The sequence below is a fragment of the Tauraco erythrolophus genome, chromosome 5 (genome assembly GCF_009769465.1).
Source record: "Tauraco erythrolophus isolate bTauEry1 chromosome 5, bTauEry1.pri, whole genome shotgun sequence".
NCBI classification, from domain to species: domain Eukaryota; kingdom Metazoa; phylum Chordata; class Aves; order Musophagiformes; family Musophagidae; genus Tauraco; species Tauraco erythrolophus.
Window position 1 is genome coordinate 22,990,241 of NC_141469.1, and position 143,629 is coordinate 23,133,869.

The following is a 143,629-nucleotide window of genomic DNA, read 5'->3' on the forward strand; positions in this document are numbered from 1 at the left end:
CTGAAGATTAAATAAATTTGGTATTTGTTTTAGAAATCTTTGAGCCAGCTCTGTAAGGTGGGGTTGACAGCATCTCTGCCACGTTTGTGTTGGGAAGACAAATCCAGCACGTTGCAAGGACATCAGCAACATTAGAAACAGAGTCATGGATGCGACTTGCTCTTCACAGTAACTTTAATAATAATCAATATTAGGGCAGTCCTCTTCAAGCAATGTGTTACAGTAAGTGTCTCCACTTCCCTCCTCCCTGGCTGCACTAGAGATGTCATTCAGTACACTAAAACAAATAAGTTATAGGGATATTTATTCAGCACAGCATCTGTTTAGTCTGCAGATGATCTAAGACATTCATCAAGTTAGTGAAACTCATATTATCCTGTGCCGACAAGCTGAATTACGTGGCAGGAGAATTTGGGCAGAATCCTAAAGAGTTTGTGCATTTTCATCCCACTTAACACTGACCATGGACTCAGCCCTTCTGATGGGATCTCTAGAGCCATGCTCAGCTCTTGGCTAGAAGGATAATAATTTTCATGAGGGGAAGGAAATGCAATTTTTTCCTAATACAAATAAGGAAAAAAATCGGGATTGGGTCCTCAGGGCTTTTTCACATGCTGCAGGGAGCTTAGGGGAGAGAGCGAACGTTATTTCAATCCTGCTGTTTGCAGTCGGCATCGCTCAAGGTCTGCAGTGAGACCAAACAGTAACTAGAGGAGTAACCGATATGTCACGGCACGGCCGTTTGGTTCGTTTTGTGCTTTACCGAGTCGATAGCTGTTAAGGTGCCTCCCTAGAGCAGGAGACGGAGAAAGAGCTTGATCCTGCTCAGAGCAAATCGCCCAGCACTATGAAATGCAAACACCCAGAGATCTGAGGTGTGTATTTGCTACATGCATTTCAGAGAGGGGCCCCAGGACCTCAGCCAGGGCTTCCTGCAGGAAAAAGAAACTTCCAGGTCGATGTCCTTTGGATTAGCAGTGATTTATTTAGACCTGCCTGTTGGTACTGAGAGCCACGTGAAGGAGCGGTCCCACGGGCCACGACTGTTTCTTCTCACTAGAAACTACACTTGCACCTTGTCTTCCAAGTTTGTGACTCTCCATCCTGGCTGAAAATGCCTTTTCTCCATGCAACTGGAGACCCTCATCACAAATGTCATGATCACTCCCCGGGGATCCCAGCCCAAGGATCCCAGCCCAGCACCTGGACCTGGAGCAGGAGAGAGGTGGGATGAGGCATCACTGTACTGCTTCATCCCTTCCAGAAGAGAAAGACTCCTTAAATATGCACCTCCAAATAAATACAAGAACCAAACTCAGTGTAGCCACCTCCTTTCATAAGCCCTAGATTTCACTGGTGGTTCGAAACAACCTTGAAAGTCAAGCTGAACTTACAGTGATGTCCACCTACAAATGTAGGAAGGTCAGCCACTTGACTTTCACGTCTGTTTCTTCGCCTTACCAGTGACAAGCTGTTTCCTACCCAGAAATACGGCAAGCCTCAGATCATGTTCAGCCAGTACCACGTTTCTAGACATCTAGGTGAAATGCATGTGGCTGCGTTCCTCTAGATGATCTGCTCACTGATTATCAAGCCACTATGACCATTTCTGGAGAGGATGGTCTCCACATCATGCTGCTGAATTTTGCTGTACAAGTGGAATGGCTTAGTTACAGCTATTCCAGTACCAAACTTTAGGACTTAGTCTAACTGTGTGCCAGAGGAGTGCCCTGGAGAGTCTGTCTCAACCTTGTCAGCCCTGACACCTCCGAGGTCTGTCCAAAAGGGCACGACACAATACAAGGACATTGGAGAAGCGATGAAAACATAGACAACCTGATTTATTATGAAGTTTCAGGGGGCACAGCCACTTTGCTGCATCACTTTCAAATCCAGCCATGCTGCAAAATATCCACAGCGGGTTTTTGTGGACAACATGGGAAGAGGCTGCAAGGCTGGAAGCACAGTGCACGTCTCGGTGACCTTCTGCACCAAACCTGGAGGTGGCAGCCCTCCACCAAATGCAGGGACTGATGGTGGATCCAGAGCACCTATGGTTGGAGGCATCTCTATGAACAGAACCGGTGCTGCAATATCCCCACCCACCCCTCAGCAACCTGTTCAGACAGTGAATGTCCTTTTCTGTTTAAAAAAATATATTAAAAGCCCTTTTTCTTTCCCATATAAATATTGCTTCGATAACTTCTGACTACTGGGTGTTGGTTATATCTTTCTCTGGCATATGGGAGAGCTATTTAATATCAAAGATCTGCTGTGCAGGTAATTCATCTGTCTAATCTGCTGCGGCATTTCTGCAGGGACTATGTCTGCTGTACCAAAATTTGTATCACTTCAGAGGAAGTTGTGAAGACAATAATCTGGTGGCGTGAGTGAGTTCACTCTGAGGTAGATGGGCGTACTCTTCTCCATGACAATCTCTCGAGAATCCTATTTTGCCATTTGGGGTTGGTCTTACCCTTTTGCCTTTTCAATATAACTGGGAGAATCTTTGGTGTGGGGAGGAGGAAGGAAAAACGCTTTTGGTGTGTAGCAGGGAGAATTAATCACTGAGTGCTCACACTTTGCTACGAGATCCTGGTGTCGCTGTCCTCCAGCAATGACTATGTGTTGCTTTGAGGATGTAACCATCTGTGATAGTTTGATGGGGGGGGTGCTCTGGTGGCAGGGGAGGGGATTTGCTCCCTGTGTCACCAGATCTGAGTCCCATCCCCCCCCGGGGGAGGTTGAGCCAAATCGGCGCCTCTGCGAATTGCCCTATTTAAGTTGGGACAAAGGGGCGGGAAAGGGCTTTTTGCCCAGGAGCGAGGAGAGAGCAGGAGGGCGCTGCCCTCGCTCCCGGCTCCCGGCCGGGCAGCTACCCGGGCCCGGGCCGGCGCCATGTGCTCAAGATGGTGCCAGGGGAGCCACATGGGGGGGGGCTCGGGAAGCGCCCCACTCCCGGGGTGCCCGCCGGGCCGAGCTCCCCTAGAGAGGATTAATATCTAAGAGAAAACAACCACAACGACCGGGTCAGCCAAGATGGAGCAGGAGGAGGTGTACTGGAGGGGAGGTTTCCCTTGCAATCGGTGTGAGATGGCAGGCGGCCCCCCTGCAGCCAGGGTGTACTCGGCGGAGCAGAGACCCACTCACGGCCTGTGGAGAAACCCACGTCGGGGAAGAGATGCCTGAGCCCAGGAGAGGTCGTGGAGCAGGGGATGCGCGACCAGGTACTGTTAATAATGGGGCATGGGATGCACGACGAGGTCGTGGAGGCATCTGGAGTCCGTGGGACGACCCACGCCGACGCCAGTGGCAGCAGCTCCCTAAGAGGCCAAGACTGGTAAAGCTCGAACTGGTGTGATCCATGGGGAAGAATTGCAATCCTGCGGGCAGGACTCACGTTGGAAAAGTTTTGGGACTTTTTTTTTCTTCATGAGTAGGGGATCCACCGAAGCAAGGGAAAAATGGTGTAAAGACTCCTCCTCCTTTAAGAAAGGAGCAGTAGTTAACAACATGGATGAACTGACCTGCACTCCCCCATTCCCTGTCCCCCTGCGCCGCCGGGGGGGAGGTTGAGCCAGGAACGAAAGGAAATAGAGGGTGGGGAGCTGTTGTTTTAAGATCTGGCCTTGTTTTCTCTTTTCTCCTCTCAAGTAACCGGTTTCATTCCCTTATGTCTCCTGTTCAGTAACTGTTAATAAATTGTTTTGTTTTATGAAGAAAGCCTGAGTCATGTTTTGCCCGGGACCTTGGTTCGTGGGTGCTCCCTCTCGGTTCTTGTCTCGACCCTCAGTCCAAAAACCACGACACCATCATGGGAGGGTGGTCTTGCCCGAGGGACCTGCTGCATCTGTATTTTGCTGGTTGTGGTGATTCCTTTGCGCAGACTCCTTATCCCTTGATTTAATTTGAGACCTTCTCATCTGCGATCACCCTCTCTGGTATTTTTGAGGATGGCATCGATATTTGTCTGCTCAGTTGAGAAAGAGCTCTTCAGCTGGTTTCCAAGCATCCGCTCGTAGAAGGCTTTGGAGAAAGGGCACTTGGTGTGTGTCCATTGCTGAGATGGGCACAGCCTAACAGGATCACCCCGGGTCCAGTGTGGCCATTCGTGCGTTCCTAGAAGTAAATCACAGACTCAACATTACTAAATTACCAAATTTTAAGGCACGAAATGACACAATAGCCACTGTATTTTCTCCCCCCAAGAAGCGAGCTCCATGTCCGTGCAGAAACCAGGAGGGAAATTACTTTCCTGATGAGTTTCCAGCCCTGGCACCACGGCATAGGGCTCCTTTCAGGATCCGGCTGCATCTGATGCAGTGAGTGGAAGCAAATGTCAGGTTTCGCTCGGAGCTAAAGGAAAAGGGACGGCATGAGTGTCATGGTTTGATGGGGGGGGGGGGGTGGTTCTGGTGGCAGGAGAGGGGTTTTGCTCCCTGCAACCTCCCCGGTTTTGGAACCGGGTTAGGCTTAGTTCTGGCCACCAGATCAGACTGCCATCCCCCTCGGGATTGAGCCAATAGGGCGCCTCTGCGAATTGCCCTATTTAAGTCAGGACAAAGGAACCGGAAAAGGTGCTTTGCCCAGGATCGAGCAGAGAAGGGAGGAGGGCACTGCCCCCGCTCCCTGGCTCCCGGCCGGGCAGCTGCCTGCGTCGGGCCGGCGCCGCCCGCTGAGAATGGCGGCGGCGGAGCCAGCTGGGGAACTCGGGGGCACCCCACTCCCCGGGTGCCCACTGGGCTGAGTTCACCTGGAGAGGACTGAGATCTGAGAGAAACGGCCGCATCGACAGCAGGTCAGTGAGGATGGAGCGGGAGGAGGTGTGCCGGAGCCGAGTTTCCCCTGCGGCTGATGGTGAGATAGCAGGCGGCCCCCCTGCAACCAGGACGGCCTCAGTGGAGCAGAGACCCACTCGCAGTCCGTGGGGAGAAGATGCCTGAGCCTGAGGATGGTCGTGTTGGGATGCACGACAAGGCAGAGCGGCATCTGGAGTCTGCGTGATGACCCACGCCGGAGCGAGTGGCTACAGCTCCCTAAGTACCCGAGACTGTGGTAAAGCCCACACTGGAGCAATCTGTGGGGAGGGATTGTTTCCAGTGGGCTGGACTCACGCTGGAGAAGTTTGTGGATTTTTCCTCGTGGGTAGGGGATCCATTGGAGCAGGGGAAAAGGGTGTAAGGACTCCTTCTCCTTTAAGAAAGAAGCAGCAGTAACAGCACGGAAAGAACTGACCTGCACTCCCCCAGTCCCTGCCCCCTGTGCTGCTGGGGGGAGGAGGTAGAGCCGGGAGGAAAAGGAAAGGGGAGGGGGAAGGTGTCGGTTTTAAGATCTGGTTTTGTTTCTCTCTGTCCTCTCAAGTAATCGGTTTTTGTTTCCCTTTGTCCTTCTAAGTAATCATTAATAAACTGTTTTGCTTTGAGAAAAGCTCTGCCTGTTTTGCCCAGGACCATGGTTGGTGGGTGCTCCCTCTGTTCTTGTCTCAACCCTCAGTCCCTTTGGTTTTTTTTTTCTCTTCTCTACTTTACTGGAGAAGGAGAGACTGTGTGAGTTTTAGTTGCTGGATCAGCCTAAAACCACGACAATGAGCCAGCAAAACTCTTCAATCCCAGAAGGCAGAAGCTTCTGCAATCTAAACCAGGAACAGAGTGGGACATTTTGCTACTTCCCCAGCTAAGTAACAGCGATAGGAGGCAAAGCAAAAGCTGTAGGAGGCAAAGCAACAGCCAGGATATATTTTCTCTTTGGCTTTGCACCTTTATTGTGTATTTGCTGCCTCCTGGTGCCTGCCGAGCAAGGAGCTGGAGCAGCATTTCCCTGTGCAGGCAGTTCTGGCACCGCCACAGCAAAAGCGAGAGGCACGAAGCCGCTGGAGCTGCGGAAACATCAGCTCACGACCCAACGCACATCCAGCCTCAAATGTTTTATGCTATTTGATAGCAAATTTGGGTCAGCCTCCGCTGTCGATGCTCTTAGAAACCGGGAGAGTACCCACCTGTGCACATATAGGTGCACCTACAGAGAAAGGAATTTTTTTATAAATTCAGAAAGTGGGAGGCAAAACCTTCCCAGTGCAGAGAATTTCCTATATGAGCAAAGTTTTCTCAGGTGTGTAAATATTTCTGAGATGTATTTAAGTTAATAACAATGTGATGTATTTAAGTTAATAAGAATGCTAATTCCAGAAGCCTTTCATAGCCCATCTAGGGAGAAAATATACCCAGCTCAAGTGAGGGTTTTGCACATGCAATGGGAACTTGAGTTTCATCCTGCTGACTCGTTGTCTGCCCTTTCCTATGCTTTGGCTGAATCATAGAATCACAGAACGGTTTGGGTTGGAAGGGACCTTCAAGATCATCTAGTTCCAACCCCCCTGCCATGGGCAAGGACACCTTCCACTACACCACGTTGCTCAAAGCCTTGTCCAACCTGGCCTTGAGCACTTCCAGGGATGGGGCAGCCACAACTTCTCTGGGCAATGTGTACCAGTGCCTCACCACCCTCAAGTGCAAAAATTTCTTCCTTAGGTCTAACCAAAATCTCCCCTCTTTCAGTTTAAAGCCATTGCCCCTTGTCCTATCACTACACATCCTTGTCTAAAGCCCCTCTCCAGTTTTCTTGTAGCCCCTTTAGGTACTGGAAGGACGCTAGAAGGTCTTCTGGAGCCTCCTCTTCTCCAAGCTGAGCAACCCCAACTCTCTCAGCCTGTCTCCATAGCAGAGGTGCTCCAGCCCTCAGATCATCTTCATGGCCTCCTTTGGATCCGCTCCAACAGCTCCATGTCCTTCTTATGTTGGGGATCCCCGAGCTGAACGCAGCACTGCAGTGGGGTCTCAGGAGAGCAGAGCAGAGGGGCAGAATCCCCTCCCTCGACCTGCTGCCCACGCTGCTTTGGATGCAGCCCAGGATACGGTTGGCTTTCTGGGCTGCATCTTCTTCAGATCATAAGCATGGTCAAGAAATGACCAGTCACTGGCTTCAAAACTCCTGATATTCAAGAGGCGCATTCCCCAGCAGTCTGGGATTTGTGCTTGACAGTTATGCCTGTGCCTGAGCGGGTCAGCGTGTGGCTCTGTGGATGGGCACTGACTCATTGGGTCGTATTGCAACAGCATTAACAGAGAAACTTAATGTGCTGCAGAAAGGAAATGTAAATTCAGAGAGAAAATAAATCCTATTAAGCAGAGGAACAGCCAGCCTGGTGTAATCTGCTCCTGAAAGCCTCCTGCATCCTCTGCATCCGCTCTCAAATGCCTCATCGTGCCACCGAGTTGTCCTCACCTCTCACTGCTGTAATCCTCTCTCTGTGGCCAGGAGATGGTTCATAGTTTCCTCTTGGGACTTCTTCCTAAGAAAATCCTTACACATTACATAGTTTTCCTCTTTTTTTTTTTTCTTAAAGGAGAGTTTTCTAACTGCTTTAGAATATCAGGAGGAACTAGGGGATTCTGTTGGTGGCTGATTGCAGGAAGATTTACAATGCAATTGCAACACTAGCGCTGTGCCCTTGGATTGTTTTAACTTATCTGCATCGAAAGCTTTACAAAGGTTGACATGTCTTCTTTGCATTTTATGATGGGATAAGTGAGGTGTGGTGATTTCATGACTTTTTCCCTGAAATGAGGTATCTGGAGTGAAATCCTACCCTTTTGGTCCTGCTCCTCTGCCTTTGCTCAGCAATAGCAGTGAGATCTTCCAACGTGAAACTAGAAAGACTAAATATAAGGAAGAATTTTTTTACACTGAGGGTGGTGAAACACTGGCACAGGTTTCCCAGGGAGGTGGTAGATGCTTCATCCCTGGAAACATTCAAGGTCAGGCTGGATGGGGCTCTGAACAACCTGATCTAGTTGAAGATGTCCCTTCTCATTGCAGGGGGCTTGGACTGGATGCCCTTTAAAGGTCCCTTCCAACCCAAAACATTCTGTGCTTCTACGATTCTATGAAACCATTCATTTTATATTTCCTGTTCATCTATTAAACCCATGACAGCAAAGTTATCTTGACCACCTCTGGTAAAGGCTTCTTCCAGGACGGCACAGTAAAGGCAAAACTCTAGGCTTTAAAAAACTTTGTTTTCTAAGTCAGTGGATGCTTTCACACCAAGTGACCTGACTTGCTATAAGTAGCTCATCCTAAATCTCCCATGGAGACATGGACACCATGCCTTCTCCTTCATGGAGAAGGTCAGTTACAATGACATAATTGAAGTAGAGCCTGCTTGGCTCTAGTTGTCACAAGGAGACTGGGGATGACACATAGCTCACTCCTACTGCTCATGGAGATGCTGCAGGGGTAAGTGTAAGGTATGTGTTAAAAACAAAATAAGTTTCACCACCAATGTCCTCTTCCCCAAGCTCTTACCTGAAGGTGCATTTTGCAGGCTTTTAGTTTCACAGAAAGTTTCGAGCTGTTGGGGTTTTGTAGTGAGCTAGAATTTCTACACAGATTTCCAAGATGTTGTCATAGTTTTAATGGAAGGAAAATAATGCTTAAATTTGTACCAAAAGTAGACATAAAGTCCCGATGGAGAGAGGGCAGAGGCAGGTACCTCTACACTGAATATCAGCAGAACGTGCACATTGCCCTTCTTCATCACAGGCCAATACACAGCTCTGTGATGATAAAAGCCAGCTCCAATGAGCCATCTGATTGTAAAAACATATATTTTGACAAAAGAATGGGATATTTGGCCTTTGCAAGATTCCATTTCATTTGCCTTCGAAGCAGCCCAAAGCCAGCAGCGGGTGGCAGCCGAAGGGCCGTGCCTTGCGAGGGCGTTTGCTAATGAGATCAGTGGTACGTTTGCATTTCATGGGCTGCAAGAGAGCACTTCGCTGAAGGGCTGTGCTTGAAATTAGTGTTGCCAGGAGGCTGTCGTGTAAAAGCCCGACTCCTTTGTTTCCGATGTGGGCGACAGCTATAAATTGGCATTTAACTTGACAGCTCGGTTCCTATTATTCCCTTTTTAAAGATCAAGCAAGGTGAAGCACGAGACGAAAAGCTCAGGGTAACACAAGGGAAAAGGCAGACAAGGTCAAAGCCAAAGTCAAAGACAGGAGATTCCCCACGCCCTTCTCGTGACAATAGGGCAATTTTACTTCTGTGCTGTCAGTGGAGGACACTGGTTTCTATACTAAATTTAGCTTCCTTTTAGCTAGTAAACAGTGACTATTATTGTGCTGGCTAAAAAGGAGTTGCATTCACACAAACTCCACTTGCATTTTGCAGATACTTCCTATTCAGCGCACAATCCCATTTCCTCGCATGATTATTTTACAGTTAGGAAAAAGAGCAGCAACGAAATCTCATTTTGTGACACCAGACCTTCTCTTCTTTTATGATGTTGCCAGCACAGAGCAGAGGAGCATCGCGCTGTTTGCATGGAAAAAAGCGCAAAGCATCAACACGAAGGGCTTTGCGGACGTTTCCGCAGATGCTATCGCAGCGATTATCGAAGCCGGTTCCCCCCTCCTCCCTTTTTAGCTCTCGTCTCCCTTTTATGCAGTCCTCTCTTCTGCATAAAGCATTCCTAGACTCGAAATCTCTCCCAGCTGGCTGGGGAATAGTTTTTGATCATTGTCCTCAGATCTGCCGTGCAAAGGCAGCATCTCTGCTGCACCAGACGAGCGGCACGCTCCTCCTTCCTCTCGCCCGCTGCTCTCTAGAAAACAGAGAATATTTTGAAGGTATTCTGAAGACAGTATTTTGGTCGTTTTCCTGACTCTGGGGCAAGAATGGAGCATTTCTAATTATCCGTGATTGCATCTTAAGTGTCCCGTTTTGCTCAGGAAGACATCAGATTTCCTTAATTTTCTCTATTTAGGAAAAAAGCTTTTCCTTTGTCTCCCATCGAACAAAGAAATGTGAACACGCTATCTAAACAGTGAGGGCTAAGCCCATCCCCAGGGTAAAGGCGCTGCCTTAATGGGGTTATAGGCAGGAGAAATTTGGCTCAGGGTATGTAATCACTGCCTGAATTAATGAAAAAAGGGTTTCTTTGGAATAGGCTGAATAGCCCAGCTGCAGCAATTATCTCGTCACTCATCAGAATAACAACGAAATTAGTTCCAGATATAAAACCGGACAACGGAGGCGAGACACCAGCATGTATTTATTTTCCCAGTTAATGACAGTTGAGGTTGTCTCTCTGTCCCCATATGTTTGGTGCAGCCTATGCCACAGAGCTCTGAGGATTCACGTAAGGTGAGATGGGGACTTGGACATCGGTTGGTGCAAATTCACTTCTTTTTCAGGAATCTGGTGCAGCTCTATCTCAGGTCTCCAGGCCAGTTCCCAGCTCATCACCTCTGCAGGGAGCTCCCATCTTTAAAACAGAGATCTCAGCCTGGATGAGCCCCATCGTTGTGCTTGTTGCTGGGGACACGGGGAGCAGCAGCATCACACTGACCGTGATGTGCACAGATACTTAGCCATCTGGTGAGGACCCACATCTCTGTTGTGGCTTCTGGGTGCCACCACTGTGCCAGTCACAGCCAAGAAGGGCAATTGGTTTCCTGGGGATGCCAAACATGGAGCTTTTCCCCTACTCCTCTTTGGGGATCAAGGGGCTTGAGCCTGCTGCTTTGGTTAACATCTCTTCCTAAAATGCTGGGACTCAGCCAGTTTGCATGGCTGTGATTCATGTCTCATGGTGAGTGTCAAAGCAAAGTCCAGTCTAAAGTGAAGAGGGAACGGGGACATCGCTTACTAATATCTCTGTGCATTGGCTTACAGCTACTGACCAACCTCCCCATGGGTCTCAGAGCCAACAGACATTCGCAAAGGGCTCATGCTCTACCCCTCGTGAGTGAAGAAGGAGAAAAACTACTGTACAGGAAGACTAAGAGATTTTGTAATTTATTTAACAGGATTATGGACCGAACACCCCTTCTGCGCTGCCTGCTGAGGGCTGTTGACAGGAGGCTTTATCGCTGGGGAAATTGGCAGCAGAACTGCCCCTGGAAAGATGGGAACTGCAAAAAGCTGATTTTGATTCATGGATACAAACCGTAGAGGTCCAATGGGGTAACATAGCATACAGGGTGCTGTTTTCCACCTAAAATCCATTACCAGCCCCTCTTCTTGAGCATCCAGAGCCTTTTGCACAAGAGCATCAGGATTCTCACATCCCTGCTGTGTTCTAATGAGCCTGTAGTGATGGATTATTCTTCCTGACTTACCGAGAGGTGTGTCTGGGATCTGGATCACAGACATGGGATCACAGAATCATAGAATGGTTTGAGTTGGAAAGGACCTTCAAAATCATCTAGTTTGAACCCCCCTGCCATAGGCAGGGACACCTTCCACTAGATCAGATTGTTCAAAGCCTCATCCAACCTGGCCTTGAACACTTCCAGGGATGGGGCAGCCACAGCTTCGCTGGGAAACCTGGGCCAGAGCCTCACCACACTCACAGTGAAGAATTTCTTCCTCAGATCTAATTGAAATCTCCCTTTTTTTCAGTTTAAAGCCATTGTCCCTTGTCCTGTCACTACATGTCCTTGTCCAAGTCCTTCTCAAGCTTTCTTGTAGCACCTTTAGATACTGGAAGGCTGCTGGAAGGTCTCCCCGGAGCCTTCTCTTCTCCAGGCTGAACAGCCCCAACTCTCTCAGCTTGTCTTCACAGAAGAGGTGCTCCAGCCCTCAGATCATCTTTGTGACCTCCTCTGGATCTACTCCAACAGCTCCATGTCCCTCTTATGTTGGAGACCACAGCTGAGTGCTACAGTACTACAGGTGGAGCATCCTCCTCATTTCTGTCCTCCCAGCCCTACTTTAACATATCCATGTAATCTTGGCCAGTTTTTGCCCCGAGGCTGGTGCAGGGTGACCTCAGTAGGTGCTCTGACACTGTAAATCTCCCCTGCAAGCTCAGTACTTGCATAGGCAGCCCTGAGCCAGAAACAGCTACTGAAGGCTGTATTCTGTGTTTCGGGGGACCTTTAGCTGGTGCCGTACACACTGGCATGTTGCATCTTAGATGTAGTTGCATCGGATGGCAGGAAAAAAAGATCGGTAGATTAATTTTGTGTTTCCATTTAAAATATCCACAGGAATGAAAGCTTTTACATGAGGAAAGATCATAATAGCCGCAGCCGACTCACTGTGCTCCCCCATTGAAGGAGGCTTACAAGACACTGAGTAGAAAAGAATGTGATTTTTTTAAAGAAGGTGAATGTTTTTTTCCTCTCCTGGTATTGAGAGGCACGCAGAGCCTTTGCTTAAATGAGAGCTGCGATTTCAGTTGTGCTTGTGTGCCCTGCATCCCTGCGCGAGTAGCTCGTAGAGACCATTTCGTGTATTGTATTTCCAGCCGACAAGCAGAGCTACATAAATAACCCAGCTGCTGCTCCTGGTGTCACGCATGACTTCCAGGAAAGGGCTGACAATGCCCCTTCCCCAAGGAAAGCTGGCAACTGTGAGCCGAAGCGGTGGGAAAACCCCTTGGGAAGGGACTGCCCAGCTGGCTAGCGCGGTGTTTCTCCGGGAACAGGAAAGCCAGCCGCCTCCTTTCCACGCCGCCCGTCAAACCAAGTGACCTTAGGTGACAGTGACGAGCGTCTGTGCTCCGTAGGATTTAACTGCCCCTCTCTCCGGTCACATGTGGGCGATGAGACGGATGCCGTCTTTGGGGTGAAATACAAAAAGATGTCACTGTGTGGTTAAAGAACTGGTGGCACCATTTCCCAAGCAAGACTATTAGCCATTTGCCAGCTGACCGAGCTCTGAGAAGGTTTTTATGCCTGTGCACCGGGTATTTTAATCTCTCTACTGCTGTATTAGTATTAGCACTACTAATGATAATCAATAAATTAAGGCCTATGGGATTCCCCACTGAGATACCACTAAGTTGCGTCTAGTGCTTTATGAGCACCCACTGAGAAAACTGTTCCTGCTCAAATCGCTGTCGTGCCGGCTGGGACAGCCCTCGGGGTAGACAGAAAGTTGTAAATCATGGTCTTGTAGAGGCTGGTGCAGTTTTAGTGCAAGGGATAAAGAGCCCACAAAGGCTTTTGTGCCCTGGTTGGAGTGACACATGCTTCATGCTTGTCGTGCAGCATGGACCAGCGGCTCTCCTTGCAGTGATTTGGGAAGAAAACTGATGGGGAGCTGCTGAATGAGGCTGGGGTGATGTAAAACCTGAAGTTTCTTGAGTCATGAAGAAGCCGGCTCCAGCAAAACCCGACCCCTCCAATGCTCGGCATTCATTCCTGCAGCGGAGATCAGCCAAAAAGCAGATTTTGGGCTGTTATTTCCTAAGACGTGGGGCCAAAGCACAGCTTACAGGGAGCCTCGGCTGCTTGGCTGTGTGTCACGTCAATGTTGTGCCTTCCCCTTAAGCTCTTCATGCTGGGTCTTACTTCTAGATGCTTTCCCTTAAGTCTCTTAAGGCTCTTCAGCTCATGAAACACAATAAAGGTTGCTCGCTGACATTGGAATAGAGTTTCTCGGAAGCCTCTCTGCCAGCTCTGATTTTCGGTGGAGACTTCCTCAGCTATTAAGCAACAGGCTGTAGCATTTCACTTCCCAGCCGTAACTGTCCTAGAAGTAGGGAGAGAAGAGTTTCTTAGTAAACCAAGATTTACGGCTGGTTATGCCATGTGCTTTCCCAAGCTGCATATTTCACAAGGATAATTGGGCACGGGGAAGCTCTCAGCAGCTTTCCTTCCCGGGGCTGGGTTTTTGGTTCTCCTCGTCGTTTCATAAATGAGTGTTTTTGCTTTTCCCGCTCCCAGATGCAAAAATGCCGCATGCCGAAGGGCAGCAAATTGACCAAATACAACATTTTCCTTGCACGTTCCCTTCCAAATCTCCATAATCGTGTATCTGATTTGCAAAGGATCCTTTTGCTAACTGCTTCAAAGCTGACTCACTTCGAGGAAGCCATAAAATGAACCATATTCCTCTGATTTGTCTTGGGAACAGAGGGACGCGTCGGCTCGCGCGCCCTGAATGCTGCCACACGGAGATCCTTGCTGGCTGCATCCCAGCCTGCCTACGGCACGCAGCCGCTAGATCACCAGGATCCATGCCGAACATCAAATCCATGAATAAAACAGCTTGGGGAGGGGCAATGTGTTCATCCCTATCCGTCATTGAACAAAACCTGGGAGCTGAGCCCGGAGCGGTGCTTCGGCTGTTGGCTTTGTCCCACCCGTGAGTCCCCGCCGGTTCCCACGGCCCCTCCGCCAAACGAGGCTGTGCCTGTGAGCTCAGCCTTCCTCCCTCTGGACTGAAGCAGGATGGAAGAGGAGGATGGAGTGCTGCTGGTTTTAATTATCACATTTGTTTTCATGGGTGAGCGAAAATGAGTTTAAATTAAGTTATCGCAGAGGGCGAAGGCAATCGCCGGTCAGTGTTTGCTGATCAGACTCCTGGCTTTCCGCTGGGCAAGCCAGATGAGAAAAAAAAAAAGCTTTCCAAATGATCTCATTGCTGTTTCCCTCCCCTGGATCCAACAAGCAGAGTGCAGGGAGATGTGGTCAGCATGGTACTGCTTCATCAGGGATCCGGGAAACTCTGCAGGGAACCTGGTCAGGAGCTGCATTTTGCCGTGAAAGAGGTTCAAAAGGAGATTGAAAGGCAGTGGTGGCTCTGCGGGATGGAAATTAGTGATGGAGTCTGAGGCCATAAATGTCCTTCTTTGGAGGAAAAGGAGAGAAAGGGGTTAAGAGGAGTGAGGTCCCAATTCCCACTGCACCATTGGTGGTTTCCTCCTCTGGCAAAGGAGGTGGACAGCTCTGGACTGAGCATGGAGGTGGGTGAGAAGCCATTGAAGATGTTGGCATCGGTGGCACGAATATCGCATTTAAATGAAATGTTGGCAAAAGAGATGAAAAGCTTTGGTGGATTTTCCCTTCCTGACATCCCTGGTCTTGTCAGCTCACAACCTCACTGAGTCAGAATTGCAGCTGGAAACAAGGAGTCCAAGAGTGTGAAACTTCAGATAAGGAGAAATTCTGGCTGTTTTCTGGGAAAAGTGGTGGGCGAAAGATGGAGGGAAATGGTCTCAGAAAGAGAGAGAAACAACTTCTGGGAGTCAGTTTAGGAGGGAAAAACTGAGAGGAGAGGTGTGCCAGCGCAGTGCATCTCGTTCATACCTTCACAGAGCCCCTACAAATTTTCCAGTATGATGCAATGGAGTTAAAGTGCATATATGTGTGCTGGAAAATTTGCTGTCTTAGTCACCTTCTGTGGGCCCCTTAGGAGGAACACGGAGCTCTCCAGGACCACCGGCTGAGGAGCTCTGCCGAACGTGGAGGGGCTCAGAGATGCTCTTCCCTTGCACATCCAGCCTTTGAAGACGTTGTATTGCCTGAAGTTGCAGCCTCTCCCCAGCCTGATGGTTGAGGCCAACAGGTAGAGACTTGAGAGCAAGCTGGAGAGTTGTAAAATCAGATACTGTTGGCTTAAATCATGTTTTAAGAAGTGTATCCCCAGGCAGCATTGAGAGGAGGCTCCTGGAAGGGTGAAGCACAGTGAGGGGAGAGATTTGAGCCCTAGAGGAAGTGGGATGGGAGAGGTGGGAAGCTGTTCCTGGAGATAATGAGATGCAGGGAAGGCCACACAGCAAGTGCTGTAGGTCCTGGCTTCCTCCGTTCATCTGAGGCTGAAATGACTATATCAAAGGGAGGGAAAAAAGATGGATGTAGGGCTGGTTGCCTCCAAGAGCTGGTGGCCACCCAACGGGAGGACAGCTGTAGTGCTGAAGGTGGGTAGGTAGTGGCTGTGGGCAAGCACTTGAAGAGGGGCAGGTCCCAGGGAAATCTTTAAGCTTTTGGGTACGGGGCCCAGGGAGGTTGCACTGTCTCCATCTTTGGAGATTTTCAAGAGCAGACTGAAACAGCCCTGAGCAACCTGGTCTGACCTCATGACTGACCCTGCTTTGGAGTAGAGATCTCCTGAGGTCCCTTCCAACCTGAATTTCCCTATGACCCTATGATCCTAAGACACATCCAGACTGTTCCCCCTTTGCAGAGCCTTTCCAGAGCAGCCAGGGTGTTAGGGGAGAGAAGTCACCACATCACTCCAGACAATTATTTCCTGCCTTTTGCCTGACAAAATCCCACAAAGGTAAATCTGACATTGCCAAACAGCTTTAAAAAATGCTGCCTTTAACCTCCAGGGTCACATGGTGAGTGGGCAGATGAGATGTGAGTTTTATTCCATGGAGCTAGACAGAGCAACACCTATGGAAATGATGCTGGGCAGAATTTAGAAAATAATAATAATTCTTTTTTTTACCAAGAAGTGTCATACTGTAGCACCTGGAGATGTCCCAGACCGTGTTGGGATTAAGAAGCCATGACACTAAATTACTCTCAGGAACAACGGTTCCCCTATCTGGCAGCAAACACCTCTATGCTCCAACCACCGTTTGAAGAAGTCAAAACCAACATCATCAACAACCATCACCAGCACCAAATTCCCTACTTGCATGGAGTTAGCTATTGCAAGGAGAACATCTAATAAACCCCTCCCAGTTCATAGTAACCCTGAGGCTCATCTCTCTCTTACCTAAACTCTTAGACCAGTGGCCATAACAAAAAAAGTCCAGGTAACTGTGATCAGCACTGCTATTTTTGTGATACGTTTCCTGTGCTTGCAGGATCTCGGTGTGTCGTGTCTCCATCATCTCCTGCATCTCTACCCTGTGTTCCACGGGCATGTGGTGCCAAATTCACGGTGGTATAAACACGCAGATCTCAGTTTGCTGGAGCACTAACGTGCCTTTTTATTTTCTTTGACTTGGGGGCTGCCTTTTGCAATGAGAATAAAACAATAATTTAAAGGTAGAGGAAATCTTAATAGTTCTCCTCCCAAAATAGCACTTGAGAAGAACTAAGATCTTTTAGCCTGAAGAACTTGGATAAATGGAGTAGGAGGTTTTTATCGCTGTCGTAATTTATTACTCAGTTTTCCCTCCCGATGTAAAAAGTGGAAAACTTTCGTTACAGTCTTGTTTTATCCCCATCTGGTGCTATTCATAAATTTTTCATGAAGAGCTCTGTAGGCAGCAAGTTTGTTGTTGGTACAAACATCCACCACTCTCGGGACGCTGCCTGGAGGGTGGACTCTGCTGAAACATTTATGGGATCCCATAAATGCAACGAGATACCATAAATCTGAACAGAAGGGAGGAAAAAACGATTCTTACGAAACGCGGCAGGGGACCACCTTGTTTGTTTACCAGGCAAGTACGGCACGCTTTGGGTTTTTTCCTCCAAGAAGTCTGAATTATTTCCTTAAAAGTGCTGTTAGAGTGGGAAAATGGCTCCTTGGATTCTTGATCCTACACAGGGATAAGAAAAAAATAACCAAAAGCCCCAAAAGCTGGATCCTTGGCTCATAGGAAGCTGGAAGCTGACAGTGGGATTTGTGTAAGCCATAAAGCTTTTCTGTTTGTTTTTATTTATAGTCGTCATGCTGTCACTGTTGCCAGTTACCAGCTGCATCTCCGCTGTGCCTGGCACAGTAACGAGAGCTGGAGTTGTGACCTCTGCTTTTATTTCTGGAGTTGCCTCTGCCCAGTCGAACACAAAGGATGGAGATGTCAGGCACAATAAGGCAAGAGAAGTAATTAAGGTACTGTTGAAAAAAATAATTCCTAGATTTGGTATTCCAGAAGCAACATCTTCTAAGAATGGACCCATTTCACAGCAGAAGTGGTACAGAGAACATCAAAAATTTTAAAGATCAAGTAGGATCTCCATACCCCATGAAGACCTCAGTTCAGTGGAAGAGTGAAGGGAACGGATCAGACTCTTAAAAAACAAATTTCAGGATTATGTCAAGAAACTATTGCACACTGAGTGAAGAAACCCCAGGTTTTGAGACAGCAGAGGCAGGTTTTCCTGATGGTAAACTGGGGTTCCACCATCCTGGAAAGTCCTCCAGGATGGCTCGTGGATGGCTCCTTGGCATGCACCAGGACATTAAAGCCTTCCTGCAGCCGACGAACCTAGTAGCCCATGCTTTCTGCAGGGAAGGGTCATGCACGTGCCAGTAGCATAGTGAATATTAATTAGGCATTATTTTTTTAATAAAATGCAGCCTCCAGTCTCCTGAGCAGCCACCAGCCCAGGCTGAGAAGTTTAGGCATTCCTCATGGGTGGGAGAATGAAGCACCTCTCCAGGTGCATGAACAACAGCTATTTTTAGCCTCTGTGCATCCAGCGTTGTCTTCTCCATCAGTGCAGCAGGGATTTACTAAAAATAAAAAGGTATTCTCGGGAGAGAGTGCGAAGGCAGCAGTTTCCATAGGCAGATGCCAACGTCATGGTACCCAAGCTGAATGCACAGCGAGAGCGAGCCCTATCAGGTCAAGCGAACAGAGACTTAACCCAGATTTGGTGGTTTACTGTTGGCCAAGATCTAGGTCAGCAGGACCCACCAAGGAACACCAGCAGCGGCTTTTCCCCCTTTGCCAAAGCACTCTGCTTTCCTCTTCCTTTCTTTGGTAATTGTTATGGATTTCATTCAGCTTTTGCAGCCTTCAAAATGTGGAACAATAGTGGGACAGCAAAGCTCCGGAAGCTGGGGAGCAGGAACAACAGTTGACGTTGTGTCCTTTCCCAGCCGTGCTGTCAGACACTTCTTCCCCTTCCCCTTCCCTCCTTCTCCAGGAAGTCTGACCTCTCTGTTGGGTATTTTCCAGGCTTTTGCATGGCCCTGCACTCAAGAGAAGTGCAAGGCTGCCGATAACAGCCTGGGGCAATGCACCAGTGGCGCAAAATATCTTCCCTTGTTGGATGAAAGAAGAGCCTTGGGAGCAAAATTGCACCAACCCCTGCCCTGAGAAGATCCCTGTCCCCTCTCCTCTCCTCTCCTCTCTCACCATGGTCTTGGCATGTTTCTGGGGCTCTGGAGCTCTGCATGCCCCTGGGCAGGCACATGAACTCCTGTAGGGTGATGGATCATGGCCATCAGGGTCTCAGTTGCACACCAAAGAGAAAATGGAAAGATCCAACACAGCACCCAAGTGTTAAGGATGGTGCTTGCTGCAAGGAAAGGACGGCAGAGACGCATTGTTAGGACATGTCCCCCTCCCTGCAGGAACACTGGATGCGGAGGAAGCCCGGCAAAGCCTTTTGAATGCTGAAGGTTCAATGGCTAGGACAGGGGCAACTGGTAGGAGCTCTGCAGGAGACTGTCCCACTCAGCATACAACAGGAGAAGCAGGAAGGACACATTTTAGGGGGCTTTCTGGAGGGAATCCAAGGGTTTTTAGCAATGCTGACAAACACCAAAGGTGTCTGCTTTTCCTTTCGGTGCTTCAGTTCCCACTGCTGATGTTGCCTTAGGAAGCTCGTTTCAAAGCATGTCCAGAGGCTCAAAAAACAGGGAGAGCTTGGGATCGAGAAGGTGCCAACTCCCTGTCAGCACATGGGACGGGGCTGAGTGGTGTAACCCATGGCTTAGGGACATCTGTTCATCGAACCCATCTGAGCTTTATCACTGAGGCCAGCTAAAATGCTTCCCAGTTGCCCCGGGGCAGGTGGGTCATGGTCCATCATATTTATTTTGCCTTCCCTGCTCTGCAGCAGTGAGCAAAGTCCAGTTTGGTTTGGGGGGAAAAAAAGAAGTAACGCTTCGGAACGTGTTCTCTCGCCTGTGCTGAGTTAAAAGCGGGGCGTGCGTGAGAGCCCTTGATCGCTCCCCGCGTGCCCCGGGGTCGGTTGCAAAGCAAAAAGGAGTTTGCTCTTAGCAGCCCATGTCTCCATCACACCCAAAGGCTGCAGATTCAGGGCCTGACGTTGCCTTGGCAAGTACTGGCGTAATTAAAATAAAATGCAGATGAATGGTCTTATCTTGCTCTCCACCGGGGATGAGAAGCCAGGGTGATTAACGGGACAGCAATGAGCACAGATTAACGTTGGGCCTTCTGCGAGGGCAGGGGGGGAAGGCATCCTGTGGGGCAATGAGAGCCATGACAGCAAATTTGATTTTCCTTAATGCTTACTCAACCGCTTGTCATGCCATGGGCCAGCTTGCCTTTCCTCCTGGGCTGTGATGATGAGGCAGGAGGAGGAGGAGGAGGAGGATGTGTTCCCCGCAGCTGGGGGATGCGTGATTAATAGGTTTCAAGCCATGTGCCCCTGCGCAGTTCATTAAACCCCGGCTTCAGATCCTTCCCCGCATCCTATTGACCTCAGTCTTTTAATTCTGGGTACTTGAGCGTGTTTGCATGCGGAACCTAAAATCCCTGCTCCAGCATCACAGCGCTGGAAGCTGAGTGTGCTGGCTCATTTTTTTTTTTTTTGGCCAGGATGCAACACGCAGGCCCAAGGGGATGGCAGGAAGATGCAATAACAGTAAAATGGGAAAGGCTGGGGAAGGGGGGTCCAAGTCCAGAGGCTGTGGTGAGGCTGGCACCTCGAGATGGGCAGGACAGGGCAGGGCGGAGGAGGCGAGAGCGGGATGGTGGTACTGCTGCTCCTCAGCTGTTTTCAGGAGGGGCTGGGGGCTATGCTCTTCTCGCATCCTGAATTTCTGGTGCAAAGCAAATAAAAGGTGCTGCGAGGGTGGTTGTGTTGGCACCAGGACGTGGCCAGCACAGACCGGGGTGATGCGCTGAGTGGAAAGGGGGGTTATTTTGGGGGGTATAACAAGAGAGGGACCATGTGAGATAGTTGGGGTGCTGGTGACTCACCCCAGAAGGTTGCCCGGATGGGGCTGCCCTGATTTAGGGGCACAGCAGTGAAGGGCATGGAAATTCGGAAGGGATTCACATGAGGGATGCCATGCTGCGGGGGCATGCGTGGCCGGGGCATGGCCATACGCTGTAAGACGTTTGGGGGGGCAACGCTTCGGGGGATGCCAGGGCACATCGCGCCGCGCGGCTCCGGAGGACACCCCTTCGCCGGGCTCTAAGGGGGTCCGAAGCACATGGCCCCGCGGGGTTCGGGGGGGGTCCGCGTCCCACCGCCCCCCGGGGCTCCGCGGGGTCGGACGAGCCCACGCCACCGCGGATGGGGGGGACTGTGGTGCGGGTTGGACGCGCCCATGAGCGGCGGGAGGTGCTGCTGCAACGAGCGCTGCGCCGGGGGTGTGTGCGCGGGGGGCAGGAGTTGGACGAGCCCATGCCTCGCGGAGGGGGGAGCCGGCCGTATCCCCCGCTGTGTTTGCATCCAGCGGTTGTCGGCGGTAGAAGCCTTTCCAGCCCCGCTGCGGATGACATGACAAGAAGGTCAGGATTCACCTGCGCGGCCGGCAAGGCGGAGAGCGCGGGCAGCGACGCCGCCCTACCGCGGCACCCCCCTGCGGTGAGGAGAGCGGTGGTGCGTGCGGCGCGGGGCGGGGCGGGGCGGGGCGGGGCGCAGCGGCCGCAGTGTCGCCGTCCTCCCGTGGCTGCATCGCGGTCGCCATGGCGCTGTGCGGCCGCTCCGCGCTCCTCCTGCCGGCCCTGCGCCCCTCGCCGCGCCGCCCCCGCGCTGCCGAGGCCTTCGTCAGGTACCGGGGGGCGGCGGGGAACGGCGCTGAGTAGCTGACAAGGAGGGGCCGCGCCGGGCCTTGGGGCTGCGCTGAGGGGGTCGGTGGCGCGGGGTGGGGCCGGGCGTTGCGGAGCACTGAGCGGCCGCGGGCACGGAGGGGCGTTGAAGGGGCTGCACGGAGCGGGGCTGGGGCGTTAAGGGTGCTGAGGGCACCGAGGGGGGTGCTGCAGAGGTTCTCGGGAGCTGATGGGGAGGGGTTGGGGGCGTTTCGGGGTTTGGCGGGGGAGGAGGTGAGGTGTTCAGAGAGCTGTAGGCACTGCTGGTGCTGTTTGGGAAGAAAATAGGATTTTGAGGGCGTTGGGGTGGGCTGGTAGGAGGGGTGGGGGGATTAAGGGGTTTGGAGGTTCTGAGGTAGGCTGGGATAGAGGTGTTGGGGCGTTAAGGAGGGGTTTTGGGGTGTGCAGGGGACAGGAAGGAGTTTCGGGGGGTATTGCAGGGGAATTTGGAGCCATTAAGGAGATCGGGGTGGTGACGGGGGGCTGGAGCGTTAGGAGCAGCGTTTGAGGGGCTGTGGGGAGCAGGGATGGGGCATCGTGGGGGGGGCTGATTTTGCAGGTGGCTACTGGCTGTTGATGGCCTCAACAGGGTGGCAGACAGGGGCCTGACTTGACGTTATGGGTGTGGGGATTGTCAAATCCTGAATCCTGCTGGAGGAGAGCGTGTGAGAGGCTGCAATGGACTAGGGGGCAAAAAGGGGTTTCGGAGCCGTGGAGGGGTCTGGTCTGGAGAGAGTGGGCTTGGGGTGGTGGTACTGCAGGGGCTGGGGCTGGTTTGGGAGGGGATGGGTGTGGGGCTGCCTTGGAAGTAGGGAAAAAGGGCATGTGAAAGGTAGGAAAGGGGAATTAAGGTAGGGATAGCAGAGATTTGGGAGGGGTTGAGGGATTCTGGAGAGAAAGGAGGTTGTGTATTTGTATGGGCACTTGCTGGGTGACTTGTGCAGAACTGCTTGAGGGTATGAAGGCAGTAACATTCTCTGAGCTTCAGAAGTATGCAGGATAGAGCTTGATGAGGTGGGGCGTGGGGACATGTTAGGTGATAGTGTTGGCTCTGTGGGAGCTCGGGTGTCAGCGCAGGTATCCTTAGGTTGCTGGAGCTCTGTTCGGTTTTCAAGACTTAAGGTGCACCCATGTACGTGCATTAGGCTGCAGCATATAATCTGAAGTGTCTGGATATAACAAAGAAACAACCCAGGAACTGAAGTGCTTGATGCTTTCAGTAGTTACAGCACAATGCATGGAAGTATTCACCAGTGTGAAGTCAGATGATAAAGCAACTGGGACATTGTAAATTACAGAATTGCATGTAAATTGCAGACAAACACTTGGCCGAGCTACCTGGGTATTAATGTGAGTCTGTGTTTGCTGTAGATTTTAATTTTAAAAATCTCATAAAAGTTATGTTTTGTACAAGAAGGGAACAAAAGCATTTTCACTTCTCAGACAATATGCCTGTGAAATGATAAATTCTGCACTGAGAGAAAGAAATGGAGGTTGTTCTGTTGGCTTGAAATACATGAACATGGCTGTTCTGTGATGGTTATGTTCCTTCTCTGCCTGCAGTTAGAAGTTGAATTGGCCATAAGAGGGAAGGATAAGTGACCTTTTCAAATATTTTTCACTGAATAAATTGTTCTTATTTGTTTAGAAAGACCTTAGTAATTGTTTATAGCTGAAAAGTATGTAAAAATTCATCATCAGTAACAAAATACCAAGATGATAAAAAAGCAAGCTGAAAGAGAAAATGGTTTCCACTCAAGCCTCTCTGAGTGATTTTTGTAATCTGAGATCCTGTTTTAGAGTTGTCATGAGAACATTCAGACTCTCTGTGAACATCTGCAAGCTTTTGAGCTCCACTGGGAGATCCAGACAGCATCTGTAATTTGGCGTGTTTGTAGGAGGCATGTCATCCGTTAAATTTTTTTTCCCTCCTCAAAATTCATTCTTGTGCAGGTTTGTTTTTTTTTTTTTTTTTTTCCAGGCCAGATGGAGGCAAGGAGGCCAGTGTTTGCAATAAATTTCCCAAGCAGTCAGCAGATACCAAGCAGTTAATAAAAATAACTTAAAACAAAGCAATCCGTTACCCTCCTCGCCCTGCCCCCAAGTCCCAAACAGGAATGGAAAAATTCTTAAGACTATATAAAGAATAGAGAAACGGCCAGAGATAATTCTTGGAGTTCTTCCACATACTTCAGAGCTTTGGTCTGTCGTATGGTGTGTTGGGAGCTGGCGTTTATCACGGCGACCCTCCTGTTTGTAACAATAAAAGCAAGTAAAGAATGGTCTTGTAAATAAAAAGAAAAAATGCCTTAACCAAGAGATGAGTGTTGCCCAAAAAAGGGGCTGCCTTTTTAGAAGGTGATGTCATGCTTCTTGTGTCTGTGCTTAGTGGCGAACGAGCATTTTCTTTAAGAATACGTTCATTTCTGAACAGAATTCCTATTAAATGCTGTTGTTAAATATCACCATCTGAAATCAGTGTAGGTTTGTTCTCTTTGGTAGGGCTCTGAACTCACCCAATTTTGCATCACCTTTATGTAAAACAGAGTAGGCAAATCCTCGTTATTAATTACCCATGTTTGTAACATAATACAGATTAGTTCTCACTGCGTGTCTGCATGGGGAAATGCAAAATGAGCGCTTGGGTTCATTTTTATGTTGTCTGTGCCTATATGCCTAGCAGTGTCAGCCCCTAAACAGTTCTGTTTTTAATCACGTAGTGGTTAAGTATGTGGCTTTTTTCCTGGGGCTTCAGAGGAGCAGTCAGCGGGTGTTTGGGAGCGTGGTGGTGCAGGGATGGAAGAGTAGTTGTGGTTTCCCAACCAGTTTTAGCAGGGGACATGTATGTTGAAAGATGAACAGTTTGTATCCATGTGTTCCTTATGTAATTATGCCGAGGTTCAAGATTTTGTAATAGCATGGTTTCACCAAAATTCGTTTAAGGAATGCACTGTATTTTAGCTATGCGAAGAGAACAGCTAATTTAACTTGCTGGAGAACAGGAGTGGGGGAAAAAAAAAAGGAAACAAACCCCATTCCTTGAATATGGATGGATTTCTACCATGTTCAAGGTTGGGTTGGATGAGGCTTTGAGCAACCTGGTCTAGTGGAAGGAGTTGGAACTGGGTGATCTTGAAGGTCCCTTCCAACCCAAACCATTCCGTGATTCTGTGTTAGTGAAGTAAGATTGGTTGGTCTGTTCAGTGCTAGACTGCGGCCAAAGCTAAGAGATGTGGGAGTGTATGGCAAGGAGAGGAGCAGAGCTATTGTGTTAACTCGGCTGCCTGTGGAACTTCAGCTGAAGTTACCCCTTTGTGAACCTTCAGCTGGAACTGGTGGCAAAGCATCTGGCTTCGTGCTTTGTGGCTGCAGTGGTTGTGGTCCAGTACTGGGCTCTGAAAGGAAGTTTAATCTTAAGGACCTGTAGCTTAATTTCTGATTTCTGCTGAAGTGCTAGACACTTGCCTTGTCTTTCTGATCAGAGATTGACTGGTGGCAGAATAATTATGCTCCAGCTGTTAATCTTTCCTACTTCCTCAAATATTGTCATTTTCTCAGGTGATACTGTTTTTTTTGCAGGAATAGTCGGTGCCCTTGATAACATGCTGCCGTTTAAAAAAAAGTGTGTATCAGTCTTGTGAACAGAGAACGTGTTAAGGCTGCAGATCTAACTGGTATGTGTGTGTAGGTGATGGGCAGCTGGTCATTTGATTGCACCCATGGAAGAACTTCACTTCGCTTCCAGCCCATTAGTGGATGCTGAGGTCCAATCTGCGAGTTGCTTACAGTAAACAAGTATGCCGAAGGGCTGCAGTGTTCAGTGTGGTTATAGAAAATACCAGTATGAATATTGATGTGTATTCTTCATAAATAGTGCTACTGTTCAGATGTGCTGAAGTCCTGAAGGTCCTGAACAACCTTGTAATTTGCAAAAGGCACTGGGTAGTCCCAGACGTTTACTAGGGAGAGATTCGTGCTTGTTCCTGTGACCTTGAGGTCATCGAATTACAGAATTGAATATTACTTTAAATTTACATTTAAAGTCAAAAAGCAAGGAATTTGATCCTGTAAAATGTATACAGAGTTGAAATTTCTTCCTTTAAGTCCAGTTTTAATATTTCCTACTTAATGATGCTGAACATGTTAAGTGTTTTTTAAAGTTGCTAGATCTCCTATTTACAGTCAAGTTCGTTGTAGAGAAATGTTGAAATAACTGGAAAATTGTCATATATTTTAAGGTGGCTGAATGCCATTGTCCTTTGTGAGTACCAAGCAGTAAACAGAGTTATTTCGGTGAGCGAAGAAAAAAAAAAAAAGAAACTGAGAAAGCATGTTGTTGTTCAAGCTATATAGTAAATTTCAAATAAGCTGCTTTTGAAATTAATGAAATTCCGAGAGTCTCTAACTCAGTCTGACTTGTGTTTTCACAAATATATTAAGATGGTGATAATAGGAGGTTCCGCTTAAACATGAGGAAGAACTTCTTCCCAGTAAGGGTAACAGAACACTGGAACAGGCTGCCCAGAGAGGTTGTGGAGTCGCCTTCTCTGGACATGTTCAAAACCCACCTGGACGCGTTCTTGTGTGATCTGATCTAGGTGGTCCTGCTCCGGCAGGGAGATTGGACTAGATGATCCTTTGAGGTCCCTTCCAATCCCTGACATGCTGTGATTCTGTGATAATGTCAGACTGTGGGAAATCCAGGAAACTCCCGTACTCTAATATAAACAGACAATAAAATGTTTCTGGTAGAAACTGTGAGGTCAATGAAAGGCCCATGAAAAATAAACTCAATTTTTTGAAGATAGAGTGGAAACAATTGGTAGTAGCAACGGGTTAACAAGAAGTGAGAGTTGGAAAAAAATAAATGGTTTTATCTTTCTGATTTATTTATTTATTAAATCAAGTACTTAACGTTAAAAGCAGCGTCTGACTTGCGTGGGCAGCGTGAATCTGTTCCAGCCATTCCCTGAAGACGAACCTGGTTAGTGTGAGGATGTGCACGAGCTCGCCAGGGCTGTCTCTGATTGTTCCCCTTGTTCGCTGCTCTCGATCAAAGCTTTTCCAAGGGTGGGATTTTAAGCCTGCCTTTGTGGGGGAGGAGCGTGACATCTGCTGACACGGAGCAAAACATGCTCAACGCGGTGACACCTTTGTCATCCTTTGTCAGTCGAATTGCGTGTTAGCCACAGCTGGCCAGCCCAGCCATATGGTAAGCCAGCCTGTGGGAATCCATCAGGAATCCATCGGGGATCGATGCTAATATCCTTGCTGCATTAGTACCACTGGATTCGGATGTCAAGAAAATGAAGCTTGCGCGCAGCAACAAGGGACGCACAAAAGAGTAACACGTTGTGGAAACGTAAATAAAATGACAATTAAAAATTATGTGGCATGATTTAAAAAATGTGCTTGTTCTTTCTGATGGAGAAAGGCACAGTTGTTAATATTCCCGTCGTTTGCCAATATACATGGCTTGCAGCGCCGTGTCTGTTTCCGAGTTGTGACAGGCTAGGCTGTTGTAAAGCAAGGTACTTTGCATAATTAGTATGGAGACATGTGAACAGATGAGCACTAATTCTTAGAAGTTAATGACTGTCAATTATCTTCCTTTTTTTTTTTTTTTTTGGATCTCGTCCAAGATTAGCAGAATATCAAGTACCTCCACGTATAGTTTCTTAATTGGCCCAAGCACGCTTTATTGCCAGATGCCACCCTAAAACGTGGCTTTGACTTCTGACCCACCTTCATCAGCAGTCAGATCAGCTTGCTGAGATTTGGAAGCCTTATTTTTTTTAATTCCTGGCCTAAAGTTTGTTTGGATCCATAAGCTGATCTGACTTGACATGTGGCTTCAAGATTGTTAGTGCAGATATAAAGTAGCTGGAATGGTTGGAATAGACCTAGTTTAAGTAGCTTGCAGCTCATGTCTTGTCCAAGTCTCATTGAAGTCCGGGAATTTGGGTGTTCCATAGAAGGGCTTTATGTAATTCTGTTTTCGAACACACCTAATGCTGATTTTTCAGGATCAAGCTACTGTAAATGTAGTTGTAGTTAACATAAGCGGGTGGATCCAGAGCCCATCTTCCAGGAAAGCGTCCTCAAGCCCAGAGGGTTATGCCGTTGTGCGGAGGTCGCTCTTCTTTGTTTCTGTTGGAAATTGTGTTACTGTGGTAAAATGAAAAGGAGTAAAAGTCAGTACCCTTGCTAGAGCACTTGCTTTGGAGGCGGGAACAGTCATGGAATTTTGTTCCCAGGACAGTTTCTTTGTTTTTGTCAGATGACTGTTTAACACGAAATGCAAGAAAATGCCGTTTTTTTCCTGTGACTTTATGCACAGTTCAGCCTGCATTGTTTAAAAGCATGTAGTAAGAATTCTAATTATTCTCTTCACTATTTCTGAATAAAGTCTTTCTTCAGACACAGAAGTCTTCTGTTTTTACTGTCAGCCTTTGAATGTAATGATTTATACACACTTGAAATGATGTTGAAAATATTCCTGTGAAGAAGCTTTTTCAAACATTTCTTTCATAGAAACCCCTTCTGAAAATGAGGCAAGGAAAAATTTTCTGCTGGAGACTGTTTAATATTAAGATTGAAATAAACATCTTTATGGTCATACTTCTTACTAAATAATGAACATATGATTTGTCCTACACTTTTTCCTTTTATGTCAGGACTGTCTCCTGAAGGAAATGTAGCACTGACATGGAACTTTGCTTGGCAGAAATTTCTTAGCAGCTTAAATGAGAACTTTACGTGTTTTTTTAAGGGATGCACAAAGGTTATAATTTCTGTGAAAGATACTGGAAGTAATTCTAGGAGAGTAAAATTCCGAACCTTAAATCAAAACTTAAGGAGGGAAATGCCCAACTCAGAACAAACATGCAAGTACTTTCCTCCCCTCATTTCTCTTCCTCTTTTCCCACTGCCACAGTTTACTCTAACAGACCAGAAAATACTTTCATGGAGCTCAAGAAGACACAAACCTTGTGTATTTTGCTTTGCTCTGCTCTTGTCTCGTTTCGCAGGCTTATAACAGTAGTTTTTAAATTATAAACATACTGCATCATCAAAGCTGTTAGTGTGAAATTAAAATTTAAAGACCTTAGGAATAACTTAACTTGTCTCATATAATAATGTTTTTTAATAAATGGGAGTATCTTCCCCCACGAGTTTCGTACAAGGAGTTTCTGTACTTGTTCTTCATCAGATTTAGTTCTAACTGTTCCTTTAAACGTGATCACTAAAGGGGAAAAAAATTGATAGCAAAACCAAGGTATGTTTTCATGCTGTGTTTATAATGCATAAGAGGTTTTAAAAATATTTTGCAATCCAGAGAAACCTGTCTTTGGCTGAAGAATTACTTAAATTTGCCTTGAGAGTAAAAGTTGAATGCTAGTAGTAGAGGGATTTATGCATCTTGTTTCTGAGAGGAGTTTATTAAAAAGATTTACCTCTAGTGCCTTCAGATTGGAAGCGTAATCTTTTTTTTTGTTGACGGCTTCTTTTCTCACTCTGAGCAGGAAGATGCCTCCTCTGATATGGTAAATGTTTTAATAAAAGTCAGTTTGGAAGCTGCTTGTTGTGTCGCTGCAGAAGTCCTTGGGCTTGCTTTCTCACAGTCCTTTCAATCTGTCCTTCAGATGCTCTCGGGAAGCACGGATTTCTCTTAAAACAGTCCTTTGCAGATAGATTGAGAAATGTTTTTGTTTTCATGTGGGCTTTGTACATAAAGTCGCTTCCATTTCCTTGTGCTCTACAAAGGCTCTAGCAATTCTGCTCCCCTGCAGCTGGTCTTTAAAGAGATGTAGGCTTGTTTGCATGCTAACAAATGAAATAAGTCCAGTTTGTTGTACCCACAGTGAAGAGTCTAGACATTTTTTCTACTCATGGTCTTGTGGCATGGAAAGTATAAAAACACGAGCAGTGTGTGGCTTCCCATAGTGGATCATCTCTCACCTAGTCTGGAGTCCTGTTTCATGATGGGATGGAAATCTTCTAGAGTAAAATACAAAATCTTAAGATTGGATAGCTGTGAGATTCAGTTTTAGGCTAGGTTTTAAAAAACTAATAATGGGAAGTTGCTAAAATGTGCAGCATAAAGTTCACTGTTTCTTTCATGGACTTCATAACATCAGCTGCATGGGCAACAACATCTGAGAGTACCTGATTAGGTGTCTTTTTGCTGTCATCAGTGGCTTTAATTTCGGTTCCTGTATCTCAGGATGGATCAAAATATCTATTCATCCATACAGTGGACTGCAATACAGTGCCGTGTATAATAGGAATTGGAAAGTTTCACGAAAAAAAAGAATAATTGCGGGGTTCAAAACTCAAATTGGCAGCCTAAAATTGGGAGAATATAAAACTGGAGTGTTTCGCACTGATTTTGTACTTCCTATGGAAGTATCTTCAAATGTTGTGTGTCTTTGTTGTGGATGTTGGAATTGCACTTAGATTAGCTGTAACGTAAACCTTTCGTGTTCGTGCTGTCTTTCAGAGAAAGTAGAGCATAATAATTGTGGTATTACTGAAAAGATCTATTTGCTTTTTACTTGGCTTAAGTAACTCTGAAAATACAAATTCTTGGTTCTTTGAGCAGATCATAAATTTAGCTCTGCTGCAGTGTTGCTGTAAGAGACGTTTGTTTCCTAGAGCTGAACAGCTCGTTACGTAAACACGGTATGAACAAGAAAACACATTCAGTACTAATCAGCAGTGAAGTTTCTTGCCTTCTATCTGCATTAAAACAAGTTCACAAAATGTTGCCTCAAAGCACAAATTATGCTGCTCTCCGTGTGCCTATTGTAGCTGAATTTTTTGCCTGCCTTAAAGATGTATAATGGACAACCGAATTAAACTTTATATAATAATTCATTTTGATTATAAAAATCTTGGCAGGACTTGGTGTTGTTTTATTTCTTTTTAATGTAGATTATCAAAGATTGTACTTCGGGCTTCCAATTTTCCCTAACTGTTAATTTTAGGAAAAAATTAATGGTTTTAATACAGAAGTCATGAGAAAGGTAATGTGTGTCTTACAAAAATGATCTAGATATTTCTTTGGGTACAGAGAAGAGAAAGTTCCTGCATTTATGACTGGGAACCGTCTAGTATAAGCTCAGTTTGTTAATTTGTCTTGCAGAAAAAAAATCTTTCTCAAAAAGTGACTCTTCTGGAGTTCAGCTTTTGTTACATTAAATGAGAGTATTGGCTCTGTATTTTTGCGTTGTGGACTAAATAAAATCAGAGTAATGCCAGATGCGAAGAAGAACTGTACCACCTGAAGCTTAAACAATAAGAGAAACTCCTCTGGTCAGGAGCTGTCTATCAGTTCTGCATTTCTGCTTATGTATGTGCTTGTAATAATGACAGGGTGACCCATCTGAGTCTCTGTGATACTGGTAAGGAAAAGCATCCCTGGGACAGAGAGACTTTTTTACAAGGGTGTGTCGTGACAGGACAAGGGGCAATGGCTTTAAACTGAAAGAGGGGAGATTTCGATTACATCTAAGGAAGAATTTTTTCAATCTGAGGGTGGTGAGGCACTGGAACAGGTTGCCCAGAGTTGTGGCTGCCCCATCCCTGGAAGTGTTCAAGGCCAGGTTGGATGGGGCTTTGAGCAACCTGGTGTAGTGGAAGGTGTCCCTGCCCAAGGCAGGGTGGTTGGAACTGGATGATCTTGAAGGTCCCTTCCAACCCAAACCAGTCTATGATTCTATGATTCCATATTATGTAGTTACACAAGGTGGAAGTGGTTTGATGGTGCTGGAGGTGCTGAAACTCATCTTTTGCAAACTCCTCTTGAAGTGTAGGAGCTAGTGCAGTTCTTTCCCTTGTCACCTTTCTACCGGGGCATCAGCTGCCCCATGTTGCTTTGCTCTCTACTGCTCTGGAGGAGAAAGGATTGTTGAATTGGCTTGGAGAGAGGAAGCTTGAGCAGGAGTTTGCTAGAGGTTAGAGATTAACGGAGCACTTGGTTAGAAGGGATAATTAGGGGTTCTAGTCTTCTCTCAGGGCTATGTGCTTCCTCTTTTGGTGGATAAAAATAAATACTCTGGGGTTTGATATGAGGTCTAAATCTATTTCAAACAAAAAATACCTAAGTTGAAGTGTGTCTACTTAGTTTATATAATAAAGAAAAAAAACTAGGTCGGCTCTCAGGCTACCAAATTTGAGCACTTCAAAACACTGACCTTAAGGATGAATTCTCTTTCTTTTGCAGCTGCAGCCGCCTTCGAAACATTCAGAGTATCCTGACACAGAGCAGCAAATCTCAACCTGATGGAATCCTTTGCATTTTAGGTTAGTTTTGCTTCCCCCCCTTCCCCCCCCCCCCTTGTTCTCACTGTACTGATAAAGATACCATGAGTTTCAGAAAGATGAAGATCATCATCCTGGAGAAGAGAAGGCACCAGGGAGACCTTATTGTGACCTTTCAGTTCTTAAAGGGGGCTTGTAAGAAAGATGGGGACAAACTTTTTAGGAAGGCCTGTTGCAATAGGACAAGGGGCAATGGTTTTAAGCTAAAAGAGGGTAGAGTCAGACTAGAAATAAGAAAGAAATTTTATGCTGAGGGCGGTGAAACATTGGAAATGGTTGCCAAGAGAAGTTGTGGATGCCTCATCCCTGGCAGTGTCCGACGCCAGGTTAGATGGGTCTCTGAGCAACCTGGTCTAGTTGAACATGTCCCTGCTCATTGCAGGGGGGTTGGACTAGATGATGCCTTCCAACCAAAACCATTCTGTGATTCTATGATCTCTTTCCTAGCCCCAGCCCCAGCTGTTTTTCAGTGGATGGACACCTATCTGATTGTTACACTCTTTTATCCCTAAATGATTCTTAAGTCAGTTTACTCATTCCAGGCAAACTTGATACAATAGTAGCAATATCATCAGCTTTATGGGAAGCCTTATGAAAATTCAGTAACTGGAGGGAAGAGAGAATCTTTGTTAATGTCCAAATTGAAGGAAAGATGGAGATAATTTAATCCATATCTATTTGGAGTAAGCATTCAGCTGTCTAGGCAGTGTTTGCTTTCTAGCTGGTGCTTGGCATAAAAGCTCAAGGCTGAAGGCATCTGCATTGCAGCTGGTTTCTCTCTGGAGGCAGGGAAGTGGAAGGGATTAGAAGGTGCTGAGGTTAAGGGGATGGAGAAGAGCAGAGTAGCACCAAGGTTAGGGACCATGATATGCAGAGCTATGGAGAGGGTGGTGGCTGAGAACAGGCTTGATGGGGAAGGGGAAGAATAATTAGAAAACTGACAGAATTAATAAAACTTGAATTTAGGAGGAGGGAGGTCTTGCCTCAGGAGAAGTAATTCAAAATGCATTTAAAGAGTCGCATGAGAAACCCAAGAAGCAGTTCTGACTTAAATGGTGGTGTATAAACAGCATGTGGTTTCAGTGCTTTATTTCCTTTGGGATTGGGAGAAAAGAATGATACAAAACAAAGCTGCATGTGCAAGTATGCTGTAGGAAAGTAATAGTTTCTTTCCACTGCTTTAATATCATATCTGTATGTAACATTAACTCTTGTTTCTTCCTGTATCATTAGTGTTAAGGTACTAAAGGAAAAATTCAGGAATGATGATTGAAATTCCCTAGAGAATAAGATTAAGGAGTGATTATTTAAATAATGCATTACAGTTGAAGATGGAGAAATCTAATGTAGCCTTAAAGAAGCTATGTGTAGTAATGGGCTTGCATTAACAAATGGTACAACAGCATGTTTATTGTTTGGTTCTTTTTTTTATTTATGTTGCAAGAAAACCTCCTTTACTGATCTGCAGAAGAGTTGTAGATGTGTATACCCTAGTTCTCTTTTGGTCAATGCTAACTCTATAACTGACTCTTCCTATCCTACGTGCTCTAGAGTAAGAGTTTAAGAAGTCGTTGGCTAACCAGTAACTTTACAGGTAGAAGGTCTATGAGGTCACTGTGTCAACCTTCTAATGAAATTTAATTATACACGATAAAGTACTTGGGTTTTGCCTTTACTAGTCTAATTTCATAAAACATGAGAAGTGCCATCTCTTAATTCTTGCCATCGACACTGTAGTATTTCTTGACTATTGTTAAATCTGAAGCTGCAGTAAGTCCCAAGCGAAGAATAGTCACTCAAAACATCGTACAACTTTAGGGAAAACTTTACAGGCAAAAGGAATTGCTTTGTGATTTAATCCGCGGTGTAATGTGGAATATTTAAGTCCATGCACAGGACCATACCTCTTAATAAATCGGCATTTCTGTTACGGAAATATAGGAGGTGTGTTTTGTTATTAGGCTTGTGCTTTAGCCTAATCTCTTTCAGCACCCACAATGTGACTGTTGTTTTCTAATCTGACCTGCAGAATTTCTCACATAACTTCTGATTAAGCAGGCATGTCACTCTGTTAGAAATGCGTTAGATCTGTCTTCAGATACAAAGTTCAGGTGATAAAAAAATATGTAGTCCTACATTTTAAGTCCTGTTGACTTGTGTGGAAATCAGATCCTCTTATAACTATGTTTTTTTACAGTCAGTGCATGTTATATTTTGCTTGGTCATTTCTTTGATGACCTAGAGTTAGTGCCTTTCCCTCGCCCCAACTGTAATTTTACATACTGGGCTGTGAGATAAAACCCATATGAACTTTCATAGCTTCACTTCAAGTAGGTTAATATTTATAGTGAAATTAAAACTAGCATTGTAAGATTCCGAAGAGAGGGGAGACGTGACCAATTATTGATGCAATTATTTAAATGTAGTTACAGCTGGTTTTTTTTTAAAAGAATCCTGTCATCTTATCTTAAAGTGGTAGCATTCCTGAATTCTTTGCTGGGGAGAAAAGACATCACAACTGGAAGGAAACAGAAATTTGGAGGTTGGCACGTCAGATATCTTTAAAAAGCTGTGATGTGTCAGCTGGTATGTGGTGTTGTCAAAGTTGCTATGAAAACAGTATATCAAACTACTTAATTTAAACTTTTTTTGAACAGTGGTTTCTTGCATCTTGCCTTTCAACAGAGACTTTCAGCTCATGGTTAAGTTGATCTGATCTCTGAAGATGTGTATGTAGTTTCAGTAGGTTATATTTATAAATCTGTTCTAACTGTAGAGCAGACTGTTCCGCAGTTCAGCATAGCTAAGCTAAATTTTTACAGACCTCGATATTTACTTTTATCCTCCCTGAAGAGGATAGGAATACTTCAGAGGCTGTGCCAGTAAATCTTTATTTTACTTTGGTTTTTATATCCATCTTACACAGAACTCTTGCTCTTAGGATGTGGGAGAAACCTCATCAGCGTTTAGTTCAGTGGCCTGATTGTTCATCCCATTCCCTTTCCCAATGGAGACTATTGTCATGATTATTGTGCTACTTCTCTTAGATGACAGTTCCACAACTGGGTGATGGTTTTGGGCAGCTGTCTAAAGGTGGTCTGTCCGTTTTCTCCAGCCTCACCTTTCTGCTACCTTCCCAGTGTTCCTGGAGCTCGCATGGGTCTTCAGTGTTCAGGAGCAACTATTCTGTTCTTGGTACTCAAGAGTGTGTCAGAAATGCCTGGCTGGGACAAAGCAAGCAGGACTTTTTTTACCTGTAGGCTGTGTTTATGTCAGCTTAGCAACTGTGAAATTGCAGATATGAGAGAAGGCTGAGCTGAATACTTTTTGCAGCACAAAAGGGGAGTCTCAGCCTGCCCCTAGACTGCTCCTCTTCCCTTTCCTCTGTTTCCTCCCCACATGCATTTTGCACCTGTGCTGGTGGTTGGTTGATATCTTGCACCCAGTTCATCCTGCTGAGCAGACAGATTATTTTTTTCCACCCCTTCATATTTGGCCAGACTAGTTTTCTGCCAGTTTAGCAAACTGAATCAGCTTGTTGTGAGGTCCGATAAGCTCTGGCTGCAGAAGAAGAAGGAGCAGGAATGGCTCCATGGGCAGCAGTGAGCTGTTAGACTGAGTCATTGTCTAACTACACCCTTTTGATGAGTCTGGAACAGGCTGGGAGTTACTGAAGTCCCAGCTCAACTGGAGACAGGCGTGGGGGTTTCCTAATTAATAGCCTTTCCCATTGTTCTGTTGAGGACTCCTGATAGGCTTTCTGGAGGTATCTTATCTTCGACATTGTTCCATTTCCTGTTTATCTTCCGCTAACTATATATGTTCATTTAACCCCATATGTTTCTGTAGCATAATATTAAAGCCTCTGTATGAAAGCTCCTGTCTGTACTGGATACTAAAAACCCCCAAGGAACACAGAAACCACATATTCTGCAGAGTTAATGGTTTTCTAGTGAGCTAATACCTTCCCTGTTTGCCTATCGGCGCTCTGCAAGCAGTGTATTTGCCCATGTCCTCTATTGTAAGAGTTAAGCTCATCAGCTGCCCACCTTGTTAATATCATCTTTTTGTCTTCTCTTCCCCCTCCTTCTGTCAATAACTTAAAAAGCAGTGTTTGGTAGATAGCTTTGAAGATCTTCTCTGCTTCTTTATTTGTCTTTAAATTCCTTTCCAACCCAAACCACACTATGATTCTTAGATTGAAACCCGGAGAAGAGCTGGTGTGCCCAGATAAAACCGCAAACTCTTCTAGTGATGGTGACATCGTAACTTTTATGAGGATGGTTTCTCATTTTTGTGTGGCTCTTCCAGGTGTTACAATCATCAGTTCCTTTTTCTGCTTCACTAGGTGTTACTCTGTTAGCCTGTCCCTGAGCGCACCACCTTGGCTGTTTAGGCTTTGGAGACCCTGTCAATGAGCCTGGTGGGGAAAAGTGCAAATGCCGTGGCTGTTTTGGTCCATAGTTGAGGGTGTCTTGTTAGATTAACGTTTGATATGATGCGTCATGTTTGCTTGTGAAACACAAGTAATGCTGCTTGCAGAACAACTCATCTAACAACTTGCTGCTACTGAAAGGGACTGTCCTAACTCCTGCTTTGTGCCAGGGTGTTGTTCATCTGGTTGCCTTCAAAAGTTGCCTCAGTGAGGCAAGTGATCAGTAAAACAGATTATCTTCAGGACGTTGTGTGTGTTCTAGCTTCCTAAGGCTATGGCTGATTTCAAGGAGACTGATTAGGTTTTAAATGGAGTTCCCTAGAACAATGGGATGGTTGCTTCCTGGAAGAACAGCCTCCACACTTGATTTTCTCTAAAATCCCACCTAAAGATGGGGACTTTGGCACTAATATTAGTGTGTTGAGTCCCATTGAATTCTAGATTACATTGGTATGCATGCTTTCTTGGGGCTGGAAATGTAAATAAAATAAAGAGACAGTGTGTTCTCCGTCTCCTTCCTCTTGCGCCCTCTCTCTCTGAGTCCTCAGATCCAGGGCAGTCTGATTATGCAGAAAATTATTGGCACAGGAAAGACAGAACACTGCAGCAGGGGGGAAAAAATGAGTGGCTGGGTCTAAGCTTTCTTTAGCTGAGTCTTACGAATGCCATGACCTGAGTTACAGATTGACTGCTAAGGCTCTCGATAATTCCTTTGTCAAGGGATGCCTTCTAACACACAGAATTGTGACTTGTTTTAAAAAGAACATGCTCCAAGGATGTGTATGTATATGAATGGGAGAAAAATACTAGGAGCTAGATAGCAGAGGAGTGAGAACTCAAAGGTTGTGGCAGGAAAGATTTTTGAGGGCTGAGAAAGCTGGGGCAGGTGTGATGCAGCTTCCCCTTTTCCCAACACAGTTCAAGGAACACAACACTATAGTGTGTCATCGGTGCAAACAACCATGAAGCCATGAGCCAGGAGCAGTACTACAGAGGTTCATCGCTTCAGCACAATTTGCAGTGGTTGAATTTGCCTCATCTGTAGCCTTACAGCAGATACCCGATGCCTTGGAATACACGAGAGCTATCCAAAGGCCAGCTACTAAACAAACAGGGGAGTTTGTTAAGATGTGGGATTCAATAGCTGGATGCAGACATGGCATCTGGTTAGCACTTAAAAGCTGAAGCATAACGTAAAAAAAGGAGCATAATTAGGAGAACCTAGGGTTCATTCCAATTTTTGGTGAGTTCAGGTGACTCTTGAGTAGTTTGGTTTCCGATGCAGGTCCTGAAACCCAGACATCCAGGCTGTGTTATTACATTATCTGTGTACTGATCTCTCCTTTGGGCAGTGGTAACACATCCTGATTCGTTGGCCACCATCCAACTGTATCCCAATATAACTTGGCAGGAAAACTTGACGTTAGTGTTTATGAGAAATTTCATAGCCGTCAAGACTGGTGACCTCTGTCAAGTGTGGATGTCAAGGATGCTGCTTCATGCATAGTTTTACTTGTGGAGGAAACTTGAGTTATTACAGTAGAATTTGGAATTATGACTGTGATTGTCTTCCAGAGAGATGAAAATAATTACTAAATAAATCTGTGGCCTGTTTCTTTTCTTCTTGTACTTACCTTCTATCTCTTCGTACTCCAGATCTTCAGTTGTTTTATTTTCCCAAGGACCAGAAAAGACTTTCCTTGGAAGCTGTTTGAATAATGTATGTTTTATCAGAGTATCTTTTCATGATTTGATAGAAGTCCACACTGGCTTTCTCAGGGACTGCACTATAATACCGATAAGATAATGTTTAATCATGTATTCTAAAGCAGGAGATTTAGGTCACAGGATTAGTTCGTTAGGAAGCTTCAATCAAGAACATATTAATTGGAATGCATACTGCATACAGACAGACGTTTAAGTTTGAATTACCAGATAAAATTGAACTTTTGTTGGTGCAGATCACTGCAGAAAACTAGACTGATATACATTTTTTTTTTGAGCAATGCCTGTGGATTTAGGTCAAAAGTGGAATGTCAGCATGTGGCAATGAACTTGCAAAAAGTCCTTTTTCCCTACTCTGTTTTCCCAGTATGTTCAACAGACATAAGGGCCTACTGGCTCTATGAGGGAGTTGGGTTAATACCCTTGTTTTAAAGTTTTCTTATTAGATAAGAAAGCAAACTTTTTGGATGTACAATGTTAGGACTCACAACACTTCACGTACGGTTTTGCTTTTGCAGGAATAGATAGTCGATACAACGAAGGTTGCAGGGAACTGGCGAACTATCTGCTTTTTGGCTTGTATAATCAGAGTAACAATGATTTTGAAAGAACTGGGTTTCCTGAAGAAGTTCTTGATGGTGAGTAACATACTCAACACTTTTACCTATTCTTCAGTCTTTCTGGAGGGAGGGTGAGCCAGAAAAAGGGCATACCTCAAAAAAAAAAAAAAAAAGTCAGTAAATCTCTAATTGTGTATGTACACCTGAAAAACTGTTCTTAAAGTGCTGCTGAAGAACTCTTGTTTTTAAACATGTCCCCCATCCATGAGTTCCCTCAAGTGTTCTAAACTGAGACAAATACAGCCCATTATGAGAAGTCCTAGTACATCATGGTATGTATGTACATGTGCTATCAGTGATTGTGTGATCAGACCTCTGGAGTTCTGAAATGCTTGAGCTCTTCTTCACTTTAGCATATTAACTCACTTTTGTAATATTTGAAAGATGGCCAGTCACCATGATCATAGATTATTATCCCCTTGTTGCATGAAACTTTGGATACCTACCCCCTAGGCTGTAGCACTAGATTTTTTTTGTTGAACCAACCTCCTGATGTAATATCAGGCAAGAGCAACTATAGTTTACAGTTTTAAGTGCTCTGTAAGGACTCATCGCCGACACTCTTGGCTTTTCAAAGGACAGGCTGATGCAAGTTCTGTGCAAGACTTTGGAATAAACCCACAATTGTTGGGAACAGTGAGAAGTACTGTTGTACTTGGAACTGTATGTGGCTGCCAACTGTTTCTTTTTAAAGAATTGGGCAATGATTAGGTATTCGAATAGTTAAACAATTTTCTTTTAATGAGGTACATTATAGGGAAAGTGTTTTCTGTTCAGTTTCTGTGGGTGGTTTTTTTTGTGCCTGTATAATTCTTCTGTGTATGGAGTCTTGATGCTGGAATAATATTTGTTCTGCTTGTTGCAGATATTATCATATTAATAAAACCTGACAGTGTCCATCTGTACTGTAACCCTGTGAATTATAATCATCTTTTGCCATATGTGGCATACTGGAGAAACTTGCATTTTCACTGTCTGACTGAAAATGAGGTAAGTGTAAAATGAACACAGACGAGAACTGCTAATGAACTTACTAATGAACTGATATTCAAAGTGAAACTTTTTTACATTCCTTTTGGAAGTCTTTTTTCTCTTTCATGTACAGCAGAGGAGTGATCTGCTATATACATGAGTATTAATCATTTTGCTAACGTGTGCAAGAAGAATATGTTTTTAATATTTGGTGTTTTTTTGGAGCATGAAGACAGACTGCTTCTCTCTTCCACTAATTACTAGTGCTTTGGCATGAGTCAATGATCTTTTAATGAGGAAAAACATGTGGGTTGTGAGAAATGCAGAATCTGAATCAAGCACCACAGTCAATACAGATTTCCAGTGATAGCCCTATTTGTTACCATAGCAGTGTATTAATGCATTGTTTGCCAGTAGTTTTAGAATATTAGAAAAGATTGGCTTAGTAAGCCATTTAAAATCAATGAATTTTATTATGTATTTTCATTTTAACTTTCAACCCTTCCTTTCAAGAGCTATGAACCTCACTAAGGAAAAAAGCTGAGTTTTGTCACTCACTTTCATTGAACTGTGGTTACTAGATGTAAGTTTCATCTTGCATTTAAAAATCAGGGTATTCTTAGAAAAGCTGTGTTTATCACAGTGAAGTACTGTTAGAGGGGTAAAAAATGAAAATATCGTTTGTTTAGGTGTAGAATAAGAACCTCTTTATTCCAGTGGAGACTGGAAATGCTTCATCCTAAATGCCACCATGGGAAGCTTCCCTCTGCCCCTGCAGTTCTGCGTAGTTCCTTTCCTAAATTAGAATTATACTGAAATCTGAAGGAAGTGAGTTAGGAGCTTGTGATGCCAATGGGAGAAGCTGGTGGAAGAAGGAATGGGAGGGTCAGGGAGAGAAACCTTTGTTCTCTTGTTTCCTGCTTGAAAGAGATTTAGCTTATGATAGATTGATTGTGTTTTTATGTGACTGTTTGATAGTTTAGATCACAGAATTATGAAATAATTTGGGTTAGAAGAGACCTCTGGAGATCATCTTGTCCAACCTCCTGCTTCAGGTGGAGTTAGTGATGAGATCAGACTAGGTTACTCGAGTTTTTTTTTTGCAGTTGGATGTTGAAAGCGTCCAAGGGTGGTGAACTTCTGTTGGCTATCTGCTCCATTACCTGACTGTCCTAATAGTGAAAAAGTGTTTACTTTTACCCAATCTGAACCTCTCTTGTTTTAAATCCTGCTCTTTGTCATGCATCCTGCCACTGCAGACCACTGTGAAGAGCGTGGCTTCACCATCTCAGTAACATTTTGTGGGTGTTGAAAGGCTCTATCAGGTCCAGCCATTACCTCCTCTAGGCTGAACTAGCGTGGATCTCCTTGTAGAGCAACCATTCCAACTCCCTGATTGTCGTCATGGTCCTCCTCTGAACTTGCTCCAGTTTGTCAATGTCTTTCTTCTACGTGGGTCCCAAAATGGGATGCTGTGTTCTAGATACAGACCCATGAGTGCTGCAGAGAGGGGGTAATTACTTCTTGTCAAGATGTAAGCAGCTGAGCTACAGGTTAAAGCATGCTGTAGCAAAGTCTAAAGCCTGGCTTCGTAAGGTGTTGCTGTTGCCAAAATCTCTCCTGAAAGGGCAGATCTGAAGCATGACAGTGGTAAAACACATGCATTTTGGAGTCAAGACTGGAGTAGTTCTTAACACACTATTGCTAGCACAACTGCCAGCTCGGCTGTTGAATTTTAAGCTGCATCTGCTTATTGGCTTTGGTATGATTTATCGTGGTAAGTAGGAACCTTAATCATACGGTACTGGCTTGAAATAGTAGTGTGACTAGAAAGGTAAACCATGCGCCTTGCTTCTTGTGGAAATTAATGGAAAAGTTTGATTTCTGAAGTGGAAAATACAAGGTTTTCTTCATTGCTCTTTCTTGTGAATGAGCTGAGCGATGCACTTCCAGTCATATTTCTGATGTATACGAATTGCCAGTTTCCTAGATTACTCCTGAAAGAGAAGCCAAAAAACGTTGCTGTGTCAGGCTTTAAGTGCATCCTGTTTACAGGACGATTGCCTGTAGTGGCTTTTAAGCATTTTTTTTTCCCAGTGATAGAAATAACTTCTGCTTTTCTAAAAATGAAATAAAAAAAGCTCAAGAGCTTTAGAAGTAAAGCAAGCAATGCCGTACCTGGCTCTGTGCAGCTCTTGATGAATCTGGCAAAACCTGTAGCCTCTCCTTCCTCTCCTTGCCTTTAACTAGACCATAGGAATGTATGTGAATATCCTGATTATCAGAAGAAAAAAATATTGTTAAAGAATGCCCATTTTCAAAACGGACAAATAAGATACAGTATGTGTCGAATTTCAATACTTTATAAGCTCTCTGAATGTCATGACGGTACTGTTTATGGAACGGGCTGTATTTAGACCTGCAATAGCAAATAGTGAGCAAGCCTTTTAGCACCCTGCCAACAAAAAAGTTCTTATTCTAATGGCATTTTAAGTCTTGAGAAACTGGCAGTTGTTTGGGGCTTGGCTTTGAACTGAAACTTTGATCTGCTTCCTGGGATTGAAGAAAGAACACATCATGGAGGAACTTAAATTCAGGCTTGTCTTAAAAGAACTTGTTTTTAAAATAAATTTTATGGATGTGCCCTGGAGCTTGCAAGAGTTATATTTAGAAAGTTCATAATCATGTATGATTTTACCTTGATATTAAGTTCAGAGCACTGTATATTAAAAAAAATACGGACTAAACACCATTGCCTTCTATCTTGCTCCAGAAAGCAAGTGATTCTTGAAGTACCCAGCGGTGCTAGGCCTGTTGATTTCAGACTTGCTTCTAAACCGTGCCTTTTCAGATAAAAATCAGAGGACATCTTTAGTTTTTTTCTTCTTTTACAAAAGTGACTTTTGTGTGATCTGTCTCGTCAGTCTGGTTTTTATGCTTTTCTGAGCCATAAGTATGATATTTGTTCTTCACTCCTGCTCTTTGATCTACTGAAGTCTTCAGACGACTTCAGTCTGCTGAAGTCATGCATAGTTTTGCATGATGGTGTCTCCTCCTCTTTCCTCCTCCTTTTCCCACATATACCTCTCCCTCACACAGCATTTTGTTCTCATTGCTTGTTCTGTGACTTTAGGCATATCTTGTCAGGTGGCTTTCCTGGCTTAGTGTTGTTCAGCTGGTAGTATATTATTTTTTTTTTCCTCAGTGGCAAAAATCGTGACACGTCCATTGATATTCTCAAATATCTTTTATTGTTTAAAAATTGTCCAGAATCTAGTAGATGATGTGGAAAGACTTCACTGAAAGCTGAAGATAAAGTATATGATTATGCCTTCGTATACCTTATTAAACCTTGCTCTGAAGTTCAATTTTTAAAGAACGCTTTCCATTGGCTTAAATACTTCACTGCCATGATGGAGTTTCCAAAAAATAGAGACTATATAGAGACTGAAGAGGTTCTTTAGCTTCTAGAAGCTGTAGGTGATATTTTAGTGGATTGCATGACACTTGCTATCGAACTGAAACAGTAGAATATATATTCTCTGTAGTGCAAAACTGAAAATCAAATTAGACATGCCTAATCAGATTTTACTTTAAATGACTTCTTTCAGTATGAAGATGAAGAAGCTGCAGAGGAGTTCAAAATTTCCAGCTTTGTAGACATGGTTCGAGATTGCAGTCGCATTGGTATTCCATACAGCTGCCAAGGTGGGTTAGCTTATTTTATGCTTATAACATAAGTGTTTTGCAGCATGCAAGTCATGCAGTTCAGGGAATGAAGATTTCCTTCCCTTTGGTAAGAAACAAGGATGCATGTCAATAGTTTCCTTTTAGCCTCTTTTTGCTTAAGAGTTGGATTTCTTTCTGAAAAATGTAAGCCCTTAAACTTCATCTGAAGAGTGAACGCTCACAGCGTGTGGCAAAGGAGTAATTTGCATTCAGAGGAGTGTGTTCTGCCGCTACAGAAGTTCTCTGTTCAGATGAGAGCTCCAGATAAATACTTCTTTATGTAAGGAAAGAATAAACATTTCGTTACGCAAGTTTCCTTTTTTTAGCATTGAAAAAAACCTGGACTGCATGACTTCCTGTTATGATCTGTAGCCAGCCTTGCAGCCTGAGCACTGTAATCTTACATCGTTCAGAAAAGTGCACTTTCCAGTATCCCCAGCAGCAAGTAATGCAAAAGCAATGCAGTGCACGTACCTGAGTGTGTGGGTTTTTTGATCTATAGCACAGTAGGTGAGAGGCAAACCAACAAAAAATTGCTTGCTGTTTTTGAGCCATGTAAGTTCAAACCAAGCTAATTGATTTGTTGTTTTCTTTTTTTTTTTTTTTTTTTTTTTATTCTCTAATTCTTTGTTGCTTCTCTTGAGGAAAGGGTGATGTGCTCTAACTGCCTGGAAGATCATTAATGGGTCAGGGCATGGGGGAGGCTGATGGTTCTTTGTTAGGAAGTATCTAAGGAAGGTGTGTAGCTTAAGGATCATAATCACACTTCAGATGGCTTATAGCTTCACTGATCAGTACCAGGCTGAATAGTCTTCCTCTCTACCGACTTAAAATCCTCATCAATATGGGGGTGATGTTGACAGTATTTTACTTAAGGCCAAATATTTGAAGAAATGGGAGTAAGCAAAGCTCCTTGTTTGTTATCTTGACTTTTAATGCGCACAGTTTTGCTTGTGGTCTTGGAATGACACTTGCAAGGAGACATCTTTACTAGACTGATAGTTGGAAAAAAGGAAAGAAATTTTGTGTTGAGAGAAAGAGAATTTTGTGTTGAGTGTTGAGAGAAAGGAGTTTCCAGAAGCTACAGTCTTCAAAAAAAAATATTTTTCAATTACAGATTTTAAGTTGTTCAAAGACAGGATAATTGAGATCCTTTATTAGACTCTCACAACAACCCTTAAGATCTTGCAGAAAGTTAAACTGCCAGTATTTGTTAGAGAATGTTCCTGAGAAATGTTTCTTTTGCAGGTCATCTACAGATTTTTGATATGTTCATTGTTGAAAAGTGGCCAATAGTGCAGGCTTTCGCACTGGAAGGAATTGGGGGCGATGGCTTCTTTACAATGAAATACGAAGTGAGTAGTTGACATTTCTCATTTTTTTCCATTTCCATTCTGAAGCAGAAATTGAATCATGGAATTGTTTCAGTTGGGAAGTACCTTTTGAAATCATCTAGTCCTGACTCACTGCTCAAAGGAAGCCAACTTCTAAGTTAGATCAAATTTTTCAGGATCTTATCAAGCTGAGTTTTGAATGTGGAATGATGGAGATGCCACAGTCTCGCTGAGAGACTGTTGTGAGCTACACAGCACTGTGTCTTGGATAAATGAGAATTGTTTGATTCTCCTCCCAGCCCCTGCTGTGAATTAGAACTTTTTTCGTTATCTTTCTAGCTCCTCCTCTACCAGTAACAGAAAGCACTTTTATTTAGCTCTGCTAGATGGGTATAATCTTCAAGAGCAGTGCAAGAGAAGCTGGCCAGTGACAGATGTCTTGAAATTAACTGAGAAAATAAGAGAGGCTATTTCTTGGGTCACTGCTTTTGACACAAGAAATACATCTACTTTTCTCACAAACATTATATGTTCTTGGGTCATCATAGCCTGCTGAATAGGGCAACAGTCAAGATTTTAACGAAGTTCCTAGTTTAATAATGATTATCTGTTCCACTGTGAACTGCTTGTGTCATTTGATTGCCTATTTATTAAATATACTCTTACAGCGTTTTCAGAGGACAGCTTTGTATTTATGTACTTGTTGGAAGCGTCTTTTATTTCATTTTCTTGGACCTCTGCCACAGAAATGCAGATGTGCTATTTTTCTTGTCACTCTTCCATTCTACAGCCACAATGTTCTTTGTCTGACTTCAGACAACTGGAAAAAACCCAAGAAATTAATAGTACCATTGTTAAAATCTCATCACATGTAGTACTGTACATGCTTGTTCCAAAATCGATTACGTGAGTTCAGTTGTGCCTGAGCACTGTACTCCTTTCTTTATTCCGTCACTAGTACTGTGATCATCTTGTTGTGTGAACGTGTCAAAACCATGAAACACCAAGTGCAAATAGGTGAGAATCCTTGTGGAGGTCTGCCTAAGTATTGGTAGCCCTTCTTGATGTCTGAAATCAGTCAAGGAAAACTTGACTGTGAATTCAGGAGTCGTCTGGGTCTTTAATTACCTTTGCCAGTCCGTCTCCAAAATCCATTGTGGCTTTGAGAAGACGCGTAGGCACAGCGTGGCGATGACTAAAGGCAGAGCCTCTCCTGTTTCACTGTGGGAGTCGGTACTGTCTTTACAGCGCTCTTGCAGGCTTAAAAAGGAGCACTGAAAATTGTCCGTGTCTGTTTTTAAGAGAGTGTTAGCTCTGGTGGTTCAGTCAGTTCCAGCTTTTCTTCCTCCTTAAAGTCATAAGGGGATTTCAAGTGGGAAGTGGCATTCTTAACTTTTTACGTAACTGTTTGTGAGTGGTTATCTGTTAGGCAGCTGCTGTATGTCACAGATGGGGAGGAAGAAACAGTCTATGGGAGGAAGTACATTTGGGATCACTGTAAATGGTCTATAAATGAATGTGCCGTTACTAAAAGGGAGTGTTCCTGGTGCATTTTTTAGCTTCTCAAACTGACTGCTGTGCATTCTATGCTGTTAGGTTTGAGGACAATCTCATGATGATCACTTATGAATGGTTTTTTTCGGCGTTTTAAGGGCAGTTGCTGTTTTACTACAGAAGTCATAGTTGCTCAAGGTGCTGTAATCCAGAGAATTTACTGTACCGATAGGTTTATGGAAGTGATGTCTGGGACATCATTATTGCCATGTATCATAACATTATTGCCATGTACACGAGTAACTGGAATAACTGTAAAGCAGTGGTTTAAGAAAATTCCAGTCGGTGTTGCATTTTTAATGAAGTGGGTGATAGGGAACTCTGTAAACGTAGAAATTATTCAGACACAAGTGTCCCTTGTGTCCCAGAAGTGTCCTCAGAATATAATTTTGAATAGTGTACTCATATGCATCATCTTACTACTTGGAACTACTTGCTAGCTGCCATGCTAAACTAGCTTTGCCTAATTTGCATTACACTTCCAGCAAGAATTGTCTGGTGTGTAGGACGAGTAACCTTGGAATCGTCTTCTTGTCTGTCTTGTCTCAGAAACTGATTCTTTCGCTTTTGGTTGCACCAGCTAACTGTTCTTTGCTGTTTACTTGGTTTGAAAAACGTAGTGAAATGATTTGTTTGAAAGATGCAAGCAAAACTTTGCATGTACTTTAAACCCTCACTTAAGGAGATGAGTCTCTGAAGCATCCTGAACACATCTGGTCAATTCTTTTGTAACCAGTAGTGTAAAAATATTGAAATAAATATTGTATAAACTCTGAATTCAGAGTTAAGGAGGACTGTTGGACTGGGCCCAGTGTGCCTCAAGTCTGTTTTAATGCAGCTTAAGCCTGAATCTGTGCCATTCGTCATAGCCTGTTTCACAGAAACGTATTTAAAATATTTTTCAGCTAATGGATGTCAGTGTTGATTTGTGGAAGACATACAGTAAAATGGATCCTGTTTCCTTGGAGGACTTGCTGTTTGAGGTAATGTGGGTGAAATAATCTGAATCAACTTCCAGTCTGTTAGTGTAGCTGCAGAAAAAAATTGTTCTTATTTTGTTCGTTCAATAGCGCTTATGTACTTAATCGACTACTCACAGAGTCTCTTTTCCTTTCTTCAAATCTACCACAGAGTCTGCCAAACTTTAAAATAGCTTGCCTTGAATTCCTTGGATTTCTTAATTTGCTTGAAATTCTCCTAACAGTTTCTCTGAATGGTGTGACTATTCTTCAGGTCACAGGACTATGTACAAAGTACAGAAAGTTGGTATGTTTGTGTGTGTTAATCCTCCTTTTGCAGCAAGGGGGGGCTGGAAATAAAATCCACTTTAACATACCAGCCATTATTCCAGGAAAAAACACTTTCGGGATGGCTTTGTTACTACTTTAAGTGGGTAACAGTGACACACAGTGGCGGCCCTGATGCTTTGTGAAATACAGACACACAGTGTAAAGTTATTCCTTGTTTTAATGCGATGGTCTGATCTCAGTGCTAGAGAAGAAAGCAATGTATAAGTATTAGTATATATTATTTGTTGTTAATTTTTTATCAGCTTCTAGCTTGGCAGCAGATAAACTTGTAATATGTAGCAAGTTCAGCAGTAAGTATCCTTTATTAATAAAATATTGGTAGTTCACACCAATTTGGTTGTTTAATCAACTGCTGGAATGAAAATTAAAATGTCATGCAGTTTACAAGGCTGCCCATTTAAATAGTCACTCTCTGATACTTCACTTCCCTCTTTCTGTGGAGGTGAGATAGATGTTTGGGACTCTTCTTGTACCTGGTAAATCTACCCTGAAACAGAGTTGTTCATTTTATTTTGAAGCTTTAGACCTGGAAGTTGTTGTTAAATTGACTATTTGAAGTAAATTTAAATTGACAGTAAATTTCTCTGAAAAAAAAATTAATGAATGGGTTTTTCCTACAACTCTGGTTTCATAAAAATTGTTGATTTAAAAATGACTGATTTTCTCAGTGAGGATGCAGTTGAATGGTCTTAAAGAGCGTTTGACATTGTTATATGTTTATACTTTTTGTTAACACAGCTTCGATTTCAACAAGTTCTGATTTGAACTTTACTTGGGATTTAACAGAACGTTTCTGTCCAATATGGCATGTTCCAAAACACTGACAAAAGCATTTTTTAGTTTTTAGCTTGTATGAAAAGCTTATTTGAGACTGGAATATTCCTCAACATAGTTTCTCCCTCTGTGTAAACCTTCATTTTAAACATCTAATATAGGGTTATTATTGTTTTGGAAGGCTTGTAAGATTTCATCAACATTTGCGCTCTAGATTTCATTCATTGCTGCATTAATGAAGTGGCTGAAGTAAAATACTGTGTAATACTTACACTACTGCTAAAATCATAGTTCTGGTTTTGCCCATTACATATATCTGAAAAACGACACTTTCTAAAATCAGGATGTCTCTCATCATCCACGTTAGTACATGACAAGTAACTGAAAGTAATCTTGAGAGCATTTTAAAATTACCTGGTTCTGTAAGGCTCCTGCTTTATCAGCATGACACACTCTTTACTTTTTATTGATTCTCTTTTTTTGTTGTTGTTGTTGGGTTTTTTTATTAATTTGAATGCAACACTTACCTGTAGACATCTTCCTTTTTATTCTGCTTGAGTGGTGTTACTGATATTTCTTTTTCCACTTAACCCATTTTTTTTTTTTTACAAATGCAGATAAAGTAATGAATATCTGCCCCTTGCATATCATGAGCTTCTCAAATTTCCCACCCTGTTCCTCATTTTCTGTCCGTAAGCTTACTTAACGTCAGATACAAATTACTGCAGAACCATATACAGATTTTAAAACTGAGCATTGAATCGAAGTGTTTCATTTGGAAGGCTTAGGGGAAACATGGGGTCTGAGTTATATCTCAAACCAGTGTACTTCCTTAGGTTGAAAACAGATAGTGCAGGGCTCTGGTCCTTTTCTCTCTCCTGCCTCTTCTCTGAAAAAAAAAACCCCAACAACCCCAAAAAACCACACTCCCCTAAAATCCAGCAGAAAGTCCTAATCTTTAAAAGGTGTTTATTTTCTTGTACTTAATTGTTTGATTGGGCAGGCTGTATTCTATACTGCATAATGAAATGTAATCTATATTGTTCTAAAATAATTTGGATTCATTCAGTACCATCTGTGACTTCCTTCTTCTGGTATAATGCTTGCCTTACTAAGTAATGTTGAATATTTTTCTTCTAGGATTTGATGATTTTTGAACACCAGTGGACCACTTTTTGTTAATTTTGATACTGAAATTCCCTTCATTCTGGAACTATCAGAATCTCAGGCGGGGGGAGGTATGACTGCTTAAGTAACCCTTGGAAATGCTACTGCCATCCATGCAGAAGTAATAAGTATTCAGCATTGTTTTGTTTTGTTTTCCTTTTTTTTTCCCTCATTACCCCATCTCACCTTTCATCAAGAGTAGAAACCTTTTGTTTTTTGAAGTTCACCACCCACCTTACCTATCCATGGTATGATGGCTTGGTGTAATTCAGTTGAATGTTGTTCACTGATAATTGAACTGAGTTGATTTATGTCTGCACAACAGATCCCTATTTGTACGTAGATTGAATTTCATTTTGGTGGAAGCTCTGGTGTTCGCGCTTCCTAACAAGCTGAGATTGCACGTGTCAAATCTCAAGCGTAATTGATGGTAATCTACAGCATGGGCGAAAATAGCACAGGACTTTTTGGTGGTGGCTGTTGCTTTTTAAGCATATACGAGACTTAATGGCGTTTGGGTTTGTTGGAGGTTGGAAGTAGTTGTCAAGGGTTCAGGAGTTTTCTCTGAGAAGGATAATTCAAGTTTACTCTTAATGATAGTAAGGCTATATCACACTTTCTGTACATTTACTTGTTAATCAGGTGGGTTTTTTTTTGTTTTTTTTTTTTTTTTAATTCTTCACAGCCTTTCAGAAGTTATTTCAGCCACGGAATGATCTCAAGCCATATAACAGATAACAGGTATTACTCATTCCCTGTGAAATTTTGGTGTCACTAGTACCTCAATATGTTATTTCCATATCTCTGATGCCATAATGCTTATAATTGCTTTGGGGACCATCTTGGTATGCCACATCTCCTCTTTACATATTTAAACAAAAAAAAAGTGCAAAGGCACTTCTGGGAAGGATAAGCTGAATTTTCATGGGATTTAATGCTGTAGTTATTACATATACAATGCCAATATGTGCATTCTAATATGATCAATTTCTTCGTGGTCAGATATCTAAACAAATCCATTAACTTATTGCACAGGACAGCTATGTTTGAAAATTTTGGTCCTACTACTCAAACCCATACTCAAAACCAATTAAAATATGAAGGCTGAAGCAGTCAGTGTACTTTTGTGAGTCACAACATGCACAAGGCCAATGCTGAAAGCAGGACAGTTAAAAACCCAAATCCTAGCCAACATAAGCTGGGGCAATACAAGTCAGCTTTATTTCAGCACAGAATTTTAACTGAGCAAGGAAGGTTGTTTGTCATATGTTGAGAAACCAACCCTTCTGCTGTTTGAGCTAAATAAAGGTTGCTTAGCTACTTGAGTGTCTCTGGAGATTCCTCTTTATTTGGAATTAAATAGTGGTGTTCAATGTCCTTGATTGTTTTCAGCATCCTATATTGTTTGCATTTAAATAACAAAAAGAAAAACCTTGACCTCTCCAGTTGAGTCTTGGGCCCAAAGCCAGAACTAAAACCAAAATAGTTTTGTTTAAGTCCAATATAATCATTTCAGGCTTTGGTAAATTTTAAACTAGTCAACTTTTCAAGGTAATTAACTTCAAAATAGAAAAAAAACCCCTTTCTAATAGCGTTTGGGATATGGCCTTGAGATATGTTCTTGTATATGAAAGAAATTATAGTCTTGTTAATTCACACCGTTTTTTCCTTAGAAGTCGGGAAGCTTTCTGCAGCTGTAGTAATTTTTTTTTTTTGTCCTACGCTTTTAGTGAGAAATTCAATAGCTGGTCCATCAGACTTGAAAGCTTTGATTTCATTTGTTGTTTGCAAGTTTTCTTCAAGTATTTTGGTGGTGATACCTTTTTTTCTCCTTAGCCCTAGCCGGCAGCCCTTCGTCCTGTTTGGTAGCCACTCAACTAAGGAAAACTTGAATTCTGGTAACTTTAATTTTCCATCAGAAGGACATCTTGTTCGAAACACCGGCCTTGGTGGAAGCACTGCTAAGCATATGGTAAGGCTTTTAAGTAGTAGTCTGATATTTTTAAGCAATTTTTCTTAATTGTTTTTTTTTTTTTTTCTCTTGAAATGCTTACCTTCAATGGGTTAAATACCCAACTCTTAGCATATAAAAACATGTTACCTTAACAATCAGTCAGTTTAAGGAACAAATTTCCTTTTTCTCTCTCATTTCTGAGTCAAACTATACTGGGTGCTTAATCAGGGAGTGCTGAATGAGTTAAAATATTTTTCCCCTTTATAAAGACAACTTTTTTAACGTGTGTGGTGCTGTAAATGCGTGGGGTGGGGGAGAGGGAAATGTTCTTCGTGAGGACATTTGTTCCAGATACAAAGTGAATATCTTCCTGATGGTAGCATATGATGTACTTAAATCTGACACACAGATTTTATTTTAATCAGAATTGTTTAGCTGTTTCTTAAAAAGAAATGGAAAGACCCTTTTTTTTGATAATGACTTTGTGAGTAGTCAAAGGATACTCGTCTATCCAGATTTCAGCGTATGCTTCAGCAACTGAACAGTTCATGAAACTGAAAATCTTTCTGGTGTTCAAAGAATGTTAAGATGAAGTTGTAAGATTAACTTGTTTCCGTTTTCAAGTAAAAGCTTAGTTTTTAAACATATGATGAGGTCGATGGCTTGTTGCACCGCCGCGCAGGGGACGTAACTGGGGAGGCGACCCCAGGGAGTTCAGATCCTCTGGCTGGCTGGGCTGGGTGCACCAAGAAGGTAACTCGCAGCGGAGGAGGAGAGGTAGCGTGCAGATTGCGTTGCGTAGTTGTCCCTGCTGGCCCGTTTCCCTGGGCTCTGGGAGTGTTGTCGGCTGTGCGAGTCCAAAGTCTGTGCTGTTGAGGAGATGGATGTGGTTGAGTACAGGTCATCGTGGAGTGAAAGTATGATTGAGGGAATGAGTTTTGATCTTGTCGTTACAACATTTCATGCATAGCTGCCTTAGGGATGGATGGATGTTGGTATTCTGGACACATTGCGTGTGTCAAAAGCCTGAGAGAAGATTGTTTTAACATCCCAGTGAAATCTCATCCTCAGTTTACTGCTCTGTATAACCCTATTTCTGTAAAAACACTTCCAATTTTGTTTTTTGTCCTGTTAACGTTCCCATTAAGACCATTTGATATCTTTCAAAATGCAAGCACAATTTTTTTCTGGTGTGGTTCTGGCTCCATCTGTTGTCCTCAGATTCTGACATTGTTCTTAAAAAGGTGGTTTATTTACAGGTACAGGTGATACTGTTTTAATAGGGTGTCATGAAAATAGTAAATAAGACCAAGTGCAAGGATAGTTACGGGAACCTGACACACTTTCCTCTTCATGAAAAGAGCAGTTGACATAGGAAATTGAAAACACATGCTTAACGCTTACGGAAGTCAGAGCTCATCTCCTTTCCAAAGTCTTTCAACCATTCAGGTCAAGTCAAAAGTGAAATATACCTTTGAAAACGTAAGTTGCTTTTTTAAAATCCAGTTAAGTCTGTGTTGTGCGCTTCCTGTAGTACGTCAGTGGTTAGAAGACTTAAGGGGAACTTAGCTTATTGTTAATTATCGCACCAATTTTTTTTCACTAAGGTCTTTTTGTATCTCATTAATACTGACAACTAGGTAGTGCAGTGTGTATCTCCAAAGGACCTCTGGCTTGTTCAAGGACCTATTTTTTTGGAACCACTCACGTTCCTTTCCTGGGTAAGTATATTAAGAGTACCAAGCAGCAATTAAAAGCAGTTCTTTTCAATTATTTAAAATAATTGAAAGTGATTAAAAGATGGTTTTGATACCTTTATGAGCGTCAGGCTGTGGAGCGGTAGATACTGTGTAATTCCGTAGGCAGTTCATGAAATCAAAGCAGAACGCTGTGCTGTTGCATATGCTACGTTCACGTGGGATAAACTGTCAGGTATTTGCAAAGAATGATTCAAAGGTCAGGAAATGTATTTGTGTGGCATCAGAATAATGCGGTGTGGCGGTAGAGAGCACCTGAGTGTGCAGGCCTTTTACAAGTACTAGATCAACTTTTAAGGTCCGTGTTTCATACAGGTTGATAGAAAAACAGTCCCCAAAAATATGGTAATTCAAAGCGGTCGCTGTCAAAGAAGTTAAGATTTTAACGAAAAAACTGAGGATTTTTAAAAGGATGGAGAAAATTCTTTGACCTTTATCCTCTGGTTGGGTCCAATATTGTGTATTATAATAGCTGTTTTCCCTAATAGAAACAAGCTGTGAAATTTTTAAAAACAGTTTTCTAACCCATTTAAAATGGCTGCATGAGTCCATGGATAAAGCCAGTCTCCTTAAGGTTGCTATATATCTTGAAACCATATCCAGCTTGGAAAGTATCTGAAGAGAAGACAGTCGAAGGCTTGCAAAATGGAAAGAATTATAGCGTATATTTGCTCTAGTTGTGCTTTATTTCTGGGCATCCCGGAACGGCTGCCTAGGGAGACAGGATACAGCATGGGAAGGATCTTTGTTCAGATCTAACACAGCGGTTTTAGGGGATGGAGGTCTTAGTCTTGGCTGTACTACAGTACAGACTGTACTCATACAAGTTAACCTGTGCTTTGCTCTTTTCTGAATGTGCAAACAAACTGCAGTTATATAAAATACTGGATAAATGTCATGTAGGATATGCAGGAGAAGTGTTATGCCCAAGAAATTCTGTGTGCCTCTTTCTGAAGGTGCTTGAAACAAACACTTTTGGTTTTAATACAGGAGACGACAACGAGAAGCACAAGCCAGCTGAACAAGTGTAAGCTGCCAACTTTTTATTATTCCTTAACTCTTCACTCTTTCTACCTTGTGACAGTAGGTCAAAACTGCTTTTAGTCAGCAGTGGCTGTTGGCATTTGCAGAGTTACATTTCTATTTAGAATAACGTAGATGTGAGAGGGTTTCAAAGACAAATTGTTCATTGAGGGTTTCAATGAGCAAATTAGGAATTGTTAGTGTGACATCCCTGCTGCTGTACAGCAAAATGTGAAAGGAAATATTAAAAAAATTTGCATAAATTTTGATAAAACTTTTATCTTAACACTTATTTGGATCACTTTAAAATATTCTTTGTATACACTGAGCAGGAAAGTATCTGTAACTGAATGGGAGCATGTTCCTCTGATACAAGTAAAACTAATTTTTAGACTAGTTTTGTTAAGATAAACAACATGTAACATTTACTTAGTGAAAATGCCAACAGGGAACACGCAAACTTGCAAAGAAATTTCACTATGTTAGAGGATATCTAAAAGTTAACTTCTGAATTTTTTGAAGCTACAAACCTTCCACACGTTTTGACCTTCACAGAATAAGGCTTTGTTATCCATGTTGATGTCCACTTCTCTGCATGTTGTAGATACCTGTCAAGATTTAACAGCATTGTAGATAATCTGCTTTGGTACTGCTCTCACTCTTAATAAATCAGACCTTTTCTTAGAGATTTCGTCCTCCTTGCTTAGTTAGGAGAATTTTAGGAGCCTGTTCTTCTGCAGCCGAGCGGTTTGCAAACCTGATGACACCTTAGCAAAATATGAAAGATGTGTTGGAGGGAGCTGGTAGTGGTGACCTTTCATGCAAAGTACTGTTGACTTTTGGTAACTGTGATATGGTTCTCAAAGACGTAAAAGTGAAGTTACTAAACTGAGCAGCAGATTTTTCAGTTTTTATAGTAAAGTTAACTTCAACAGGTAATTTTGCTTACATGTATGTTCTGCTCAGATAGATAGAATACTTCTTGTCCTACTTCTAAAAGACTTTGTGCCAAATACAGTTCTAACTGAGAAGTTCTAAGCAAAGCAGAGGTCAGTTGATAGAGGCAGTATTTTTTTATGTAATATCTTTTTCTTGGAAGCATCCCTGAATTGGATCAAATAATCTAGTTTCAACAACAGCAGCAAAATTAGCTTTTCTGGCAAACCTGACCTCATGATTTTGGAATTAGATTGCAGTTGGGTCCTGTAACTGATTCTCATGTTTGTCAATGTTTTCCAATGAAATAAAAAGTGGGAAAATATTTCATAAGCACCATTTATATACAGGACAGTCCCGTATTTAGGAAACAGAACTGCCACCTTGAGTGCAGATTGGCTGACGTGCATAAACTGACTGTGTCACTTTAAGTATTCCTGGGGTAAACTGTATTTTTTTTTTAAGAAAATACCATTTTCCGTTTTACATTGTTAGTGTTAAAATTTTAAAATGGGAAGAAGAGTAAGGTAACCATAGCATATTAGTGTAAAGCACTGTCCACTGTGAGGTGTTTTCTTGCAAATATGTATGTCAGTTTGAGGGAAAACAGGAATGGTTACAGGGTTAGGAAGAACTATACGTGTTTCCTGTAATGAGCACGTACTGACTGATGTTTTAAATGCATGTGTTAGTATGTGAAATTACAGAGAAGACACCTCAAAAAGAAAGAAGCTTCAATTTTAAAATCTCTTACTGCTACCAGGGATGAAGTTCAAAGACAAGCATTGGTGCATTTTGAGGTTCCTCCACGTTGGGCCACGTTTGGGAGCTTCAGATGCTTTTTTCCATCCTTCAGGAATGCTTTGCATATGGCTTAAATGCTGTACCCTTCTCTTTCCTCCCACCTCTTCTCTCCCTCAACATCTAGCAGTTGCAGAGGAGTAATGAGGGGAGTTAAAGTTTGGGGAAGTAGGACTGTTTTGTTGATCTACTTACCTTTTTGCTCGATTTAGCTGGAAGACAGAGGCTGATGTTTCTTAGTTGGGCACAGGTGGGTTTTTTTCAACAGTTCTGGAGCTATGAGTATGTCAGTAGCTGTAAGTCGCTTTTGGCTTCACCTAACCTTGGTTTACTTCCGTACAATTTTTCAGTTCCCTTTTAAGAAGGGAATCGGACTAAGCTGTGCTGTACAGGTGTTCAAAAGGTTATGGTGACTGGTTTGTTTTGGTATCATTTTTACTTGACATGCTCCAGAACGGGTCAGTCTCTGAAGTTGATTCACTCTGTTTTCCAGTTTTGCTTTTGTGGAACGTGGGGCTACCGTTCTATTCCTGCTGGAACATTTAGGATGTGATCCTCAACACAACTGCAGTGAAAGTCAGCAATAAACTTTTCTTTTTTTCCTTGACTGATAAGAGCAGGGATATGTTTATGCCAAGAGGCTTTTTCCTAAGATACTCTGTAATTTGAGCAATTTACTTGCTCTAATTTATTTTTTTTTAAACTGAAAGGTTAAACATAAAGCTATTTCTGTGCTTATTTGAACAAGGATCCCTTCCATATAAGGGAGTTGTGTTATGAGAGGAAAAACTGCTCCTTTAAACAGAGAAGGAAGAAAACTCTATCTGTCTAGTAAATGTTGTGTTTGTATTTCTCTTCAGTACGCTGTTGTCGCAAATATATACTGCTGTTGTAGAGGCTGTGCTTGCTGGCATTGAGTGCTATGCTAAAACTTCCACTGAATCCAAGGTAAATGAAGCACCGATTCTGTACACTGTAATTGTTGATTTGGATTGCTTGCAATATAAGATTACATGCAAACCAAAATAAAAAAAAATAAACGTTTCAGTCAACTGCATAACATTAACCAAGTTAATACTGTGGCCTCCAACCAGTCTCTCTGAATTCTGTTGAAAGACGACAAATTTCAGAGTATAGCTGATCTAATCGATATATAATTGTTTTTCCATCTTTTCATCAATTTTCCTAACCTTATAGTAAGGAAAATCAGAGATGTGAAAGAGCAAATTTTAGCCTGGTGCATCAGTGTGTTACTGTTTAGTGTATGGTCTCTTGTTTATCTTATGGGTGCGCCTGTAGTTGCTGAGATGTGGAAGTATGGGAAAAATATTTTATTCTCAATTCCCCCTTTTTTTTAGGCAAAGGAAGTAGCAGAGCAGATGCTCATGTCTGTGTTAGATACCCTTCATTTAACACAACTTAAAACTGCATTACGGTATGTATTTCAAATAGTTATTGATTGTGTGTTGTGTCAATGTATTAGCTTCTTTTGGGAAAAAATACGTCAGATGTTAATTTTAAACTGAACTTGCGTGACTGCAAATTCCAAGACTTCATAATGCATTCAGACTTTTAAAATAATTGTAATTATTCCCTATTTCTTATCCTGCTTTTTTAATCACTTCAGCAGTTATTTTGCGTTAAATCTATTATTGCCTATTTTTGACATGTAGAAGTATAAACCACATTTTTCACCAGTACAATTTTCTGTTCTACAGCTCCAAATCGCTTTTCAAATTCAGGCTGTGAATAATCATGGAAGGTTTGTATCACTGTCTTACACTTCTTGTTATGAGTGTTTTTAATACCGTAATAAGTTGTTTTGTTTTTTTTTTCCTTGTCTTGGAACTTCTGAGAAAACATTGCATTGATTATTTCATAGAAGATGTACTAAATGCTTTTGTGTCTGAGACAGTCTAATGATTTCGTATCTGTAACTGTGGAGTCTTAAAAACATTAAAAACATTCTAAAACAACTGGGCAGACCGATTTTATTAACTGTTAATGAGTAGAAGCAGCATGAGCCCATTAAGAGTTTCCTTTTAAAACCGTGCTTTTAACTGAGTTGATATTGCAAGTTTGTGCTTTTTAAATCCTCTCACTGTCTAATTGACTGAAATGGCCTTCACAATCAGAGTTTATTTCAAAAGTAAATGGCTTTTTTGGCTGCTATGAAGTCACTCAAAATGACCTAACCATTAAATATTTAATTATCATTATTGTTCTAGAGTTACTCCGTTAGATAATGAGGATAGCCTGAGTTTGATTAAAACGGTGAGTAAGCTGTTCAGTATTCTGACTAAACATTTTATTAGAAAATAGAGCTTGAGTGGCTTTTTATGGAGCATGCTGAGATTTTTATGTATGTGAATGCAAATGGAAGAGGAGAGATGAGAGAGATTTCAGATGCTGAAAATGAGATAAGGTTGAGTTTTAACATGAAGTCAGACATTAGAATTTGGAATAAAACATGAACGTAAGAGTTATGATCTCAGACTTTCCACCACAGTATAGAAGTGGTGTTTTAGGAGGTTTAAAACATACAGATTTTGCTGCTTCAACTGAAATGTTTCAAGTTCTGCATTCTCTTCCTTTCTGTCCAACTGTTTGATTGCTGTAGGCATCTATGATGGTGTTTGACATTCCAGACTTGCTCACAGGAAGAGGATGCTTGGGATCTGTTGTCTTTTCAGAGTCCTTTCTAACATCACAGATACAAGTAAAAGAAAAAGGTAACTATTTTAAATTCCAACACCAATGTTGTCATTCTGTTAGCTTTGGTGTGGTGGAAGAACAAAAAGGCTTCCAATCGATGTTACTACTATTGCTGTTATGCCTTGAAGCTTTCAGATTAATTAAAAGACTTAAATGTTTTAGCTTGCTAGTAATTAATATCTTAAGTGTCAAGTCTCTCTAATCTCACTGAAAGGGCTTTGGGTTTTATGGCTGCCTTGTGATACAGCAGGACCGAGGTGTAAAAAGTTCAAGTGTGATAGTACCCTTCCTACATTTTCTTCGGACTTACTGAATGTTTTCCACTGTATGAGGAAATTTGAACAGCTCTCTACCATCACTTTTGTAGCACTTGTTTTATATATGTTTTAATTTCAGTTGCACTTTGTTTGGAAGGGATGAAACAAAACTTAAAAAAAGAAACAAAACGATTTTTAGAAAGCTTGGTTTTGGAATAAATTACAGGATCATGAGTGATTTCCGAAACTTTAGACAAGTGCATATTTTCCAGATTGTTTACATGTGACAAAGAAAGATAGCTATTGAGGCCATCTGAACAATGTTTATGAACCCTTGTATCCAGACAGGCTGTGGGTTTTTAACCGTGGGAGTTGGAACACGTTTGGTGGGGAGGAGAGCAAAGGAAGAAGCCATATATATACTAAGACCAGAATAAAAGCAGTTTCTTTGGTATTGTACAGCAGCTCTGCATGTGTTACAGCACAAGAAGACTGGAAGCTAGTCTGCTGTGAAAGCTTTGCTTGAACACTAAGTCCTTGAAACAAGGAGGAAATGTTCATATTTCCTAAAGAAATTTCAAGTCATAAAAGTAGCTTATTGACCAACCTGAAGTATATGGATGGTATTATACTACTTTGCTTTCCGTTTGCTTCCCTGCAGATGGCAGCATTAATTCAGAAACCAGCCACGTAATACTGACTGCAGCTATCCCAAGATACGCTTCTTGGCTGGTTAGTACGCAAAAAGTTATTTGAGATTTTTCCGTGCATAAAGATTCACAAATGAAAACTTGTTATAAAAGTGTGGATGTATGAGGAAAAAGTATGGAACTTGGGCACTGAGGCAGAATATTAATATATTAATGCTATTGTGATTTTTGAATTTGGACATGAAGTGAAAAACTAGTAAGTGGAAACAGGCTGATGGTTCTGTTCATAACACAAGTTTTAAATTATTTCATTTTCACCACTTCAGTTTTTTAGCTGTGTGAAGGTCTGGATGTTTGTCAAGTAGGAAGTGTGACTTTTGAAAATTCTGTTTATTGTTGGGTGCTTCAGACCACTTAAATGTCTGCCCCAACAGAAAGAAAGTTCTGCTTCCAGACCTCTAATGTACTGCACCGTGTTAAAGGTATGATTCCAGTGAATGTTACTAAGTTGGGCAACATTATGCCCTTCGGCAATCCATACTTCTTAAACACTTTAACAGTAATAAAAAATAAGACTGAATGGGAGACACCACTTGGACTAGACAATATAATTTTAATCTATAAAAAAATTTAATGGGGAATATCCCCTTGAATGTATTTCAAAGAACTATTTCAGTCCATGGTAACACAATATTGAGGAGCACAAAGCTGTCTTTGAAGCACTCTGGTCTATATCTGTGGTACCTAAGGTTCTTGTTTATCTTGATTCGTCTTTGATACTTTTTATTTAGTGTTAGACTTGCTTTATCTGCTAACAATACAAATGGAAACTGTTTCTGGCTACAGGTTGAAGATAGTGATGTGAAACTGTCTGAAAAGGCACAGCATATATTGAAGGTAGAATTAAATATTTTTGTTAAACTATGTAAGTTACACTTTCAAGAAGCAATGTTCAAAAATTCTTAGCTGCTAGTAAAGCTGGCTTTTATGATGTTTGTTATTCCTCTTCTACGAAAGATTTGCCTTTTCTACCCTGCCTCTTTCAATCTTTGACCTAAAAAAAAAAAAAAAATACATTGTGTGTAGAAGTTTGAGGTTTTCTTTATTTCAAAGAATGACAAAACCCATGAGCAAAAAGAGTTCTAATAAAGCTATGATTTCATGGAAGTCTCACTAAGTATTACCCATGGAACTCATGTTTTTCAAAAAACCTCGAAAACTCGATGCCACTCTACATGCAACTTTCTTAACTTAATTAGCATGCTAAATGTCTAAAGGAAAACACTTTAAGCACTATGCAAAAGAAAAGAATTTAGGATCTGGGAACATCTTAAACCACATGAGTTTCATATTTGTGGTTTAATTTGTGGTTACCAGAAATCTTCATTACAAATAGATCTATTTTCCTGTAATATACTTTTAGTTCAGTAGATTGACGATCTGAAATCAAAAAGCTATGCCTTGTGGTTGTGACGGTAACTCGTAACTTAATAGCTGTTGGTAAAACCAAAAGCTGGGGGAAGTGCTTTTAAAAATTATACTCTTGACACTGGTGACTCTCTCACTAGTTCTTCTGTATCAATGCAGTTTAAAACTTTTAAAAGTTCTGACAGATGCTGTTTAAAAAAAATAATCTTTTTTCTTGACACAAAAACATGAGAAAATGTTTTTGCCTGGATCACAGTCCTTGATGCAGTCTGTGATATTATTGTTTGTTTTTCCCTCTTTAGGAAGACAAATCTTTTCTGGGCACTTTCCTCACTGGAGGTGATGGAGCGTACATTTATTCTAGCAATCCACAGGCCATGCCTGCAGAAGGTGAGATGTTTTTGCAGTTACTTACAGAGTTGGTCCGCTTTTTTTTTTTTTCTTCAAAACATGAGAGAGATGCATGGTTTCTGGGATTTGCACAGCTGATGAGCATACCTGTGCCATCATCTTAAGCTTTCTTTTCATTTGCCTTTGGAACTTCCTCTTCTTAAACTTCATGTTTTACTTTTTTGTCTCCAACCTCTACTTGAAACTTCTAGTCATAGAAGGAGGGTTCCTGCCAAAGCTTTCGAGGCTTTCAGGCACACAGGACTCACCTTACATGATTGGGAATGAGTCTTTGCAGACCTGAGAGATGTCTTTCTCCCATAGATAAAGTTCGAAAGCATACACAAACTGGTTTCTTCTATCCTTAATGGATAGTGTGCCACGTTTTCTGCTTTTTTCTGTACCTGTACGAACATAAGGTTGGCAAGATTGGGCATTAACATTAGTGACAGCATGCCACGGGCTCTCAGCTCAAGAAGTGATGGTGAGTGTTTACCTTTTGGGCAATTTGGGATTGGAACAATTTGCTTCTAAATGTATTTACAGCCTTGTGCTCTTTGTTCCTACTGAAGCCTCCTCCTGGAGCTGACATGCTGTTCCAGTTTTTTTCCGTTGTTGTTTTCATGCAGGAACGTTAGTGTTTATTAGCACAGATGCTCACTGTATTCAGAAAGATGCTTGATCTTGGTTCTTTTCAGATTCAGTCAAGTTGCTGCTTTCTGCCACGACATTACTATTAACAGTCTTAGATCATTCCTCTTCTTCTGATGCCTTTTCCTTCAAGAACTTAAGTAGCGTGAATATCCCAATAATACAACTAAAAGCACTTTGAGAGGGCTGTTGGAAGGGGTTTCCCTCACTCCACAGCCTTGTGTTAATGTGTCTTGAACACAAATATTTCTTAGGGCATAATGTTTTATGTTCCACTGTACAGAGAGGGTGCTGGTGTCACAGTACGATGTACAGCTCCTGTCTGACATCTACGTGCTTAGTGTCAGCTGGCGATCCTAAGGTGAAAGTCTTTAGCTTTATTGGTTTTGTAGTTGTGCAGTGTAGCATTGAGGATAAGTAACGATGTCCAAGGCCATTAAGCAGCAGCTTTCACATAGCGGAATTTGCTTTTTCTCTAACTGAATTAAAGAAAGAAAGTTAACACAAAATAACATATTTAGCTATTTTGCAATACAGCACTGTGGGCACATGCTCACTCAGTAAATAACTAGAGAATAGTGAAATTTTTTTTTTTTTTTGGCTTTGTGAAAACTGACTGTGTGTGCCCCAATGGAGCAATTCACAAAACTCCCCAAAAAAGGGAGAAAGTAAAGTCAAATGTTTTGATAACTCTTGGAATAGAGAGTTTTAAGTAGGTGGCATAAGGACTATTATGTAACACTTCAACAAGCGAGATATTTTCTTAGGTGTCAAGTGAAAACGAACCTGATCTCATTCCCTTTCATGTGTGCGGCAAGACAGTCTGCTGTGCTCTAATTTGGACTCTGCTGAGGTTGCAGCTATGTAGTCTGGCAAGATTAGGTGCAAAAGGTGCTATCAGACAGGCACTCGTCTTCTCTCTGCCCCTTGCGCCTCCCTGTAAAGAGGCAGACATTCATGACTAAAATGCATCAAAAAAGTTCAGGCTGTTAAACCTTTTCCTTTGTATGCTAACGTGCTCTGGATTTTTGTAGGATGAATTTAACTGAGTCAATCAGTCTTGCCAATTAAGCTATCTTTTGTGATTAATGGCTTGTGGAAAATATACAAATAGTATATCAAGTTGTTCTTGATGTAATTCGCTGTCTCCCATGTTAAAGTAAGCAGTTTTAGTTTGGATTAATTAATACTCTTTTTGGCTTGCTTTTCTGTTACAAAATAATTGATTTACTTTCTTTCCCCATTTACGTATTTTTTGTGTAGTGTGACATGCCATGAGATTTGACAGAAACATACTTCAGGTGTTGTATTTTGCGTTTTTCTTTCTCGACCGCTCGGTAGAAGGCACAGACCTGTGCTGTGGCTTGGCTTTTGTGGGCACTGGGAGCATCAGCAGTGAGCACCTTGTATGTGTAAACTCTTAAACCTCCACATCTATGTGACTGCGTGTGGCTTCGTCTCTGTTTTACTCGCACTGAGTTTGGACCTTGAATTTGTGGTTGTTGTGTTTCCCAATTTAATAGTTGCTGTCTCTCCAGTGGGATTTTTGTGTTACCTAGAAGCTTCAGTCTAAAACTCTGATGTTCATAGTTAGCAGATCCTGTATGTTTTTAGGTAACTGGTGAAACTGCATATCTAGGTATGGTGATTTGGTTCGTATCAAGCTCTTTTTTGTTAAAACGAAGCCTTAATCCTGAACAAGTTTGAAGATCTTGTTCTAAGTTGAAAGTTCAAGAGGAAAACTTCTTAGTTTCTTGATTTCTTCTGAGCGTTGTTTGGTAGATTGAGCTAGATGTGCAGTCATGTTTAGCTGTATGTTTTAGTTACTTTGCTGCTTGGCTCTGCTTTTTTTGAAGTGTAACTCTGAGTAATGCCCTTTTTTTTTTTTTGTCTTTCAAGAAAATATTTAACCTTTCCGTTTTGCTGACTCACATGTTTCCCTGTATGGGATGTGATCCTGCTTTTAATACATGGTCCAGCACGGGTAGCAGACACTCGGCCGGCAGGCCCTGCTTAGTCATTTGTTCAGGGCTTTCTTATGACTGTTGGAAATTAGCTTTTTGCTGATGTCGGTTTCTAGTGCCTTGGTAGAATTGTGGTTTTATCCGTGATGTCATCTAGCCTTGCTGTTTATCGTTTTCCACCTGCTTTCCCTGGTCATGCAGGTTCGTTAAGACCTAAAGTGTCTGTAAGATAGTATGAAAAACCGAGATAGAACGAATGCCATGTCTCTCTTGACTGTCGCTAGATTGTTAGCTTCCAGGGAAGTTGCCAGCCCAGTAGAGTTGCAAAAGAAAATGCAAGTCTGCAGGTGAAGGGCATTTCTGTTTTAAACTTTGTCTTCATCAGGAAGTAAAAGGAAAACTATTTTTTGGTGGTGTGTTTGGTTTTATGTTTGCTTTTTTTTACTGCCTGCGTGGTATGTATTAGTACCTGACATTTTGCTGAAAGTTGGACTAACTTGTTACAATGTTTAAATTTTCAGTTGGTCTCGGTGTAAGTTTTCCTTAAGTTGTTTGTTTTGTCAGTTTTACATTTCAGGAAGTTTCCAGTTGGACATGATGGAAATATTTTTTTAGCTTAAAAAACCCCACCCACAGCATATTACAATAAGTGGGCTCCAGGGGGTAAGATTAAGTCAAATGCAATCACAGTCATGATTCCTGCGCTTGATAGCGAGATCCAGTAATGGTTGTGCTCTGAATGCTGCCTAGATACTATCTTGAATCTTTACTCATATGTAATACGTGTTAAATATAAAAAAAAATCTGCGAGAACATAGATTTCTTCCTCAGAAAGAAGTCATTTGTCACATGATGATGAAATATTGATATATACCTAATACAATTCTTTTCTTTTGAATTCTAGGCAAGTTATACTTCTTTTCAGATGGTATTCTCTTTTCTGATCCCCACCATGGCAGCATTTCCGTTTCAAAGAACCATATGAATTCCATTTCTCTCTATGATGGGGTGAGTATTTTGTTTGTTCCTACTGTCATAAACTTTTTATCAATTTTTAACAATGCTTCTGTTGGGGTACTAGTACAAAGTTTCAATTTCAGTTGTAGTTTTACAAGTGTGTTCGTAAAAGTTAGAACTGTTGCAAATCTCTACAATTTTGGTATCGATTAGCTTAACCAGTTACTGATGAGCTAAACTGTAAGGAGGAGGGAATTTTGTGTTAGACTCAGTTATCAATGTAGTCTTAGTAGTCTGGAAAATTGCTTTTTATTAAAAGAAAAATTGCAGAACATAGCATTCACAAAACAGAGTCATAGAATGGTTTGGGTTGGAAGGGACCTTTAGAGGTCATCTGGTCTAATCCCCAACAACATCTAGCATTCTTAAGTGATGGACAGAGAAGATTTTAAGGCATCCTGAAGTCATTTGGTATGTTGGAGGGTGAAATGCTGCCTTCTATTCAGAATATATTTAACCTTCAGTCAAATGTTCATGGCAGTGTACTACTTATCTCTGGAGAGGTCACGAGCAGTGTCTGTCTACTGTCGTAGAGTGTTGCGTAAATGACAGGGTGAAGGGAGTGACTGATCTGTGTTTCCCAAGCTGAGAACTGAGAAGTTAAGGCATGTTGCATGTAATTACGCGTATTTTGAGTAATTACAGTAAAAGCCACAGGGTTAGGCATAGACTTTTGCCATTCCTCTGATCAGTTTATATCACCTCACTTGGCCAACTTGCCGTGCTAATAGTTCAATCTTCTGGCTTACTAGGGTTTGAGTTAGGTTAATGATGGCAACTCAGCCTTTTTTTTTTTTTTTTTTTCCTCTTCAAGATGGGCATGCTGGATAACTATCACTTTTTCAGAATGGAAAAGAGATTATTTTTGTTGGTTATTGTTTCCTAAGCATTGGGGGGAAAAAAAAACCCACACCAAAACTGTTTCCTTTAATTTCGATTTTCTTCAGGTACAGTATTACACATTGTTTAGTGACCGCCAGAAAGCATTGTGTTGCTGTGATTTCACCATATAATGGAGGAAACCAGCAAAATACAAAAAAAGAGTGTGATTCAATTGAGATGAAAACACAACAGTGAAGAGAATCTTACCTTAGCTGCCTTTTCTTCTGTATCATATTGATTGCCCCTTGGTAGTTTAAGAAGCTATTTTAACACTGACCTTCCTTCTATTGTTTGATTCAAGACACTCACTTTCATAAAACCAGCTATTTATGGGACCTGGCTATCATTCTTGAACTGGTGCCAGATTTTTTGTGTAAAGCTAAACCTTGACAGAAAGCATTTATTGTTCAACTGACTTGGCATAATACAAGGGTGGAGAGCTTAAAATGTTACGAAGTGACAGGAGAAGAAGGGTAATTGTTAGTGTGCTTTTTCTGAAAGTTGTTGCAACAGCAATATTGATGGAGAAAAAAAGGATAATTTAATACTAGGATTGAAATAAAAGATACAAAGACTTTAAGTGATACAAAGTACAGTTTCTTAACGACTCTATCACCATGCCTGCTAGATGCTTCTCTTTGAGGCACGGAGGACAGGGTAGATTCCTCATAAAACTGTGCCATGAAGATCTAAAGCAGAAACCATCCCAATATTAGCAGAGTCAGACAGAAATCATAGAATCATAGAATGGTTTGGGTTGGAAGGGACCTCAAAGACTGTCTAGTTCCACCCCCCCTGCCACGGGCAGGGACACCTTCCACTACACCAGGTTGCCCAAAGCCTTATCCAAGCTGGCCTTGAACACTTCCAGGGATGGGGCAGCCACAACTTCTCTGAGCAACCTGTTCCAGTGCCTCACCACCCCTGAGAGGGAAAAATTTCTTCCTTATCTCTAATCTAAATCCCCCTCTTTCAGTTTAAAGCCATTGTCCCTTGTCCTGCCACTACATGCCCTTGTAAAAAGTCCCTCTCCAGCTTTCCTGTAGGCCCCCTTTAATTACTGGAAGGCTGCAATAAGATCACTCCGGAGCCTTCTCTTCTCCAGGCTGAACAGCCCCAACTCTCTCAGCCTGTCTCCATAGCACAGGTGCTTCAGCCCTCGGATCATCTTTGTGGCCCTCTTCTGGACCCACTCCAGCAGCTCCATGTCCTTCTTGTGTTGGGGACTCCAGAGCTGAACACAGTATTCCAGGTAGGGTCTCAGGATTGCAGAGCAGAGGGGCAGAATCACCTCCCTCGACCACTGCCCACGCTGCTTTGGATGCAGCCCAGGACATGGTTGGCTTTCTGGGCTGCCAGCGCACATTGCTGGCTCATGGTGAGCTTCTCATCCACCAGTACTCCCAAGTCCTTTTCCTCAGGGCTACTCTCAATCCATTCTCCGCCCAGCCTGTCCTTGTGCTTGGGATTGCCCTGACCCACGTGCAGGACCTTGCACTTGGCCTTTGTTGAACTTCATGAGGTTCTCACAGGCCCACCTCTCCAGCCTGTCAAGGTCCCTCTGGATGGCATCCCTTCCCTCCAGCGTGTCCACAACACCACACAGCTTGGTGTCATCTGCAAACTTGCTGAGGGTGCACTCGATCCACTGTCCATGTCACCAACAAAGATGTTAAATAGCACAGAAATCTCCCATCTCGTAAGGCAGCACTGTTCTAGCTTAGTAGCAGCCACCATGGGACTAAACGAAAACACAACAGACTCCACTGCCACCCGGTCTCCAAACTCCCAGGTTTGTTTCTTCTTCTCGTGTAGCTGTCAGTGTCTCAATAAACTGTATCAAGGCACCTTTACCATGTAGAGCCGAAGACACTATGTGCTTGGTTTCAAGGTCTTAAATAAGACAAAGTATTTCAGCTTGTAAGTACCTGAATTCAGCATTCACTTTGGCCATTAATCAAGGGAACAAATATTTTTAAGTAATACTTAGGTTTCACAACAACATTAACGTCTTGTAAAACTTTGAAATGGATTCTTTAACCTTAATGTCCATGGGGATTATACTGCTTCTTTTCAGCTTTTTCCAGTTTGTGGAACCCTAAACATTTTCCAGGAGGAGGAGCATGTTTCTGTTGGACACTTCACATGCAGATTGCAGCATGTATGAGTTGACCTTTTAGTCACTCCTTGAGAAGTCTGCAAGCTGTCCTGCAGAATCTAGCATCTGTGGACCACCTTCCAAAAGCTGTTTTCTCTTAAGAGAAATCGTTCTCTTTTAGGAGAGCATTTTTGTATGTTCTTCAGTAACCTCAATGACTTTGAGAGGATTACTTTTGTAATTAATCCCTCAGTTTGCAAAGGATAGAGATTCTGTTTGCAAATGTGTCTGAGCTGATACCAGTTCTATGTAAATGCTCCCCAATTGAGCTTTTTTTTTTTCCTCAAAAATTATTAAGTAGAGTTCTTTGCCAACTTCTCCTGTTGAAAGGGAGGTGGGTGCTACTTGATTTCTGATTTGAACCTGAAGTAATAGAATCCCTATCCTCCAGGGATATTTCAGTTGCTGAATTGTACTATATTCCTATACTTTGGTGTGAAGAGAGTTGCAAGTCAAGCTTGAGTGTAAAACACTTCAGCATCCTGCACATAAATAGCTATCTTGATATAGAAAACCAAGGCCCAGTGTTGTTTTATGGCAACAAATTGAAAACCTGAGTTGAGTGCTTCTGAGAGAGACTGATCTTGAGGGCTTCAGCTTTCTGTTGGTGAAGATGCAATTCAGGGGAAGGAGCAGTAGGTTTAGTAAAACTTGTGCTTGTTAACGAATCAGAGAAACAGGACATTTCCTACCTGCAAGTGACCTACACTTCAAATTGCAGGCCTGATGGTTGTAGCTCACTGCAGCATGGTTCTTTTCAGGTCAGAAACTCAAGAGCATGGTATAAAAAAAGCTTGCAGTAGCACCCCCATGCCATCCTTCTAATCTTTTTTAGCTGACTAATTCATTCTCCGGGTATCTGTGTCAGAGGAGATGTGTGAGTATAGATGAAGGTGGCTTTGTTGTGAAGCCTTAGCAGAGGAAAGGGCTAAAGGTCTAGTTTTTGGTGGAGGGAAATGAGTAGATATTAAAAATGCAAGCTTTCTTTTCAAGACAAGACAAAGCTCAGGTGCTTAGAACAATCTCAGATGCTTTCTTTAAAGTTTGTGATATCTCCAACAGCTGCAAAGTAGAACTGAGGAGGGTTGTGAGTGGCTGCAGTTGATCCTTCTGCTTCATAACCTGCGCTACGCAGATCTTTATGCGTGCCCAGCTATGACTGTAGTAGTTGTTTCTGATCTCTGCTATTAATGTATCAAGCCCTTTTTTTCCCCTTTCAATACTGTTAATTAAAATTTGTCTTGTTTCTTCCTTTTCTAGGATTCAACCAGTATGTTGCTGCTCTCATTATAGACGTCAAAAGTTCCTTACTTGCTCATCTACCAATTGAATTTCATCCCCGAGACACACTTTTTGATGATTGCACTTTTCCCCCAAACAAAGATTTACAAAGCTTTTTATTCACAGGTAAAGCGAAAAAGATTGGTTTGGGTGGGGGGAAAACCACACAATTATTCTTGGTGTTTCAGATGAGAGGCAAGGGTGAATTTTTTTGTTGTCTGTCTTAACTAATTAAATTTGGAAGGAAGAAGAGATTATTTTCTCATGTTGATTGAGCTACTAAAGGTCATCACCTGATAAGTAAATACAAGAAAGGTTAAAGTTCAAGGTCTTTCTTGCATCAGTCTTCACAAGTGAACCCTTTTCCTATATCTTGGTGAACAAGCACAGTTTAGAAAGGAGAAGGGACAAGTTAATACTGAGGGAGTGTCAAATAGGAACACATGAAAACCTCCTCTGAAGCTGGATGGGATTCACAGAGGATATTGAGAGAGGTGGCTGATGTGATTAGATACAAGGAAGACATTTTTCACTCTGAGGGTGGTGAGGCACTGGAACAGGTTGCCCAGAGAAGTGTGGCTGCCCCATCCCTGGAAGTGTTCAAGGCCAGGTTGGATGGGGCTTTGAGCAACCTGGTGTAGTGGAGGGTTTCCCTGCCCATGGTAGGGGGGTTGGAACTAGATGATTTTGAGATCCCTTCCAACTCAAACCATTCTATGATTTTGAGGCTGCTTACCTTTTATATAAAATCAGGGTGCTGCACAAGAAAGACTGTTAGAGATAACTTTTCCAATAGTGGCAGATGACAAAGGGCAGTAACCATGGATTGCAGCTTAGAAAAGATTCAGACTGAAAGTTAGTAGGAGGTTGGTGCAGTCACTGGAACAAGTCATCCAGACAGTCAGTCTCCACTTTTGAAGATTTTCGAACACTTGGCTGGATGAAGCGATGGCTGAGCTGATCTGTACTGCCAGCAGTAGTCCTGCTTTGAACAGGAGGTGGGTCTGGAGACCAGAGGCTCTCTTCCAACCAGAAACTCTTCTCTCTATGACCTACGGCATCTACCTGCAGGCTTGAGATTGTCACAGGCTGCCCCCTGCCATGTAGACCTTCCTAGTGTGTCCCAGGAGCATGATTACTCCTGATCTTAGGACCCTTGCATGTGTGAGAAACTTGAAATTTGTATGGATTTCTAGTGATTGTGTTGCTTGTGAAGTTTAATGCTCGCCATGTGCTTTCGTTTTGTCTTCTGAAGCCAGTGAGTGCTCTAAAAGCTTGTTTTCTAGTAGTTGCGTTTTAAATGTAGCACTGGTGCATACTTGGCCTGCAGCAATGTATGTAGTGGCAGAGGTTCTATGTGATTTTTCTGTGGTTAGACACATTTGGATCGAGATCCTTAGGGAGGTTTTGTTAAAGTCTTTAAGTATCCCATATGGCATTGTATTATTCTCTAAGTAGGTTGGCTTCATGAACTGTAGTGCAGAGGCTTTTAATAAACAAAACTTTATAACAATAGCACTTTTGAGGAAATGAGCCTGGAGATTTTAGGACTTCACAAGGGTTTTAGTATCGTGATCATAACACTGGATTGAAAAGACCACCTAGCTCAGTGAGTACAGTCCCACTGGTAGTATTAATGTTACCATAAAATTTCTCCTCCTTTTATCTTAAGTGGTTAGATTCCTCCCACTGTTCTACTATGTGAGCGGCTGGGAATATTTTTCTTGGTTTTGAATTTTCAGCCTATTTTATTAGGTCTACTCTTATATCTGGCGTGTTTTTTTGGGGTTTTTTTTGTCTTTTGCTCTACCAATGCACATCCTTGAGATATTCAGAAATTTCAGACCTATTCTTTCTGGCTGATTTGGCCTAATAAATAAAACCAGATCCTTTTTAAGCTCTGCTTATAAAAAGTTCTCTTTTCTTCTGATCATTTTAATACTTTTCTTTTGATCTGTTTTTTTGGCTGTAGATATCCAAACTGTGTGTAGTATCTGAGATGAGGGTGTTTGTTTCTTGAACAGAAGCAACAATAGTTCTCTCTTCTGAAATGTTCAGAGGTACCCTTGGTTTGCCTTTACTTTTCACTGCTGCCTTGAATTAATAGATCGTGCTCATTTTTTGAGACACTCCTTCAAGTCCTTTCTCTTTTGCTACCCACTGATACTCCAGCTGATTCCAGAAATGCTTGTGTGCGTATTCCTGTTTTCCAAATGCTTTCTCCTATTTTTCTTTCTTCCATTTTTACAGTTAGATCTGTTTTTCTATGAAGCATCTCAATGCTGTGTAGACTGTCTCCCAACTTAGCTTTTTCTAAAGTTGAACGCCGTTGATGTCGCACATAGTAGTCTTTCTACAAATCTGTAGTTACAAAAATTCACTGAAATACAGTTACTGGGTTTACTCTTCTCCAGTCATATGGCATGATACCTCGCTTACTGCACCTATGCTTTAATTATTCCCAGCCTTCTTGAATAGGGAATGACAATGACCATTTCTCCAGATCTCAAATTCCTTGTAACTGAGACAGTTGCAAGATTTTGAGCCCACAGAACTGGAATCTGGTTTTCAGATCCCGTGAAGATAAGATGGTGCATTTCTTGTCCTTGCTCTAATGGTAGGGGAAGAAGATTTGCTTAGGCTTTGGGATGTATGGATTTCTCTGGTTTTCTTCACCTTCTTTAATGCCGTAGCAGCTCTTTTTTGAAATGTTCATTAGGTAATCATAGAATGGTTTGGGTTGGAAGGACCTTCAAGATCATCCAGTTCCAACCCCCTGCCATGGGCAGCGACACCTTCCACTACGCCAGGTGCTCAAAGCCTCATCAACCTGGCCTTGAACACTTCCAGGGAGGGGCATCTGCGTTATACAAAAAGGACTAATTTATTTCCATTAGTTCTGTCCATTCTGAGTCTGACCTGTGTTTTCACTTTATCCCTAGTCATTTGACTTGTAAAGAATACAGTTTTTCTTTTGACCAGTCCTTCTTTCCATCCCTTGTAGGCATTTTCCTTAGTCTCTTACACGTGTTTTGAAGTGGTATTTCGTTGCGTGGATCCTTCTACCCAGCAGTATTGTCTTTGTTAATTAATATCAAAAGTTGATTTATTTTGATGTTTTTTATCTCAGTACCCTTGTGTCTGGGATGCGGATTTGTTAATGGAAAGCAGTCTTTCCCCCCAAGTTGTTTTGACTTGCAGCAAATTATTGTGAAAACTGACAATGGCTGTGCCTTTACTTATTAAAAGAAGGGAAATACCGAACACTTAAATGACTGTGTGATTCATCTGAATCTGATTTCTAGGTTCAGAGTGCCATTCATGTTAATGTGACTGGCTGGAGCAGTAGGATGCGAGCCAAAACACTGTTCCCTGGAGAAACGAAGGGTCCCCTTTTCTTTCGCGAAGGAACAGAGTTTTTCTTAAATTTCTAGAAATGATTGCTGCCATCTTACCTCGTCAAAATTACAGTACTACTTAAAGGAGACTTACATTAATTCAGCTCCTACTGTACAGTAGTTGGTCTATAAATACTTGGCCTTTTTATCAAGTGAAGCATGCTATGACTAAAAGGTACATGTATATGTTACTGTTACTTTGATGGGTAAACTTTTTCCTAGGATTTTTTTTCCAGGCTATGAATAGGAGGGAAAAACTAGATCATTTCAGTGAAGTTACCTCTTAAAGCAGTTCCAGTCTAGCCAAAGCGAGGCGTACAAAATCTGATCTGTGGAGACTTCTTCCATATTTTGAATTCTTGCAGAAAAAACAGTATTGTGAAATACTTAATGGTTAGTTAAAATACATGTATTTTTTTAGGTGGACAAAAACAATTCCTAAATAAATTCAAACCAATATTTTCAAAATAATGATGCTTACGCATAGGTCTGATTTGTTCCAGGTTTTCTCTTTGTGGCAAAACCAGACAAACTCAGGATTATCTTTAAGGGTTGTCCAGGAAGAATTCCTTTCTGTGGAACAAAAGAGACTGTAAGTTCATGCCTCTTACTCCACTGTAGTTATACATTAAATATGTGCTACAATCAGAAAAATGCTGTCATTCATTGAAGATTTTGATAATGATTCAAAAGGAATTGCTGCGTTCTAAGTGCAAACTCGCTTTTTTATTTTTAATACTAGTTACTATGTAGCCATTCTGGTTTAAAGATAAATTTCTAGGTTTCTTTTTTAACTAACCAGTTAATTAATTTGCTTCTTTTAGGCATTCCAGTGTCAGAAGCTATTTAATGCTTTATCTTTTCCTTCTGGGGAAAGATGCAGGGAGCTGAAAATATCTGCTGCCCTTCCAGAATTAGAGAGGTGAGAAATTATTTTTGTTTTCAAGGTATCAGTTTTGTCAGAAATAATACAAAATATTTTGGTATATGTAATTCTTGTCTAAAAATGCTTATTTAATGACTGTCTTCACAGTAGATATTTTTAGTCTGAGATGAAGTATTTCCTCTTTAGGAAGACTCTGTTTGACCTTTTAATGATCTTATTTTAGTAATTTTCCAAACGTTTATATGAGTGAAGCCTTTTGGTCTTGATTGTAAGAAAATTTAAACTTTTATTTTTGAAAGGTTTGTGCAACATTTTACCGTCAGCAGCGTCAGTCACGAGCCAGTAATGAGAGCACACCTTCCTGTTTTACTGCAACAGTCAGAAATCGTTCCTGACAGCAAAGCAGAAAGTGATAAGGTAAGGAAGCAATCCAACAGTACTTCCTATCCCTAGTATTGAACATTTAGCAAATATTCCATCTGCCATTAATCCTGCTGCAGACAATGCAGGAAAGTGCTCATGTGTGTTTAACCATGCTTCTCTGCCTCCTTCTCCAGTACCACCAGTTCACACTGAACTGCTTCAAGTCTGTTTCTTACAATAAATTGCTCTGCCTTGTTTTCCTGATTACATTGCCTAATTTTTTTTTCATTTAAACAATCTTTTGGAAGTGCTTATGGCCCTTCAGCCTGATAAATAGATGCAGAAAAAAGGGACATAGATCTTCAAGTGAACAATTTTCTCTAATGTCCAGAGAGAGTTAGCCCTAAAGCAGTAGCTTGTTTTTATGAATTGCTGAATAATTTAACTGAATTGTTCTCTGGAACATAAAAGTCCTTTAAATAGCATAGAGGTAGCACATGATATTTAACATTTGCTGATATTATCTGTAGAACACTCAGTTCTCTATAGGGGCAATAACAATTGTCAAACTTAAGGAGTGCTTTAAATAGCATTTTCAGAGAAAATATTTCCTTGTAACTTTCCAGCATTAGAAGTCTGCTGTAAGCAAGAAAGTCAAAGCAGCAGGAATATAGTCTTTGTCTTTGAATATTCTGATATGGTGGCAGCCTAATTTCTTGGAGTCTAGTTCAGAGACTATACTGATGCTTAAATCCAGTATTAATTAATAAACTCTTATTAATGTTTTTAAATCCGACTTTAAGGTTAGTTTAACTGTCTTTGTGTATTAAAGATCTCTGTATCTATTATCATGAATGCTCATTTTCTGTGACCATCCGAAAGTGATTTTGAGGATAAGATATGAGTAGTCTGCAGATGGCTGTCTTCAAATATGATGTAGTTAGAAACTGGAAGAGGTAATTTGTCTGTTAGTTGCAGGATGACATGCAGTGTGGTGGCTGGTTACCAGCATGACTTCATTTCTTAAGCTGAGTTCAGCACAGCACAGAGTTGTTTTAGTCGCGTTTCCTCCAGAGTTCATTTGCTTACTTCTGTAATGCGTTCCAGTATATAATCTAGAAATACATATACACACATGCTTCAGAGATATGTTCTGACTGCTTTTCAGTGTTTCTTTGCTATGAATCCTCTCTAAATACAGCAAGAAATACACATCAATGGAGACAGAAATGGTTTATGCAGACAGCTGTTGGTATGTTAGAGCTGTTATTGTGCAGCCTCTTACCAATCCTACTCAAAGTGCAGCTTTACTGGCATAAATTTTGTGTGTAGCATGCTTGGTTCAGAAACCTAGAGTTGCTCTTTGTGTTTGACAAGGCTTTGGCATACGCCATCACTTTTTGAACCATTTTGCTCAAGTTCTGTTCTATGTGCTTGAAGGTACCCGTTTCGTCACAGGAGGCATAACCTCTTTGGTGTCTCTTGCAGTGTTCTGACACTTGCATTGATACCTACACTACACACTAGATTTTAATGTAAAGGTTTTGATGATACTGTTTACTGTATTTGTTAATTATCCTTTCGCTGTATTTAAGGTATGAAAACCAAGAGAAAACACATCTTTCTAACACGATGCATATCTGAGTAATTGCATAAACACAATTACAGTTCTACACTATCTGGCTGTTTCTGTGGTTAGTGTCACTTAATTCTGTGTTTAGACTTAAGATTTTATCAAGATAGAGACCCTTATGTGCGTGCAATTGTTGTAGCTCATTTCCAGTCTTCAAGTCGCCCCCTTCTTATCTGTTCCCTGTGTTTTAGGTGGTTATCACCATTATAACTGGCCTTCCAGGATGTCGCTGCAGTGATCTGTGTGCTTTTCTTGTAACTTTTAACAAGGAGCGTGGAAGGTTCGTATGGTTCTGGTTTTACAGTCACAGTGGTCATACTAATCACCACAGAACTACTCAGCACGAAGGAAATGAAACTATCAATGTTTCACTTAGTTATTATTTTTTTCAAACATAATTGTTATAAGATGTGTTTATAAGAATAAATTCAATAAATGTTATAAGGAACCTCGAGTAGTTCTGCAGAGCAGACTGTAGGGTCTATTATTTCAGTTCTGTTGCCTCAGGTATCTCATTTAACTGTGTTATGCCAGGTAGATTTGCCCTTAGATTTTAGACATTTGGACAAGAAAAATATCACAGGAGATTTCTTTGTTTATATTCCCTATTAAGAATACCATGGGTATCACTGTAGATCTATGACGTGTGTCTGGAGCTATCACTGATGCTACAACAGTTAAGAATAATCTTAGAATGGCCAAATGAATCCTGCCTTAAGGAAGCATGGAAGTCATCTTGTCAGAACTTGAAGGAAATGGGTGAAGAGCTTCCGTTTTTTGACTTGTGATAGTGAGTCTAAAATGCATTTTTCCTGGAGAAGAGGCTGTTCTAACAGTCCTTGCTACAGCATTGTTTTTAATCTGACCTGGTTTCTATTCTACAATAGCAGGAGATATATTCAGGACTTCTATTGTATGGCAGTGAGATAAATCTGCTGTAGGAATTTGCCATTCTGTGTGTTGATTTTGATTCTGGAAAATCAAAAAAAGAAATTCTTGTTCTTTTCAATCTCACAGCCAAGCACCTTAGCATTTAATCTTAGTAATGTTCTGGACTGAGTTTTCAGTGTTACTTTTGATTTCAGTGTCTTGACTTTAGCAAGTTGATGCAGAACAGTTTTGTGGTTCAGTTTTTAGGGCAAACATGTAAGGTGACTTCTGAATGTTCTGTAGTAATATATTTCATCATGTTTTCCTGCAAATGTCATCGTTACTTTTTATTTTTGCAATGAAATATTTTCAGGCCCAGAGTCTTTTGAATTGGATTCATACAAATTTTATTTACTCCATCACTAACAAAGATGAGAATTAACTCACACGATGTGCTGCTTTGAAGAAGCTGTTGAATGCTTTTTTATTAAAAAACAGCAAAAAACCACAAAACCTTTTGGCAGTAATGTAAAGAATGTGCTTATGCTGGAGGTGATAGAAAGCCAAGTAAATTCCTCTTTCCCATGTGGTATGAGAGATGTGAAATCTTAGGTCTTGTCAAATTTATTTTTGGTCATTGTTTCAAAGTAAAAAGAAAACAGAAATATCATGTCAGAGAACACTAACTTCTTTCCTTGTTTTCTGTTGTTTAGGTGGATAGTTTATCGGCAAACCATGGACAGTCCGGAATGTTTCAGTGCGGCCCATTTCCAGCGTTACCTCTCCAGCGTCCTGGAGGCTCAGCAAAACCACAGCGTCCGTCAGTCCGCTTACACTAAAAGGAACAGGCGTCTCTTAGTGGTCTTGCAAGGGTAAATGTTCGAAACAGTTTGAACTGTTGCACAGAATAAGAGATTTTCTGGTCCCTTCCTATTTCCAAGGCATTTTTAAAGTTTCCCTGCACTCTGTAGCAGTCATATTTCTGTGCCAAAGTGTGGTACTCCATTAATTCAGGTTTACGTATGTATCAAACTCAGCTTTCTGCAACCCGTTAATTTTATTGCTTGTTACTCCATTGAAACAATGGTGTCCAAAGACTTCTTTTAATCAAAAAGAAAGATGGGCTGTGTTTGGTTCATCTTCCCTGTTTAGGAGATTGACTGTGATTTTTGGCTTCTCAAAGGTTTTCTTGCCCTTCCTAGCTGCATCTTAGACTGTTAAATGGCACTTTATTTATGGGTGCAGCTGTATGTGGTTTATTTTGTTTCCCCCTCCCACCACCAAAGTCCTAAATAGAGAGGTACTTGTCCTTCAAAGGCTGGTGAGCCGTCTTTGTGCTGGTTATCTGTCTTTAAAGACTGCTGGAGTACTGGTTATCTGTCTTTAAAGCATTATCTGTTACCTGTCTTTAAAATATTAGGTGGGGGCAGTAGAGCAGAGAGAGCTTCAGGTTGGGTTGCCAGTTGCACTCCAGAGCTGCAGGTGAATATTACTGGATGTTGCCTGCTATAGCGTTATCTTAATATATAGAGGGAGTGTTGTGTGTTTTAGCCCCTGTTAGTACACAAAAGAATTCCCACTACTTTTTCCCAACAGACCTGTATTTTGCTGATAACAAAGCAAAAAAACATGGAATAAATGCACAACTTCTTACAGAATGCAGAAAGTGTGTTAGCTGAGTTCTCGCCCTACCTTTCATGTATCGCTTTCTTTGAAAGTTTGCTAAAGCATTGAAATTGTTTTGATGAAAAATGGGGGTGGAGCACCTCCCTGTTTCTTTGAGGGGAAGATCTATTGTCTTTAAGGCATTAGATGACTGAGTGCATTTTAATAAACTGTAATTTGATTTGCTTCAGAATAGAAATTAATTTTAGGAAGTGTGATATGGTGTGACATATAAAGACTATAATTGTATCTCTCAAGTGCTTACAGTACTTTAAACTTTTGAAAGATCAGTGAGTGCAAGAGAATCTTTAATAAATCCATTCCTCATTTCCAGAATTAAATGGTCCATTCAATTTGCAATATTTTTGCCTCCAAATAGAAACTTAAAAGCCTAAGCTGCTGTGACTCTTAATGAATTTTTTAAACAGAACAAGTGTGCTACAGTAAGCATAAGAACCAAGCTTTGCTTTTTTGCCAGTATGTAACATCTTCGTGTGCATAGATGCTTGCTTTTTCTTTGCATTTCTGCAAAGTTCTTGCTTGGATTCTTTGGCAGTATTAGATACAAAAAATGTGACACAAACTTTTGAAGTTCCAGTTGGTAAAGATGAGAAGAAAGAGAGGCAATGTTACATGCGTGTGAGTTGCTATCCAAATAAATGTCTGTGCAATTTTTGCACATCACTTCTCATATGGTACGTTCCGAGTTTCGGTACTTCAGAATGATTGGCTCCATAAAGATTATGACTTCTGAAACTACTAGCAGAAAGCAGGCTGTCAAAAATAAGCTATTTCACTTGATACAGCAGGAGGTGATATTGAAGTAAGACTGATAAACATGTTTCAGATATGTGCCAGTTTTCTTGTGCAATAAAGGTGAAGACGCTGAGCCATGTCTGTTTGACATTTCTATCTCAAGTGTAACATTTGAGAACTAGTATCATCTGCAGCATGTTTGCCCACTCTGTTTCTGAATTATTAGCAGGTACCATAAACTAGATTGAGGGAAGTACTGCCCTAACCTGGCTGGAATGGTTTTGGTTCCCAGGCTACCAACTGTTCATCTTTTTCACTAAGGGCATGTAAATGGAGCTTAGCATTTTCTTCATTATGGTCCATTCTGATAGTGCTAAAAAGCATTGTTTTTTTTCCATGTTAGTCAGATATTTTGTTTTTCTTAAAGTTCATAGTATAAAGTCCAGTGATGTGCAAAATAACTGATCTCGTAGTAGCAGCACTGGCTTCAGGAATGGCTAATTATAGGTTTTCCGTTCTTTCTGATTAGCTGAGTGTTGGTGTAGATAGCTTTAAAGTAGCTGGAGTTCTCTAAATAATCCATTAACTGGGTAACTGACAGTAGAGTTTTGAGAGAAGATTGTAACTGGCTGAGTAATAAACAATCTGGAATAAAAATTCAGGTTCGCTTAAACTTTGCTATCCAGCAGAAGTATGATACAGCAGTGTGTAGAGTACTGATTAAAAATGGATGTGTTAATTAAAGAAGCATGCTTAAATTGGAATGCTGATAGAAGTGAGAGGGATTACATTTTTTTTCTCTTTACTTGAATCAAACTTAGTGCTTAATAGGCTTTACAGAAGGGGTAACATGCTTGTATCTCCATTATGCTTTTTGTGCTTCCAGAAAGCCAGACCTTTCAGTTGTTCAATGCAAAGTTTATATTGCTTTTCTCTGTAGTTGTAAATAATTTATTTTTCATGTTACTTGCAGTCTACTTAATGTCTGAATTTGCCAAGTTTTGAACTGCTTTATAACTATTTTGGTAGGCTTTTTCAGAATCTAACCTTCTTCCAAGCAATTTATTTACTAGATGTTGAAGTGTGTCATTTTGTTTCTCTGAAACCATATTCCATTTTGTTTTCTTACAGATATACTGATGTTATTGATGTTGTACAGGCTCTGCAAACTCATCCTGACCCAGATGTGAAGTCGTCTTTCATCATTGGAGCAGTTAATACTTGTGTAGAGCCACTGAGTTGCTATATGGAACATAGGTATAGTTTAAGATAGTTTTGTTAGTTTGAAAATAGATAGGTATGTTTGAGATCCCTTTTATAATAATTAGATGGTTAAATGCTCTTGAACTGTCTTAAATTTCATAAAACTGCTAGGAAATCCATCTTGGATGAACTTTGAAGTGCTATTTGACTTATAATGATGACACTCGGTTTCCACTAGGTATATAATTGTATATCATATTAATAAAAGTTTAGCCTGTGGAAGAATAAACAAAGACTATTATTACCATATTGCTTAAATACCTGTACTCCCAAAGGCTGAGGACTTTGTAAAATCTGGGCAGCCAACTGTCCTCTCATGTGCTTTTTAAATCATTCTTTCTCTACAATCTCTTTGTAAGCATGACTAAAAATTGAGACGTGTCTCAGTTTGTGTTATTGATTGTGTCCTGACTTTTGGATACTAAATGAAGACTTTACAGACTTAAAATATGGAACTTATGGGAAGCAGTCCCAAATTTAGTGGAAGAGAATGACAAAGGACGGAAGCAAAAGCATTGCAAGTATAAAATCTGATATCCTGGGTTACTGCAAAGGCAGGGTGGGGAGGAAACAGTAGCAAAGCCAAGTCACTGACATTTTAAGATGATGTGGTATGGTTGCTCTCTCATAGTATATGTACGTGCTCTGCACTTCAACAAACGCTGAACTAATTTCATAGACCTATCTGTAAAATTACGATACTTAAATTTTGCAATTATGCCTTGCAGCTGATTTGATCAAAGTAAGTGGAAGCAGTTACAATTTCAGAGTTCTTAGCACTGCTATTTGTGATAAAACTGCATCCCGGCTTCGAGGTGAACTGCCCAATCGTTTTATCAAAGTGCATTCCTTAAACTTCCTAGCTATTTTTAAAACACTAACCAATACGCTCCTTGTGCTTTGCACTAGTCAATAACAAGACGTTACCTTACTGCTTCTTTCTATCTCCATGACAAAGAGTGTAAATAAATAATAAAGGCTACATAAAATATTGTTGAATTGATGCTGGAGTGCTGTTTCAACTTGTTCTTTCCATAACTATAGGAAAGACAAGTTCCATTCCTAGATGTTTGGGGTTTTTTTTAACCTTACTAATGTGTTCCTGATCACGGTACTGAGTTGTATTTATAGCAGCAGAAGCCTGCAATCCTTTGACTAACATTGTTTGTCTTCTGAAGTGCAGTAGCAATTGAAGGAAGAGGCTTAGTCTATGCTGTAGACTATTTGTGTCTTGCTTTGAAGTTTCTTCTGATAAGAACTTACCAAATAGCTATGTACTGCCAATGATAAATCTTTCAGTGGGGAAGCTTTGGTGAGTTCACTGTGAGAATTGAGAAGAATGATTTTAATGTCCGACTTGAAGCTTTTGCAGTCAAGAAAATCAAAACCGTTTCTTGTCTCAGAAAGTTTCTTACGGTAGACATCTGGCTCTCTCCTGAGCCTAGGGTGAAACTCTTCCCTGTGTTGAATAGCAAGCCGGGGCAGGGAAGAGGTAGTTGAAGGGGGACAGATAAAGTACTAATATCTGGAGCTTTTGTGTCCATGATAAAGCTCTTAAAAATAATTGTCAGTTGTCTGACATGGTACCAGGAATTGGTACGATATGTACAGAAAGCATTATGTACATACAGTCTTTCCGTGAAGAATTCCCACCATGTTTGGAACGCACAATACTTTAGGGCAAGCTCAAAATTCCTATTGTTTAAACAGGAATTAAAATAATGTTCAAGCCTTTCTGGCTTCCTAGAATACAGAATAGATTGCGTGCTGGGAATGAGCTTTTAAATCAATTAAAGAATTAAAACTATCTACAAAACTATTGGGGACAAACTCCTGAAAGGCACAACCTGTGGGGATGTTCCAGTTATATGAACTGAGAAAAGGAAACATGGAAATGGTTTGGATAGCAAGACTCTAGCTGTCAGTGTCCAAATGATTGTAAATGCTTTACTTAAATAATTTATCTGTTCTTGATATACAAACTTCTGGTTTTTTTAGGCTTCTTTTTCCCAAGTTCTTGGACCAATGTTCACAAGGTATGTGTCACTTTTCTTGAATGAGCTATATAGAACAAGTAGCTGAGCCATATGGCCGAATAAGTGTACTGTAAATGCATGTAGTTGAAGGATCATGATAAAGTCTTGGAGGTAAGAACCATCTGTGCAGAGCACAGTCTCTCTCTGCCTACATTATTAAACACCGTAGACGCCTGGAAAAGATATAAGAATATGGACCATGATGGATTCTGGTGGTCTTCCATCTGGAGGATGGGTTTGCTAAGACCATGAGTTAAACTGCTTCCCTTGAACTGTTGTAACTCATGCTGTGTTGTTATTTGAGGAGAAAAATGGATTAGATTTGAGTTCCATCCTCTTTTGGGGAGGTGTGAGGAAATGGTGCCCTCCTTTCATTTCTGCTATTTTAGAAAGGGGAAAAATGAGCTGATTACCTTGTTCCTCATATCCTCATCTTAATGCAGTGTGCAGGATCTTTGCAGGGTTCATTTGACATTGCAGCAGACAAAAAGCTCGCTTGCAGAAGAACTGTTTTCTTACTTGTATATTCGGTTTTATATCCTCACTCTGAAATGAATCATTGACTGCATCGTCCTCCTTGTCAGGCTTGGAATTTAGAGCAGCTGTTGACGTAAATGGGATCCAATCCTTCCTGACCTATCGTCAAATAAGTTTTTTAAGTTTCAAGAGCAGAATCAAATTTGACTATAGCGCCTTTACAGCTGATTTTGACGGTTGTATAGCCGATCCACAACATGAAGACCAGTACCTGTGATGTGTGTGAGAACAGATCTCTCCAGTCAGATCCTCTTTATTTTAGGCAGACTATAAGCTCAGCCTGAAATTGGGTGGACTAATGACAGTTGAGATACATATTTATTTTTTAAGTCGCTGTCGGACCACAGTTACTGCAGCATGACTTTCTGAGCTTACGCACACGTCTTCCCAAGTGAACTGCAGGACTGTTGTTTTTGTGTCAGTATGTAAATACAGTTCTGAGAGTAAGATGCTGCGCTTTTCTCGTGGCTGTTTAGTCTCTGTAGCGCTCTGTTTTGCTGCCCGAATTACGCCACCTCACATTCATGTGTGAAAGGAGCCCAAAAGAAGGAAATGCAAAAGAACCCAAAAGAATGAAGTTCTGAACAAGCTGGAAAGTATGCAGGTGCTATTATGTTAATTAGTATTTTGTTCTTATTTGGAGAAAAATGTTGGTGCTACAAATTGGGGAACTGATCAATAGGTAACTCTCATTATTATAGCCAGGGTTGAAATTGAAGAGAGCAGGAGAACATTAAGAATATAACAAACTATCAATAACTACTGAGAAGTTAAGAATGCAAGCATGCTTTTTTTGTTTTGTGACAGAAAAAAAAAACGCAAACCCAAGCTATCTTGTTTTAAAGTGCAGTTGTACCAACCTGATTGGGTGAGAATTTGTCATTGTTCATGGAGGAAATAGAAAATATTTAGGACAAGTATAGCTAATTTTCCTATGGTCCAAATACTGAAAGAAGGGAAAACACCAGAGATCAGAAGAATGTTGTTCTGGCAGTGTTGCAAGGTTTTGTCACTTAGTTTTCAGATTCAAAATGTGACATCAGATAGGCTAGAAGTCTATTCCTGTAAAGCAAATTTTTTCACATGAATAGAGGCGATTTCTGTGTAAAAAGTTTTAGGAGGAAAAGTATGCTTTGAACTGAGATGTGGTAAATTCTTAAATGTGGTGGAGATTCTTAAACTTTGCAGACAAATGCAGAATTGTAACACATGTACGGTAGAGAATTCTGCATAGTTGAGAATTTATTTCTGATGCAACAATAGCAGTATTTAATGAGACGTTCACTTTGAGAGATATTTGTCCTTTTTTTTTTGTCATGCACCCCAATGTTATTGTTTGTGTTCCTGTAGCATCAGTGGGCCAAGACGGTGTTGTACTGGGCGTTTTACAAATGTGAAAACAGAAACTTGCAATGCAGGTATAGACAAGACAGTGTGGGTATAGACAAGTAGGAATTAATTAAACTTCTAGGCGGTTACCTTGTCCACGTAACTATCTTGGAAATTTTGGGAGTGAGTAGGGTTAGCCTTTTGCTGCTGCTTTCCAGGTCTCTTCTATTGTGTGGCTTTCTCTAATCATAGAATCATAGAATCGTTTAGGTTGGAAAAGATCTTGAAGATCATCAAGTCCAACCATAAACCTAGCACTGCCATGCTAAATGTCCCTAAGCACCACTAAACCGTGTCACTAAGCACCACATCTGCATGTCTTTTAAATACCTCCAGGGATAGTGACTCCACCACTTCCCTGGGCAGCCTGTTCCAATGCTTGACAACCCATTCAGGATTGAGTTTTTTCCTAAGGTCCAATCTAAACCTCACCTGGAGGCCATTTCTTCTTATCCTATCCCTTCTCACTTGGGAGAAGAGACCAGCCCCTACCTTGCTGCAGCCTCCTTCCAGGTAGTTGTAGAGAGCGAGAAGGTCTCCCCTCAGCCTCCTTTTCTCTAGGCTGAACACCCCCAGTTCCCTCAGCTGCTCCCCATAACACTTGTGCTGCAGACCCTTGACCAGCTTCGCTGCCCTTCCCTGGACACGCTCCAGCACCTCCATGTCTGTCTTGTAGGGAGGAGCCCAAAACTGAACACAGGATTCAAGGTGCTGAATAGAGGGGGACGATCCCTTCCCTAATCCTACTGGCCAGACTATTACTGATACAAGCCGGGATGCTCTTGGCCTTCTTGGCCACCTGGGCACACTGCTGGCTCATATCCAGCCGGCTGTTGACCAGTACCTCCGGGTCCTTTTCCGCTGGGCAGCCTTCCAGCCACCCTTCCACAAGCCTGTAGCATCACATAAGGTGGTTGTGACCCAAGTGCAGGACCTGACACTCAGCCTTGTCGAACCTCATACAATTGGCCTTGGCCCATGGATCCGGTCTGTCCAGATCTGTCTGTAGACCCTTCCTACCCTCAAGCAGATCAACACCTCTGCCCAACCTGGTGTTGTCTGCAAACTTTCTGAGGGTGCACTCGATCCCCTTGTTGAGATCATTGATAAAGATATTAAATGAAATGAAAGGGTACCTACGCATATTATCAATATGACATCATTTGACAGCATGACGTGACACTTTCTGCTTGGAAAGGCACAAGACTAACAGAAACAAATGAAGATCAGGGAGAAGTGATGAAGCTTTGAGCAGAGTGACCGATGTTAACAGTTTTGTCTCTCATTTGCATGCTTGTTTAAACTTCTATAAAAAAAAAAATCTTGCCACCATCTGTGTGCTGTAATTTCCTTTCATCTTACTCCTACCAAATATCCTTCTCTTTTTTGATTTCTTGCACAGCAGCTGTTCGATGACACCTTACTAGTCTAAGGGCTTTGGCATCTCTTGCATTGTATATAAAGCTGTTTTACAGATTAAGACATCACCATTGTTACATATGTCCATCGTACGTTTGGGAGCAAAGAGGATCCATTATTTCTGTAAAGCATACGTACTTTTAATCTATCCCTCCTGTTTCTTTACTGCTTCTATTGAACATGCTATTCCCCAGGCTGCAAAGATTTTTTTTTTTTTGTCTTTTTTTTTTTCCTTGTAGCTGAGTGTGTAAACAAGGAATTAAACAAAACTGCGTGGTCTTCAAAATGTTATAGAAACAGAGATGGCAGTGACAATTCAAATGGAAAACTTCGAAGTTATTAGCTACTGAGGCTGTGTAGGCATCTTCCAGTTCTCGGAAGCTATTTTTCTTCTGGATTATGCTACCTGTCAGTTCAGTATCTGCTAACACAGTGCCAGTTTTTATGGGGTACTGGCACCTACAAGGTTTAGACATAGGTGTGTGTAGAGCCAAAGCTTGCAGGTTCCACAGACTCTGAGCAGTTTTCTGTTACTTGAAGGTTGCGTGGGAGTTTACAAGCAAGAGTGACAGCTAGTTCCCCTCAAACAAGCGCAGATGAAGTGAGGAGTGATGAAGAAAGAGTATGGGTGAGGAGCATGAGACAAAATCCATAGGTTTCTTATTTGCTAGCTATTTTATTCCTTGAATCTCTTTCTTCTTAGCTTTAAGCTTTGCCAGCTTAGTCCTTGAGAATTACCTATTCTCTCCAAGGCACAGTGCTTCTGACTGTAATGTGTGCTTCGTGGCAGTTACGTAGCCTTTTTATTGTTTTGTGCCAACTTCACAGAAAGTATAACTATTATTAGTTTTTAATTAAACTTGACTTTTCAATTGATATCAAATTTGGAGATATTAAGAAAAAAAACCCACTATGTGTAGCACACTTACAGTGTGGTGGTTGTTGATTAGCTTATTCATACTGTTCATCTTAATTGCATGATCTCCATAGCAATTTCAAGCATGCGTGTCACTTAAATTTCCTAGCTTGCTCTTCTCTCCCCCCATCTCTCTCAAGAGTAACTGTGTGTTGGAGAAAACTTAGATGTTTCTGAAATTGGAGTGGAAGCTTCTGTGGGGGATTAAAAAAAAGAGAAATACTAATGATGGAAATTTGCTTGGGCTATTATTAAAATTCTAACTTGAAAAGGTCAATGATGCAAGTAACAGTGACTGGGAGCATATGGTATAATGTAAGTAGCCCAGAAACATTTGGTATAGAAATGTCTATGTAAAGAAACTTCTGGAAGGATTAGTGTACTTTCAAGACTTCTGTAAAGATCAGGAATAACTGTAGGCAGCAGTTCATGGTGTGAGCTTCGTTACGTGTTCTGCTTTAAATAGTGATGAGTTGGGGGCAGGGAAATGCACCCTGGTTCAATTGTTAAGGGATATTTAAGAGTTTACTGTTCTGTCTTACACTCTACTTGTAGTTACAGGAAAGGATTTGAAAGGAGCTGCACCCTTTGAGCAAAGAAATAGCATTCCTTACACGTTCTGGACAATACTGGCATCCTAGGGAGTCCCGAAGAGTTGGCTCTGTAATCTCTTTGAGGACCTGGGCTGAAATTCATTCTGCTGTAATGTCTTCTTGATGTAATTGGAAAGCAGAGATCCTGTAACGCTGAAATTAGTCCAATGATAAGTGCGATGTCATCTTGCTTTTTTTCTTTGATGAGGTCCCTTCCAGTGCCCAAGGCTTGGCGGCTGCGATCGATGATGTGTTATTTCTCATTGCCTTCAGAGCATCTGCAGTAGCAGCAGTTGGTTCTTATTTAACATGAAACTTGTCTTATACCTGGCAAGAAAGCATCTTCATAACATGAAGACTGCGTTGTCATCTTCAAATCTTGGAAAGTTTTTGCTTAAGAAGAGTAACTGCTTCTTCAGTGAAACTGGTCACACTAGGAGCAAAGTGAGGGGATACTGTTAAGTCTGAAAAAGGAATTCCTTTTCTGGTGACACAGCTGAGTCTTTTGGGGAATTTGGACTTGGAACAAATAGTTATCCTATTGTTTTTCTCTGTAATCTTCTTTGATGCCTTGTGGGTTCAGACTTGCTGTCTGAATATCATTAAGGGGTCTTGCTTTAAAGACAGAGACCAAAAAACAGCCCAACTCAAACCCTTCTCTTGTTTTAGGAAGAAGCAACTGTCAGAGTCCAAACTACAGATTTTTTTTTTTTTTAGCTATTTAGTCTATCTTTCTACACATTGAATTTGCCAAGAGGCTTTAAACCTTATTATTTTTTATTAAACTAGTCCTCAAATTGATTCTCTTAAGAATTTATTCTTTTAATTAATTGATTCTTTTTGTTAACTGAGTCTAAAGTGCTTCTGTTACACAGCCTGTCTAATTGAAAGAAAAATGTCTTGACCTGGTATAGCTGTGTTTTGGCAAAGCAGGCCTTCCTCATTAGTCGAGTCATCTTCAGTGACAGATGCTGTGCTGGTAGGCTCATGTCTTTAATTTTTTTTTTTTTTTTTGGTAAGATTGTTTTCACTGAATCATAAGAACCCACAGATTACAACATCCCGCCTCTTTGCCCTCAAGTCATTCCAGTGACTGAAAAGGATTGTCTTCTTCAGGACGTGGCATTCCTGTGTGTGTCTACAGGTTGTGACAGAATGGGCTTCTGAGCTGGCTGCCCTCTAGATGCAGTTGCAAAATAAATAGTTAATGGTAATTCTGCGTTTGGTTATTCCACAGTGTTGATGTGTAAAGTTACATGGGCTTCTGGGTTTTTGCTGAGCAGGCAAGAGATGAAAAGTTCCTTTCTTGCTTATTTTTGTTGGGTTGTGGTTTTTTTCTTAGTAAAGTTAATGTAGTGAGATGGAAGGAAAATAAGAGAAGAATGGCTGTTGTATTACTTAATGGTTTGTTACTCACTGTTGCATACCTGACTTCTGGAAACTCCTCTGATTTCCTTGCACAGGACTAGTGAGTAACGTGGTTTTCACAAGTCATGCTACAGAGCAGAAGCATCCACTCCTTATGCAACTGCAGAGCCTTATCCGAGCGGCAAATCCTGCTGTTTCATTCGTCTTGGCAGAAAATGGAGTTGTAACTAGGTAACGTTAATCACTGTCCAGTGTTTGTCACCTGGCAGATGGGACACAAGCACTAAGAAACTTGTGTTCTCTTGTTTTACTCTGGTAACTTGCACAAAGGAGATGCAGATTTTTCTTAATTGCTTCTCATGCAAAAGGCATCTTCCGTTTACCTTTATGGTCATATAATATAGGGATTGGGAAATGTATGTTTTTGTTTGCAGAGTATAATTTATGTTACTGTTACTGTCATACTAAGGGAAAAATACTCTCAATTTTACTTTGACTGACACATTCTGGTTTATGTAAGTAGCAGATAGCAGCCATTTTATTGCACTTAAAAAATTAAAAGTCTTCATCGTTATCTCTTTATAGGAATGAGGATATTGAATTAATTCTCTCAGAAAGCAGTTTTTCAAATCCTCGGATGATGAGAGCTCGATATTTGATGTATCCTGGCTGGCAAGTATCTAGACTGAGAAATATTAAAACTATTTTTCTAATTAACCTGAAGATTAAAAAGTCTCACTAACTTAATTTATTTTTTTTTTCAAGAGTACCGATTTGGAACAAGTAATAGCTTTGTAGATAATTCTTGAGAGAGCTGATGAGTATTAGTATATACTCCTTTGCTGTCATTTTATGGGGAAAAGAATCCTTTCTGGACACCATTTAAATCAATGGCAAGACTACTGTTGCTTTTCAGAAGAACAGAAAAGAACCCTCTGGGAATAAACTGGGAAGGATTGGGATGGGTGAGGTCAATAATGACTAGAGTAATTTCATTCTGACAGCTATTCAGCCTTACTGGAATGAACTTGCTGTGTCAGTCTAGCTATTAGCAGAGCAATTATTCTTAAAAGCCAGCAGCCTTATTGGCAGTCTTGGCAGGGGCTAAAGGCACAAAAATACGTGGTGCCAAGCTTTCCATCTAATACTGAGGGATATTTTTCATGGTTTGGGGTTTTTTACACATCTTGTTGCAGTTATCTGTGCTGCACCTATTTGGCAGAAAACGTAAACCTTTCAGCCAATATAACTCCTGGCTGACTGTTTTCTAGTTACATTTATGGTGTTGGAAGCACGATCTGTTTACCATACCTTGCCAGTCCTCTATGTGTGTATGTCTTTTTATTCATAATTCTTACTCTAAATTGAACGCGAGTAAAGCTCCTAAAGTAAACTGGTACAAAGCTTGGGATGTCCGAGCTGCTCATGGATTGCATGGAGCCAAAGGAAGAGAGAGAAAGCAGGAAAAAGAAAGTATTAAAAAACTTTCGGACAACTGTTAATCTATTTGATGATAGTATGCCAGAATAGTATGTAGGTAGTGTGTAAGAAAAAAAAAAAATTGCATCAGGAAGAGCATCAAAAGGAGCCCTGAGATCTTTGCAAACAACCTAATACTGTTAATATTCCATTTTCATGGATATCTTAGAGAAGAAAGCTTAGTATTTTTTATCCTATGAGCAAGACTTACCTGTAGTGAAATAATAGGTGTTCCTCTAAAGAAGTCTGTTAGATGAAAAGCACTAACTTTTGTGTTTCCTGCGTGTTGAAGCTGTGTTGTTTGTTTTTGTTTTAAGGTATGAAGGTAAATATGGAGCTGGGTCTGTCTTCCCTCCGATGGTTCAGATCTGTGTATGGTTTAATCGTCCCCTAGAAAAAACACGATTTGTGACCAAATGTAAAGGTACAAATGAACTGTGACTGACTTGATTTCAATCCAAGTTTGAAACAGTGAGGAACAGAGGGAAAGGCAGGCACTGACGTAGCACACTTATTTAATTACTGCTGAAGTAAACTTTTAATTGAAAATTCAACTTGCCTTCCTTAAAGTACAGTAAATTATTGTCTTTAGTGTCTGCTCTGGAAAATTGACCCATGATTTTATTCAGATGAAAATCTAATTTAATTTTTGGTTTCTAGAGACTGAGACACTTACCTTCATATGTTTGCTTTTTATTTTATGTTTAATTTTATTTAGTAGTGTTGAAATGCAGTTTATAAGTGACAATCAGCTTCTACTTTTTATGCCAAATAATTCTTTGTAGTTACTGAAAAATAGGCTCAACTCTGTTAGGCTACTAGAGTAGATACATAATCATGCCTTTCCTTCTTTCCTTAGCAAAACAGTGTTAAGGAGCACCATTTTACTTTCCACACACACTGTAAGCGTTCGTTATACCAAACACATGTTATTTCCCACCTACCCCATAGCAAAGCAATGAGAACATGTAGAAATGTTATGTAGTGGGACTCTGGAGGACACTGCAGCTTTTTTCCCTGAAGCACTAGGATGTGGATTAGAGACCTGTAGCATTAGGTCTGACCAGAAGTTACACCAAGGATACAAACAATAAGTGAGATGATTTGTTTGTCTTCTCTTTCAAACAGCGATTAAGTCGTTGCTCAAGCCAAGTCCATTTTCTGGAAACATTTATCACATCATGGGCAAAGTTAAGTTTTCAGGTAAGGGCAAATTAGTACTTAGGCATTGTCTTGTGATTGTATTCGATGTATACTTATTTGAAACTTATTCTATCTACACCAGTGTGCTGATGTTACATTAGATTAGCAATTATCAAGCTGTTTCTTCCTTCTGTCTTCTCCTTGTTAGATTCTGATAAAGTGATTGAAGTCTGTCACAACACACCGTCGAATTCACTAAGCCTTGTGCCTGTTCAGGAGGGGCCAACTCCTCCTGATTCAAGAAGCGATAACAGAGACTGCAGCAGTCAGCAGGAGTGCTTCCTTGTGTTCATTGGCTGCTCTCTTAAGGAAGAGGATATAAAAGACTGGCTCAGAGAAACTGCGAAACAGGTTTGTGGGCATGTTTACTTCTGTTCAGTATGATCATTTGGCATTTCTTAACAACAAAAGGAGGAATCTTGAGTGTCTTGATGAAACCTTATATATTTTTTTTTTAATCTCCTTTCTCTTCTACCAAGGTATGAGCGTGCCAGGGTGTAAATGTATTTCAGACGGAGGACTAACAGTTTGCAAATGTGTATTGTAATATGTGTGTTGTTTTAATATCTGCTACAGTGTATTCACGGATTGATCTGCTTTTGAACGCTTGAGCAAATGGAGCATGTCCAGAATAAACACAGCATGATTTAACTGAGACGTGATTGCCAAAAGCTAAAGTGCAGTATGAAATAAATCTTCTTGAAGTACCTGAACACTGCAAAGCTGAAAATTTGTTTTGATTCACCAAATTAAACCTCCTTGGAAGTAGTCCACTGAAATGGAGGGTGTAGATTTTTTTCATTTTGTCTTGCTTTATTTGTCAAGTGTGCAGCTATGTAAGACTTCATGTATTCCTGCATGGCTAATGTACCTGTGCAATAGAAGTTGGAGTAGGGAACAGAGAACGTGCACATTGTAAGAAGCCTAGAAGGCACATTTGGCAGTTGTGATGTCTTGCTAACTTCACACAGTGACTGCCGTGACCTGACCAGGAGTGCAGGACGAGGTGGTTCACTGCTACGCAGCCAAGTAATAGCAGCAGGTATTACTTTTGCCAGGCTGCACATTAAGGTCTTAGGAACTGAATCTTGAGGTTTGATTCAGAAATATATGTGGACAGAAACTGTTCAACCATACAAATTGTATATTTTAGCACTCTCATTAGAACCTGAGCCTGTAGTTCCGACTGTGCCCTTTCGTGATGCCCATTTGGGAACGTTTCTTAGTTAAAAATACTCACGGTTACTTCTTTGTGGCTTAGGATTTGCACAGTATCTCTAAAAAGTTGTGTAGGAAAGGAAAAAAGTTTTCCTGCAGACCATTGTTGGAGCTGTTCCGAAGGATCTTCAGGTCCTCACCTCTGTTCTCGTAGCAGGTTATGTTACTTCAGGGAAGTATACATTTTCTGCGATGGTATCTCATGCTCCGTACATATCACATAGGTAATATATGGAGTCAAATGCTTTTGGTGTGTAAGAAAACACTCTATGAAATACTGTTTTAATTTTATGAAAACTTGGAACTTAAATGCCATCTCAAGTGTAAAGTGCTTCCTCTTTGAGCAGTTCAAGACTAGAAATAGTCTTTGAACAGTGCTAGTCAGGGCTAATTTTAGGTTTCAGATAGTTCTGAGAGTTACTGTGTGCTGCATGAAAGGAATGAATTATAAAACTTTTCGGACTAAAAACTAGATTGGTTTTCTGTTCCTGTGCTAATTTTCTTTGGGTTTTTTTTTTTTTTTTTTTCAGTAGAGCTGTATTTAAATGGTATTATTTAAAATACTTCTAGAATTTGTCATTTCTAGCAGTGCCTTACATAAGGTCACTTAATTTTTACTTTTGTTTTGAGAACATAGTTGTGAGTGCCTTAATAAAATGAATAGTTCTGTCTATAAATTAATTTTTAAAATATGTGCTTCTAAAAGGAGTATTCTGAGCTGGGCTTGAGCGTGATAGCATGTGATCATAGATTTCACTACTGTTATCTACGTTTTCAAGAAAGAACTTACTTTTTTGTAGTTTGGGTTGGTTTTTTTGTTTGTTTTTCTTAATGTAACTGATCTGTAGTATCACATTGTCACTCAGAAGGTATGTAACAGGTCTAATTCTTCATACAGAAACCTCAGAGGAAAGCCCTGAAAACCAGAGGAATGCTAACCCTTCAGGAAATAAAAAACATTCACGTAAGTAGAAGCAATTAATAGTGAGTCCTCCTTTTTGCTGATTTTCTTAAATATCCATTTGTATGACAGAGTCCCTCCTATACTTGCCACAACAGGCATGCTGAGCGCTAAATTATTGCTGCACTTACTGTCCTTTTATACACGTGAACCATAATTGAGGCTGTCCAGGAGGGATTCAAGAGATAAATTTTGGTGTTATCTCAGGGCTTCGACTCGGCTCTGAAAAGTGGAGGGAGATGTAGGGTATTGGACAAGCATAGACTTTTAGTTACTGCAATGGCCTTTCCCCATCTTTTCGCCCTGTTCTGTGCTGTGCAGGTTGTCACGTGCTAATTAACATCCCAAATGCCTAATCCTGCCCTGTTCAACTGCCTTTAGGTTGTAAGTGCTCTCTCTGGAGTTGGCTTCCTAAGAGTTTGACATGGCTATGATCAGTGTCACTGTACCTCACTCACCTAGTCCGTATGGATGTCGTTTGCCATACTGTTTTTTCATAGATTCATAGATTTCTAGGTTGGAAAAGACCTTAGAGATCATCGAGTCCAACCGTCCCTAATCCCCATTAAACCATATCGCTAAGTAGATCATCCACCCTATTCTTAAACACATCCAGGGATGGGGACTCAACCACCTCCCTGGGCAGCCTATTCCAGTGGCTGACAACCCTTTCAGAGAAGAAATACTTCCTAACATCCAACCTGAATCTCCCCTGACTAAGCTTATACCCATTTCCTCTTGTTCTATCACCCAACACTAATGTAAAGAGCCCTTCCCCTACCTCCCCACCATCTTTTCTCAAGTATTTGTAGGCTGTAACCAGGTCTCCCCTCAGCCTCCTCTTCACCATTCTCCAGACTAAACAGCCCCAACTCCCTCAGCCGCTCCTCATAAGTTTTATTTTCCAGCCCCTTGACCAGTTTAGTTGCCCTTCTTTGGACTCGCTCCAGGAGCTCAATATCTCTCTTGAAGCGAGGGGCCCAAAACTGGACACAATATTCCAGGTGCGGCCTCACCAGTGCCGAGTACGGGGGCAAGTTTGTGATGAAACTCTGTACAGTACAGAGTTTCATAGCGCTCCTTTATAGCCAAGAGCCATACCTTCTTCCCTGGCTGTTAAGTTCAGCAGAAGGAATTTCTCTTATTTATTTAAGCTTGTTAGGACTGTCTCTAAGCAGTTTTGTGTTTTAATTGTTTAACATGCGGTAAATTCTTTCTTAACATAGGTGAAACGCCACTTGGATCCACTTCCAGCTGGTTATTTTTACAACGGGACTCAATTTGTGAATTTTTTTGGTGACAAAATGGATTACCATCCATGTATCCTTTAAAATATGGGGTTTTATGCAAATCTGAAATGTAGACTGTCAAAGCAGATGATACAGAGAAGAGCCAGTTTGATGTGCAGGTGGTGAGATGAAGTGAAAAGTTTTGTTCTTTAAACCTATGCATGGCTACTTGCCATTTAAAGCTCACTGTTAAGACACTTTTTTTGAGATACGATCTAAGTCGCAGAATAGAACCAACAAAACAATCCCAAAGCTGTACATGAGCTCATGCAGAGAGTAATTTATGGACCGCAGCTTGTCAAAGAAATATTTTTCAAACCAAATAGTGCTGTAATATTGCTTAATGCCTGGTCATGACTGATAAAACTTCCAAATGAATATAATTTTGTGTGCATGCGTGTGCGTGCACACGCGTAAGTGGAACAACCAGGGTTGGTTTAGGTTTTACTACAGTATCCTTTTTTCTGCCACATATTTTGCAGTGAAGCTGCTGTTAAACGATTGCTCTTATTTTGTAACTTGGTACGAGAAGAACCTCATTGGAGGTAATGCAGGAATATGAACAGGGTATTCTGAATCAGGTGTGGAGGTGTATTTTTTTTTTTTGTAATCACATTTTTTAAACTCACGTAAGCAAGTAAAACCTTATTATAAACCCACTTCAGCTTAGTGAGCAGTATGATTTACTTACCCAATTGTGGTTTATACACATTTGTAAATGCACTGTCCTTGCTGGTCTTGGTGTCAGCTTACAGAACATGAACTACAGCTGAAGGAGGGTGCTCTGGATTTCTTTCCAGAAATTTTAATTTTTTAAATTTAAATCTGTTCATATTTTTGACTTTGGCAAGAAATGCCAGAGTAATACTAATGTTCCAGTGTATTCCTGTTCTTCTTTCTTGTTTTCGTAACTCTCTCTTGCTTTTTTCTTTATTACCAAAATTTAAAATTTGGTTTTATATTCCCAGTTTACTTTGCACTTACCTTTGATGAACTTCACAAAAATCCAAGTGTGTGATTCTGTTTTGTAATAAGAACAAACAGTTGTTTTCTATGCCCCATGGGACAACTTTAAAATTTTAAACCAGCAGGCTTCTGTCTGCAGGGTGAGCTCCTAGTTATGGTATACTGGCAGAAAATTGTCTAACAGCAAACTTGGACATCAGTATTCACTGGAGCTTCTCTCCACCACTATCTTGGTGTTTAGCAATAAAAGATAGAGGCACTGGTTAACCACTTCTGGATGATTTGAATATTGGGCAGGTTTTTTTAGACTTCCGCTGAACCAAAATAGCTGTAAACATCTGCAAACCTGCTGTAGTTTTGCTATTCTTACATTCCTCCTCTTGACTGGGAAATGCCTGTTACGCAACTCCTTTATTCCCCAGTAGTATGGAGTAGTTGTGGTTAGGTCTGACTGCGGGACTCCTGGAAGGTGATATATTGAATTTCTGCTTTCAGTAAGTGTCCCTGAACTGGCACGTCCTTCAAACCTGTATGTTCTGTTCTAATGACTGCTCTTTGCATACATGTTTTTCCTTAGTTTTTTGAAATCAGTAATGGACCAATTCATGAACGATTACTTGGAAGAAGCCAACAGGGAGATAGAGAAATACAACAGAGAACTAGAAGAACAAGAGTATCATGATCTCTTTGAGCAGAAGACATAAGCGCGGGCGTTCTATACATTTCTGAACCACCTACTATCAGTAACCAAAAATGCTGTTGTCCTTGCTGGTTAACTAGAAAATTAAGTGAAATGTCAGTTTTCAGCACTCCTTTTATAAACTAAGAGATCATTCCTGTAAGGTTGGCATTTTAACATGGTAACTGCTTAGCTGTTTGTACTGTCAGGTTTGCTTCCACTTCACCTTAATTCCAGACTGTAAAAAGCGTCACCTGGAATCTCTGGCTAGTAGTGGAAAATTATGTAAAAGAAGAAGAAGAGAAGAAGCAAAACTATGTTTCCTGGTAGGTCAGAATGTAATCGTGGAATTGGTCCATTGTGCAGATAATCAAACCTCTTTAATCTCTGGATGTCCCTTGAAACTTGTTGCACAGGAGCATTGATGAGCAGTGGTATACTTCAGTATGTGGGACTGGGCGATGTTCCTAAAGCAAGAAATGGGGGAACACTTGGAAAACTCTGAAGAGTACCTAATCCCACAGCTGTTAGGGTGTTCCTAAAGCGAGAAATGGAGGAACACTTGGAAAACTCTGAAGAGTACCTAATCCCACAGCTGTTAGGGTGTTCCTAAAGCGAGAAATGGGGGAACACTTGGAAAACTCTGAAGAGTACCTAATCCCACAGCTGTTAGGGTGTTCCTAAAGCGAGAAATGGGGGAACACTTGGAAAACTCTGAAGAGTACCTAATCCCACAGCTGTTAGGGTGTTCCTAAAGCAAGAAATGGAGGAACACTTGGAAAACTCTGAAGAGTACCTAATCCCACAGCTGTTAGGGTGTTCCTAAAGCGAGAAATGGGGGAACACTTGGAAAACTCTGAAGAGTACCTAATCCCACAGCTGTTAGGGTGTTCCTAAAGCGAGAAATGGGGGAACACTTGGAAAACTCTGAAGAGTACCTAATCCCACAGCTGTTAGGGTGTTCCTAAAGTGAGAAATGGAGGAACACTTGGAAAACTCTGAAGAGTACCTAATCCCACAGCTGTTAGGGTGTTCCTAAAACGAGAAATGGGGGAACACTTGAAGAACTCCGAAGAGTACGTAATCTTTCTGCTGTTAGGGTGTTCCCAAAGCGAGAAATGGGGGAACACTTAGGCATCTGCTTTTTTTCTGAGGGGACAGCATGTCTCATAACCTCTGCACAGTTTGAATCTGCAGTTGAAATTTTGACTTTTCTGTAGAAAAGATGTCTTTACATTTCAGGGTGAAACAAGATAAGTGGAGATGTCTTGCTTTCTTCCCAGTGTTGTTATTGGTGTTCTAGAAAATATGACATGAACGGCAGTAATCTGTAACTTGCTGTTGCTTAAAAGATTATTCCTGAAGGATTTTGTATTTCAGTAGTAAAAAATAAGCAAAGCAAGAGAAGAGGGAGATTCTTTAGCTAAAGAATTCCTTTTCATGAAAATGACTTATTTCCAAAGGTAAAAAATATCAAAAGATACACTCGAAACACGGAAGAACTTGTTTGTGAAGCTTTCAGAAGAATTTGCACGCCATAACATTTCACTAAACTGATACACCAGGTATTAAGTACTTGCCACAAAACCTTTGTAGTGTACTAAATGATATCATAATAGCGATTCTGACAACTTGTCCTTTAACTTAATTTAGTACAATTTTAAGTGAGACGTCATAGACTACTGACTGAAGGATAATAAGGTATACTAGGAGCTACTTAAAGGCAATTATTGAAGTTTATTTGAATAAGCAGGTTATTGTAGCATGCTGTGTATTCAGAATTTAGTCAAGTGAAAACAGTCCAGGAGGAATTTTTGATTTTCGTATTCCTTTGCCTTAGGAACAGCTCAATCTGTTAATACAGCTGCAACTTTTCTTTTTGGTCAGATGTATGTAAAGCAGTAAGAAACGGAATGAATGATTTCTTACAGTACGCGTAAAATACTTCTAATGTTTCCACGCAGGCTCTTTCTGTGGCAGGAAAATGAGATTTAACTCCTGCCCTCAAACCTAAGGCTAGATACAGTTTTATGCCTTACTTAAGAAATATATTTTTTACCTTTGGAATCTGAAATGGCTGAAATTTCAGTAAGCCTGTCAAAAACTGAAACACCTTTTAGGTGAACTTTCAGTACACGTTGCTACTAGCTGGCTCGGTGCCTGCGCTGTGGTGGTTATGCAGTGCAGAGGTGGAATTCCAGGTGCTGCACGCTGGGATATAGGTGTTGATAAGGTTTCGTTACTAGCTTTCCTACTAGATTTAAAAAGCTGTCTGAATTTAAGAGTTTTTCTTTTTTTTTTTTTTTTTTGCACACCACGAGACTTTATAAACTCCTTGTATCCTGTTGAAGTACCGTAAAAGCCAGCCATTAGTTTGTGTTTCTCGGCGTTCCGGGGTAACCCGTATTGCAGGTATAGAGCATCATGGTAAGGCTCGTGAGTTTATCTATGCATGGCTATACTTTAGTCTTAATATACTGTAGTGCCTGGTAGAGCAAACGTAGCTAGCAGTGGATTTGGGGGGCTGGCAGGTGTTTACAAACTAAGTACACTTGGTTGCATGAAGCTATTTATCAGACCAGAATCATTAGAGTACAAAATTCTGGTCGCAATACGGCAATAAAAGGGGCATTAGAAAATTGTTAACGAATTCTAATTCTTTGCCAATGAGCTTAGTGTAAACCCAGCGGGCCCCTTTTCAGTAGGAGTTACCTGACCCGCAAAGCCATATTTCTAGAGTAGTGGTAACGTCAGAAGGAACACCAGCGGTGGAGACAGCGGGCACGTCGTTGGCACCTTGTCTCCGCTTGTAAGTCAGTAACGGAGTAGGTTTAAGTGCAATTGATGGAACGATAGATGACGATGCTGTAGCTTGTTTTTTGCTCTGCTGAACTCTTTTTAAGAACTCCAGTTTGTGCAGCTCTCGAAAAAATCAGTGTTGGCAGGGCTGATTCCTCTGGGGCCGGCGTAGCGAGTTGTCATTCCAAGTGAGATGCCCTGCGAACAGAAAGGAAATAAGTGTTGGAAATTGGCGTGCTACTGTGCAAATTGAGCTGTTCCTTAAAAACTGAAGCAGGAGAGCGCAGAACAAAGGCCTCGTATACTTATATACTGTCCTGCATGCTATATGGTCATAGCTGTGTGTTATGAAGACCTTTCACCATACTGGTACTATTTCAATTAATATATTTTGGTATTGAAATGATTTGATTACCTCAATTTATTATTATTTTTTTTTTTAGCTTCTAACTGTGACTTTAAAACGTAAAAAAATACCGAAATAGTTGAAACTGTGACAATGGTATCCTTTAAACACAGTAGTGCCTTGCAGGTGACACCGTTTATTCTCAAAGCATAAAATAAATGGGTGTCATGGGTTGTATTGCTTGCACCCTCGTTTTTTTTAAAGGAAGAACGGTTTTGGTGAAAGGACTTAAAATTAACCTAGTGAAGAATATTAGCACAAATGGTTAAACTGTTCAAAAAGAAAACTCTTTGAGGACTGAAACGTGTAAATGCCTGATGCTGCTGATAGTTTAATAGCAGCTGCTGATTATTTTGGAGTTACTTCGAACAGTCAGCAGCGCTTTTTTTTTTTAGGAGAAGAGCGTAACTTTTGTACTCTGGTCAGAGATGTTTATACTGTATCAAACCCCATCTGTAGGGTAATCTGGTTTCTTCACTCTTTTGAAGCCGAGATGAGGTTTGAGATACTTGGAAGGATCTAGTTTTGAAAAATTTTTTTAGCTACTGTAATACTGAAAATACAAAGAAAAAAAAAAAAAGCACCGTTTCTAAACCACAAACGTTTGGATACAGGAAAAAAGTGCCATTACACTGTTCCTTTGTCTTTTACTGTATTTTGAAAATTGGTAACAGTAACTTTTGTGTCCAGGCATTTCTGATATTGTGAAGAAGTGCTGAGAGTCCTCAAGGGGTTTACGTGCTTCGCTGACCTTCATGTTAGCAGCTTGTGGTGGTGGTTTTGTTGTTTTTTTTTCCTCACTGAGAATGAGTGTGATCAGAAGTTACTGAAGTTATAGGGAGAAAAACATGATAAACTTAGGGGAGGAACGTTTGCAACTTGAACTGCGCTGCAGTCTCGGTGTATTTTATATTAAGCTGTGCAATTGGGTATTAGGCCTGTTTTACACTTTGCAATTAACAAAACCGACTGCAGGGAGGATTTAAGTCGCATGTAAAAGTTCCCTAACAAGGTTTTTTTTTTTTTAATTAATACTTTTTAATTGAAACTTTTCTGAATTTGCACAGATTTAAGCTCTGGAATACGTTGGTATTCTTAAAAGGGAAAAATTGTAACTAGTATAGTGAATTGTAAACTGTGAGTTGTTAGAACCACGTTGTTGATCTAATTTTAGATTGTTTAAAAACGTACCTCAGAAAGCTAGTGAGAAATTACTTCGTTTTTACACAACGGTCAGATACTAATGTAACACTTCTCACTTTACCATGTGCCAAAATTCACTTTTATACTAGTTCTCAATGCTTTAATATTTGCAACTTTAAGTTAAAAACTTGTATTGACAAACACTACTGTAACTTCAGTTCAACTGAATTGTGTGATTGAAGCTTTTTGCCTACTGTATTTATTACACAACTTGATTCAGTAAATATGAAATTACCCTTCCATTTATTTTTGTATTGTTTTACATGTTTATACCTGCAGTTTGTGTGACTTTTACACCTGTAACTCAGATGTGACGGAAAGAACCAATAAACAGTCTCCATCTGCTGTTTGTCTTTGACTTCTTTAATAAACTCACCATTTCCTAAACTTGAATTTTTAAGCATTGAGCAGTTCTCGCTTAAAATTTGTTAGTTTTCTAAACTAGCAGAAAGGTGACTAGTTTATGTTCAAACTGAAATGTAAAGATTTAAGGAAATTGTTTGGATTTTTTTTTTTTTAAGCTGCTCTTTTAGGTTTAGACTTTCTCGTATGGGCTTCTAATTGGGTAAAATTTAAAACAGGTTGTAGGATGAAGGACCTTAATCATCTTTGCTCCTGCCGTCTCTGTCCCTCGGCAGCTGTGCTTAAGCATCAGTTGATGGTTGCATATACACAAATGCAGGAATTAAATCCTCCTCACGTATGTGTTCATATAAATGAGGGTGCAGTTTCAAGATCAGCTTCTTTTGATCCAAACCCAGGCTGGCATTGGGAGGGCAATCCCACCTTACCCTCCTTTTTCTGCTTCGGTTGCTGGGTGGGAGGCTGTGCCTGAGTCAGATTAAACTGAATCTGCAAACGATTTCTGTCTCAGCTTGACGATGCTTTTGCAGTTTTTGTTTGTAGGAAGTTTTTTTCACTTGGTTGATTTTTACGAACAGTTTATGTGAAAACAGCATGTTAAATTCAGCCTGTTTTGCGTACTCCAGGTATGCACATAAGAAATAGCAGCTTATGATGCATGGACTTTTGACTGAAATCCAGGAATTTTCCCTTGCTACGCAGCTAGTTTTGGAAAGGATGGACTCTTCCATCTGTAAATGCACTTGGGCTGCATCCACTGCTTTGGAACTGCTGAATGCGTGCGGTTTCCTTTGACTTTGTGTTACGCACTGTCAACACAACAGTAAGCAAGTCGTGTGTCATCATAGAGTGGTCATCTGAGAGAAGCAGCCAGTTACTGCATCGGTATTAGACTACAGACCCCACAACATCCTTCACGTCTCGGCTTTGCCAAGAGCATTCGGGTCCTGACACAACTGAACACGCAGGTATGTGTTCTCAATACAAGCCTTTGGGCTAGATCTTAGTGCTGGCCAAGCAGCTAGGAGGATTTCCACCGTCCCTCAAGTGCTTGAGGAGGGAAATCTAGAGTCTCAGCTCATGCCTTTGTTCGCGTCTTGCCGTGCAGTTACTCTTTAGATGCTCTTCAAATGCAGCTAAGTTGCTGAAGGTCAATGAAAGAAAAGCAACTGCCTGGGTTGTCTTTCAAGTGAGAGTTTTGCTCTTCTCTGGTGCGTAACTCTGCTCACTGCCTTTGTGCCCTGGTTTGTGCATCTTTCATTCACTTTGGATCTCCAGGATCAGCTTGTGGCTGATTATTAAAATGTAAAAGTCATCAGGATTTTAAGAGATGTTCTTTTCAAAGAAATGCTTTTACAGAAAGGCTGCAGAGATTGGACTCTGTCACCTCAGTACATGCAGTTCTTTGGAGTTCTGGCCGGGGCGAAAGTACATCTCTAGAGCTTGCTTGGTTTGTAGCAGCCCTTTAGCTTGAGTGTGAAGAGAAAACTTATTTGACAAATGGTGAGCTGTTTGTGATTTGAGAATGTCTAGAAACTTACTCCAATGCCGAAGTATTGGGATATTTTTCTAGAAGTGAGGCATGTCCCTTACCAGACCTACTGGAACATCTGTTGCTCCTGTAGAAGCTGTGGCTACCCCATCCCTGGAAGTGTTCAAGGCCAGGTTGGATAAGGCTTTGAGCAACCTGGTGTAGTGGAAGGTGTCCCTGCCCATGGCAGAGGGGTTGGAACTGGATGATCTTGAAGGTCCCTTCCAACCCGAACCATTCTATGATTCTATGATCTGGTGGTGGAGACCACTGGCCTCACTATCGTCCCCTCCATGAACATGGCATCATAGTGTTAAGCAATCATTTTGTCCTGAATTCAGAATGCTGTCCTCCACAAAACCACAAGTGACAGGTTTCTTGTGCGTCCATGCAATAACTAGGCACAATTTTGATTGCACTCCAGAGGTGCAGTCAGCTGTGCTGGGTGCTTAACAAAGTCAAGAGCTCAAATCTGTTGCTCTTGTGCTTCTGTCCAAGGAGATGTTGCAGATATCAGCCCTGGTCTTAGCAAAGCTGCATTGCAACAGAGTTGTCTGGAGCACTTAAAAGGAGGAAAAATACAGGGCAAGTTGATTTTTATTTTGTTTTTTCTTTGCAGATACTGATTTCTGTCTTTACAATTTTATTACTTGTATGCACTTGTGCTGTGAGATTATTGGTGAGGAAGCTTTTAAAGCAAGCGCTGTGTTGCCTGTTTACACGCTCTAGTAGCTACCGATCCCCTCACTTCTGTGCTTCCTACAACTCGTCTGCATGACACAGACGTGCCTTTCTACTGTGGTTTTTGCCCCCCACTGTATGGCAATCCTGGGGTGCTCCATCCTATCGGATTATTTTTCCATGGCAAAAATAAGGGAAAGTCATTTTTCTCCATCCTACGAATACTTAGCTTAAAATTTTCTGAAAGTGGTGGTCATAACTGATAAGCTTTGAATTGTCTGATGGGCCACCAGTGCTTTCTTCTTGGGGACTCAAGTTCGATTCTGCTCCTAGTGGCCTCAGTTTTGTGGACGTTTACTGACACAGCTCCTGCAACCCAGAGGGATTTAAGGTGTCTGGGAAAATACGGAGTTACACCAACAAATCTTACAAGAAAACAGTGCTTGGGGGAAATTCCTCATAATTCAACTTGGGAATCGTCTATTCTGTTGTTGTGTTATAGGATCGGAGGAAATATCCTTACACTTGTGCTTTAGCAAAAAAATAGAGTGATAAAAGCTTTGAGGAGCAGAGTACCTGAGGTGTGATTTTTATATTTTTTTTTCGTATCTACTCCAGTTGTTAAATCCCTTGGCCATCCTCTGGGTACACTGGTGGTGCTGGCTCAGTGCTGCATCTCACCCTCTGCCCAGCCCCGTTGCCCTCGTGCTGAGCCCTAATCTACAGTTCTCTTCTTCAGGCTGAGGCTGTTGACGTGTCAATTTATTTTTAGCAGCCAAAACTTTAGAGGGAGAGCGTGCGATGTTTAAATATTGTGAGCCTGTTTATAAACTTGTCTTTTTTTGCAGTCTCCTTTTTTAGGAACAAACTCTAAAGGTCGAAGAAGGTCTCCTCTGACTGAACTCCTGTAAGGGTCTGTACAGGTGCATCCTTTTCACTTCTTTTAAGTGGCTCGTTCTTCTCTTCTCCCTCATTCTCTACTTACCGTGGAGCAGAATCAAACTTTCCAGCTAATGTATTTTTCTCATACTGCCATTTAGCTTCAAAGGTATGGGTCCCCCCTCAAATCCTTGTTTCACACCCCTCAGACTTGAAGACTTCTTTCATAGCATCATAGAATAGTTTGGGTTGGAAGAGACCTTTAAAGGTCATCTAGACCAGCCCCCCCTGCAGTGAGCTGGAACATCTTTCCTCCCCTTCCCACCAAAGGAGGATCTCAGGCCATAGCTGTGCATCTCCCTGCTCCAACCTCTGTCTTTTCCTTTTCCCTCTCAGATGGGTCATCTCAGATGATCTGCAGGCAGAGCTAAGGTGGAGCTTGGGTTGCCAACCTGTAGTGTGGGTGTCAGAATCTGAGTTCCAAGCTCCTGGGCTTCAGCTCCTTCTAAATTTGGCCAACGGAGGGATGTTTATTTACGTAATGTGTCTTAAACCCACATTTCAGTGCTTACATGGGGAACACAACAGATAAAACCGCCTTTTTGGCACGTCAGGCAAGATCAAGCTGAGACTCTCAAGATCTTTTCTGCCTTAAAAATCTTAAAATATAGTTTGGTTTGGTTTTAGTTTGTTGTGGTTTTGTTTTTTTTTTTTCTGGTCCAAAGTAACTTTTTACTCTCTACACACATGGACAGAAAGGATGCAGAGGGGAGTGTCCTAGAAGCTGCAAAATCTCAGTTGGGAAGGACCTCATGAGGTTGTCTGGTTTGTCCCCCTTATTGTTCAGACTGTTCCCTATAAACTTGAGTTTCTCCTTCAGTAAGTCCTGTTGTAGACAAAGGAAATGTGGAAGATCTCATCTACCTGGACATGGGCAGTATACTTGGTATGTTTTCAAGATGGGAAGCTATTAATTCAGAGATCAAGGGGACTGGTGGAAAAGTCACAAGGTCAGTCAGGAATTGGCTGAAGGTTTGATGAGAGAATTGGACTGAGGGAAGGTTACTTGGTAGAGCTCATGAGGAATGTGTGCAGTAAAAGCTTTTATGAAAATTTTCTTAGTCACCAGAGTTTTTATACAGTAAATTCACTAAGGATGTGAAGTAGAGGAGTGTTATATACACAGAGAAGGATCAAGAAATGATGGAGAAGGAGGTGAAGGACCTAGAGGTAGCACTGAAAATCAAATGATGAAGATATTGATAAAGGGATTTGAGCTCAAAACACTCAAAGAACCAAAGAAGAAAAGCTAGATGTGAGGTTGGTGCAAAAGCCCCTCTGAAAAATAGATTCTGGGATGTGAATGGTGCTGGTATTTCCAGTGTGGTAGGAGATGACCTAGACACTCGTAGATCACTGGGATAGCCTGTGGTTCTCTGGTCACTTGTGCTCGGCAAATAAATTCTCCAACGGCGTGTAAGCAAGAGTGATCAGAGTGGATGGCGATCCTGTCTCATCTGAGGACACTAAAAACGAGCCTTACTTTGGCTTGACAATGAAGAGGGCATCCAGCAGCCAAAGGTAAACACAAATTAGATGTTGGGAGGAAGGTCTCAAATGACCAGCGGGAGCGTTGTGCTCCCGTACTAATAGGAGTAGGTGAAGAGCAAAACCCTCAACTAATGTAAAGCTTAAAATGCTTTGAAAGGGAATAGGTAACAGAGATGCCTACTATTTGAGTTTCAGTTCCTGAGAGAGAGGAGTTAGGTTCTCCTAGATAAATCCAGACATATCCCTTGAGTCAGGGAGTTTTAGCCCTGTTCCTCACTCTCAATTATCTCTTTCATTTTAGCAAGTCTGGTAGTATCTGCAGAGGTTTTCAGTTCTGCTTAGCTTTTCATGAGCTCCTCTGCCTTCAACGTGAATTGATCTGGAATTTCTTCACCTACGTGCCCGCAGACAAACGGTGCCTCGTTAGCTTCATAAATTGCTAGCCTAATTAAGGTAATGAATTCATAACAGGAATTGCATGAAAATGGAGCACTTGTTAATTGAATAGCCCTGGGTTCGGCTCCCATTGTACACTTTCAACAAGGTGCTTGTGTGATCCCTCCTATTGAATTTGCTTAAAATAAACCTTCAGGGTAGTTTGATGTCTTGGTAGGAAAGAAAACACCCAATGGGCAAGGCCTGGAGGATTTCAATAGCCCTATTGCTCCAGGACAGACAAAAAAAAAAAAATCCCATGGAAAGTAAAGTCCGAGTGACCCATTCATGGCTAGGAAATCATTAGGCACACAATGTATTGTATGGATCACTGTAAAACTGCCCGACACGAGTAAAACAGGAAATTTATAATAGTTAAAATTGAGCCTTCAGTTAACCCCACCAAAAATCTTCTATTTTTCTGTGTTATCAAAGTTAGTTCAATATTTGCTTTATATACATCCTGTTCCGGACTTTGATTCCTCTATATAGCGCACCTTCCTGCCTTCTAATGTCTGATTTATTACAGAACCGTTCCTTTCCCCGAAGCTTTTGCTTCGCCTGCTTTAACTCTTTATCTTGTCAGCCTAGGAGCTGGTTTTGTCCGCGGTCTTTCCTCGTGCCTCTGCTCGCTTTGTGAAACCCCGGAGAAAGAACAACTGAAGAGCTGGCGAAGAGGGGAGGTTATAGGGGACGTAAGGTCAGGATGGGTTGCAGGATCTTCTGGAGAGAGCTGCAGAATATCTAAGGTGGCTTGCGTGCATCAGCTCGGAAGTTGGATGGGTTTGTCCAGGTTGTTTCTGAAGTCGAAGGTTTACAAGCATGTGGAATGTGCTCGGTGTGCTGCTGCTGGACCTTGACCCGTAGGAGCAGAAAGCGGGTCCCAGCCCCAGGTGCCCACCCTCTACATCAGTCTCCTCTTTCCTAAAGTCCAGCGTAGGATGTGGAGGCTTCGTGCATGCTCCTGGCTGTGGTGCTGGGTTGGGGATTGCTGCCCTCCTGATGGGCTTGAGGCTGTTCGCAGGCTTCGTCATGGCGTGGGGAAATGGGGAGGAAGAGCTTTGCTCGAGGTCAGAAGGGATGTCACCAGCAGACAAGGAAGGTCCCAGAGGCAGGTTTGATGCCAAAGACTATTGAAAGATGTGTTTCCTGTGCAACAATAGAGAATTTTGTTGTATTTCCCTGTGGAACCTTCTGAGATAAGGGCTGAAGTTCATCCTGTACCAGCAGACACATCCCTTCTCCCTTTTGTTGGCACGAAGAAGAACACAAAGACAGAACTACACATTACAGTGCCTCTTCTATGCCTTGCTCTGTCAGAGGTGACCTGCCCCTGTTCAGTGTATTCCATCCTGCACGGACCACCAGGATGACATGTGTCTACCTAACACCCATCTTATGTGCACCAGTGACTACAGATGCTATTAGAAGTTGCTTTGGAGAGAAAAGGAGATTTCTGCTTTAAATTCTAGAGAGAAAATGAAGAAATTGCCTCCAGTTCCTGGAATTGGCTGGTACTGACTACAGCAGAAAGAGGAGGCAGCAGCCACCCTGCTCTCGGGGAAGCATCTTTGCATCCTCCCACACTTCTCAGCTGCCGGTCCAGCCTGGGGCAGCCATGCAACAGTGGCTGGCTTCAGCTTTCTGCTCTTTAGCAACACATCTCCAATGGTGGGCACAGCTCAGATCTCTTTCCTCTGCAGAAATGGCTTGAGCCTTGAGCCCTTCCTTCAGACCCCGTTCAGGTTGGCCAGGAGCTCAGAAGATGTAACAGAGAGTGGGAAAGCTACAAACCACTTCCTTTCTTTAAGAAAGAAATTTTTTACGATGAAGGTGGTGAAACACTGGCACAGGTTGCCCAAAGAGGTGGTAGATGCCCCATCCCTAGAAACGTTCAAGGTCAGATTGGACGTGGCTCTGAGCAACCTGATCTAGTTGAAGATGTCACTGCTCATTGCAGAGGGGGCTTGGACTAGATGACCTTTAAAGATCCCTTCCAACTCAAACCGTTCTGTGATTCTATGATTTCCTGCAGTCCCTGCAGCTTTGTTTCTTCAGGAGATGGGGTGAAAAAGCTCCTTGAATTATGCCTTTTTTTTCCTTAAAATAAATCTGCTAAAAGGCCATGTTGTCCCCCTGCCCAAGGACCAAAGGCTTGTGGCTTTCTTCTCTCTCTGGTTGCAAGACCAGAGAAATAAGTAAAATCCCTAAATTCCCCTGCCTAAAATGGGAGTGGAAGGCAGGGAAGGGATGACTGCGCTTGCTTGGTCTGTGCTGCAGATTAAAATCGCTGCTGCAAAGCAAATGAAACACAAACATTTGAGGTTTGGCTTGGTTTGGGAAGGGTGTCCCTTCCGCTCGCAGCTGTTTGTTTGGTTAGGTTAGGTGGGTGCAAGCTCTAATAATAAACTTTCCTGGGAACACGATGGCTGGCAGAAAAGTCAAAGCAAAGGAACAAACCAGCACTAGTCCTGGCATTGGACATTGTGGGGAACATGGGAGGATGGGGTGGGCACATACAGAAGTGCAGTGTGCTCCTTCCCACCGACCCTGTGTGTTGTCTGACATTGTCTTACCCATCTCACAGGCAATGATGGGCTCTTGAGTCCTTTCAGCCTCTTCTCCCAATCTAAGTGGTCATTCAAGGGCTTAAAGCAGTGTAGAGGGAGAGGGGAAGAGATGAAGAGAAGGATGGGAAAACCCATGAAAAGTCATCTTCTTTATCCCAGTTGCCCCAAGAGAAGGTCACTGCTGCTCCTTGAGGCATCTGACCATGCACTTTTCTCTACCTGAACTGAGTACTGACTTATACCTCCCGTAAAAGGCTTTTCTTGGTGTCTGCCTCACCTCTCTTCAATGGTGGAGCTGAATGGGGACCCCATGAGGAGGAAGAGGAGGAGGAGGGGAGCCTTTCAGTATAGTCAAGCAGCTTAACTCTGAGTCCCCACCACACGTAGCAGCACAGGTACTGTGAAATAATAACAAACCCTTCATGTCACTTCTTCAAAAACACCCATAGATCAGCCCTGGGGCAATATGACCAGTGTAGGTTGGGGAAGGGTGGTGTGATCCCTCTAAGCCTCTGGTGATGAGGCCAGCTGTCAGGTTTTTCTGTCCTTGCTGGAGATCCTGAAGTGCACCGTGCTCCTGCTTCTCGCTGACTTCGACATGAACAAGCAAACTATTGTTTGATTCAGTAATAAAGTGGAAATATACTCCAGATGTGAGTAGCTGATGCAGATCTGCTGAAAGTGGACAAAAGATGAGAGCAGCATCCCTGGAGTGAAGAGAGGCAAATTGCCTGTGGTGGGTCAGGTATGGCTAATGGCTAGGATTCACTGGAATAATGTGAGATATAGAGGATCGGTGTTTTTGTGGTCTTATCTGGACATGACCGTCTACCCAGCTCCTTGCAATGTTGTTACCATGAGGCCAGGCTGAAATGGATGCACCCAAGCAGGAAAGGTCTCTGTCTTGATTCCCCTTGCAGGAAAACCCAACAGGGCTGCTTTGCTGGGTGTGGGGATGAAAGGTGTTGGGATTCACTGCCAGCAGCTTTGAGGTGTACAGCATCGCTCTGGTGGGAACCTCCCTTGGTGGTGCCTTGTTGGGATGGACGTGACATCCCAAAGCAGAGCTGAACGGCAGAGCTCATCTCCAGTAGAATCATAGACTGGTTTGGGATGGAAGGGACCTTCAAGATCATCTAATTCCAAACCCCCTGCCATGGGCAGGGACACCTTCCACTACATCAGCTTGTTCAAAGCCTCATCCAAGCTGGCATTGAACTCTTCCAGGGATGGGACAGCTACAATTCTGGGCAACATGGTCCAGTGCCTCACCACCCTCAGAGTGAAGTGGGAGGAAGGGAAACCAGAAATGTTGTAAGCCCAGGGTGTTGGTATCTAGGAAGGGATTACAGCATTGGGAAATAAGGGTGAACGTCTTTTCACGTGACTAGAGCCATGGAGTTTCTCCCTGCTTCAACCAGACTCAAACTGCAAGTTTCCTTCCTTACAGATGTAGATGGCAGCCCACTACCTGATGCCATGGGACGTGGTAGCAGAGGAGGGACACATCAGCGTCATCCAGGATACGTTAAATTCTGTCCTGAACTCGCCGGTCCCTCTGGGACGCATGGAGGAGTTCAGTTCTCGGAGAGTTCCTGATTCAGCTGGCTCGCAGACAGCGCTGAGCTCACCCATCTGTCGCTTTCTTGGCGGCCGGTGAGGGCAGGAAACTAACGATCGTTTTCAATCAAAGTTTAATGTGTGCAAAAAGCAGCCCGGAGGATTCCTTTGGCAAAGGCTGCCGCGGGGGAAGGCAGTCGCTGGAGTGGCCCAGGAGGGCATTTTCCCCCTGCTCTGGGTCCATCTCTTTGTTGTAAGCCAACATTTCTGATTGTCTGCAGCAAGTCTGCCGTGGCCAAGTGTCTCTCGCTTGCCACGGAGGTGTTCCCACCCCTTTTCTGCCTTCAGGAGTCCTGCCCAGCTGACATTTCAAGCACAGTTCGTGCACTGTTGCAGACAGACTTCAAAGGCTGAGCCATGAAGTCGCCGGTTGTGGGGCTTGCACAAGACCCTTCTGCCTGGGCCATCTCCTGACAGCTTTCCCATACAAGAAGCTACACTTGTGTCCTACTCAGAGGATGGTGAGGAGCAAATCTGTGTTTTCTTTGTGATCTGGACCTTTGAGAGGTTTTGTAATTCTTTAATTCCCTGTTTTTCTGCTCTGAATGTGCAGTTGTCCGTGCAATGCTGCCCCTACCCATGCTCTCCTTCCTAACCGCTGCTCCCAAGTCCCCTGCCATGAAGCACGGGGGTTGCTGGCAGTTGCTGTGCTCAAGGCTAAAGGGAATCTTGGTAAACATGAAGGATGCTCTTAGCTTTACCCAAGGAAGGCGTTCCTTAACGCGTTGCAGCAAGCCTTGAGGCTGCCAGTCAGCTCTCCAAGAGTTAACTGATACCCACACAAGACCTAAAGGTCTGCAGAAAGGTGGTCTCAACCTGTCAACCAGAGCATCGCACCACAGATTAATTTTTGTAACTTAGTTGAATTGGCTTTATTTTTGTAATTCTTGGTTTTGTTTAGTCTCTTTAAGTCAGAGTCTTCCAATTAATTACATATCATACGCAGCCAGATTTCCTCTCATTCCCAACAGCAGAAAAGGGAGCAGCTGAAGCCTGCTCAGAAATAAAACCTGCTAGGGTTTGGGGAAGATGATGGTTGCTGGTTCAAAGCACAACCCTGGTGCTGAGTTGTTTGCTCTTTTGCTTCATCACCAGCTTTTTGCTGCTGTGTCATGCCTGGTTCTCGCAGCTTGCCTGGTAGCACTGGGGATGCTGAAGGCTGCCCTTAGCTCGCGTGGCTTTGCCACCTTCTGGGTTCAACCTTGCCTCTCTGCTTTCCCCCATCTGTGGTGCATGTGAAGACTCATCCCTCATTTCGTGGATGCGTCCAACCAGCCATACCACACGAAGGTGGCTTTGACCACTTCTGCTGTGTTAGAAATACCCTCTTAGCCTGAATGCTGTTACAGAGCTGCGTCCCGTAGGAGGAAGGCAGGAAAGAAAGCAAAATAATGGGCAAAAGATGTCGAGCGAATCTTCTCTCTGGCTTGGCAGGGAACTCTCAGCTAAAGAAGACTCCGAGCACCAAACCCCTTTTACCAGACCCTGCTTTCTAGTTGACCCTATAGATGATATGAGGAGGGGGACAACCTTGATTCAGCGTGATAAATCCAGGTCAACACGCTTGCGAGACCCAAGCATGTGTCTGAAGTCATGTAGGGCTGCAGATCCCTGCGTGGAGCCCTTCCCTGAAGTCAGCGGAGTATTGTAAGGCCAGGAGCAGAGGTTACTCTGTTCTCCTGCCAGGCAAAGATAAAGAGAAGGTATGAGAAAGAAAACAAAGTGCACAGCTGTTTCCTGGCTTCCGTGTTGCCTCTTTGATGGCAGCTATTTTTAGGATCTGAGCTATGTTTTGTTCCCATTTTGAGATACCTGAAATGTTCAATTTAGGCTGTCTTTGGGGAAGGCTTAGGGGAGAAAAAACCCACAAGCCCACAACAGATTAAGCACATTTCTAGCAAAGAGATACTGAAATAAAAATGGAACTTACGCAGGAGCTGAGACTGTGACAATAACATGACCTGAAAATGGACCCCAAGCCTGGATGTCCCAACTTGTGATGCCACCTTGACCACAGGGAACCGAGTTCTCCAAGGAAAGGAGTATTTCTGGAGAAGAAAATCTAACAACAATGATAAAAAATAAATCTGCTGTGTATAAAGCATGGCTGAACAAAAGGTCTGCAGGAGCTGGATGTGCCCTTATGTCCTGTCTCATATCTTGGAAATGGGGAAACAGAGATATGCTTGGTTGTCCTAGGAATTTAGGGTTAGGAAGAGTCCATCAGGGTTAAAGAGCCTAAAGAGGAGATCTGTGCACTGCTGACTCCCTTGTTGCCAGACTCTTCCCGTAAGGTTTTGTGCTGAGTTTGTGTGATGGGCTTTTGGTCACAGGGCAGGGGCTGCACAGATGGCTCCTGTAGGGAACTGTGAGAAGCTTCTTGGGCTCCAAAACTGGTCGGACTGGCCTCTGTCCAGGTCAGATCTCCATCCCCTCAGGGCAGGGCTGAGCCATCAGCGCTTCTGTGAATGCCCTATTTAAGACTTTAAGACAGGGACAAAGGAGCTCGAATGGGACTGGACCTGCAGTGCAGGAAGGGGAGAGGTGGGGGGCTGCCCCCCCGGTTTCCCAGGCAGGTGGCTGCCTATGCTGGGTCATCACTATGCAACTGGAGATGGCTGCAGCAGCACCTCTTGGAGAGCTGCAAAGCGCCCACTCCTGGGGTGTCCGCTGGTGAGTTCATCCTGCCAGGACTGCCCAGGTTCATCAGGCCGGTGGGGCCCGGCACGGCTGCAGGATAGAGAGGACTAAGACCCGAGAGAAACGGCCACGCAGACACCAGGTCAGTGAAGATGGGGAGGGAGGAGGTGTGCCGGAGCTGGGATTCCCCTGAAACTGGTGGTGGGACAGCAGGTGACCCCCTGCAGCCATGACAGACTCGGTGGAGCAGAGACCCACCCGCAGCCTGTGGAGAAGCCCACACTGGAGCAGAGATGCTGAGCCTGAAGGGAGTCATAGAGAATGGTCTCCATAAGCTCCTGGAGGCTGACAATGAGGCAGAGAACCATCTGAAGCCCATGGAGAACCCCACACCCCAGCGGGTGGCTGTGCCCTCAGAAGCTGTGACTCCATGGGGAAGAAGCCCACACCAGAGCAATCTGATGAGTAAGGATTGCATCCTGTGGGAAGGACCACGGCAGGTTCATGGGTGCTTTGTCCTTGTTGGCTGGATGTACTTGCTGTGTGGAGCTGAGTGCCGTTACTAGCCAAGCACATTGGCATTCCGAGTAACGAGAACGCAACATACTCTTCTCCAGCCAGTCAGCACTGCTGCTAATCCCTTGTTACATGCAAGGACTGAGTTCTTCCTGTTCCTTGCAGCAGGAATTGCCTTGAGATCAGAAGACCTCGCTGAGCTTGACCTGCAGAAGCAACACGGTACTTCCCAGCAGGGCTGGGTTTAGCTACCAGGATGCTCTTTAGGATCTCCTTTGCACAATCTGCAGTTCAGCTCAGGAACTCCTAAGTGCAACTAGGGCCACAAAGCCCATTCTGCAGAAGAAATGTCTCATCAAGAGTCAGTAAGCAGAATAACGGAAAGGCAAACTTGGTGTCTGTCAGAGTGAGGACTGCAGATGGCTGGAAACTAGAAGGGTAAAACAAGGTGACCATCACTGTATGGCTGTGGTCTTTCCCCTAGCACTGGTTTTGGCTCTTGCCCCTTGGTGGACCCTTGGTTTGATCCAAGACAGCTATTGCATCAAAACCCCCTCAAGATAAAAAGCTAATTAGCTTCATGGCCGTTAACAGCCAAGGTGTCCTTCTGCAAGTGCAGGTCCTGGGAAGAATTGAGAAGACTTTCCAGGGCTGTGATGCCATTCCTGGAGATGTTGCAGCATGGTCTGGGGGACAGCTGGAACAGCTTAGCTTGTTCTGGAGGTAACTGCCCAGGAGGAACTGACATCCACAGCCACCATGTGAAGGCTGCCAACCCCTCGTCTCACCCTGGGGCACCTGCCTATTTCTTGGCTGCAAGGTCTGTTGCTGGGACCCGTCTTCCTGCACTCGGGGTTTAGCACGATGGAGTCCTGTTTCATCCAGGGATACGTGGTCAGCACACCACCGAAAGGAGGGGGAATATTGCTTTCCCTGGGAACAAAAATCACAGGAGCAAAACCCAGGTAACCTTGGTTACCACGCTTCTATTCGTGGTAAACAGAACGGTTGATAGCAGAAGTCCTTTTCTTACGTACGTACTGAGTACGTGGTGTACCCACGGATGGAAAACAGGGGAGCCAGGGCAGTGAAGACTCTGGTGAAGCAAGAAAAGTGTTGTAAATGTGACGTCACGGCTTTCTCATCACTCCAGTGCTCTTGCTAAGGAGGCTGGCTCTTTCATACAAAGAGAAGTTGTTCCTCTCTCTTTTATTCTTGCCCAACTTACATCCCGTGGTGATTTGTGTTTTGCAGCTCCTGGAGATGAAACATCTTTGGCTGCAGTCACGAAAATGCTAACGAGGTGTCCATGGTCAGGTAGCTTTGTAAAATGGGTTTGTAGCTTAAGTCCTTAATAATGTGGGATTTGGGAGATATGTTTGCCCAGTGCTTTGTCTACCCAGGAGCTAATCTCTCGGTTCCGTTGTTATAGAAATGCCCTTTGCCGCTTTCCCACCAGCCTTCAGCTCTGCAAGATGTCTCTCCTGCCGTGTGCAGAAACGCCTGCCCATCATTTCCTCCCTTTTTCTGTGGAAAGTGAGACTTCTATAACCAGAGTCACTTGTGCTATATCCTCATGCTTCTCTTCAGGGATTTTCCAGATTCATCTTTTCTGTGTTACCACTATTGCATCACCAGTCTGGAAAGGAGGAACGGTACCTCCAGCAGACATCTGTTTATCTCCAGTCCCTCTTGTATGCCAGACTGTGGAGACGCAAGCCACAGCCAAGCTTTCTCTGAAAGGTATTTTTAACTCTTCCTCCTTCCCACCTGTCTTCCCAGTCAGATCTCTGGGGACTTGCTGAACAAGATCGTTCTCACTTACATCTCTTGTGACTGTATGAAAAAACTTAGCTCTGCTTTGAGAAATGTACTTCTTATACATATTCTTCTTGTCTATACTCATTTTTTCCTTGCATCTTTGCCATGAAATCACAGTTGCCAGAACAAAGGGGGAAAGTTTGAAATCTACCTGATTTTCTACTTGAATTTGATGGGGTTTTTTTTTGTCTTTCTATGTTTTGAAGACATTTGGGCAATGTAAGGACCATTTTTCCTGGCATATTCTCTGACCTGATTGACCAAAAAGTACATCAGTTTTTGTGCTGTTCTTATACACATTGTGGGACTTACTTGATCATGTGCAGTCATTTAATCTGTTCTGGACGGGTCTTTCAAAGTCAATGAATATGGATATATCACCCAGCTGGCTTGTATTGGTAATGATCTAATTAAGGTTTAGGCCCTGCCTACAAAAGGTGGGCCATTTCCTCCTGACTGCGGGAGATGCAATGACATCCTTGGAGCTGCAGCCTAGGCTGGTGAGCAACAAACGAATCCTACCTCAGTGCAGATATCTGCATAGTTGGATCCTACCCTTGATATCTAAGCTGTGAGAACAGCACAGGATGCAAGGACATCCGCGCCAGAGCTGAGCCAGGCTGGTTCATGATGTGCATGAACATGCTTTGCACGTCTAGGCGTATGTCTACAGTCACTACCTGCTCCAAGGGCAGAAGCAGCACGGTTGTATTGCCACGCTGACTTGCAGTACTGCATCCTTGACATGAACTCTCTGTGTAGGACTAGGTTCTTACTGTTCATTTGTTGCAGTCTGACAGCTAACTGTACATCTCTGTTTGTTTCTGCAAACTCCATCACACTTGCTCCTCATCCAACAGGTTGAAAAGGGTGGTCATCTCAGATTTTAATAGCACTGATGTGAAGAAGCACAACAAGAAGCCAAAGAAAACACAGTTTGCATATACATCTCGATGATACAGACTCATTGGATAAATTCAGGCTAAACTAATATGAATGTAATTTACACTAGTGACATGATAAACACAGGCACAGCACAGAGAAACATGTAAAGCCAAGGAGTCTGGACATCACATTTGGTGGATGTTGCATATGGATTTTTAGAGGAAGATAAAAGCTCCGTCCAGTTGGTGACTGCTGTCTTACATTACTTAGGAAAGGCATGTACTTTTAGTATGCAATGTTCTGGTTCAGCCCTTCCTGATCTTACCTTTTTTGACTTTGGTTGTAAAGAAGCCTCTCAACCAAGAGAACTTCATGAAGTTCAACAAGGCCAAGTCCACGGTCCTGCACATGGGTCAGGGCAATCCCAAGCACAAGTACAGGCTGGGCGGAGAACGGATTGAGAGCAGCCCTGAGGAAAAGGACTTGGGAGTGCTGGTGGATGAGAAGCTCAACATGAGCAGGCAATGTGCGCTGGCAGCCCAGAAAGCCAACCGTGTCCTGGGCTGCATCCAAAGCAGCGTGGGCAGCAGGTCAAGGGAGGGGATTCTGCCCCTCTGCTCTGCTCTTGTGAGACCCCCTCCTGCACTGCCATGGTCAGCTCTGGGGTTCTCAACATCAGAAGGACATGGAACTGTTGGAGCAGGTCCAGAGGAGGCCACGAAGATGATCCGAGGGCTGGAGCACCTCTGCTATGGAGACAGGCTGAGAGAGTTGGAGCTGTTCAGCCTGGAGAAGAGAAGGCTCCGGGGAGACCTTCCAGCAGCCTTCCAGTACCTAAAGGGGCTACAAGAAAGCTGGAGAGGGGCTTTGGACAAGAGCGTGTAGTGACAGGACAAGGGGAAATGGCTTTTACTGAAAGAGAGGAGATTTAGATTAGATATAAGGAAGAAAGTTTTTACACTTGAGGGTGGTGAGGCACTGGCACAGGTTGCCCAGAGAAGTTGTGGCTGCCCCATCCCTGGACGTATTCAAGGCCAGGTTGGATGGGGCTTTAAGAAACGTAATGTTGTGGAAGGTGTCCCTGCCCACGGTAGGGGGGTTGGAACTAGATGATCTTGAAGGTCCCTTCCAAACCAAACCATTCTAGGATTAAATGAAGACAGCTTGTAGAATTGTGTGTAGCCTCCTATTCAGTTCTTGGCTGTCCACAGCTCAATACATGCCTGGAGGCCTCCTAATGACTTTTTGAACTAAGTTTGCTCAGAACTAGGTGTGTTTTATAGGTAAAGGTATGCATTGTAATTTATCTTTACCTAATTTAATCCTGCTGGGCAGAGAGGGCGAGAGAAGGAGATACTTATGGGTTTGTTCTTCTGCTTATCATTGTTTTTCCATGAGTGACGCTTGCCCTAGGGCTGTTATTTTTGGAGAGCTGGTGCTCGTGTTTATTGTGAAGGCTCCTGTAGCTCTGGGCACAGGATTTGAGGTATGTAAATCTAAATAACAATGACATTTAAAATAGGCTACATGCTATACCCGAATGTGCACAGAGAGGAAATATGAGAAGATTGACTTCAGATCCTTGAAGTAAAAAAATCCCCTGTGGGAGTATCATTAAAGTGCTCAGCACCTCCAGGTAATTATACTCTGACATATGGTGTTTGGACCTCAATTCAAGGTAACTCTTAATCTGGACCTCATTGTGATGGATAAAGAGGAATTAATCACTGAGCTGGAAGATGGATTTTCCCTGGGGGCATGTGATCATGACGTGCCTGCTTAAGTTTGGGCAAAGATGGGGTAGTTTGAGCTAACAAAGTGTGTGTACACACAGATACATACAGTGGCTCAAGAGGTTCAGAGAGGCACAGCTGAGAAAAGTTAACAGCAAAGCTGACTGGAGAGGAAAAAGATGGCAGTGGGAACTGAGAGTCATTTTATTTGCAAGTCATTTTTTTTTCACCAAGCTGAAATGCTTCTGAAAAAAAAAACCAAGCAAAAATACAGTCTTTGGGAGCCTACTGAGTCTGCAGATATAATTTCACCACGGGTGCTGTCTGTGGACAATGCATAGGTTGGGAAAGTACCAAGGAGGTCTGGAGAGTTGCACAGCAGCATCCCCAGGGAGCGCGGCATGGTCAGAAGACCATCAGTCATGAAAGGTACCTGCAAAGATACCCAGCTGGTGGGTGAGTTTGGAGGACAACTCTGACTGCTGGCAGCTTTACAGGCTCTGACTTTTCAGGCTGGGCTCTGGATTGTCTGTTCAGCCTCACAGTGAGCAGAATTTTTGCGTCTACGGTTATTCTGAAAGACACACAAGAGAGCTAAGTCACATTGTCCTCTGTCTGTCCAAGTGGATGGCCCAATATGGAGCAGCCAGGACATGGGTCAAAGAGAAAGATCTAAGGATCTGTACATGAATTTTTTCTAGCTCTACAGGCAAGAGTCTAGCCTACGCTTACCATTGCAAGTGCTTCCTTTAGTTCAAAGTAGTCTTTGTGCTTTGTTCTTCAGGGGAATCTTCCAACACGTCAGTGTGGTTTCAGCAAGTTTGGTGTGAAATGTGGATCCTGATACATTAACTGCATTAACTGATCTCCAGGCCTGGAGAAGGTTCAAACCTACTTGAAGTTTTGCTCCAAGTCAAATTTAAACTGTCGGACCTGAAGAAAGCAGACCACGTTGCCCCGTTATCTTTTGCGCAGGATCCAAAAATAACCCACAGCTCTTGTTCCTTATTGCAGCCAGAATCCCCATTTCAAGCATCAGTCCAGTGCAGGCATGGAACAGTATTTCCACTGCGGATCTTCTAGCCCACTGAAGTATGAACATCGAGTTTGCTTTCTGTAAGTTGGTCTTTGTGGTGCCTTGCAGCGTGTGCCAGAGTTTAAGAGCAGAGCTATGTGTGCTTTCTGTTCCGTGATTAGATGCTTTGGCTACAGAGCTGCTTCATTGCCTGTTCCCTCTCTTAGTTTCAAGCCCTCAATGCTCTTAAGTATACATATCCACATGTCATCCTTGATAGTGAAGACCTGGAAGATATTTTCAAGATGTAGCTGATAAAATACAGCATCTCTCTACTTCCTTTCCCTTTGCCTCTGTCCAAGCACAGAGTCCCTCTGCCGGGAGGTCTCACTTGCTTTACTATATATTTATGGTTTTAAAATCTTGCTGCCATCTGAAGCTGTTGACTCCAGTTTGGGCTTTTTCTTTTCTTTTTTTTCTTTTTTTTTTTTTTTGTTGTTGTTATCCTCTTAAGAGAAAGAAACTATGTGGGTTTCCAAGTTCTTGAATAAATGTCAAATAAAACATTCCAAACAATTATTCTAGCTGGTAATAAGCAGTGAGACATCCTTCCTGTAGAGAATCTGAACAATGGTTTCGTCTGACAGAAGCAAAATATTAGGAGCCTTCCATATGTTGGTGCTGATTTAAGTGGCGGCAACATCTCCGAGTGGGACAGGAGGCCCCAGCAAGTATCTGGATATCCTGCAGGAAGAAAAGCTCTGTGGGTAACACCCAGACTCTCCCCAACATGCCATAAAGTTCTGGGAGTTTTCTCCGTGTCTCCTCAACACTCTTCAGTTTTGAGAGCGTTTGCTTCCTTCCCCGTTTTTTTTAATCCATCCCAGCACATCCAGCACTTCCGTGGCTTACCCCGAGCACCCCAGGGAAGCAGGTGAGCCGTTCTCCACCTCAAACACCAGGATGACCTCCAGGGAGGAACAGTGCTGGCTGAACTTGGCTGCCAGTTTGACCTGCATCCCTGCGGCCCCAGTGAAGACATCCCCTTCCCAGACTGTGTTCAGGGTCTGCTGCAACACCATCTTCTCTTGCCCAAGGACGATGGCTTGGTAAGCTTTCGGCACCTTGACCCGGAACCGGACCCAGCTCTGCTCTCGGAGCACCCCCGTGCGTGGCTCGAGCAACACGCACCCTCTCCTCCACAGGCTGTACACCCTTGGGAAGGGAGGCCAGCTAGGATCAGAGAAGCAGCGTATAACGTAGTCACAAATATGGACAAAGTCCTTGCAGTCCTTGCTTCTCCCAAAAAGCCCCACTTTGTAGACGCCCGACTCAGGGAGCACAACACACACGCTGACTTTAGTCCTCAGGTGGGTGACCAGGACGTACCTCTCCAGTGGGTACTTGGCGCTGATGACTTTGTCCTTACTCAAGCTGGCAGTCACCTCGAAGTCGGCGGGCGTGTGGAAGGTGATGTTGCACTTCCCCAGCTTGGTGGTGATGATGGGGGCAGAGTGGCTGGGGTTGGAGAGGCCATGGCTGCTGGAGCTGATCCCACTCCCGCAGTGCATGCTCAATCCCGAGGGGAAGAGTTCGTTCTGGTTGACAGGCCTCAAACAACGAATGAGGAAATTGGCCACGTTCCTGAAGGTGCAGCCTCCTAAATCTTTCACAAACATGGAGAGCCGGTAGTAACCCTGGAAAGGGCAGAGCACGTGGCAACTCAGTTTCTCCTCCTGGGCTTGAGCAGCCAAGCATTTCTCACTCAGAGCAGCATCTAAGTCTTCATGAACCAGCTCATACATGGCAATCAAGGGTCGAGATGTCTGGAGAGTCAAGAGCAAAGTTCCCTGTGGAGCAGTAAGTAGCTCCCCTTTGTGGCTGCTTTCCTTGATGCCAAAATCTCTCGCCTTTTGGTGAAGGCCCCAGAAATGAAATGGGTTTTCAGGTAGTTTCTCTCCATTGTGTGGGTCCAGACATTGGATCTGATAGGAGCACACCCAGTTGTATGAGTCCTGAGAGTCGGCGTGGCGCGCGAAGATCATGAGGTCAAACAAGCCCTTGGTTGGGGGAGTTACCTTGATGGTCATGTTGTTCTTGGACACCGTCATCATCCCATGAACTGTGCCCATGTCCTCTCCAGTTGTGTTGCCCTCGAGTTTGGAGAGCTGGTAGGTGAACTCTGTTGGGTGGGTGCTCCCCAGCATCACTGACACCTCCCCACGGGCTGCAGAAGGGTGAAAAAACACCTTTTACAACCCTTTCATCAGTGGTGTAACACATTCCCTTTTGCAGCATTGACCCAAATCATCTGCATGAGAAAGACCTGATTCTCCTCCTTTTGCCTGTACCTGCTGAAGGACCTTAGCAAGACCCTTCTTTACCTTTTACCATTTCTCTTCCCTTCTGAAAGAGAAATGATGATGCCACTAGATCTGGAGATGAAGGAGACAGGTACAAATAGTTATCCTTTGGGCCCTCAGACACTCAAAACTAAGCTAATGATGTCATACACAGGGCTAAATCTCACATGACTTCTGGAGCTGAAGTCATTCCTCTGAGCTGCAGGTTTTATACTGTGGCGTCAAACTGGCAAAGCAGCTGGGAGGATCAAAATATCAAAATCTCCTGGCTGCTAGGAGATCCCACATCACGGCCACATTTTAGGAATTAATTTAATTTTTCCCATTATCATTAATAAAATATTTTTTCTAAATTTTGGCCTCACCGAATCACAAAAGTCCACAGGCTTCTGGCTTGGAGTGTGCACTGACCGGGGAGCAGGGGAGAGCAGGAGGTCCAAAGGAAAGGTGCACTGATACGGGTATCTGGTGGTGGTACCACGGCTGGTGCGTAAGTGCTGGGGCTCTTTCCCAATGACTTTTGCTCCTTGGTGGACATAAGCAGTCTCCTGCTCAGGGCCACCACAGACCACCCCAACACCTCCCCAGCAGCAAACCAACCTGCTCCCCAGGCAGGCTGCAGCAGGACTCTTTAAAGTCATCTGAAGCCACCTTTGCACCCAGAAATGAAGCACCTTCGGGGAAGGTCACCATGGAGAAGAGCTGCGGTGGTCTTGGTTTCACCTCCACCCTCCATGTGCTACGTCTTGCTGCTTGCAAACTCATACCGCAGTAAGAGAGGGCCCTTCCCAATGCAGCAAGCCCTCCCACGGGATTTCCATCTGCTCTGGGGCAGAAGGGGTGGTTGGTTCATTTTGCAATGGAGATAAGGCAAGGTTTCACAAGCCCTAGAGTCTTGGCCCTGCAGAAGACAGGACCATCTAACCAGCAGACAGCAGGCTCCTTTCGGCACGTGGCGAGCTACATCATCCCATGTGAAGCCACAGGTACTGGAGCAGCCTGGCTAGAAACCCCTGGTTTAATGGTATTTTATACCTTTTTTCCTCCAAGTATAGACGAAAGCATGAGAAAAACAGCCACAGAGAACAAGACTTTGAGTCCTTTGGCCCTTGAAGGATCCCAGAGTGCTTCACAGAGCCTGGCACTGGCACACAGGCGTACTGAGATGTGTGCTTAAACCCACCATCCTCGAGGTCTGTGGAAATTAAGCCTGCTCTTTGTTCCCCAGGGTCCCTAAATGCCCGAGGGTGGCTTGTCTCACATCCAGAGTGTGGCTGCTCCTCATCATCCCATCCTCACCACATTTTTCTGGAGAGAGGGGAGTACCGAGCAATGGCACCACGGGAGCCCACAGCTGGTATCAGCACCCGTGCTGTGCGCAGCGTTCATTTGTTTTGGGTGCTAACACAGAATGACAAAAGACTCCAGATTCATGCCGAAAAAATTATGCCTTGCTAATTATTAGATTATGAAACGTGTTTCATAATCTAATGAATAATGGGGGGACGACTTTTTTTTTTTTCCTTTTTTTTCCCCCCTGTTTGAATCTGGATTTTTTCATTGTTTGCCCCACAGTTTTTGTTGGTAGGTTGAAACAGAGATGTGAAAAGAATGGGAAGGCTGGGTTTTATTTGTGCCTTGCCTGTTAAAGCTGTGACTTGGCTCACACAGTAAGTGCAAACAATTCTCTCCTGGCAAGTGTTCAGTGGAGACATTACTGATGACAGACTTTATTAACTGCAGGTTTGCTTGTTATTAAATTCGCTCTATGCTAGTTTCCGAAGCTGCTGGCCTGGCCGGCTGCATCGCATTAGGATCTTTAGGAAGAAAGAAAAGAACAGAACATTGTCTGCAGCGCAGCCAGCGATGACGAGATAGGGAAGCCAGCAATGCGTTTCGCTTGGGGAAGGAGACCCAAGGAGGTAATTAATGGCTACGTTTAAAACAAACATTTATTTGTTTTATTGAGTTAATTCAAGCCATGCGCTAGAGATTCCTGGTTTTCAGGGAGGCCAGGTGAAGCTGGGGATGTGTTCCCACGGCAGCACGCTCGGTGCTGCAGGAGGTCAACGTATGTTGTATTAATTGTTCAGGGCGGGGGGAAAGCCACCATTAAAGTCAAGGCATGTTTCTAATTTCTCAAAGCCTTGTTTAAAAGGCTTCCCTTCCCCTCTCCCACCCTGGCTATTGTATCTACGGCATGCCACCGCTGACTGCCTTTCTATTAAAAAAATATATGTTATAAAGTCTTAATTCCTTGGGACTGAATGCCCTTCATCTCTGTGGTTACCAATCCTAACAGCCCAGGCACTGTTAGTAATTAAAAAGGCTGGGCTTTCAGAAGATGAGTGCCAGGTATTTCCTGAAAATCAGGTCCCTTCACAAGGTGTCCCACCTTCAGCTCCCATCAGATAACAATTTGTAGGAGGAATCTGGGCAGAAAGCTTTTTAAGCATTTTAAGCAGATGGGAGCTGCTCGAATACAATAGAGCAGGAACTGATCCACAGTAGCCAAAGAGGGAAAAAACAAGCAGATTTTGCACCAAAGATCTTGAGCGTGTTTGCACCGAGATTGCCTTAGATGCTTAAGTGTACCCTGTAAGGTGATGGCTTACTTCCATCAACCTAGAGCAATATAACCACAGCTTTGCATCAACAAAAGCAGACATCTGGTTTGGTTCACAATCTGGGTTTGCAATTTGGTGTTTTAAGCACAATTCTGATATGAGGTTGGCCGTTGAGGCTAATTGCAGTAGTTAAACTGCTCAGGCTAGGTCCAGGAACGTAGTCCTTTCCCTCCACAAGATAAGACATTCACAGGGGGGAAAATAATGGCTTCTTTTTTTTTTTTTTTTTTTTCCCTGTTCTAATGAAAAAATCTCATTTCATTTCTGTTTTGGAGGAAAAACGAAAACTGTACCTGTAGCCCAGGTCCCCCAGCGAGTTTTGTGGTTGAGGGACAGGGGTTCCTCCAGCCAAGGGGTTGCAAAGGAGCGATGTAGTTCGGATGTGCCAGACAGGTTTACTTCCCTAACATCTCTCCCCAGGTCTGTTTTGGCTCACGGCAGCTTGTGGCCAGCAAGGATCCAAAGCCCTGAGCTGCTTCTGAGCTCCATCCCTATGTCTTTTGGCTATCAAAAACTGAGGGAGGGAGGGATGGGAGAGAATAGTGAAATGATTATTTTTCCTCATTCTTCCCTTTGGGCTTTTCTACCACCACTAATGATATTTGGTAGGAGTCTTTGTTTTGCAATTTATTGCTTTGGTACACAGATGAAGGGACTGGTTGGACTATTAGTCTTCTGTTTTTCCTTTGAGACCGCAGACGTTGTGTTGTTTAGTTGTCTGCCTTGGAGCCTCCCTGATGACCTGGACCTGAAAGAGGTTTCTCCAAGTCTCCATTCCTGCATTTGCCACATAGGTGTTGTGTGACCTTGAGTAGAGGTAGGCAAAGTCCCCTCCCCAGGGTGGTCTGAGGTTCTGGGGTGGAAAAGCACCACAAGATCTTCACATAAAAGGCATAGAATCATAGCATGGTTTGGGTTGGAAGGGACCTCAAAGATCATCTAGTTCCAACCCCCTGCTGTGGGCAATGACACCTTCCACTGCAACAGGTTGCTCAAAGCTTCATCCAACCTGGCCTTGAACACTTCCAGGGATGGGGCAGCCACAACTTCTCCAGGCAACCTGTTTCAGTGCCTCACCACCCTCAGAGTGAACAAGTTCTTCGTTATATCCAATCTAAATCTCCTTTCTTTCAGTTTAAAGCCATTGCCCTTGTCCTATCACTACATACCCTTGTAAAAAGTCCCTCTGCAGCTTTCCTGTAGGCTCTCTTTAAATACTGGAAGGCTGCTATAATATCACCCCACCACATCATCAACCTTTCAGGTGTTCCCAGATTAATTTGATTTCCACAGATCACCTGCCACTCAAAAGGTGTGTGAGAGCCTGTTGCAGCAAAGCCCTAGCACCCTGGAAATACTGGAGGAGTTCGATTTCTGGGTAAGTAATAACCTCTCAGTCAAAAGCTTTATGGCATGCCTTGTCTGTCGTACAGTACAGTCCTTTTTTGTAAGACTGACAACTGCCCTCAATCTGAGATTGCTTTATCTCGAGCTTGCTGCCTTGATAAAATAAACTGCAGGAAAAGTCCATACGATCTTGGGACCATCCAGGGGAATGGATTTACAAAGGATGTCTAGGTAAAAATAAGATTGTTTTGTATCCAACCTGAAAAATCATCATAAAACTACAATCAAGGAAAAACAACTGCAGCCCCTCCCTTCATTTTCAAAAAAAGGGGACATGAATGTTCCAGACCATGTTTTATCTGGGAGTGTCCCTCCTCAATTAGTGAACACAATGAGGATCGTATCTCAGGTATCTTGAAGCTATTTTGCTACTGTTGGTGAATTTAGATGGGCAAAGACAGGCACGAAAGGGCTTAAGTGATTTGACTCAATTATCTGCAATTTATGAATCCTAATTCCCAGTTTACTAATCACAGTGTCACACAATGGCCGTGATTCTAGAAATTGCTTAAATGTGTGCCTCTGCTCTAGTAAATGTTAAACACATTCTTAAAAATAGACATATGGGCCATATTTGAATGGGAAATGTTTTCCTCAACCCAAGCTTATTTCTTAAAAGCAAGTGAGCTCTTAGATTACCAGGATTTAGCCCTCACTTTACATTTACCTGTTTTGAGGAGGGAAATGTTTGGAGAAAGGAGGGAGAGCTGAAGTCTGAAAAACTCCGAAGTTTTAAAAACTCTCTGCTCAAAGTCTTCCCAGGAGACGGGGTGCTGCAGAAGCTGCCATTGGGGGTCCTCTGGCCAGTGAGTCTCAATGAAGTGCTCAGGGTCAGTAAGGAAGAAAAAATCATCGTGCCTGCAAGGTGAGAGGAGAAGATACCATGGAAGGAGCTAGAAAACCCTTAGCATCCTGAGTGGTCATAATGCACTGCTGTAAGGGAAGGGAGCTTCCTCCACACCATCAGAGCTGCATCAGCTTCAGTGAGGGAGGATCAAGCTCTCACTTGGCATTTCGTTTTCTGCTGCTCTTATTTTCTCTCTATTTTTCTTTTACTGAGATGTCCAGAGCTGAAACTGCTGTTCCCAGCCTTGTAGCAGACCTCTTCCAGCAACCAGTTAAGATGACTCTTTGAGCTGCAGAGAAGATGATAGTTTTACTGAGTGGTTCCTCTACCAAGGCCTGGTACTTGAGGCTATATTTCAAGATGATGTCTGATCTTGGTTTAAAGTTTTTCCAAGAATTTACATATGATTTAAAATTAAAAAATGCACCTTGGTTCCAATTTGAGTGTGCCTAACCTGACTTTCCAGACATCGCCCCTGCTTAGGCTTGCTGAGTGGGTCAACTGCAGATGTGTGCTTAGGCTCGTGTTGGGGTTGTCCTGTGAAGCCCTGTTGCATCTGATGACCTGAAGGTTTTGAGGACGCTGTGTTGAACCCACAAGAAGCTGTCATCTCTGCCTGTTGCTCTAGGTGGTGTTTCATTCTCCTCCTCCTCTTTTCCCTATGCTCAGCTAAAAACAACCCACACTCACTGGTGATTTAAACTGTTCTCAGCAAGATAATTACCTACTAGAAATTCCACAATTATTTCATTATGCGTTATTAGAGAAAAAATTAAAAATGCAATCCCATAATTCAGTTAATGAAAATTATTAAATCGTACAAATAACTTTCATGAGAGTCGTTATTTGCTTAGCATGGGCTGAGAAATCTCAGGTAATTACATATAGAACCACATAAGAGCAAAGTTGCTGTGAAAATGAGGATTTGTTGCTTCCTAAGTGACAGTCATTGCAGATTAAAAACAATTTTGGGAGGTGAAGCTGCCACCTGAAATGTGTACTGTCCCAGGTCAAAGAATAAAGCACTTAACATAGATGTTTACATGTAGAGGGTCCACGTTTGCATGAGGTCCCTAAACAGCCACCACAGGTGAAGATGAGGAGAATGGCTCTCTGGACCTTCTGCAAGTAGCCTCTGGGGGTGTACCTGAAAAAAGGGGTGCAAGGCCTGGTGAACCGAGACATTAAAGGATCTATTGGAACTGTTGGATTGACTTCTGGGGAGTCTCTGAAGTCAGGTTAAGCCTTGTTCATTCATGTTGGGGACCGTGTTTCCAGCAACAGCCAGGGAAGGGGTGTCTCACCTGGGCACGAACAACCTGCTCTCTGTATCCACAGTCCCTGCACCCCAGCAAGCATCCAGGAGGCACCACTGTCCTTCCAGCTCCACCGCGTTCCACATGTGGCTGCTCTTCTGCTGCTGGCACCATCGGCCTCCACGGGAGCCTGGGCTCCGGCCAAACCCCGGCACCTCCACGCAACTCAAACCCGCCTCCCTGTCCAGGGAGAGACATCAGGGGAGATAACTGCAGACCAAACTCTGCTTTGTGCTTGCATTCTTGGAGAGCAACCCAACCTGTGTGGTAAGTACAGCCTCCTTCTTCTTAAATCCAGGGCCCCACTCATGCACATTGTTGGCCTAATTCAGCTTTTATCCAGCCCGCTGCTTTCCCCACAGCTACTCCCAACCCTCATCCCTCATATCTCTGGTTCTGGTTAATTTATCAGACATATATACTCCTCCATCCAAGTAGAGGAGGAGGGAGGCAACTGCTCTGCCAGGAGATGTGGTGGATAAATGATGCTGGTTTTGTGGCCATCCCCCAGCCAGATGTATGTCCCCACCCCAGATCTTCAAGGGAGCAGGAGAAGAAAGTCCAAGGTGAGTTTTACCTGCACATTTGCTGGCATAAACGAGCATAACCAGAACACACAGCTCTTCCCGTTTGCAGGACCTGCTCTGGCACGTGGATCTTCTGAGACAGCCCCAAGAAACCATTCACATCGTATTCTAGGAAAGGGAGAGAATACCATGTAATTTCAGACCAACCTAAGGGCTTATTATTTCCAAAATGATCCCATTCCTTCTCCTGCCCAACCCTATTTCTCTGCCGACCCACCCTGGAAGCCATGACAGCTCTTCTATCCATCATTATTCAAGAGTTTGACAATCGCCCATATGAGCAAAGCATTGCCAAAGCCTCGGGGGAGTTGGGTTCCCAGCGAGTGTCAACAGCCGCTGCGCCACTTGAGCGAGGTACAGCGACCGTCGTATTGTCTTGCACACATGGATGTAGTAGGCTAAAGGAGCACGAAGTGGCTGCATTGTGCCGAGGTTCCTGTGTCCCCAGATGACTGCTGCCAGACGTAGCTCAGCCTCATCGAATTGGCATTATCAAGGAAACAGCCTCTGTTGCACTGAAGCTGAGTGGAGGTGGATGGGTTTTACCAGTGTCTCTGGGGTCTGGCATCCCAGTGCCAGCAAAACAGGTGTCATGTCCAGGATGGAGCGTCCTGTGGTGGGAACTGGTTCCTACCCCAGGCGCTTCCCTGAAGTCAAGAGGGTGACATTTCAATCCGTGACTGCAACAGGAATACTGTGGAGTCTCTATTTTGCAGGGCACGAAGAGCCCAAATCCAGCAGGTGGCATATGAAGAAAGGGCTTTTCGCGTCTCAGCAAAACCATGGGACCAGACTTACCGATGTTGTGGCAGAGCCAGAACCATATTGCCCGCACCGTCTCCAACTTGCTCTGGGATTTGGCAGTGATCAGGGGAACAATGACCTGGACGGACAGCCCGGTGTACCTGGATTTCAGCTGCAATGGAGAGGACAGGTGAGTTAAAGAGAATCTGGGTGTCACCGCTGCGTGGGTGGGTGACCGCTCCACGTGGTGGACTCGCTGGAAAGAAAATGTCACCACAAAAACCATAAAGCTACATTTTTTTTCCCCTCAGAATTTAAAATGTAAAAATAGTATTTGTGGTAGAACAGAGTGTTTCCCCAGGCATGGTTCTATAAAAGCCTGAGGGCTGGAGGAGATGGAGGTGGCATTTCCCATTCCTTCGGAGCAGCTGGTTGGGACGTACAGTGCCATTGCTCTGGTGTCCTCTCTGTCCAGTTCAACGTGTCCTCTGGCCCAGAAGGTCTTGTCCTGGAGGTGGGTCTCTCCAGTGGTGCTACTCAGCAACAGTTGACTAGGAACAGTGGGTTTCCAGCCCTGCATCAATTAATGTCTCAGTGTAGAAGAGGACCAAACTTGTGGCTCAGATGCTCTTCTTGAGGCTCTGAAACCTCACTCTAACCCATGCACCAAAATGAGTGGTACGAAGATTTTTGGCCCTACCACTAAAATGTCTCTAACTTTTTAATCCATACTTGACCCCAGAGAAAGCCTTTCTGACCTTTTCCTCCCATTCACGCATTGGCATTTCTGGGCTCTTCCCTCCTTTGTGATAGCACAAGCATTTTTAGCAGCAGGTTTTTCTTTCACTGAGTTAAATATAGCCCAGCTCATTTCTCCAGACTCCTGCCCCTGCTATTTCATTCTTCAATGACTTTCCTGCCCCAACCATCTGTAAGATAGTTTCACATAGATGGAAATTTCTTTCTTTTATGCTTGTGGGAAACGTTGCATTTGTAACGGCCGAAGATTTTCCTTGGGATGCGGGTTTAAAAATGACAATGCAGCCAGGAGAGCACCTATTTCAAAATGAGGGTTCTCCTGCTGGTCCGTGGCATTTCTGTCGCGAGGTTGTTATGAGTGCAGCTTCTAGGCAAACAAATAATATGAATTAGTCCCAATAAAAAAGTAATACTCGGCCATTAAATATCCAGCTACCTGCTTCCCTGTTGGCACATCTTGGTCCAAATTCAGCCCAAACCTATGCTATTCTTTGTTTCGGTCGGAGATATCCCTGTTCCTTGCAGGGGGGTTGGACTAGATGACCTTTGAAGGTCCCTTCCAGCCCTAACCATTCTGTGATTCTGTGAGATGGTAGAAAGTAGGTCCTAGACTGGGAGTCGCAATGTTCCCAAGTAATCCTGTTCCCAAATATGCCTGAGGACCCTAAAGAAATGAGTCAGAGCATCTTGTGTTGCAGTAGCTGCTGGCTCCACCAGAATATTTGGCGTTGATGGATGGAACCGTTTTCCCACAAAAACACCCAGGCAATGATCCTGCCAAGACTTTTTCACATGGTTAAGGTGGATGCACACAAACAGTCCACAGGCTACTCCTAAGTGGCCAGGAAACAGGTTCGGCTTTGCACCTGCATTTCCTGGGGCTCTCCCATCAAACACCTTCTTCCTGGGGACCGGCATCAGGGCGTGGGGAGTGAATGGGGAGAGGGGACAATCCTGTATCCCCACAGCACCATTGACCAAGCAGCAGCCGTCACCAGAGGTGCAGTACCCTACTCATAGGTGGTTGGTTAACTGCTCTACTGCTGCTCTTGGCACCAATGATTCGTGGCTAAGAGGAAGAGACGAAGTGCACCAGGTTTTAGTGCAGCTAGCACTGCGAATAAACAGGGAAACAAGATGTTCCCATGACTCCCCACTGTCTTAGAGGTATTTTTGGTTGTTTATTACCTTCTTTTTCCTATCTTCCGACTTCCTCCCCTTCTCTTTTTAATAGACTAGGTAGACTCTGAAATCCTCAAGCATCCTTCTTCCCAAGGGAGATTAGCCTCGGGCTAGGTACAAATTACAGGTTTCAACAATAACGGAGAGCACAATTATTCCTTATGCCTCTTCACTCTCGCTAACGAGTTGACGTGTGAGCTGCGAATGCTGCATTGGTTCAGTGCTCGCTGCTTAGACAAATTGTGCTGACCGTGGGGGAGACATTATGCCGACAGCGCATGGTTCAGGTAACAGGAAGGAATGACAAAATTCAGAGCTCTTATTCCGGGCTTCTGAGCATCCAGAAACTGGGAGCATCATATAATGGCAGATTATATGAGAGAAGAGGACTCAACTGACGCTTTTTACTTGAAGAAAAAGCAGGACTTGGGCTGCCACAGATCTGAAGGGGTTGGTGGATATGGTCAGACTGTGTGGTTATTGCTGGCTCCGTGTGTTTTTTACGCAGGAAGCATGCTGGCTGACCATCTCCCAGCCTGCGCTGCCTCGGGGCATACTGTAGTCTGAGTCCCTTCCTCTCCTCCTTGTACCCTTCCTAGAAGGGTTTCCAAGATCCCTCTACCGCACTGGAATCCTGTTTGGGACCCTGAAAAATCCTGTCTCATGATGAAACCAGCCCTTTTTCCCAGTTTTGTGTGATGAGCTGCAGCTACGCACTGGTGCTGGCTGGAAACAGGCAGCAGTGGGCCCTGGGTGAGCAGAAGATCTTCAGAGGTAGCACAAGTGATCTTTGGCCATGGTTAGGACAAATTCACAGCCCAAAGCCTTGTGAGATCTCTTAGTTTTGCTGTAAGGCACCACCTTGTCATTGCTGCCATCAGAGCATATGGTGAAAAGTTGAATGTTAGGATGTGGATCTGCTGATGGCACCATCTGCTGATGGCACCATCTATGTTCCTACTGAAGGACACTAGGACCTACCTGCTGGCTGATGTGTAGAACGTGGCTGTCTACATGGCTGAAAACCTTTGAGTCAGAGAAGAGATCTGTCTTGGTCTTTCTCTGGGGATTTTTAGCCTGCTTCTCTTCTTCCAACCTGCTAAGACTTTCCTTGGGAAGGAGGGCTGGAGAGCTGCTTCCTGCAGTCACTGATGACTTCTGCAGTAGCTTTTGGAAGGTAGCCCTTTCACTGCTGCTGTTAACTTTATTTGCCCAAAATGTGAAAACTCCCTTGGAGGGGGAATGCTTGGACTCATCTCTTAATTCTTGAGTGCTGGAGACTTTCTTCAGCACCCCCTCCTTGTTCCTGTTTGCGTTGGTGACTTGGCGGAGGAGTTTCTCTGAGGTCTTGCAACCAGTTTCTTCAGAAATGCGTCCCAAGGGAAAGTTGCCATTACAGACATCTGACATCCGAGCTTCCCTCCAGCCAGGTAAGGTGTTTTCTGCCTGGCATGGTGTCGCGTTTTCTCCGTGGTTCCTGGGATGGGTCCGTCTCAATGTGCTTTGGGTGGTTTGTTTTTCATGGTGGTTGCTATTCCTGAAGCGATGGGAGGGAATCAGCTCATTTGCTTTGATAGCCTGGGGTTTGGATGACTTGTCTTTGTCATAGCTGGTCTTCATCTGTGCAGTGGGTAAGAGGGTGAAGGAACCATGGGGGCCTGCTGATGGGAAGACGGATGATTTTTTTCAAAAGAATATTGTACTCTGCACAGATGCTCTCTGTATGGTTAATTCCAACAAATCAGGATTTGTTCAGCTGGATTTAGCCAAAAGTACTGAGTTTTTCCTGCTTCCAGAAGTAAGGTGGGATGGCAATGACACAGAGAAGCCCTTGGCCTGTTTCCAAGTGCAAATACATGTGTTTTTTGATAGTTGGAGATCCAATGGTGGGCTGTCAGCAGTTACATCTCTGCACTGGAAGGGAATGGAAAAATTAGGGTTATTCCTTTTGCAAAGAAATGGCAAGGAAATATTTATGTGTGTTGGAAGGGTCTGTAAGCGGGTGCAGGGAATGAGTGGGTGCCTCAGTTTCCCTACACGAAATAGGATTAAGGCCATAGTATTTCTTATCACCTCTAGAGCCAGGAATCAAGGAGAACAAAGAATTAATATAATTAGTGTTTTGGTACTCTGGAGAGGTACATCTGCCAGAAAATCTTTCCTTTAGGAGGACCCCAGCTTCCACCCAGTATCTTTCTGGTTTGCTCAGATTCACTTCTGCCATTTAAGTTCTGCAGAAAAATGTAATTCTTTGTAGCCTCGCTTTACATTTGAAAAATAGATGTGTTGAGTGAGAAGGCTGAAGGAGAAAATACGTGAAAAAGTGGAAGGAAAAGTGCAATCCAGGATTGATGAGGTTTTGGGGTTAAAGCGGTGGGCAGAGCCAGCTCTTGCATGCCCTCAACATCTGCACAGCGCTCGCTCGTTTTATCTTGGTTTAGCTTCTACTGGCTGTTGTTGTTTTTAATCATAAAATGACTATTTGTGCAACGCAAACAGCAGAGCCTGCTGTGAGCCACTTCAGCGTCACCCAGAAATGTCACTCTCCATATTCATCCAGCCTCTCCCATGCAGAGGCAGACCCAGCTTTTCAACAGCTGCACTGGAGCGCTGGCCTCGCTCTTCCAGGAAAGCAAGATGTCACTCATCCCTCTCCCTGCCACCCTGCTTTTTCCCCTCCTGGCTTGGGATTGAGGCTTGTAGAGGCAGGACAGCCTTGCCCAAGAGGTAGAAGAAATCATGACCACTCCAGGCTGGCCAATTTATTTGGGTTTTTTTTCCCATTAACACATGTGTGTACATACAAACATTGAGGGGATGCAAACAGCACCAATGAGTTAATCCAGCGCTGGATGCTCAAACAACCAGAGGATGCCCCAATGTGAGGACATCCCTGAGACATGTCCTGAGTGCATGGAAAGTTCTTCTTTGCAGAACAGCCATACTGGAGCCCAGACTGCCCCACTGCCATGGGGTTTTTGCACAGCCCACTGAGGCTGTACATTCTCTATTTACTTCCGGACCACATCTGAGACCAAAGAAACAAATTGAACATGTCAACAGCTGGGCACAAACAAGTTGTCCTTGTGCATGTGAGCTGCAGTCGCTGCTGGGCTGATCTCCCATCCCCAGGCGCTGACACCTGCTGTCATGGCCAGAGAGGGATTTTTCCTGCCACTTTCTAAGTGAGCAACAAAAGCCCTCTTCTGAATCCTTCACCGTCATTACCTGACATGAACCTGGGCATGGTAACTCAAAAAAAAAATAATCCCAGCAGGTGCCAGGAACCCAAGGCTTTCTCCGCCTGCTTTGGCAGGCTTTGCTCCTGCAAAGCATAGCCGATGTCAGAGGGATTGGGGGGCTCTAAGCTCAGTTTTTCTACAGCTGTACTTTCTGAACACAACCCTCCGTGCTGCCTTCCCACATGGCACTGGAGAGGGGAGTAGCTTGGGACTGGATTGAAAGATGCAGCTTCGGCACTTAGCCACCGTCTCAGAAACACTGGGAGAAATGAGCTATCTCCAGGTGACTGAAAATGTGAAAATCCTCTCTTGCCCAGTTTTATTTTTCAATCTGAGCACTTTTTCTTGTGTTCAACCCAAATGCTTCATTTCAATTCCGTGTCACTTCTGTATTTATGGCTTCAAAAGAAATCTAAGCACAAGCACCACTTTGACATTAGCCCAAACAATTTCCTCTCCCTTAACGTGCCTTAAACACGACGCTTCATATACAAGCCCAAGTTCAGAAGTCCCTAAATCACTGGGAAAAGAGGAAAACAGGGGACTGTTGCTTTCTTACTTTCCTCACAGATTTCATCCCTGGTGGGAGAGGATGAGTCTTTGAGAGCACTGATCTCAGTGCAACCTCCACTTGCACCCACAGCCCCTTCCCCATGTCCCATAGTGCCCCGGAGAGGATAACGCATTAATCCATGAAACACCATCTTCGGAAGAGATGTTTCAGCCTGGAGGTGCCATTGCAGAGGGCTCGGGGAGAGATGGGAGAAGAGCTGGCTCCTGCTGAGATTTGAAGAGGAGAAGCACCCCGTGCCTTCCAGGGGCCGTTGTGCTACCAGCAGGCTCTCGACTCGCGTTCCCAGGCAGGCATTTTGGTCTTCCCTGACCACACTCTGAGCAGATAAATGCAATTTTAAAATACTCCGGGTAGTATTATCACCGGCAGCTCTGTGCAGTTTCATTGTTGGGAGTACAGGAATTTATTTGCCTCTATAAGCTGTAACAGCAGCAGCTTACAGGTGCAGCGGGTCGAGTGGAGAACCTCCACAAGACAATCAGAGAGAGATCGTCTGACATCTCTGCAGCATCCCTCCCATGGTAACCCGCCTGGTGGGGGGAGGAGAGGGGAAGGGAAATGCCGTGGGGAACACTGAGTTTGTAAAAGAGCTGTTGGGGCGCGGAGAATTTGGAGCGAGGAAGGTGGAGATGGTCAGCAGATAAGGGAAGGACCACGAAGAGGCCACCAAAGTAGAGCCATGCTGGACCTCGGCCACCCCGCTAAGTGCTTTGTCCTGCTAAGGTACAGGCAAGGAAATAGATGGAGCTGAGGGAATAAATGCAGAGAGGTGACAAAACCCTGGGAAATGATCTCCAGTGGGTCTGTGCGGTGGCGAGTGTCCCTGGAGAGTCTCGGAGCAGCGTGCAGGAGGGGCTAACGGCAGCGCCTTTGAGAAGTGGGATTGTTGCTACTCACCCTGCTCGTGACGCAGCCGTGGCTCCTCACTGTTTGCAAAAGGCAGCCCCCATCCCTTTTATACACGTGCCAAATCAGGACCGTCTCTTTTTTTTTATTGGCACCCTGCGAATGTCAAGAGAGCTAAAAATACCGTAAAGCGTTGATGAACGCCTTAACATCGCTGCTGCCAACCAGAGCCTCTGCAGACCTGGCACTGCCGCAGAGCGTGGGGGCCAGGCTGTGTTTACAGGAGGGATGGGGAGAGATAAGAGGCTTTCCCTTATCAGTGGCCAGGCTTTGGCAGGGCAGCAGTGGCTGGCTCTGCCCGGCTGGCTCATGTCCGTCCCCCCTGCCAGCAGGACGCAGTTCTGCCTATCAGTTTGGTTGTTTCTGCAGGGTTGCTCCTGCCTTCTGCTTGTTTTTTTTCTGGGCACCTTTTGCTGTGTTCTCATAGTGCTTTGAATTTCACCGTCTTGGCTTTGCCCCAGTGGGGAGCTCGTAGGGAAAGCCAAGAGCAGAGTTATCCAGCAAGATGATGGAGTTGTCCTCTCTCCCTCTCTGCTCCTTTGCATGGCTTAGGCAGCACAAGGTCTTACTGTCTTGTGAGATGCTCATGAAGAAATTCACAATGCCTTTGCAATCATCTGCCCCGAACTTACTGCAGCCCTGATTTTCCCACTTCTTCTGCAAAATTCCCTGTGCCGTCTAGCTGCATCTGCAGGATTGGAGAAGGAATTTTTTATCCTGGCTTTGCACAGCACATGGTGCTTTGCAGCCCTTGTCTTTAGCTTGGTACCCTGGGAAGTCCCCAGTGCACATTGGGATTAAGAACACTGCCTCACAGAGGTGTCCAAAAATTTGAAACACAGATGTTGGAATATTGTTCTTTATTATTATCTGTGTTCCACTAAGTGGCATCATATCCCTTGTTTCTGTTCACTCATCTTAACTCTGCCTCCATGTATTGAAATTTTTCTTCATCAAACAGATAGGAAATAACAAGGGAGGAAAAACATTTGCCAACTGAATGGAAACGTGTTTTTGGAAGAATTTTTCCTAGTTTTTTGGCTGAAAGTGAGGAGGAAAAAAAATGAGAAAAAGATTACTTTGGAAAAGAGGAGAGAAACATTTTATTTGACTCTCCCCAGACCTTAGCTTCCCCCCAGCTCGGTCCCTTTACTCGAGGTCAGGAAACCACAGCCTCTCGATGCTGCAGGTTCTCCCAGCTCCACTCTCAGAGAGGGGCTGGCTCTGCTTTGGATGCAGTGGACACCACACCCCACTGCTGGAAAGCACAACGTATCATTTGGGTCCCAGCAACGAGACCTTCCTAATTTGCAGAAAATGTTTTCAAAATGAAATTTGCACAGCTAGTGGCTTTTGGCAGCAGGAGGTTGTGGGTCTTTGGGGAGACAGCATGAGACGCCATAGCTTAAAGTTGTTTCCAGTTACATGTGATCATTAATGGGTCTGTTTTGCAATTAGTGACCCTCTGCTGGTCTCTACCCAATCCAGAGACCTACTGAAACACTGCAAAAGGCTCTGTAAGGCATTACACCCCTCTGACTAATGTAGTTTTGGAGCCAGGTATGAGTTCAAGCTTCTAGACAGACCTACGGACAGCAGTCTGGCCATGGCGGAGCCCACCATCAGTGGGACTCTGGTTCTTTAGTTTGGGAAATTGGTGAATCTCACCTAGGTGCTGGTGACATGCCTTCCAGGAGTGACACTGGCTACAGAAACAAGTTCAGCTCATCCACAGCTCTTAATGTGATAACAAAGTTGAAGTTGAACTTTGGTCTCTGATACACAGCAAGTTGTTACAGTCCTTGCTGTAGGACTTTTTCCTCTAGATGATGCCTGAATGGTGAATGAAAGCTTTTGCAATAGAAATAGAAGGAAAAACCCCATGCCAGACAAACCAAAGGAGTCACCAGAAAATGATGAGCCAATATGCATCGCCATGGCTGGGCAGCTCTTTTGGCCATCTAACAGAGGCAAAGGGTTTTTGCAGGAAAAGGTGAGCTTGCAGGGAAGGCTTGAAGTAGAGGGATGAAGCATCACTGTGGTTGTATTTGGAGGCTTTTCTCAGCGTGCAGGCAGACAGGGAAATTAGCACAACATCACTTGCTTGGAAATTCAGTAGCTAGTAGAGGATGAATCAGATGAGCCTGGAGATGGGGTTGGGATCAGAGGTGAGACAGGAGGGGATATACATAACAAAGGCAAATCACTTCTTCCCTCCTTCCGCAGGGGGAAACAATGCAAAGAGAATCAAGATGCAAAAAGAGTTGACCTGACCAAGGCAAGGAGCTAAAAATACTCTTGCAGAGAGGTATTTTGAATCTGCAATGAAGGCAAATTTGCATCAGACGAGCCCAGATGAGAGGCTGTAGCAGTAACCTCGTGCGGAGACAAGGGCCTTGATGAGCTGGTGGGCTGTGTGGGTGGGCAGGGGAGGGCATCGCTTTGAAATGCCAGGTGGGAGGGGTGCAGGCTCCAGTTAGGTAAGAAAAACTGCCCACACCAGCTAAGGCTGCTACAGATTTGATCCTAATTATCCATGTATGGCAGGAAGGGCCGATTTCTATATTCAGTTGTCTCTGTAGGTGGGTTTTTGCAGATCAGGCCAAGATAGATGTAGCTGTGCTGTCCTCACCTTGGTTGCATGGCGTGATGGAGAGTAGATAAAACTGCCCCATTGGGTCGGATGCAGCCCCAAGGCCATACCCAATCTTGAGCCATGGCATTGCTAAAATTGCAGAGCAAGGAGCGATTTCAGACAGACAAGTGTCTATCTCTAAACCGGGGCTGATCTCATGCTCTTTGCTTCATCCCTGAAGAGCCACGAGCAACTTGGGATTTGCAGGACTGGAGTCTAACACAGTGCCTCCAAGAGGGATCGGCTGTGGGCTCCCAACCAAGGCGTACGGATCATGGCAGAAGTTCTGCAGCCTTCTCATGCAGAGCATGGTTGAGAAAGTAATTTTCATTGTAATCTTTTATTTTACTTGTGAAGCCTTCCAGACTCAGGGAGTCTCTTGGCTCGAAAGCTGGGAGCTGGATTTTTGGGTTATTTTTTGTTGTTTTTTTTTTTATAAAGCACTCAGCAGGAATCCAGAATTTAAGAGACGAGAGAGAATTGCTCACTCTTCAGATATTGGCAGCGAGCCGCTTTTCCAGTTTATTTCCCTGGAAAGAGGGAATGAATACACGGAAATAAAGCAAAGGCAGTATTTTAAAAACCTCCAGACAAGCACCTTCACCTAACTTAGGTCTGGGTTGGCTTTTCAAGCCAGCAGCCTTCCTAGCCTGGCAGATCCTAAACCCAGAGGAGGCAGAGGCAGCGAAATTCATAGCTGGTTTTGAAACCAGCAGTGAGCTGTGTTTGAACAGCAATATGTCTTTCAGGAGCAACCCCCAACTCAAATCAAAGCATCCAGGAGGGGCTTAGTTCACCGCAGCCACTAGGACGCCGACGCTGTGATGTTCTTGCAGCTAAAATCCCTTGATTTATTTGGAATCTGCGATTTTCCATTCCATGAGGGACAACTGCTGGCTGCCCATCCATCTGGTTGATTCAAAATCCATTGGACAAAATGTGCACTCTTGATGGGTCAGGGCCACCTTGTTGTCCTGTTTGTACAACATCTCCTGGATTGAGGTTAATGTCTAAGTGATGCTCATGTCTAAGAAGTTTACAGCAATTCCAACTGGAGAAGGATTTGTGTTCTAGGGTGGCATCTGAAAGCACGAGATTCAAAAACAAACAAACAAAAAAAAAGAGACAAATGCGTGATGCTCCAGCATGTTTTCTGATTTGGAGATCTCTCTAACACTGCATTTTAAAGTGTTGTGTTTTTTTTTTTTTTTACAGTACTGGTGAAAATAAGATATTAAGAGGTGAGAAAAAAGAAATTGAAAACTGGGATTCTTGCTTTCTCATCTGGGGCTGTAAGATAAGCCACAGAGACTTGGGGTGTCCTAATTAAATGAGGAGCCCCGATGAAAACGCCGGTGTTTTTCAGCCACCCTTGCTGCATGCCTGCAGGGGCTTGAGATCATGAGCTCCTGCTCTGCTTGTGCCTTTGACCGCTCGGCACATGGGGCCCTGATCTCAGAAGGGACCTTTCTGCACTGCTTCAGCACAGGGAACAGATCTACAGTGTGGAAAGACCTCTTGATGGGGGTGAGCTCCTGTTTGGTAGAGCTCACCCATCCGCAGCAGGAACCTGGAGCTGCTGTGGCACAAAGGTGGGTTTTGAGGAACAATACCAGAAATAATGCATCAGACATGTTTGTCACCAAGTTGCTTCATCTCATGCATCACTGTCTTTGACGACCTTTTTCAAGTGCTTTCTCTTAATGAATAGTTATTTTTCGCAGTCTGAGGAAGAACACAGAGCTTTTGACAGTTCCCTTCTGTCATAGTTTCCTTTTCTTTGTTTTGTTTTGTTATTTCTTTCAGGTGAATACTTGAACCAGAAATGAGTCAACGCTTTTCCTTTTTTTTTTTTTTTTTTTTGATCAAAAGCACAAAATATCCCACAGAGACTGGGCACATTCTGCATTCTGAACTCATGGTGCTGGCATCTCACGACGATGATGATGTGTTTGATGAGCTCCTAATAACACTGCAAAGAGCCGTCCCCTCTTGAAGCCCACCTCCTGGCACCTATCTGACACCAAAATCTTTGAAGCTTGGACAAGTATTTAACTGACATCACTGAGCTGGCCCAGTATCATCACGCTGAAGCTGTCAGGCTGCTGCAGACAAAGTGAAGGAACAATGTAAGTGACCTTTTAGTTTAGAGAAGGTCAGAGTAGTGGGAAAGCACAGCCAAGAATTAAACATACACATTCCCTGCTTCGCTACCCTACAGCATGTCTTACCGTACAGAGCACACAGTGGCCCATAGGATTTCCTGATGGTCTGCTAATATGCACAGCAGTTGGGTCAGTTTTGGCTGTGACTGGTTGCCTGGAGATGTAAGAAGTCCTCACGGCTCAGCCAATGCATAGGGACATACTAAGGTCGCACGAGAGTCTGCCAGGGAGAATGACTGTCCTTCATCTCCGGTTGCAAATCCCAGTCAGAAACTGGTGCACCATGAAAGACTTCACGATTACTCAGTATCCCAAAAGGTATGAGATGTTCTGGATATCTAGTAAGGCTCTCAGCATTGGGAAAATTTCCAAACAGGAGTCTCAGGGAAAATTATAGACCAAACCTCTGACTCCTTGAGGTCTGTTTGCCAGATAAAGGCAGAGAGTCCATGGGGTCCATGTGGACCCCACAGCAGGTTTCCAGACATGGGGTTGGGCTGTGACAGTCTGCAAAACAAAACTGCTCATACCACCACTTGCAAATCTGTCGTCAGAAGAGGCCACATGATGCCACCAGGTGTGTCATGACAAATACACCTCCCAGCTTGCTCTAGCAGTGTTCACTATCTCATGTCTTCTGGTTTTGCACTGGTTCTTGTCTCCTTTTCATCCACCATGGATCATGTCTGAGACAGGGCAGGCTGTTACAAGAGATGCACTCCCAGAAATGTGCTGCTGTTTATTTTTACTCGTCTCTTCTTTGCAAGGATGGAGCGTGTGGGAAGAACAAATGATCTATCCTTGCAGATTGAAAGGGAGGGAGAAAACAAACAATAATTTAATGCACGATTGTGCTTGAAAAGCAGCAAGGCTGGATTTTAGGCCTTGACTGGGCTCAGAGGTGACTTTGCAAGAACAAATGCACAGCTTCCAGTCCCTGGCACAACCATCAGGCAGGAGAAAGCTCTGAGACGAGTAGACAGCCCTTCTCCAAGAGTTAGGAGGAGGGATTCATCTTCCTCAGGAGCTTGTCCATCAACACAACAGGCATTGACTGTGCTTGGAATGTAATGTTGACTTACAGTTTTCTTCATGGCCTAGAAGTCCCAAAATAACAGAGAAGAGACCTTGGATGCCATATATTTGAGAGGCGTAGGAAGAGAGAAGACAAGCTGTCTTCATCTGTGTGGGTGACACATCACCGCAAACAGACTGGCTGGTTTGGCTCAAAAATTCACCTCCATCTGGAGTAGGTGGGTAATAAAGCGTCTTGTCTCTGTTGTACAGCAATAAGGCAAAGGTACAGTCTGTGGTATGAGATGTTCAATGTAAACATCATCTCAGTACAGCCCTCTTGGGGAATAGAGTAACAAAATAGAGTAATTTCTTAGCAGCACGCGGTTTGCTGGTGCTGTATCTGGGTAAACGAGAAGAGCAAAGGTCATGGCTGGCTGGCTCTGCTCAGCAGTTGTGGGGATGTTGTTTGCTCTGAAACCAATGACTTGCTCCTCTCCTGGTTTGGTGACCACGGACAACACACACGCTACTGACATTGTGGGACTGAGACGTAGGACTCTCATGTGTCCAAAATAATGTTCCCCTGATGGTCCCACCAGTGTCCAGATCTGGGACAGAGAATTCCTGGCCAACAAGCTGAGCAGAGGGGTGTTCTTACTGTTCATACAGACATAAGTTTCAGTTTATTGTAGTGCCTTGTTCTTTTCCTTTTGGATCATGCAGGGTTTGTGGGGACCCATGGATGCCACTTAGCTTTTCCAGGGGTTTTGCCCCTTTAGCAGGACTATGTGTGTATTTCATGCTTGAAGGCAATAGACTGGTTCCAGCTGGCATCAGTTGGGGATCCAATATGCACACCCCAGGACTATTTTCATTGAGCTAATTATTGTTGCTGGTATAACAAGAAGCACTGTTATAACACTGTTATAATCATAACTCGTGTTCTTCTTGGATGTCCATGGACGCATTAAACCCCATTGTAATCTGTAGGATCCCTGGAGTACATGAAAATTAACAGCAGTGCCTATACGTTACAATTACCACTGGGCAAAACTCAGAAATTCCTTTTTATTGGAAAGTCCGATTCTCTGGAAAACAGTGATTCAGAATTACCAACTCTTAGGAAAATAGGACTCCTGAAATAAAAGTTCAGAATCCTCTTCCTTGACTGTTTCAAAAACTGTCTGCATGTTGAGCTTCCCTAAGAGAGATCAGCCTCTCGTTTTCTTTTATTTTACTCTTGGTGTTCTATTAAAAAAAAAAAAAAAAAACAAAACCAAAAAAACCCAACCATAAACCAGCTGCTACTCTAATTAGTATTGAGTGAGCCAGCTTCTTTTACCATCTAATTGAAAATGTCAAACAATTCCCTTCCAGCAGTAAGACACACCTCAGACAAGCAGATAAGATGTTTCATTAGAGCAGTAGCTGCTTTCAGTATTGTGGAAAACTGATCGCAGGCTAAAAAAAGCAGAAAAATATGGAGCCGGACTAGTAGGCAGGCAGGAGAAATCCTAGATGAAGATAGCACCCAGCCATTTTCCCAAACAGACCATTAGGTGCATTTTTTTAACTCTTTTTCTCTCTTCCCCGCCCCCGCCCCTCCAGCAAATTGATTGATTTCCAAGAGAAAATTTCAGTCTTGGCAAAATTTCATTTTCCTGAGCAGCTACGGTCCTGAATACACCTGCGGCCAAGAGGGAAACTCCTCTGCAGACCCCCACGAGATGAATAGGACAATTTTCTGCTGTTTTCTGCCCATTTTACAGACAAAGAAACAAGCCAGGTGTGACTTGGTACAAATCTTCATCTGTGTTTAATCACTGGTTTGCAGGAACTGCAGTTTCTGCTGTGGAGCATGAGTTTTCTACACACTCAAAGAGAAGAAGCTCAACACGAGCCGGCAATGTGTCCTTACAGGGACATAGCTATGGAAAATGTCTAAACCAGGATAATAAGCTAGATACTGTGTTGAAACAGTAATTTAAGTGTGTGTTTGCTAAGGTGGACCTCAACTTCCGCTCTGCTCTGGATGTAGGAGTTGAACCTTGGTGTCCAGGGATTGCTTCAGCCGTCAGAGGTGGCCATAAGTTGAGTTAGGAGAGGCAAGGTGGACCTTTGGCATGGATCAGAAATGCTCCCACAGCCTGACAACCTTTCTGTTCAGCACCACACTTTCCCAGCTCTTTTTTTTTTTGCGGTTTTTTTTTTTTTTTGAACAAGTCGATGTTTTCTGACAAAAATTATTTGAGGGATTTCTGATCTACTCCAACCTGCGATAGTTTCTACCTGCTTGTGCAGGGGATGTGGGCAGCAAGGGTCAGAGGGGTTTTGGCACAACAGATTGGGTGAAAAAAAAAGGTAGGAGTAAGCAGCACAGACGTGTTTTACTTGGCTGGAATTTATGGGAGAAGCTGGGA

General features: G+C 43.1%; 2 protein-coding genes across 2 annotated transcripts; one reads left to right on the plus strand and one right to left on the minus strand.

Moving 5' to 3' along the window:
* The first annotated feature begins 21,370 nt into the window (after positions 1-21,370).
* Positions 21,371-96,953, plus strand: DNAAF9 (dynein axonemal assembly factor 9). Its single transcript, XM_086612024.1, is given in 41 exon segments — positions 21,371-21,456; positions 31,722-31,801; positions 38,498-38,617; positions 39,465-39,589; positions 43,183-43,279; positions 44,549-44,655; positions 47,094-47,171; positions 49,413-49,441; positions 49,443-49,507; positions 50,123-50,180; positions 51,276-51,411; positions 53,034-53,052; positions 53,055-53,114; positions 54,141-54,177; positions 56,771-56,858; positions 57,269-57,349; positions 57,629-57,672; positions 58,139-58,184; positions 58,531-58,642; positions 59,544-59,614; positions 60,379-60,429; positions 61,263-61,350; positions 64,870-64,973; positions 68,225-68,236; positions 69,294-69,359; positions 69,361-69,429; positions 73,205-73,318; positions 73,535-73,623; positions 73,887-74,004; positions 75,775-75,863; positions 77,167-77,325; positions 80,006-80,131; positions 82,136-82,173; positions 88,491-88,626; positions 88,981-89,067; positions 90,192-90,298; positions 91,003-91,077; positions 91,226-91,428; positions 93,194-93,259; positions 94,483-94,576; positions 96,103-96,953. Coding segments are annotated over 41 exon segments (3,543 nt in total). The 3' UTR covers positions 96,216-96,953.
* A 22,793-nt stretch (positions 96,954-119,746) lies between these two features.
* LOC147528697 (kyphoscoliosis peptidase-like) lies at positions 119,747-132,290 on the minus strand. Its single transcript, XM_086611564.1, has 6 exons — positions 131,652-132,290; positions 128,784-128,901; positions 127,976-128,093; positions 127,387-127,578; positions 125,903-126,093; positions 119,747-121,065 (listed from the first exon to the last, which is right to left on the minus strand). Exons 1-6 carry the CDS (start codon positions 132,288-132,290, stop codon positions 119,747-119,749), a joined length of 2,577 nt encoding a protein of 858 aa, XP_086467690.1.
* Between the last annotated feature and the right edge of the window lie 11,339 nt (positions 132,291-143,629).

What these genes read in the sequence shown, in the direction of transcription:
- LOC147528697 (XM_086611564.1), bottom strand. Translation starts at nt 132,290, where the DNA reads ATGAAGACCAGCTATGACAAAGACAAGTCATCCAAACCCCAGGCTATC. An exon ending in CTGGCTCTGCCACAACATCG is followed by an intron (nt 128,094 to 128,783) that starts GTAAGTCTGGTC and finishes TCCCTTTCCTAG; the next exon opens with AATACGATGTGAATGGTTTC. An exon ending in CATTTCCCTCCTCAAAACAG is followed by an intron (nt 121,066 to 125,902) that starts GTAAATGTAAAG and finishes ACCCTTCTGCAG; the next exon opens with CCCGTGGGGAGGTGTCAGTG.